General features: G+C 31.7%; 16 protein-coding genes and 2 pseudogenes across 28 annotated transcripts; 10 read left to right on the forward strand and 8 right to left on the reverse strand.

Annotated features, from left to right (window-relative positions):
* Positions 1-2779: 2779 nt before the first annotated feature.
* Positions 2780-3453, reverse strand: LOC114180292 (kunitz-type trypsin inhibitor-like 1 protein). Its single transcript, XM_028066583.1, has one exon. The coding sequence runs from the start codon at positions 3261-3263 to the stop codon at positions 2874-2876; it is 390 nt and encodes a 129-aa protein (XP_027922384.1). The 5' UTR covers positions 3264-3453; the 3' UTR covers positions 2780-2873.
* On the forward strand, positions 3352-9468 carry LOC114180291 (putative pentatricopeptide repeat-containing protein At1g12700, mitochondrial). The gene is made up of 2 exons (XM_028066582.1): positions 3352-3495; positions 7103-9468. The coding sequence occupies exons 1-2, from the start codon at positions 3467-3469 to the stop codon at positions 8865-8867; spliced, it is 1794 nt and encodes a 597-aa protein (XP_027922383.1). The 5' UTR covers positions 3352-3466; the 3' UTR covers positions 8868-9468.
* A 3032-nt stretch (positions 9469-12500) lies between these two features.
* On the reverse strand, positions 12501-14698 carry LOC114181254 (putative clathrin assembly protein At1g33340). Its single transcript, XM_028067660.1, has one exon. The coding sequence runs from the start codon at positions 14199-14201 to the stop codon at positions 12918-12920; it is 1284 nt and encodes a 427-aa protein (XP_027923461.1). The 5' UTR covers positions 14202-14698; the 3' UTR covers positions 12501-12917.
* Positions 14699-18391: 3693 nt separating this feature from the next.
* LOC114182347 (peptide chain release factor 1) lies at positions 18392-23748 on the reverse strand. 3 transcript variants are annotated; one of them, XM_028069209.1, is made up of 7 exons: positions 23265-23747; positions 23104-23179; positions 22021-22151; positions 21810-21880; positions 21371-21452; positions 19309-19361; positions 18392-18928 (listed from the first exon to the last, which is right to left on the reverse strand). In XM_028069209.1, the coding sequence occupies exons 1-6, from the start codon at positions 23643-23645 to the stop codon at positions 19341-19343; spliced, it is 762 nt and encodes a 253-aa protein (XP_027925010.1). In that variant the 5' UTR covers positions 23646-23747; the 3' UTR covers positions 18392-18928; positions 19309-19340. The 3 variants fall into 3 exon arrangements, with proteins under 3 accessions (XP_027925010.1, XP_027925011.1, XP_027925012.1); XM_028069210.1 differs by having other exon boundaries at positions 18428-18873; positions 23265-23748; XM_028069211.1 differs by lacking the exons at positions 18392-18928; positions 19309-19361; positions 21371-21452 and having other exon boundaries at positions 21826-21913; positions 23265-23748.
* A 115-nt stretch (positions 23749-23863) lies between these two features.
* LOC114182346 (alpha-ketoglutarate-dependent dioxygenase alkB homolog 6) lies at positions 23864-27385 on the forward strand. 2 transcript variants are annotated; one of them, XM_028069207.1, is made up of 8 exons: positions 23864-24146; positions 24280-24415; positions 24512-24572; positions 25423-25461; positions 26300-26412; positions 26601-26832; positions 26942-26988; positions 27076-27385. In XM_028069207.1, the coding sequence occupies exons 2-8, from the start codon at positions 24305-24307 to the stop codon at positions 27256-27258; spliced, it is 786 nt and encodes a 261-aa protein (XP_027925008.1). In that variant the 5' UTR covers positions 23864-24146; positions 24280-24304; the 3' UTR covers positions 27259-27385. The 2 variants fall into 2 exon arrangements, with proteins under 2 accessions (XP_027925008.1, XP_027925009.1); XM_028069208.1 differs by having other exon boundaries at positions 24039-24193.
* A 4798-nt stretch (positions 27386-32183) lies between these two features.
* LOC114182699 (histone-lysine N-methyltransferase ASHH3) lies at positions 32184-40915 on the forward strand. 7 transcript variants are annotated; one of them, XM_028069619.1, is made up of 16 exons: positions 32186-32389; positions 34019-34044; positions 34142-34185; positions 34536-34662; positions 34889-35000; positions 35973-36072; positions 36577-36655; positions 36743-36914; positions 37004-37084; positions 37201-37327; positions 39668-39695; positions 39836-39917; positions 40056-40101; positions 40187-40270; positions 40370-40403; positions 40504-40915. In XM_028069619.1, the coding sequence occupies exons 2-14, from the start codon at positions 34026-34028 to the stop codon at positions 40253-40255; spliced, it is 1086 nt and encodes a 361-aa protein (XP_027925420.1). In that variant the 5' UTR covers positions 32186-32389; positions 34019-34025; the 3' UTR covers positions 40256-40270; positions 40370-40403; positions 40504-40915. The 7 variants fall into 7 exon arrangements, with proteins under 7 accessions (XP_027925424.1, XP_027925423.1, XP_027925420.1 ...); XM_028069620.1 differs by having other exon boundaries at positions 40510-40915; XM_028069623.1 differs by lacking the exon at positions 40370-40403 and having other exon boundaries at positions 32184-32389; positions 34019-34053; positions 34129-34185.
* A 782-nt stretch (positions 40916-41697) lies between these two features.
* LOC114182145 (40S ribosomal protein S3-1-like) lies at positions 41698-47013 on the forward strand. The gene is made up of 6 exons (XM_028068927.1): positions 41698-41841; positions 41946-42093; positions 42169-42340; positions 46283-46337; positions 46425-46556; positions 46689-47013. The coding sequence occupies exons 1-6, from the start codon at positions 41812-41814 to the stop codon at positions 46869-46871; spliced, it is 720 nt and encodes a 239-aa protein (XP_027924728.1). The 5' UTR covers positions 41698-41811; the 3' UTR covers positions 46872-47013.
* Positions 47014-49530: 2517 nt separating this feature from the next.
* LOC114182334 (40S ribosomal protein S3-3-like) lies at positions 49531-51622 on the reverse strand. The gene is made up of 6 exons (XM_028069194.1): positions 51451-51622; positions 51195-51342; positions 50949-51120; positions 50282-50336; positions 50071-50202; positions 49531-49936 (listed from the first exon to the last, which is right to left on the reverse strand). Exons 1-6 carry the CDS (start codon positions 51478-51480, stop codon positions 49763-49765), a joined length of 711 nt encoding a protein of 236 aa, XP_027924995.1. The 5' UTR covers positions 51481-51622; the 3' UTR covers positions 49531-49762.
* A 12858-nt stretch (positions 51623-64480) lies between these two features.
* Positions 64481-66245, forward strand: LOC114181693 (peroxidase 47-like). Its single transcript, XM_028068217.1, has 4 exons — positions 64481-64801; positions 65087-65272; positions 65429-65591; positions 65797-66245. The coding sequence occupies exons 1-4, from the start codon at positions 64595-64597 to the stop codon at positions 66174-66176; spliced, it is 936 nt and encodes a 311-aa protein (XP_027924018.1). The 5' UTR covers positions 64481-64594; the 3' UTR covers positions 66177-66245.
* A 1169-nt stretch (positions 66246-67414) lies between these two features.
* Positions 67415-73906, forward strand: LOC114181240 (vesicle transport protein SFT2B). Of its 2 annotated transcripts, none has more exons than XM_028067644.1 (6): positions 67415-67782; positions 69048-69132; positions 69690-69763; positions 72822-72939; positions 73035-73093; positions 73597-73906. In XM_028067644.1, the coding sequence occupies exons 1-6, from the start codon at positions 67682-67684 to the stop codon at positions 73673-73675; spliced, it is 516 nt and encodes a 171-aa protein (XP_027923445.1). In that variant the 5' UTR covers positions 67415-67681; the 3' UTR covers positions 73676-73906. The 2 variants fall into 2 exon arrangements, with proteins under 2 accessions (XP_027923445.1, XP_027923444.1); XM_028067643.1 differs by having other exon boundaries at positions 67420-67782; positions 69079-69132.
* Positions 73907-75463: 1557 nt separating this feature from the next.
* Positions 75464-78743, reverse strand: LOC114180394 (4,5-DOPA dioxygenase extradiol-like). The gene is made up of 3 exons (XM_028066703.1): positions 78364-78743; positions 75941-76311; positions 75464-75796 (listed from the first exon to the last, which is right to left on the reverse strand). Exons 1-3 carry the CDS (start codon positions 78703-78705, stop codon positions 75601-75603), a joined length of 909 nt encoding a protein of 302 aa, XP_027922504.1. The 5' UTR covers positions 78706-78743; the 3' UTR covers positions 75464-75600.
* Positions 78744-80530: 1787 nt separating this feature from the next.
* LOC114180395 (4,5-DOPA dioxygenase extradiol-like) lies at positions 80531-82204 on the reverse strand. The gene is made up of 3 exons (XM_028066704.1): positions 81906-82204; positions 81006-81376; positions 80531-80862 (listed from the first exon to the last, which is right to left on the reverse strand). Exons 1-3 carry the CDS (start codon positions 82140-82142, stop codon positions 80667-80669), a joined length of 804 nt encoding a protein of 267 aa, XP_027922505.1. The 5' UTR covers positions 82143-82204; the 3' UTR covers positions 80531-80666.
* Positions 82205-84262: 2058 nt separating this feature from the next.
* LOC114181953 lies at positions 84263-92712 on the forward strand (annotated as a pseudogene). Its single transcript, XR_003603972.1, has 12 exons — positions 84263-84410; positions 85674-87108; positions 88182-88189; positions 88517-88698; positions 89296-89356; positions 89457-89555; positions 90184-90278; positions 90623-90736; positions 90850-90917; positions 91341-91451; positions 91816-92047; positions 92442-92712. The product of XR_003603972.1 is annotated as an uncharacterized LOC114181953 (transcript).
* A 1507-nt stretch (positions 92713-94219) lies between these two features.
* On the reverse strand, positions 94220-97076 carry LOC114182140. Of its 2 annotated transcripts, none has more exons than XM_028068918.1 (5): positions 96828-97076; positions 96199-96459; positions 95362-95852; positions 95029-95260; positions 94220-94915 (listed from the first exon to the last, which is right to left on the reverse strand). In XM_028068918.1, exons 2-5 carry the CDS (start codon positions 96452-96454, stop codon positions 94443-94445), a joined length of 1452 nt encoding a protein of 483 aa, XP_027924719.1. In that variant the 5' UTR covers positions 96455-96459; positions 96828-97076; the 3' UTR covers positions 94220-94442. The 2 variants fall into 2 exon arrangements, with proteins under 2 accessions (XP_027924719.1, XP_027924720.1); XM_028068919.1 differs by having other exon boundaries at positions 95362-95865.
* Positions 97077-97474: 398 nt separating this feature from the next.
* LOC114180900 (pentatricopeptide repeat-containing protein At2g40240, mitochondrial-like) lies at positions 97475-98512 on the forward strand. Its single transcript, XM_028067195.1, has one exon. It carries the CDS (start codon positions 97475-97477, stop codon positions 98510-98512), a length of 1038 nt encoding a protein of 345 aa, XP_027922996.1.
* A 216-nt stretch (positions 98513-98728) lies between these two features.
* LOC114181222 lies at positions 98729-103335 on the forward strand (annotated as a pseudogene).
* Positions 102293-103294, forward strand: LOC114180901 (splicing regulatory glutamine/lysine-rich protein 1-like). The gene has a single exon (XM_028067196.1). It carries the CDS (start codon positions 102293-102295, stop codon positions 103292-103294), a length of 1002 nt encoding a protein of 333 aa, XP_027922997.1.
* A 546-nt stretch (positions 103336-103881) lies between the features above and the next one.
* LOC114181141 (extradiol ring-cleavage dioxygenase-like) lies at positions 103882-105686 on the reverse strand. Its single transcript, XM_028067500.1, has 3 exons — positions 105265-105686; positions 104649-105016; positions 103882-104325 (listed from the first exon to the last, which is right to left on the reverse strand). Exons 1-3 carry the CDS (start codon positions 105499-105501, stop codon positions 104127-104129), a joined length of 804 nt encoding a protein of 267 aa, XP_027923301.1. The 5' UTR covers positions 105502-105686; the 3' UTR covers positions 103882-104126.
* Positions 105687-116737: the final 11051 nt, after the last annotated feature.

A 116737-nucleotide genomic window follows, 5' to 3' on the forward strand; every position in this document is an offset into this window, starting at 1 on the left:
AATAAATTTGTACTATCAAATTTAAATTATACTCTTGTAAAAAATGTATTAATAAAAAGAGATTAAATACATATAAAATTGAAAGAATAAAAATATGAGGGTAAAAGTAATAATTAATGTTTATTTAACACATAAAAATCAAAATTATGAGGATAACAACAATAATTTATATTTATTGAACTCTTAAATGAGCAGAAGAAAATAGAGGATGATCTGAAAAGTTAAACTAATGATGGCAAAAATCTAATTTTCATGATCCAATCCATTTTTGCTATGTTCCAATCCATTTAATATTCATTTTATTAAAAATCCAATCCATTTTATTGGATTTGGATATCAATCTCATCTACATTTTATATATTTTATGGATTGTATATCCATAGTCGTATTTAATTGAGTTGGCGTGACCATATACAAAATTTGGTTGAATTAGGCCAAATTCTGTCAAGTCGGTCCCGATCGAATTTTTGCCCAACTGGTTCTAGACAAAATTTGGAAGTATTCGGTTGAGTTCACCTCGACCCAAATTTGACTACATTGGGCTGAGTCTACCTAGACAAAATTTGACTGTATTCGGCCGAGACAACCGCGACCAAAATTTGGCTGTATTTAGCCTAGTTGGCTCCAGTCAAAATTCGGTCGAATTCAATCGAGTTGGCCCCGATTGAGATTTGGCCGAGTCGGCCCTAGTCAAATTTGGTCGTATTCGGCTGAGACGACCTAAGATGAAATTTCAAATGAGTCAGTCACGATCAAAATTTGGCCGTATTCATTTGAGTCAGCCACGATCGTTCGGTCGTGTTGGCCTCAACCAAAATTTGACTGAGTTGGTCCTGGCTTGAATTTGGTCGTATTTGGCAGAGTCGATCACGATCGAAATTTAGTCATATTTAGGCGAGTCGGTCCTAACCTAAATTTGGCCAAATTCAGTCGAGTTGGTCATGACCAAAATTTGGTCGAGTCGGCACTAGCCCAAATTTAGCCGTATTCAGTCGAGTAAGTCCCGAACGAAATTTAACTATATTCAACTTAGTCGGCTGTGATCGAAAATTGTCCATGTTCAGTCAAGTCGATCCCGGCCGACGAACTTAGTGGAGTCAACCCTGACCGAAACTTGACTGATCAGGCCCTAGCCCAAATGTGGCCATATTTGGCCAAGTTGGCTCTGGCCAAAATTTGGTCGTATTAGGTAAAATTGGCCCTGGCCGAAATTCAATCGAATCCAGTCCAGTCGATCTCGACTGAAATTTTGTCAAGTCGACCTTGGCCCAAATTTGGTCACGTCGTCTCCGACCGAAATTCGTTCGAAAGTCATCCAAGTTCATCCCATGCTGAAATTTGGCCTCGTTGACCTCGACAAAAAATCTGTCAAATTCTATGGTGTCAGCCCTATGGACACAAGTTTTCAAAACTTTAATTTGAATTTATTTTATGAAAAATGGATTTTTAGATTTTGAACTTGATTCAAATATTTAGATCTGGATTTAAACTTGATCTAAATATTTGGATCTAGATTTTAAAAAAATTCAATCTACTTTTTTTAAAAAAATGGATTTGAATCGAAAATCTAATCCAATTAGTTGGATCCAAAATGGATGTGAATTGGATCATTACAAATTCAATCCATGATCACCCTAATGTCAATCGTCATCGTTCATTAATTAATAAATATATTAGTTTACTTTTAAAAAAAGTGAAACTAAATTAGAAATTTTTAAAATTGTAGGATAAAGTTGTAAAATAATCTGAATATAAAAAAAAATAGCAAACAAATAAAGAAACTCTTAAAACAATGTACACAAATGCCTATAAAAAACAACCCTTAAAACAAGCATACAACAACTCTTTTTTTTCTATAAAAGATCAAATACTATGTCCTCTTAAATGTCCCAATTTTATAATGTTGTCATTGATTTTTTTTTTCATTTCCTCTTATAACATGTCTTGTTGTTTAAAACGACACTATAAATTATAATAGTGCTGATAAAAAGACAAATAAATTATAATCAAATCCTAAAAAGATACTGAGTTTTGTAGGATTTTTTTGTACTCTTTTTATGTTAAATTCATTCAAATTCAACTTACTTTTAGATGAGTAAGATTAGGCAAGTCAATTGAATCAAGATAATGTAAAACTATTTTTTTAAGGTTATAATTTTCAATATTTACTAACAAAAATAAACTATTTCGATCAAACGTTGATTCAATACTTCTTCAAATGAACTGTCACATTATCAAAACTCATTTAATATAAAGAAAAGTATAACACAATTAATAAAAGAATCAAAATACATTTCATATTAGAACTCAAGTTTCTCGTACTCTCGTGGTGACACCTAACGAAGAGTGTGATAGTTTATTTTGGGTTGATTTAACTCCATTATAAATAAAACATAACATATTTTAATATACATTACATTGAATTGAGTTATCCGATCTAATCCGAAAAACATCTCTAATTTTAAATAAAAAATGATAAATTGTTAACATTATATATATATATATATATATATATATATATATATATATATATATATTAATTATTAGAATAAAACTAAATATAATTAAGATAAACATTAGCTAGATATAAAACTCATTCGAAAATGGGAAAGAAAAATGATCACATTAACTTTTAATATTTATTGTTAGAAAACATACAGAAAATCAACGAAAGTTATAAAATCATTAACAAAAACATTATTATAAATATCAGTTCTTAAGAAAAAAAAATAACAAGAAAAACTATTGAAATGAACATTTTTTTTAGCCAATACCCACTCGTGTTATTAATAAAACAAAAAACTGGTTTAAGCAACTCCCACATCGTGTGTTCTAATGCCATCATACACCACTCAACCCTCATTTTACATATCCTAGAACAAAACACCTGATGAGTTTGGCTTAACAGCTTTAACAAACTCCGCCTCAAAGATTAAAGGAGTAGTAGTTATATTCACCAAGATCAAACGCTTTCCGTTTTTCTCTTCACGTCGCGCAAAGTCGAAGCATCTGGTGGAGCCCTTGGGACAGAACACGAACTTGTAACCCTCAAGAAACAAGTATTTCTCAATCTTAAACACTCCCTCCACGATCTTCTTACCCGCTCCAAGATCTGCGGCACCACCAATACCCAACCATTCTCCAGGGTACGTCTTTTCATTAACAACCACCCACTTCGACGATGAAGCGCACGCAGGTTTTTTCACAAATTCAATATCTAATGGTGTCTCCGTCATGATCCTTTTCGAATTTGATCCTCGCATAGTGATCTTCACTTTCTCCCCTGGAAATGCCGGATTATAATTCTGCAGAACAATCAACGGGCATTTCACGTCGCGTTCTACACCCGCTTGTAATCCACCGGCTGTTGGACCACCGTTGAGCTGCGTCACGTAGTATTCTTCGGTGGCAGAAAGGGCAACACCTTTGGAGTCAATGATCGGCACAGGAGGATCCGTGAACCCTGATGCCAAGGCAAACAGAAACAAATGGAAGGTTAGTGATACTGCACACTTCATGTTTGTGTTTATGTCTGTGTGTTTTTGTTGCTTCACTCTTGTTTGGTATATATAGAGGTTTTTCTTAAGCTTGCATGTGTAGTAAGTTAGTGTTTTGTTTCATTCTATTGGTCAAAGCTTTCGTCTTGTTTCTTATGTTTTGTTTTCACTATCAATGCACCAATAAATGTATTTATTGAAATTAAAAATGTTTTTCGTTTTGAGTTTAAGTTGATATAAATGTGTTTTTAAAATGAATAAATTATTGAAAAAAACGTGTCTGGAGGAATCCATCACTCAGTATGGGCAACATATCTCAGCTTATTTAAATGAGATTCAGATAGATATTCAAACTTTTATTATGTTAAAATAATATAGTTTTAAATTTATATATATATATATATATATATATATATGTATATATATATATATATATATGTATGTATGTATGTGTGTGTGTGTAAAATTATTGAAAAAAGTTGTTGGTGGTGATTATTTTAGAATATAGAGATATGGTTTAAATTTTAAAAAGTAATTGTATCTTTGCTAGTGACTATGTGTGTTTACTTTTGTAATATAGGTATGCATTTAGTTATGTAATATGCAAGTTTTTTTTATTTATTATTATTATTATTTGAACTAGTGGCAATGAGACAGTTTATATTTCTGGGTTTTAAAAGGAATATTAATAATGATAGTTAAATGAAAACAAAAAAGTAGTGTTTGGTTATAAATGATTTGTAATATGGTAGACACTATTAAGGCGTATAGATTTCTTTTATTGTAAGATATAATTAAAGGAAAAATATGAATATGAAATATGATATTAAAAATAGAATATCTTTTATATTTATATTCTTAATTTCATGATAGAAATATGTGTATCCTAAAATATATCCTTATATTGTTATTAACATTGTCATAAATGACACAAATTAATTATATTTGTAATATTGTTTAATAAATTTTAATAACGAGAAAGCTCTAATTAATTTTGAATAAAAAATAACAGTGGTTTAAAAACATATTCTAACAACTTAAATAATAAAATAACTCCTATTGATAACAATAAATAAATAAATAAAAACATCCAAATTCATGGAATTGTCATTCTAACAGTGTTTTGATCTTAATCAAGTAAAATTGAGTTACGGACAAATATAGATAGCAGCAGACGTGAATTGGAAAATACGAAAATTTTAAATCCTTTTAGGTTGGATTTGAAATTCTCTAATTTTAATAATCTAATTATTTTAATAAAATTATAAAAGTTTAATTTCTTTCGAAATTTATTATTCAAATAACATATTTTCTCATAAAACATTTTAAATTCTCTAAAAAAAATAATTACCCTATTAACGTTATATTTGAGAAATCTAGTTGTAAAGTAAAAATTTATAAAAAACTATAGAACAAAAATATAAAAAAATTGATTCATAACAATCACTTAACAGTTATATATATATATATATATATATATATATATATATATATATATATTAAGTTATCATGTGTATGAGATTTAATTAAAATTATTTATTTTTGGAAAACTCATCAATAACACTATTAATGTTAATTAAGTATTAAATAAATAACAATTATGATTGTTGTCTAACCGATTAAAAATCAAATACATGTATTTTTATGATTATTAATAGTACATTAAAATATTATTATTCAAATTTTCTTTCCCATTGAATGTATATTAGAATTTACCAGTAACTTATTTTTTCAAATTTTTGTAAACAATTATTTGCTAATAATATGAAACTATATGAAGCACAATAAGGATGATAGTCAAATGTAATCTCCAATGCTGTGTTTGTGAATACGGCACCTGAATCCCATCTGTGTCTAGTTCTAATCCACCACCTAGGCCATGATGATTAAGTTGTGAAATGTAGTATTTAGCATAAAAAATGGGTACTCCATTTGAGTCAAGGACTTCTTCAGGAATCTTAGAGAAGGATAATGGAAGAAAGTTGGTAGAGAAGACAAGGAGGAAAGAGTGAGGGATAGTTTAGATTTCATTGTGTTGGTGTTTGTGTTCATGTGTTTCTGGGAATTGCATATATACTCATTCATGTTTTTATGACATTATCACCTCTATTCTTATTTATTCGCGTTTTTGTGTGTGATGAATGCATATTTTGGTTGAATTCAAACGGTTGAGATCTTAAAAAATGTATCATCCTCATGGCCCCTTGTAGCTAGCATCTAAGTTTGATATGATAATCAACTTCATGAACAGGGACGAGCTTTTTTATGATTTTTTTATATATAAAACCAAAATTAATGTATAAATACAATAATTTTTTTAAAAAATATTAAATATATATATTTGGTCCCTCAAATATTTATATAAAACCCAACACTTTCAAAATATAATTGTGTTAATTTCACCGTAAAAATTCTTATGTCTAGTAAGCACTGATAATTTTTTGTTAATTTATCATAAATGGTTCACGTAGCATCATCTTTCCACATTATTCATGGCGAACGTGTAGCAATAAATATATATATATATATATATATATATATATATATATATATATATATATATATATATAATATGTCATCTTTATATAGGTGTGTCTATATGTTGTAAGATATTGTAACATATTAACTTTTAATAAGTCAAACAAGATTCTTACGTCTACCTTCATTCCCCCTTCATATCAGAACACAAAAGATACATAAATCAAATCCTAGTGCATTTTAATTATATACAAATTAAAATTCAAGCTACTCTTAAGCATTTTTATTTCTTAAAAATAACAAACTTCTAAATAATTATATAATTAATATTTTTTCATTGAGTCAAATAATTTTGTTAACCTTAAAAAACACTAGATTTCCTTAAAAAAATATTTACAAATCCATTAAAAACAATTGATCATGTGTATTGTGTTTTGCCCTTTTGTTTTATGGGCAATGTATTATGTTTTCCTTGTTTTATAAAATCGATATTCCTTCTATTTCCTTGTCATATCTTGTGACTTTAATTCAAATTTCAAATTGAATCTAATCCTATTTGAAAGTTTTATTAAGGGTCCTATGCCACGTGATAATATAAAATTCATTAAGCAAACATAAAAATATATAACTATTATATAGATTAAAGTAATTAACATAATTATATTTTTATTTAATTATTAATTAAATAAAAAAATGTATATAGTTTTCTTTTTATTTTACAGTGGTAACTATTTATTAAGTTATCAAAATATAGACTTTAGATATTTGTTTATTGGCATTCTAACCTTCCTTTTCTTTTCTACGACTTGTTTCTTTTTTTAAAGACATCTTAATTTAGGACATCGCCTTCCCCAATTTTCTTTATCAAATAAGAAAAAACTTGTTTTTCGAGTACTTGTTTAAAATAAATACAATATATTACAATTAAAAATCACAATGAATAATTGTTTCAAATTTTGAATAAACAGTGACACAATTCCTTTATTTTATTTTTTTAAATCGAAGACAGAACAAAAAGTAAAGTAGTATGAAATGAACTAAAAATAGCAGTGTAAAAATTTAAAAACCTAAACTTCCCCCAAATTCAATACACAGTACCATAACACAATGTTACTTCGGTTCAACAGAACACCCTCCGCCACCTCTCTTTTACACACCTCCGTCACATCACTTTACTATTCGCACCCCTTCTCCACCTCTCCACCACCCGCTCCTGACGCCGCCGACCGCACCCGCCTCTTGAACTCCATCCGCGCCGTCGAAACCACCGCCACCGCCGCCGCTGCAGTTGACTTCTTCCACAGAATGCTAACCCTAGTCCCTTTTCCCTGCATTCAAGACTTCAACCTCTTCTTCGGCCTCGTCGCGAAATCGCACCACCACGCCACCGCCATTTCCCTCATCAAAACCCTCCACTCGCTAAGCGAAAGTGCTGACGTGTGCACACTCAACATTTTCATCAATTGCCTCTGCCACCTGCACCAAACGACGTCGGGGTTCGCCGTTTTGGGCCTCATGACCAAAACCGGCGTGGAACCCACGCTGGTGACTTTTAACACCATCGTCAACGGTCTTTGTATCGAAGGGGATATGGATCGTGCCCTATGGTTGGTGGAAAAAATGGAAACTTTAGGGTATCAGTGCAATGCTCGAACTTATGGGGAGTTGGTTAATGGTTTGTGTAAAATTGGGGATACTTCTGGTGCTATGGAGTGTTTGAGAAAGATGGTTGAGAGAAATTTGGAGCCGAATGTTGTGGTTTATAATGCGATTTTGGATGGGCTTTGTAAGAAAGGTTTGGTGAATGAGGCTTTTGCGTTGTTCCGTGAGATGGGTGTTACTGTTGAGCCTAATGTTGTGAGTTACAATTGCTTGATTCAGGGTTTGTGTGGTGGGTTTGAAGGGTGGAGGGAGGGGGTGGTTTTGTTCAATGAGATGGTGGTGGAGAAGGGGATTGCACCGGATGTGCAAACGTTTTCGATTTTGGTGGATGGATTTTGCAAAGAGGGGTTGGTTTCATGGGCAGAGAATGTGATGGGTTATATGATTAGGACTGGTGTGGAGCCAAATGTTGTTACCTATAACTCGTTGATTGGAGGGCATTGTTTGAGGAATTGGATGGAGGAGGCGATGAGGGTGTTTAGATTGATGTTTAGTGAGGGGGAGAGGTGTTTGCCGAGTGTTGTTACGTATAATTTGTTGATTCATGGGTGGTGTAGGGTTAAGGAGGTTGATAAGGCTATGTCTCTGATGGGTGAAATGGTTGGAATAGGGTTGGATCCTGATGTGGTGACTTGGACCATTCTTATAGGTGGGTTCTGTGAAGTGAGAAAGCCTTTGGCTGCAAAGGAGTTGTTTTTCAATATGAAAAAGCATGGCCAGGTTCCCAGTCTCCACACCTGTGCTGTTGTGTTGGATGGTTTGTTCAAATGCTGGCTTGATTGTGAGGCGGTGTCGTTGTTCACAGCAATGGAGAAGAGTGGTTTGGATCTTGATATTGTTATTTACAATATCATGCTTGATGGAATGTGCAAAGCAGGAAAACTGGATGATGCAAGGAAGCTTCTTTCTGGTGTGGTAGATAAAGGGTTGAAAATTGATACATATACTTATAACATAATGATTAAAGGTCTGTGTAAAGAAGGACTGCTGGATGATGCTGAAGAGATGCTTAATAAAATGGAAGAGAATGGGTACCAGCCTAATAAAAACTCTTATAATGTCTTTATGCAGGGACTGTTGCGAAAATATGATATTTCTAGGTCTAGAAAATATCTTCAAATAATGAAAGACAAAGGATTTAGAGTAGATGCTGGCACAACTGAATTTATTGTACGTTACTTATCTGCTAATAAAGGAGATAATGCATTTCAAGAGATGTTGCTGACCTGAACTTTGTGGGAATTTAGTGTCTGTTGATTATCAGAGCTGGGTTTGTATCAAGTATTGTGACCAATCTGGTCATAATGTTAGATCATCAACCAGGCCTCTTAATGATGGGATTCAACCTTTTCAGCATGGTGGGTTCAAGTTGATCATGAACAGATGATAGAATGTAAAGAATTTCTTCTAGGAAATTCAAACCTGGATTATGACAATTCTGATAAGCACACATGTTTTTGCCAAGACATTATTAACTCAATTCGATGGCAACATGATGTTGCAAGATTCAGGTGGACATAACTGTTATGTTTGTTTGGTGTCCATAGAGAGATTCAGATACTGGAAGGTATACTTCAAAGCAGTTTAAGTTCTCATTTGTCCAAAAGATTGTGTTCAGAAGTTTGGGTAAAATATGTTTCCTCATTGCGTATAAAATGTTCAGCATGTCTTCTATTTTGAAGGCATAAATTTATTTATTTCTTATATAAAAAGTAAGCTCTGTGTTGTTGATAAACCAGTAAGCTCTGTGGCTGTTGCTTGAAGCAGACCAGTTGTGCTTATTTGTGAAATTGTAGACTTAATGACTGTAAACAACAGACTTCAATGTTAATATAATGTTAGCATCATTCATCTTTTTATTCATAAAAACTACATTAAGAATTTGTCATTCATATCTTATACACAACTTAAAAAGAAAATATGTTATAATATATATCCCTATAATCCATGATAAAAATTGGGTGACAATGAAATTAATTTCAAATTATATAATCTAATTTATAAACCAGATTTTGTTTTCTTAGAAATCTATTTTGAGCGTACTTGTGATTATTTACTGAAACATAAAACTCGATTTTCTGTATGTAATAGTAAAAAGTTATGGGTAAAAGACATATTTATTCCGTCTAAAATGTTAATCCTTAATATATTTTTATCCATTTTCAAATACGTCGTTTTTATTCTTTAAGCATGTCTAAAGTGCTAATCTAAACCACTTTTTAAGAGCAAAAGAGATATTTTAAATTTAAAGTAACTAAAAAAATAAAAAAGTAAAATTAAATTTTTAAAAAGAAAAAAAATATTAGAATTTATTGAATGAAGTCTAAATTGAGGTAATTTGTTCAAGAAAATGTACTGCAACTTATTCTAACTTGTTTAAAATAATGTAAGTTCTAAGAGGGTTATGCATTTTGATGGGACAATATGTTTGGTTCAGTTTTTTTTTTTCAAGTTACTTTAAAATTCAAGATCAAAATCAGAACTTAAAAAATATAAATAAAAATTATATTCCAAATTTTTATTCTTTTAGCTTAAAATTTTTCTTGAAAATAAGGTTTTTTTGATAAAATCAAATTTGTCAAAAATTATTTTTTAAAATTTTAACTTATTTATAATTTAATGTCTAATTTTATGGGTAATTTTTAAATAAAATTATCTTCATCAATTTATTTACTATAAAAAAAATGCGAAATCGAGCTAGATGACGCTGATTAAAAATAATATAAAACAAAATTTAGCTTATTTACTATACAAAATTCCATTAAAAATAACTTAAGGAAAATAAAACTAAAATAGTTAATCAAGTTGGATCAAAAAGGTTCAATTTTTTTGGTCCACATTATTTGGTTCAACCAAAACATTAGTAGTTTTTTCTATTGGAGTTATGAAAAAAGTGAATTTCTTAAAATGAAAAATCTTATTAAACGAAAAATATCTTAAAATTATTTTGAAATTAACCAACATTTTGGATCAGATGAAACGTACAAAAAATGTCAAATGTTTGACATCACTTTCCAATCATTCAATTCAGAATGAAAATGGGTTTGGAGAAACGAAGAAAAAAACACACCCTTAAGCCCATCAAGTTATGCTAAATAGGCTTAACCTCTTCTGATATATATTTTATTTTAAGACTCAACTTGAATTTCATTATATATTATTCTAAGTAGTGAATAGAACTTATATTTTAGCCTGTAAACTATACAGTATAAATATTTATTTTTCTAAAATGATAAGTTATTATAAATATATATATATATATATATATATATATTTAAAATTCATAAGAAATTATTTAAATCGGGATATAAATTTATTTTTAAATTGAAATGGATAAGAAATGAAGAAAAGAAAAAAAAATCATAAAAGTAAAGATAAAATGATAGCAATTTGATATGAATGAGAGAAATTTTCTAGTTATAGTATGTAAAATCTACCTCCCAAAAGCGAGAAAAGAGAGCAAGAATCTCAAATTGAGAAGTTGAGAACTTCATTTTCTATGTTAAATATTCTAATTTATAGTATATAGAAGATGATCTGAGGACTCATTTGTGAATGAAAATATTTTTAAGAACCATTATCATTTTTATTAATTTAGGTGATTTATTCCACATTAAACATTTTATTTATGTTTTTTAACTCCTCAAACAAATTATTTTTTATATTAACATAATTATTCTTTGAATTGATTTTTAAAGTTTGAATATTATGGCACAGAATACAATTCAAAAGACTTAGTGTTTTTTAGTAATATTATTGTAATCTATTTGATCTTTCAATTTTTATGTTTGAGATGTCATACAAATAAAAAAAAAAAGAGAGAGAGAGAGAATGAGTATCTTTAACTCAAATAATATCGTTTATAGTTTTCTCTTCATAAAATTTATTTATGAGTTATTCTTAAATGATAAAATATAATATCTTTTACTAAAAGAAGAATGGATGCATTTATTTCTTGTTCGTGCCGAGTCGAGATGTATTCAAGTATGTATAATGTAGTTTTAATATCTACTCTTCATTTAATTAATCTTTTTCGTCACAAGTTCTTTTTATATGAATGTGATGCGACATCGCTGGGAAACCTACAAAGATACTCAAATACTTAAGTTAATTATTTATGATTGATATATATCCATGAATAATGACTATTTATATACCTGGATGGACACTGCCTGTTAGATCTGGCTTCCAAATTTATTACCTTGTTTTAGAACTCCCTATTATATTTATTTATCCTTAATTCTTGTGATTTGTCATTTTGTTTATGTGGATTCATACCACAGTAGTAGCCTATGTGTCTCTGGCCATTTGGTGCAAATTGAGATGTCCTCGAACTTTTGGCTACTAATATATATGTACATTTCTCTAATAGAGGTGATTTTGCTATGTTTATGATATTTTGCTATAAAGTTTTTTAAAATTTTAGTAAAAACTTTTGATACATTTTAGCAAATATTAGTTGATAATTGTAGACATGCTTATTAAATCTCTTAGTACTGTTTAACATGTATCTATGTAAGTACACATAGTAACTATAAAGATCCATTGAAGTTTTTACCTTAGGCCTAAAAATTTATAAACAAAAATTAACATTATTCTTAATAATAAAAAATAAAAGAGACCTCTAATAAATAATAATTAAGGTGTTCATTAAGAAAATAACAATAGTTAGTTCCTTAATAATGAAAATATCAACATTTAGTTCCTCAAGCAAAGTTGCTATCATCAATATTCCAAAAAGAATCACAGACAAATTTTGAGTAATTTTTCTTAATTAGAGGATTAAATTATATCAACTTTAATGATTGTCTTCTACATTAGAGGACTATAGATTTTACCTAATGTTTATTGTTTGCACAAGAATAATCAAATACAAAATTATACATCTATTATACAGAGAAAGTAACTGAACAAACAAAAATAACACCAAACTAAAACATGACCCACAAAAGATGACACTAATAATTTCCTCCCTCTCTTTATGTTGAATCACCTAAAACATTTGTACCTACACGAAACAATCAAAATATGAAAACAATATTATACATGTCTGAAAATAATCTATTCTATTTCAGTACTCTTCGAACTCTTTTGCCCCATGTTTCTCACAGTAACGTTTACTCACATATTACAGTTCTTTATGCAGTATGCAGAAGCTATAGCACCATGTACTTTTCCTTCACAACATGGTGTAAAACAGGGAAAATGATTGGACAGTAGTATTATTCAGTTTACCAAAACCATTGAAGTACTCATTCAACCTTGTTGATTCGGCAAAGCTCATACCTTTGAAGACATGCTTGTTTGAAAAGTAGATGAGAATGAATTCAGGAACACACTAGGCCTACCATATTCACTTTTCATATCAGTAACAGCATCAACAGTTCCAAGCTTTTGCTGTGCTGGAAGAACCTGTGATTCATTGGGAACTTCATCTTCAAACACCACCCACACCATGCTTATTTTAGTCTCTAGTGTCCATGAAAAAAGAGTTGGTGTTGGTGTTGGTGACAGGTTTACATCAATTTTCTCTTCACTCCTTCTGTTTTCTTCTGCTGCCACTTCCAACTCTACCATCTCTTTTGATTTTGGAGGAGGCCTTGAGATGCTAGAAAGAGAGACATGTGAAGTTGCAAGTTCATTTTGTTGAGTACCAAGTTGTTCCAGTGCCACTACATGACTCATACTGATTATTTGAACAGAAGGGTAATCCAAATTCTTGTTTTCAACCACAAATTTGCAACTTTCATACAGATCATGAAGCTTCTGGGTCTGGAGAGAAGCTGTCTTGAGTATTTCACAGGCTAGGACTCTGGCTGATGCTGTTAGATCAAAGAACATGTTCACAAGAGCTGCAATGCCTTCAGAAAATGTCATGTAAACTTGGAAACTTTCTCTCAAAGTGTTGCTCATAGCAGCTTGAGCCAAGCCATGATCTGAGCACAAAATATCATGTGGTGAACACTCCAACACCTTATCAAGAAGCACTTGGCATTTAGGCAATGTTCTGAATGCCATATCAAAGGATTTCTCATCATAGCGCCTAAACTCTAACCCTTTGGACATGACTGGTTCAAGTTTCCCTGCTTGGTTGATGAGCCAACTCATCCTCTCTTCAAGATAAGCTGCATATTTGTGAAGAAAACCAGCTGAAGGGTGATCAGAACTCTTTGTGAAACACCTTGTATTAATCTGTAAATGACCTGAGACATGTGCTTTGCATAACTCTTGTTCAAAGGACCTGTTTCCCCCTCTAAGAAGGCGATGAATCAAGACAAGGGTCTTGAGGGCCACAACATGATCCTTAGTTTTTCCTAAGCGACGTGAAATCCTTTCAGCCAGAAAAGGAATGGACCCTGGAGAGTTTGACACAAGAAAGAGGATTTCATGCATGTATCTGTCACCAATGGTGCCATTATCATGGCCAGTGGCACGCAGCACTGCAATCTCTATGTTGGAAAAGCCATCATGTTGGTAATGATACATCATGGCCTTGCCAATAGAGGCATGATCTTTCACTGAGCCAAGAGCTAAACGAAGCTTACCTTGTATGTCCACACCCATTATTATTCTTCTTCTTTTTAGGAAAAAGGAGAAGAAGTTCTGCAATGTTGATATGAGATTAATGGCACAATTTGATGTGTAGAGGGAAGCAGTTGCAGGAATAGAGGCATATAAAGGTGGGTGGGGAGAAGAGTGAGAAAAAGTTTGGCCTTAAAAAATTGGAAGCAGTACAAATTGCAGAATCAAATCTTTCATATTTTAAACACAGAATTGTAATATGGACAAGAACATTCATCATATAAAATAGTTTTTACTTTTTAGATTGTTGTGTGTGATAGGTTAGAAGTCTACAAACCCAACAAGGCAACAACACAGCAATATCGTATATATTAGAAGGGCAATAATCCACGTGCAAAGTCAACGAGTATAACCAAAAAGGAAGAGCTTCCTTTCTTTGGTTCCCTTGAAGTGACAGAAATGCAAGCAAGATTATTGATAATGCCAAATTTAGCTCCCTAATTCTTCCTTTTTCTTTAACCATGATCATATCATAAATTGGTGTGAATTGAAGAGATTGATGTAAAATGGTAGCTTGGTTAAAATTATGCAGCATTCATCTGATACAGTTTCTTTAGAGGAATGTATGCTCATAATAGTAATTTGTGTATGATATGAACCTGCCAGTCAAATAGGCCTACTTATTCTCAATTTTTCATGTTAAATAAAATGAAAATGTAAAAATTACATGAAAGAGTTCTTTATTTGACTTAGAAGAAATACTTCTATATGTGAAACCAAACACACACTTAATGTTCAAACATGATACAATGGATTGCATCTTTGTGACCTATATAGGAGGTCTTAGATTGTAGGAATAAAGCTACTAAAATCTACCCTTGAGATTGTTACATTTGTTACCCTTTTCTGATTATTTATCTTTGATGTTATGCACATGATTGCTTTATAGGAGATGCTATGCTATGCTATGTCATACATGCAAAAGTCATGACACATACTGCATTCTTGGGTTAGCTTTGCCCTTATTCCTAGTTTTTAACCTTTTAAAAGACATTTATCTTCCCTTAGCTATAGCCTTTTGTTCTCTCTACCCAAAATTCTTTTTCCTTAAAAGCTGGCAGCAATTATTTATAGATAAGCACGAAGCAAATAATTAGCCACAGGAAAAAGCTTAGATGAGAGTTAATTGTGATCAAGGCTTTTCATTTGTTAAAGATGGTGCCATGAGTATGATAATAATAACGAAAATGGAATAATAAAGTTTGGCTTAGAAGAAGGGTTTGAAGTTTTGGAGTGCATATAAGACTTTAATGTCATTTTAGAAGAAAGAGTCAACGAGGGAAAAAGTGGAAGATGGTGGAAGGTGAAAAAGAACCTTATTCTTTTGAGAATATGATTCTGCCAGCATCTAACTCTCTTGCCATTCGCAACATACAAAATAATTTTGACTTTGAGAAATCTTTCTTCTCATCCACAGGTTCTCCATACAATCATGCAACTTTTCATTTTGCTTTTGGTAGGGAAGTTGAAGCCCCACCCACTGGCATACAGATCCAAAGGAGAAAAGTGTTGTTGCAATATTCTATTCTACCAATAATAATCCTATATGTTTGTGCCTCAAGGTACTGTAGCTTGGTCAGATCACAATTTCAGCTACAACTAAAATCAAACACAACGCATACAAGTCAAAAGGGATAAATTCATGATTCATCACAGAAACAAAATAGACTCATGGTCACACACAGCACCTTGAGAATGCTATTTGCAAACAGAATAGTGCCAAACAAAAGGTGGTATAATAGTTTTTTTTACAGTACACATAAAAGATAACATAAAGTCAAATTACATGAACCGAACCAGGGTTGTAAAACTGACCTTGGTGAGATTCATTGGTCAGTTCAGTTCTCTATTTCACTGCTTCCATCGTGTTGAACTGATGACTTGACAGAAAAAAGTCATTAAGAAAAAGAACAGTGCAAGAACCAACTATATTATACTGTTTCAATCAAATTTAAAGTAACTTGTTTTGTTCATTCATTGAATATAGATTTTTATTTTCACACAAACAAAATATCAGAGAGAAAGCAGAGAAAAAATGAAGGGTATGTAAAATATGTGAAAAATCAGGTACAGATATCATTTTTTTCTGAACCATTTATCTGAATGTGATCAAAATATGTTTTCAATGAAGCCGTGAATTCAATTTTGTTATAATCCATCTTAATAAAGTTTTTCAACTGAAATACAAAACCTTACCTGAAAAATAGAATTCCATTTCATTTAAACCAACTTGTTATTAAAGTAATTTTTATAATAGTCTGTTATAAATCTATTGAATAAATGTGTTGAATCTTAAATAAACTACTAATGTTCACACACACTTGTATTTTATTCAGTGACCCTCCTTTTCTGGTTATGCAGCAAGAAATCGTCCAATCAGCTACAATGTATATGCTGTTGGCGGCTAGGAATATCCATGTTATGGAGGATTCCTCAATTTCCAACTTGATGGTGTAAAAACAGCATTAAGATTATTGTGTTGTGTGGCATCAATTTCAGGGCTGCCAAATTTCTAATGGACTAAGCCAATAGTGCACATAAACTATGCATTATAATTAAACAAATGTTATCCTTCACAGTGACTCAGACCCTCACCCTGTTCAGTGTGACTAGTACGAGAATGAGAAACTGTTCATTCACTGATATATTCTCATTGACAAAGCAAAGTCAAGAAACAGCAAGATAAGCCAGAATCTACGCAATATATGGTTGGTGTTCGATAAAACACAAGTGAGAAAAAGTTAGAACAGAAATACTTCATTGAAAGTATGAGAAGAAAACTTTGCATATTGATTTATTAGAAACTTGTCCGATATACAGAGTACACTAGAAAAATGGAGAAAAGAGAATTTCAACCAATTAGAACTTGTTATTATTTGGTGTTGATCTAAAAACAAGTGGTCAGTTATCAGCCACTGCTTGTGGACTTTGTTAACAGCATGATGGGAATTTGACTCTGAGAAAGGTAAAAAGTAAAAACAGTGAAAGCATATATGTTTGGTTTCTGGTTTGGAGTTTTGAATTCAGGTCTTCCTTCTGAAAATAATTTTAACTTGAATGTGATCATAAATCTATGCTTCACTTCAGCATAAGCCAAAAAAACATGCAAAAAGAATTATGCTTTGCATGAGATGCATATCTGCATCAAAAACCATGGTTTGTGGAACCAGATTTTAGCTTCCTAGTAGAAATATCAAATCTTTCTCACTCTCATATGAGTATTTCTCAAACAGTTGGACCTGGTTAAAGATTATATAATAAGAAGAAATTATGTTAAGAACATACTAGTGACGATTTTTATTTTTTTGTTAACTATACTTTTTTTGTCTCACAAAATATATTGTATGTTTTTAATCATATAACTTTAGTCTAAAATCAATATCTAATAATGCTTGTAAAGTATTATTTGAACTATTTTAAAACTAAAACAAAAAGTCATGTGTTTCAAAATTAGAAACAAATACAAACACAAATATTAGAGACTTAAAACAAACTTAATTTTTTTTAAAGAAATTTACTCAACTTTTTTAATTCCTTATTAAGTAATTCTTAAGAACATTTCTTAATCTTATCCAAAGAAAAAAGGTTTCAAAGTATTTTTAACCAAATGTAATTTATAAAATATAGAGAATCAATAAAAACACTCAATGATCTATGATAAAAAGTAATGCAATATATATATATATATATATATATATATATATATAAAATAGATCAAATTTCCTTACATCAATTCAAATTACTGTTTACACACTTCAACTCGTGAAAAAGATATCAAATAACTTTTTAAAAAGTTAAGATGCACAAATTAATTATATCTTCTGAGAAAAAAAAAAGAGTTTTGTCTTCTGAATTCATTTTATTTGATCTTACTGAAAAAGTGTGTCGAAAATAAACCTAGGTGGGGTCCATAAGTCTTCCTTTGAAAAGCAACACTATAGTAAAATTGGAAGAGATAAATCCAAAAGAATATGATTACATGTACGTTTCTTATCCAATAAAATGTTATATATTCATTTTGTTAGTGGATGCCATTGAGTGTTCGAAGAAATATTGTTAGAATCATGACTTACAGGAACAATTTGATACTGGTTTCTGTAGAAACAAATAAAGAATAAAAGACTTATCCAGTCGAAAAATTCAATAATATATAAAATAAAAGAGAAAATAAATTATATAAGGACAATTTAAAACAGTTTCACATTGTATTTAATCACAAATCATCATGGATTATCTCCAATGACCATGTTGTTTCAAAGGGTCCAATGATTATCTATGAAATCATAAAAATGATAATTTTTCTGCTAATTGAGAGTCTAAAAGTGCTTTCACATTTCCACCGAAAGAATATTAGTAATTAAACTGAAACAAAAACTCCTATACAGTGTGAGCAAATCAAGAAATTTATATTGTTTCAGAAGTTCTGATCTTCAGAGAAATGCATCTTCTATGAGGTTGTCATCTCAATGTTCACTCAGTACACCTTAAAGCACCAGCTTTTTCAACATGCTCATTGAGTTTTAGAGAATGAGTTTTCTACAAGCTAAAAATTCAACCACCTGACACCTTTCTTCTCACCAGCTTCAGCATTTTTCATTGTCAACCTCAGCTTTTTGATGGAAAAATATCTTGTACAGGTTCAAAGATTTGTCTTCTCCGAATAAAAGAACCCTTCATCTCAATCTGAGAAATCTGAACAGAAAAAAACACTGCACAAACTAATGTCATGAATAACTCCAGTAAAAATAGGAAATTACATGTTCTTCACAATGAATTTGTTAAATATTGGACTAAAATCTATCCTTTCTTTTCCTCTTAGTTCAAATCCAACGCAAAATAGTGTAAGAGCTAAAGTCTGCAACTGGATTCAAGTTTATATGATTTAACTAAGGGAAAAACACTACTAACCTAACAGAAGTTTAGGTGGTATCATTCAAAAGAACAATTAGTAGAAACATAATTTCCATTATCTGACCAGTTTATAAGGATAATGAAGTTTTTCTCTTTCACTCTTTATTCTATAACTATACTCAAAATGGTGACTCAAATTTGTTGGTGTGTGGTTAGCAGGAAATGGAATAAATTGTACCTTCATAAGGAATGAAAACTTGAGAGCTTCTTCTACTTGAGAGGCTTCATACCCTGTTCACGTTCAAAAAAGTAGATTCCCGGTAGTTAGATAAAATGAAATGAATATAGAACTTTCTTATGAAGCTAAGAACAAAATATAGCAATACTATTCGAAAAGAAAAAGATGGAGTCATATCTTTTTTTTTCCATAACAGAAGAACTATTATCTGATATGAATGTAATTTAGTGACTAACATTATAGAATAGCCAATAAGAAAGCATGTCACTGTTGGATACCCATCCAAAGATTATGCCTTGCATTTTCAAAACATTTCCCAGCATTCAACAGGGTACAAAGCAATGAAATAACTAAAATATCTCCATTGAAAATTGAGCCTTCACAATAGCAAAAAGAAAGATTAACCGATAGCAATAATAATTCAGAAAGGTATCCCTTTTGAGCCAATGAATGGAAGAGAAACACATCACAAGGTTTTTTATATTTAAATCATATTTGGACTGAGGTTTCTTGCAGGAGCACACAACTACAACAATGCTGTGATGTTCAATTTCCTGAAACGATCTTTGCCCCCAAGCCGATGTAAGAATATTTGTCTTTCCAAGAATAAGAATATTCAGCATTTGGCACAAACAAATAAAGTTTAGAAAAAGACAAAAACAAAAACTTCATTATTGGTGGCTACCAGTTACTACTTATTACACATCCACCCATATTTGATGCTTGAACTTGAAGTGTGAAAGATACTCATCTTCAAACAGTTCCTACCTACCTTAATTTTATGCAATTAGTTACAAGATTTTCAAGGAGTTTAAAACTTAGGATTGCAGCTAGATCAAGCTAAAAACTAATTTCTCCGGGTGTAAAAATCAATCAATCACCCAATAATATACTTCAAAGCAAACTATTTATTGATGAATCCAATACAAAATTTTGTACAGAAAAAAAATGAACACATATTACAGCACATAACTGTATCAGCTTCTCACAGAAAAAATCAGACACCTAGTTTCTGTCAAAAGCTTCAAAAACCTTAAACAGATTGTCTGAAGACAACCTTACATAACCTGCTGAAGATCCCAAGATCAACGAAGACAAAAGCAGTATACATAAACGAAGAGGACAAACTTCATTTTTTAAGTGAGTTTTATACGATTGAGTCAGACTTAACTTAATCGTAAAATGATATCAAAATCTATCTTAGTGATTATTGTTGGACCTATCAAGTTGCTTGCTATCGGATCATCAAATCATCCATAAATGTTTTAGTCTTTGGTTAGTTGTCGTATAAGAGTTCTCATACCGACTAGTGAGATGAAATATAAATGTAATGAAAAATTCCCCTCTTACAAGCTGGTTTTAGACAGTTAATAAGCCAAAATTCAAATTTTAAGATAACCAATTAAAATACAATGTATCATTTATAACAGAATTTCTGTCCAGACTGTAACTACCCATGTCAATCATATCCCTCTAACTCTCTCATTTCTTAATAAATAGAAAGAAAATTACAACATATGATATTTATATATTTTGTTATTAGAAAAACGGTTTATTGTGAATATTTTAGTCTGAACATATCATAAAAACAGGTCCTTGATAGACACTGTTTCAAAACGTAGAGATTAATTGAATATTTTTCTCCTACTAAATCAGTGGAACCGAAAGTGAAGATGAGCAAGAATGTGTTGCAAAAGCCTCCGTGTGTTCAAGGATCTTGTCTCTCCCACCCAAAAAACTCACTGATTAACTAACTCACTTTACATGCCCTGGCCTCTATTCATATCATTCACAATCTAACTGATAAACTGATTTTAGCTGTTTTACACTTTTACTCTTTTACTAACATGGTCTACTATCAAGTATAAAGGCCTAATTTGTAGCTAACAGGGGCTTGCCCACTTGATTCCTTGGGCCCCCTCCTTATTTTTCCTAATCGGGAATCGGGTGCTAACAATCCCATCTGAAATGCATTTCATTTTATGTAACCACTTATTAAATAAAGTGTTACGTGATTAGATAAAATACTGCTATCATTCAAGAGAATCTCCCACAAGTATACCTTTGATGCCCTCAGATCATTTACTTCCTTTCTAAGTGAATCATCAGATAGGATTAACCGAGACAGTGCCCCAGTGGATAACCTGCAATAGAATTAATAAACACCAAAACAATTAAAGAAAAGTTTTTAACAAATTAATAGGTAGGCCAGTAATTAATATAAACATCTCACGTTAGCCTAGAATAAAAGGGCAAATATTTCAGTTAAACGAAAATAGTGAAACTACTGTGGTATTTTCTTTGTCAACTTGAGCATACATTCATTAGAAAGTAATAACAATTATTCACATAGGTGCACGTCAAAGGCATTTGTTCACCCCAAAAGTAACCCTCTAAATAAAAAAATTATAAATCTTTAATGTCATGATCAGTAACCAATGAGGTCCATGTGCTTGAAAACACCCCAAGAAAAACTCATACTTAATGCAAATATCAAATACCCAAGATACTTTGCAGCTTCCGAGACAGACCCCTCAACTGCAAAAATGAGATCCAAAAGAGCTTGCATTCCCTGTTAGAAGGACCATAAGCAGACATAGTTCAGCTGCAAGTAAATTTTAAATTTTAACTAGCAGAACGATTATATAAGTAAATAAAGAAGAAATAAATAAAAAGTAAGGGGCAAAGAGCCAAATGCCTCGAACAACATACCAATGCAAATTTTGGGTTATTAGGTCCAATTTGTGGACCACAATCTGACCCTCTAATGGATGATTTGGGAGGAAGTATTTGAAGAAGTTCTCGAGGCGGTGAATAAGGATCAAGATCCACTGTTTTCCTGACTAAATCAAGAAAATAACATGCTATCTGTCAGAAACGATTGCTAATTGCTTACTATAAACAAAAAGATTGCTAATTGCTTACTATAAACAAAAAGATTGCTTATCTCATTACAAAATATATCCTGAATATGAAAAGGGGGAGAAATAAAAACTCTCCCCATAACACTTGAAAGTCAATGTTTGGAACCACAGACCAAAGTGGTCAGTTCAATCAGTCATACTGTGAACCAGTATATATTCAGTCTGATTTTACTTAAATAAGTTACATGTTTTTTATGCTATTATCCAATAGGAATACTATCAATACAACGTCTAATACGATCTTTCTAACCCTTTATTATTGGTTAAAATTATTAAAAACTGTAAAATCAAAAGTGAATCTTAATAAATAAGAAGGGAGACCTACAAAATCATATGGATTCCAATCAATTTTAGCCAAAAAGAAAGAGCGTATTACAAACATTTCTCCATTTTTCCATTAAAATTGAAAGTTCACCTTGTGACTCACATAATAAGAACAACGCCAAAAGCTTGTCCTTTGGTCAAACTTCAACAAACAAACCAGAGAGAGGGTTTACTCACACTTAACTAGTGCACTCAACTTGAGCACAGCAGTCTTACGAAAAATTGTTGTCAACCAGCTGATTCATTACGTGCAAATTGCAATGTGACCCAAGAAACAATGAATGAATCAAACAATCAAATTAGGAACAACATGCAAACAAACTAGTAGAACTATAAAATTCTATTAGAGTAAGTTACTTATAGTGAATTTGTTGGGATTAGTTACTGTTTAGTGCCCAGTACAATATAACATGTATAAGAGCACCATGAACATTTTTTGAATCTTTTATCAATTCAACATGTTACCTTCTGCGCATACTCTTTATTTAGCTAATTCCTATGATCTATATATCCTTCACATCCTCAACACAAACAGTGAAAGAGATACCTTTGAGTGCAATAAGAGAGCGAAGGCGATTCAGCGCAGAAGCGCGGTTCTTGTGCTGGGAGCGGTCTTCTGAAGCCTAAACCAGAAACATATGAATCAACAACAACCCCATGACGAGAAATGAAGCAAGAAGAGATTTTGAGAGTGGAAAGGGGCGAAACCTGAGCAATGATTCCTGTGGGGAGGTGTTTGAGGCGCACTGCGGACTCACGCTTGTTACGGTGTTGACCACCTGGTCCTGAGGCCTTGAAGGTATCCATCTCGCACTGCCGCAACAAATCCTCGTCCGTGAGGTAAAGGTAACATTTTTCTGAACCCTCAATTGTCGTGTTGGTGCTGAAATTAGAGCACCATAAGTGGGTGTGGATGTGAGTTTTGCTGGTTGTTCTTGCTGTTGCAGGAAGTGGGATTCGGTGAGTGTTGAGGAAGGAAAAGGGTTGTTGTTGAGAGGGGCGAAATGGACGGTATGAAACTGAAATGGGGGCTTTGTGGAGTGTGAGAGTGAGAATTAAAGTTGGTCTGAAGAGGGTTTTGTGCGCCATTGTTAGAACCTTAGCATGGCTCCGAAAGCTAAATCATGCTCTGTTCTTGGAACTTTAACAACGGTTTGGTCGGAGGAATGTTGTAATTGAAAAATGGATTTTTTAGATTTTGATAGTTTTTTATTAAAGCAAATCATTTTTTATTAAAGCAAATCATACATAAGAGGGATGAAATTAACTAAATAAGGTTTAACTCTATTAATTATGTTTAAAAAAATTATTCCTAAAATACTTTTCATTAAGATGAATAATAAAAAATCATTTAATTAAATATTTAAAACGGCAGTGTTAAAACAGTATAAAAATAATTAAAAAAATTATATTTAAGTTTATCTTTTCTTCACTTATATTAATTATAATTGAGTTTTGGAGAATAATTTATCATCTTTATTTATTTATTGCATTTGTGTAAAGCTGAAATTCTTCAATTCACCCCACCGTCCAAACTCGAAAGACTATCTCCTCGCCGCCGCTGCACCACATCTCCGGCAGCCCCAACTGGTTCTCTCTTTTTCTCTCTCAGATTATGAAACCCATTATCCCTTGATGTGTGTATAAGTGATTAAATATTTAGCATGCTTATTGCCAACACACTGTTGTGATAAAGTTTCTCCTTTTATTTCTTTTTTTGAAGATATCGAAAACCTTGATTTCCCAGAATGGTGGAGGAAAAAGAGAATTTGGGTCATTACAAAGTTGGGTCTTTGCCAACTCTGTTTTACGTTCCTGACTTCATCACAGACAGTGACCAAAGCCTTCTTCTAAACAACGTAGTACTCACTCTCATTCTGCTTCTCATTGTTCTATTTAATGTTCCTTAAATATTCTTTTTTTTTTTTAATGATGGGGTTTGTGCCTGTTGTTAGATTTATGAAGCCCCTGCATCAAAGTGGAAGATGTTAAAGAATAGAAGGCTACAGAATTGGGGTATGATTCATCACTTTTTAATTTCCTTTTTTTGTGCTTTTTTTTTTTGTAGAATAAACAGATATAGAGGTAAATGGTTCTTTGGCAAACTTTTGGAAGGTTGGAGTTGAGAAAGAATGAATCATGGAGAAAAAAGTGAATTGGGGAACTGAACTTGCCTTATAAGTATTACAATACCCAGCAGATTCCTTTTTACTGTTTTGGGGGAGTTGATGATATGATTTATGATTATGCTATTTTTCTTATCTCTCAGTTATTGTCATGTATTATGAATCATTGTGGTACCTATACCAGCTACATGTACTTGGTACCGGTATTCATTAGGTTTGCATACATGGTTATGTATCTGATAATGCATAGCAGATAACGCCAAGTTCTTAAATGTTTTTGCTCACCTGACTTAGAATATTATGAAAATGGTATTTACTTTTTTTATTTTAATACTTTGATGTTTATGTTTTTATATTTCTATATGATATATCCTCTGTACCAAGTTTTAGAAATTTTGTTGTACGGGTATTCATATTGGTACCTATACTAGAACTAGTCCCTGTATTCATTCAAGGCAATTTTTAAGGTTGTGGTTGAATCAGGGTTTTAAATAGTTATTGTCAAACTTTGAATATAAACTAAGACATGTTGTATATCAATGACCAGAAAGAGTCGTGTCAGTGTTGAACATGCCTTGGAAAGAGGTCACCACATACCAAACACACTCTGAATAATTTGAGCACGCACTTGTCAAAAATATTTATCTTTTCCACCCTCATACTATGAATTGAATCATAAAGATTTAGCAAATTTGAAGTGAAATTTTCCTTATCACTTGTCTGGTAATTGTTGATTGCAGGTGGTGTTGTCCACGAGAAGGGCCTTCTACCTCAAGTTTGTAAGTGAGGAAATCAGCAATTCTTTTATAATCTAGACTAGATATGCTGCTATCTGCACAAATAGATATTTTTCTGTTGGGTGTTAGAAACCTCTATTTGTAGATGTGAGAAACCTGCATTTTGGTAGTTTCTAACAGTTATGACTGAGCTATTCTGTTATGCCAGTCTTTTAGTCAATGGCGGATTTAAGACCCTAAGTCAATGAGAGCAAATCAAGTGGTGTATTTGTACACTGTCACCTACACACAGGTTTATCATAGAGCATCATCCAGCGGGTTCAAATATATAAGATTAGGAGAGACAAAATAATTTTTCTTCAAATACTTAGTAATAATTTTAACAAAACCAGAAGTGCACCTGCACACCCTACCTGGTGTACACATAGGTCTACTACTGCTTTTAGTTACTTTTTCTTTACCTTTTTATGTACCTGCTGCAAGATGAAAAGAATTTGTACACCAGAAACAGAAGGGTATATTTTGTTGATTCACTCTCTGTTGTTCAGACTCAAAGTTATTAAATGATTCTATCATCATCTTTGTTCATCATTGTTAGTTTGTTGTTGCCTTTGTGTATACTTTTGGGGCTGTTTCTGGAACTTCACTCCTTTGTGGGCAAAATGCTTTGACTTTTGAATATGAATTGAAGATGATTAAAACATTGATATCATTGATCTTCATTTCCCACTTGATTAGTTTTTAATTTGACCAACTTTCAAAGATGATAATACATGATAATATTGTGTTAATGAAACAAGGTTGGTCTTCTGCAAGGAACTTTTGTTTGTTTTGTTTTTCAATATGCTGCTAACTTATCAATAGTCTCTCTCTCATACAGTGCCTCCATGGTTAACAAATCTCACACAAAAAATATGTGATGAATCTGGGCTGTTCCCATCACCAATGAACCATGTTCTTATCAATGAATACCAGCCTAATCAAGGCATAATGGTTTGTCCTGAACCTCAACCCTGCTTGTGGCCATTTATCTGTTCTTCCTTTTGGACTATGTAATATCTCATCATTGATTTTTGTGTTTTTTGTTTTGAAATTTTTATATGTTTTGAAACACAAGTGAGTTCTATAATGCATTTGTGTGTATTTTACTATTTCCTAATGAATTCTTTTATTCTATAAAGCCACATCAAGATGGACCTGCCTATTTTCCAGTAGTAGCCATTCTATCACTTGAATCTCCTGTTGTCATGAACTTCACTCCCCATGCAAGATTCAAACAAGATTCCCAGGATGATGTTGACAAAGATTCTGATTTTGAGATTGGAAAAGATAAGTGGCTTGATGAACACCACCCTTTCTCTGTTTTATTGATGCCTCGCAGTTTATTGATATTCAAGGACAAAGCATACTCAGGTACTGCTATAGTAAACTCTTGTGTAATGCTACATTAGCAACAAATTGAGGAACCTTAACACCTTTTGTTCTTGCTAAAATTTAGTCACATTTTTGTGTGTGATCACAGATTACTTACACGGTATAAAAGATTGCACACTACACTGCTACAATGGGGTAAGAGTACAGATTACTGCGGTTGTTTTTGTCCAAAGTAATTCATTGAATCTGTGTTTCTCATGCTTCAAAATCTGTCCTTTTTAGGCTGTGAATGAAACTCAAGCTTTGAAACACAAGGAATCAGAGGGAGACTTCTTTAACTTAGAGGATGCAGCATTGGATACAACAGGAAAGGAAGAGTATAAGAATATATCAAGAACATCCAACAGAGTTTCATTGACCTGTCGATTGGTTCCCAAAGTTCACAAAAATTTGTTTAGGTTTTGAATTTGTATATTTCATTTTATCCCCATCCCATTTAAAGATCAATTGGGATCGGTAAAGGGATAATACAAAAACATTCAGTAGAGAATTCAAATTCGTTCGGCCTATACATTTCTTCAGTTTTGTTTTCTCCTTGGATCTTATTAACAATCTTCTTGTCATGCTTAGATATCTAATGAATGTAGATGGAACAAGATAATATTTGTAACGAATGCTTAGTTAAAATATTTGTGAAAGACCACTTTATTTGTCTTTTCATTGGTTTAACATATTTTAAACAGAATAATCACTTAATTTATGACCTTTTGGGATAATTTATAGAAAAAGTGATAAAAACCTTGACCACACTACAAAACTAACCATAATAATTGAAAAACCATTAAGCTAGAAGTTGCTTAATTTGGAAAAAAAAATCCTTAACAGAAATCATGTATACGAAAATTTATCTTAAATTGCATTAAATGGTGTTTTGACGACTTTTTTCTGCACTAAACCAAGTTTAAAAGAAAGAAAAAACCACAAAAAGATGTCAACATGATCTACAACAATAGATCTTTACAATGTTCACGTTGAAGATTCGATTTTTGAGAAACAGAATTCATAATATAAAATAGTGTTTTTGGTGTCAAAAAATTAGTTGGAATTGAGTTCTTAGATAAGTGAATAAACGATGAACCGTGGTCGACAGACACTGAAAACGCACTCAAAATTCGGTTTATGAGAAGTTAAATTCTCGACTATGAACAATGTTGTGGAACATCAAAATTCAGTATCTAGGAAGTCAAATTCTGGCAGGAATGGAAACAGGAGGGGTGGGAATAGTTTAAAATTGTTTTGTTTCATATTCATTTCCATTTAATAACGAATATACATGTGTCTATGTTTGCATCCGTTTTCATTTTTTATTAAACATCCATTAACTAACTTTTATAAAAATTAATATTATCAAATTTTTAACATGCAAATAATCAAGTCTATTTTAGTAAAAGGTCAGATATGTTTGTAGTACCTAAATTTGGAGGTGAATTTGGAAAGTCACTATCTTTAAATTTTTATACATTTTTTATCCACAAACTTTAAAAAATAAATGGATATAGTCCTTTTAACCTAATAACATCTTTAAATTATTCATGACAAATGGTGTAAATTACTAAAATGTCACCATTGAACTTATTTAATACATACAAGAGTTTAAAGTATTTGGCATGCGAGGCTATATATATATATATATATATATATATATATATATATATATATATATATATATATATATATATATTTATATTTATATTTATCTTTAGAGCTTGAGATCAAATTGTATACAAATTTTGTTCGGTGAGTGACAAATTTCAATTTCATTAGATATCAAAAACATATTTAACTTTCTGAAAAAATAATAATAACACATGTTCATTTGCATATTTGCTTTTTATAAAAATGGGTTTAATATGGAAAAAGAAATCACAATTTTAACATTATGGAAAATTGTGCCTAAAACCAAACCATCATTAACTTTTACTCTATGTAAAACCTTCTACTCTCTTTTTATCTCTCTCATTTTTTTCTATTAACCGAAATGGTTGTTGTATTACTTTGTAATCTTTCTTAGTTTTTAAATGTGAGATTTTATGATTAATATAAAATTATATTACAATTAAAATTCAATTAATTTATTGTTTTCCTTAAATAAGTGTTAGCTAATCATGAATTGTCATAGTCACTTCATCAATGACATGTTTGAAATTCAATTAAGTTTAAATCTCACGATGAATAAAAACTATAAAGTTGAGTATTATATAACAATGAATATCCATGATTCATTGTCTTCAAACTTTATGTTGAAATATTTATAAATTGTGATCTTCTATAAAAAACATGTCATGATGACAAACCATAAATGTTTTAATATTAATGTAGAAGTCATCCACCATGAGCATGATCATTATCAACAAGTTTTTAATTAAAGAAATGAAAACAACTTATTATTTTACATTTTATATAATACTAACTCTATATTCACACAAAAAAATCCCATATTTCTTAATACTTGAAAACAATTAAATAAGATGATAAAATACAATATTAATCATTAAAAAAATAATAAACATTTAATTAAATAAACATTAAAATTTAAGATGCACAATAGACAATTTTTTTACTAAAAGATTAATTAGAAGTACCTAAGTTTATAAGTGAATTAAAACTTAACTCGGAATTTTTAATTCTTAAAATTATACATACATTATTTCAAAGTTCATTATCTCATCTCCCACCTTTGGCACAAAATTTTTTCATTTGAAAAGGGATCCTGAAATGTTTTCACATACATCGAAATTTCAACTTAAAACTTTGTAGTCTTTAATTGCAATAATTTTCTGTGCATTACAAACACAAGACAATAACTAAGCTTGTCGTCTTGTGCATGCTACACTGACCAGCTTTATAGTTCTTTTGTGGATTCTACTAACGATGAAAGTAAAACATTATGGATTAATATATAATTCTGAAATATGGAGATTACCACCTTGTTTTTTTTTTTATAAAAAAAATTATATCATAAATCACTTAAAACACCCATATAGAGAAATGCATATTTAAATAATTTGTGTAATAACTTTTACTTTCACAAAATTATTGTGAGTCTGGTTCATTTAGTTTGGAAAGTGAACAACACAAATTCATGTTTTTATGTTCTTCTTGGTCTAATGTGTGTTGGTGAGAGTAAAAGCATAGCCATAAAACTGCATTCCTTTTGACAAAGGCAAAGTAGAATATATGGATAAAAAAATAAGTGTAATGAACCATTTGTGGCTTGCATGGTGATTGATTGGAGGGAAAACTTTAAATATTTGAAAGGGTCCACAATCTCTCTCTTTACATGGATTAAATTATATATATATATATATATATATATATATATATATATATTAATTTGGATTCTTAAATGAGATTTTGATACTTATTTTATACTGAATATTTTGAAATGTATTAATGAATATTAATTTTAGTTTCAAACTATACTTAAACTTTTCTAATATATTAATATGAGGGCATTTTGAAGGTTCACTGGAATGACAAGATAATATTCAAAATTGAACAAATATAAACTTTTTTATCATAATACTATAATTTCTTTCTCTCTCTTAAATAAAAATTATATATTGAATTAGCCTAAATAACTTTTAATTGTCAATATTTTATGACCAATGTTTATTTTTGAATTTAATGTCACATAAAATAACTAAAAGGATCTTAAAGAACTAAAAACAATAATGGTGGAGTGTGTATTATTGTCACTCTATTTAATATTTTTTTATGATTAAAAAGGCTATTTATTTGTAGGATTGATAAAGGGGTCTGTATTGTGCAGATAGACCTGCAAAAAAAATGTGGAATAGGTTGAGATTTTAGACTTTTTAGCCTTAGCCTGCATAGGTTTGCAGTCCATGCAGAACTAGACTCGGACTGTGCAGACAGACCTATACAAAAAATGTGGAGTAGGTTGAGATTTTAGACTTTCTAGCCTTAGCCTGCAAAGGTGTGCAGTTCACGCAAAATTAGGCTCGGACTGTGCAGACAGACCTGTACGAAAAATGTAGAGTAGGCTGAGATTTTAGATTTTTTAGCTTAGCCTGCATAGGTCCGCAGTCCATGCGAAACTAGACCTGGGTTGTGCAGACAGACCTGTACAAAAAATGTGGAGTAGGCTGAGATTTTAGACTTTCTAGCCTTAGCCTGCATAGGTATGCAGTTCACGCGAAACTAGGCTCGGACTGTGCAGATAGACCTGTACGAAAAATGAGGAGTAGGCTGAGATTTTAGACTTTTTAGCCTTAGCCTGCACAGGTCTGCAGTTCACGCGAAACTAGGACGGTGCATGATGAGTCAGTGCAGGACCTTGCTTGAAAAAATTATTACACTTGTGTATGATAATTACTTTCTTCTGCATGAATATTTTAAATTATTGTATAAATAAAAAAGACCAATGTTATACATTCATGAATATACTAAAATCTCAAGAATTTATTATGCACGTCAAATTACGGATATGAATACAATGAAAATGTTTGATTATCGATCTATTATTCAATCTCCTAAAGTTTATACTTGATTGTGTGAAATTGTTAAAGTTTTATAATTTGCATGACATTGAAAGCTTTAAGTTATGTTTTAAAGTAATAGTAGTAAAAATGTATAAAAAAAGTTGCTTGAAAAAGAAAAAAAAGAAGGCAATTTTGTATATGAAGATGCTCAAAAATACTTTTGTTTCGGAACACTATTTTTTTGAATTTACTAGGAAAACTTCTCGATGGTAATTTCAGATTGTATAATATTTTCAGAAGTTTAAACAAAAACATTATTATTTTTTAAAATAAATAAATAATATAGTAATTTTGTGTTTTTGAATTTTGAACATGAAAAATTAGAGCATTCAAGCATCATTCATGGTGAGTATCTGTTTCATAAGTTCAAGAGATAGTTCAACACATTTTATATTTTATAACAATAAATTTACTTACTTTCATAATAATTACAGCATTTTAAAAATTCCATCAAATATATGATAATTAAACTCCCGAGAAAAATCCTTTACATTATTTCGCTTAAAGAAAATCATCTTTATTTGAATATAATTTGTCTACCATTCTTTTATGTATACACTGTAGTTTTGATATTCTTTTAATTTTCTAATATGAAAAAAAGTATAATTCTAGATAATTGAATCCTTAACTTATATGATCGTTTGAAGTATTATTAAAAAATAATTTGACTAATTACAACATAAAAAAATATTTTAAAAATTAAATATTCGATGAAATCAAAACATTTATTATTATTATTATATAATAAATTTGAGTAGTATTAAATATATATATATATATATATATATATATATATATATATAATTAAAAATGACAGAACCCTATTCTGGTGCCTAAGTTCTGAATCAGAAGTAGATTTTTGAAGTTTGAAAAGCTTTCCACTGAGATTCAACCAAGAAGCGCTTTGACAGTTTTTTGAGTTTGTCAAATATATATATACTGACATATATATATGTGTGTAAATATACATTGGCACCGTCAATTCCATTTCGTTTCCAATCTCACTTTCTTCTTCACCAAACCCATCTCAGGTTATCTCTTCTTCTTGTCTTCGATTATGCACATATTTCCCATTTTGCCCCTCTTCTTACTGTACTTGTTCTGCTTCTACGAATCTTTTTTCAATTCTCGCTGATTTCATTCCAACCCTTTTGTACTTCTTAACTTTTTACACTGTACTTACTACCATTCCAACCCTTTTCATTGGTTTGAGCCAAATTTTGTTTTTACTTGCTAAAGCTGTTTGTGTTTCTTGCTTATTGTTCCGTTTCTCTGTTTAGTTTATAATTCCTGTTCCTTCTCTGGTTTCCTCACTCTGTTGTGTTTAATTCTAAATCTGGGGCAGAAAAAAGTTTGAATTTTTCAGTTGCTTAGTTATTGTTTTCTTTGAGGATCTTGTTTTGGTTGGACGAAGGGCAAAGTGGCAGAAGACGGTCGAGGGAGGAGAGAACCGTGATTTGCAAATGTAGGATATCAATTGTGATTTGTGAAATAGGGGGAGAAAACATTGTGATTTGTGAGGAAAAGGGGGGGAAAAGTTTGAATTTTTCAAAAAAGTTTTTTTTTTTGTCTGTGAGGAATTTTCTTGAGTTTGGTGAAGGGAAAAGCATAAGAGGGAAGGGGGGGATAGGATAATTGTGAATTGTGAGTGTAGGATTTCATAGTTGTTACCCCATTGCAAAATTTTCAGAACTTTGTTTCCTCTTTTTATTTTTTATTTTCTTTGCCTTCCATGCAATGAAAAAGTAGTGAGAAGGGTTATAAAACGAGACAGATACTCGTTTATTATTAATCTGTGGGGAAAAAATGTGTTTATTGGAGCAATTGGCTGTATTAAGAGTAGTACTTGTCCAGTGCAGGATAATGAAATAGTTGAAAGATTGGGTAATGGGGAAGATTTTGAAAGGATTGAAAGTTTCCAATGTCAACAGATAGCAAGTTGAGGAGAAGAAGGGTGGGGGTGATTGATGTTGTCCCCCAAATATGGGCCATGGGTTTAGTGGAATTCATGAAAGGTAGATACTTGCACATTGGGGGTTTCTTCTGAATGGGATTTAGGAAATTAAATTGATCCTTGCTGGTGTGTAGAACCCAAACCCTGTGTATATGTAAGGGTCCTTTTAATTTTTCAATTTAATACTAATTTAAAATTCTTTTAAGTTCTCCTATACTGATCCTTATTTCTGCATTCAAATTTCAAAATTGTTAAATTGATTGACAGATAAAGTGCTGATTATTAGTGGTTAAAAAATAAAGACTTTGAAGTTTTCTGTTCATTTTAAATTAATGTAACACGAGGAGGAGTTCCCTTTACAGATTAAGATGGCATGGTAGTAATGATTCATTATGAATTTCAATTAAATAGAGTTGGTTTTATTAGATAAATTTGTTTTATATTTTTTTAAATTTCATTGTGCAGTTTTTCTCATTATGTATTCTTTTGTTTTTCAATTCCCAACTTTGCTTGTCAAGGAATAAATATTGAACCATCTTTCTGCCTGCTTATCCTGTCTAGTTTCTGTTTGCCATGGCACTAACATAGACAGGAAAAAAATATTTTTTATATGTGATTTGATTTATTGATTTTGGAAATTCAGCATAGGGAAAAATTTTGGTGTCTTACTTTGCTTAAAGCTGATACATTTTTCTTCATTTTGTAGGCAAAGTATGCCTTTGAAGGAATCAAGTAAGTCTTGTATGTGGATTTTGTGGTATTGATTTTCAATATCCGATTTATGGTTTGAGCTTCTATTGAGAAACTGAGATACAGGTTGATCACATAGGAATATCAAGTACACTATCAGATTTCATGCCTGCCATGAAAAAGGTTGTTTAGTGTTGTTGTAATACCTTTGACTTGACTAGTCATTCGCTTAAGTTCTTTAAAATATTATGTGATGATGCTGGGGGATTGACCAAGTGCATAGAAATTACTAGCAAGAATTTACGATTAGTTGTGCCATATCTTTAGTTGGTCCTTTTAAGTTAAGATCGCCCATTTAATCAAATAATTTATTTTGGTTTTGATGGCTTTTCATATCAGATTCAATTTTTTTGGAATATGTTGTTGGTAGTCCATTGCTATTGTGTTAGTCAACTCAATTAGAATTTTTCCTTTTGAATGAATTGCCTTTGGTCTGTTGATTTAGTTCCTGTTTTTTTTTTCCTGTTTAACAGAATACTGAGCAGACTCATTTTGGATCTGTATTCAACAAGTTGTTGAAGGAGCTTCAAGAACCTGTTGACTTTGAACTTCCAGATTGGTTTAAATCGAAACCAATGCAGTACACCTATATAAAACGCAGTATCCTTTGTACTTCTTCTGAAATGTTAACAGTAATTGTGTATCTTTCATGTAGAGCAGTATGGTTTATAAGTAAATTTGCATGTATGGATCCTGCTCGAATTTAAGTTGTTTTTAATTTCCTAAATGCCTCTGAATTATGTGATCCTGTTTTACTTAGTTTGTCTGTTCAGATGGCTAGAGTTTTAGATAATCGTCTATATTTGTTTGTTTTTACAAATTTAAGATATATATCTCACCAAGAAGGTCAAGAGATCCCGGTTTGAGGATGATGGCATATTCTGTTCCTGTACTTCTGCTGGATCTACTAGTGTATGTGGTAGAGATTGCCATTGTGGGTAAGTATTCCATTTGCATGTTCTTTAGGGTAACCTTGTGCTTATTCTCATTTTTAGTACGTTTTTACTCCATATTAAGTAATGTTCCCAAATCTCCTTTATTTCTATTATTTATATGTTTTTATTAAGTTTATTGTCAGCAGCCAGTCAACCATCCAAAATCATCATTTTTTTTTTGTCAGAAATATTTATTTTTGGTGTCTGTTTGAGTATTTGTGTAATGAGCTGTATAGTGTGGTTAACTAAGTTCTTCATAAGCATGCTTAGTTTATGAAATATGGTTAATATTGCTAGCTCTGTATATTCTCATTGTTGCTTGATTGAGCCTTTATAATGATTGTTTCCGAAGCTAGCTACCATGTCCTGGAAAGCATGTTGCATTCTCAAACCCTTCAAAACCAATAAGGAATGAGATGGTGTAGCATTGAACTTGTTCCATCATCGGAAGGGTTATTACCTCTTTGACTAATCATGCGAATTGCTAGCCTTGTGAAGTTGTGTGATGTTTAAAATGGCTGGAAGGGTTATTGTTTCTAGATATTAGAGGTGCACCTAGTACTTTGTTTTACTATTTAACATAAAGCCTCTAATTGCTTATTGTATCATATAATATTATATATGCAAGTATACACTGCAAGAAAACTTATAAATAATAACCCACTTTAGTCACTAAAAATAATTAGTTACTATAGTGACCAATTTATAAACTAAAATTATTGGTAACTAAAATAGTTTCTGTTATGAATAAAAAATTATAATTGATTTTTAAATTGGTAACTAAAATAGTTTTTATTATGAATTGATATCTAAATTGGTCACTAACATTAACTACCAAGGTTTGGGCTATGAAAGAAATTGGTCTTCCAATTGTTCTCTAAACATATTTTTTTGTCACTAAAATTGGTCATTATTTAGGAATTTTCAACATAATTTTAAGTCATAGCTTATTCATCATGTTGACTGTTCCTGTAGTATGCTTCTGTCTAGCTGTTCATCAGGCTGTAAATGTGGGAGCTCTTGTCTTAACAAACCATTCCAGAATCGCCCAGTGAAAAAGATGAAATTGGTTCAGGTATAAATTTCTGGCTAAGGATTTTTTTGTTATAATATAGTTCTCAAAAGTTATTCCTATATTTTTCTTTTCATAGCAAAATCACGATTCTGTTTAGAGTCGTTTAAACTTGTTGAGGTAATTTTTGCATGTGTCCTGCTGACATGGTTATGTAATTTAGTTGCTCTTGTTTTTCATTTTAATTTGAGTCTATATTGCAGTGTGTTTCTTTAAATTTTTGTCTTGAAAGTTCTTTAGCCTTATTTTATTCAATTTTGCTAAAGAAACTAATAAAAATATTTACATTCATAAAAGTAACTTTGAAAATTTGAAAATAACTATATTCCTTAATATCCTCGTTCTCCCCTCACTATCTCCACCACTTTTCTATCATCACAATACTTTATTTTTGTTCTCATAGATAGATATGTCTTTATTCTAGTTAGATTATTTGAATTTGTATGATCACTTGCATTTCTCTTCTAATATCTACACTTGACATGGTGAGATTTAACATTTCTGTAGACTGAGAAATGTGGTTCTGGTATTGTGGCGGATGAAGATATCAAACACGGGGAGTTTGTTATAGAATATGTTGGAGAAGGTGATTATTTTCCTATCAATATTTATGAAATGATTTTTTACTTAACTACTTTAAAAGCTACTTACAAGTGTTGCCTTTTCTCTACAGTCATTGATGACAGAACATGTGAGGAAAGGCTTTGGAACATGAAACATCGTGGGGAAACAAATTTCTACTTATGTGAAATCAATCGAGATATGGTGATAGATGCAACATATAAGGGAAACAAATCAAGATACATCAACCATAGTTGCTGTCCCAATACTGAGATGCAGAAATGGTTGATTACTAATTGTTTTATTTCTATGATGATGTTGCTGCAGGATTTAGACATTTCCTGTAACGTGAATTTTTTTCTCCATTTTTAAGGATAATTGATGGTGAAACCAGAATTGGCATATTTGCAACTCGTGACATACAAAAGGGCGAGCATCTGACTTACGATTACCAGTATGAGCACTTACCTGTTCTTTGGTTTACACCCTTTAAGTTTTGGTGGTGTTGGCTTCTCCCGAGTTATGCTACCATGACACCGGCTGGCTGGGATGTTTCTAACTACGTTGCAGGTTTGTTCAGTTTGGTGCAGATCAAGATTGTCACTGTGGTGCTGCTGCATGTAGGCGTAAATTGGGTGTTCGACCTACCAAACCTAAAATGTCTTCAGATGCTGCATTAAAATTAGTTGCATACCAGGTGGCTTCATCTTCTCATACAAAATAGCCATGCTATCTATGCTTTTCTCTCTGATCTCTACGAAACTTTAATTTATTCCAGTGACTTATGATGTAACATTTCTTTTTCTTTGGGTTTACGTTGGGAACTTATTATTAGGTCCGTAAGTCTATCATTTCAGTGCTGCATTTACATTAAAATAAATATAAAAGAACAGACTCCATATTTTGTGCAAGAATTAGGGGTAAAGGGGTAACAGAGGATTAAATAATGCTGAGTTTGACCACTGCACAAGCCTCGTAGGTGTGGCTGAATGAATTGTTCGAGTATGGCTTTTATTAGTGAATTTAAACAAATGGTGAATTGCAGTAAAACGTTTTAAATGTGTTGACTCTTGACAGTGGATATAAAAAATTACAAATATAAAATTATCTACCCTCTCTTAAGTTGGTGAATGCCAAAAACATGTCAAAACTGTTCTTTAGGAAATCCCTTAGTCAATACCAATTGAAACACTAAAGGAACATTTTTACAAACATTGAACTGGGTTGTGTGCAATACCCTTCACAAAATGGCTTCATACAGTCTGAAATTCTGCATCGAGACTTGTCCTCACAACATTTTTGCGTTTCTCTTCTGTCACTGAATTATACTCCTAAAAGCATACAGTACACTGAGTTTACATTATGCTTTTTCCTTCTCCATGTCACTGAGTTATATGCCTAAAAGCATACAGCACTTGAGGTGAATCTCCTCTGAGTAATCGGTTACTTTTTGCTTTTTCTCCGTGTCACCAAGTTATGTGCCTGAAAGAGCATACGGCACCTTGAGTTGAATCCCTCTATAGTGGTGCTGACACTATAGAGGGATAGTGGACAGTGGAATGGTCACTCTTCTAAATTTCTTTATATAATTATAGCTATTTACATATAAACTCGCCACAAAAATAACCCCATGAGGTAGCTGTAATGTCTCTATTCAGAGGGTTTTCTCGGAACCAACACATAGCACTGCCATTATGACTGCTACCATCGCCATGCAGCCCACTATTTGATCAGTTACGAGTGTTAGAAATTTGCTCCGCTGTAGCAGCTCTTGTAGTGGCTCTTGGCCACTCTGCTCCGCTGCTATTGCACACTATTTGAAACCCTAATTGAAGTCAATTCACCATTTGGTTGGTATTTAGCATTTTAAAAAATTAATTAAAATTTGAAAAAAAAAGGTGGAAAAATTGATTGGGGATAGGTAGACATGTAGAAAGTAACTTCCTTTTCCATGGAAACGTAAGATACCCTCCTTCTACCATGGGAATGAGAAGTATGGCAAATATGAGCTTCCACAAATTATCTTATAACAACAAAGAGAGAAAATTTATTGCTGAACAGAGAATCAGAGAAGAGAAACCGAGTTCATTGAAATTCATTTCCACAAGCTCCTTCTGAGAGGAAATTAGGAAAAAATTTGAAATAAACTTCTTCCCGAGCTTAATTTGTAGAAGTTTTCTTGTATAGTTTTTCTACTTTTTATATTTTTAACTTGTGCATAAGGTAATTTTAGTTTATGAAAAAGTTAACAAACTAACAAGTTAAAGGTGTTTTAGATACTGATAAGAACTTTAAGAAAATTGATAAGGGTAGGAACCAAAGACTAACACTACATATTTTATTGATGCGTTAAGGAGGGAGAACCAAAAAGTTCTATCGTTGTACTCTCTCAGAGAGACAGTGAATAACTCTATGACACTTCACTCAACTTATTTGTTGTTGTTGGAAGTCCCACATCGACTAGAGATAAGGCCAATTCACAATATATAAGTGGGTGCAATCCTCACCTTGCAAGCCGGTTTTGTGGGGTTGAGTTAGGCTTAAATTTCACTTCTAACATGGTATTAGAACCAGGTTAGAGCCTATCCTAGTGAAATTTCTTGGACATTCTCTGTTCCACCCGTTATCGGGTATACCTTGGCATGAGGGGGTGTCCACTAATTTCTTGTTCCACGCACGAGATGAATATACCTCGGCATGAGGGGGTGTGTTGGAAGTCCCACATCGACTAAAGATAAGGCCAATTCACAATATATCAGTGGATGCAATCCTCACCTTACAAACCGGTTTTGTGGGGGTTGAGTTAGGCTTAAATTCCAAACTTCTAACAGGTGTTAACCTTTTTGAGATATTGACAACTGACTCTAATGCCAATTAATTAGAGCCTTGGTGAACTACACCACAAAAGCTAGCCATTAAGGAGGGAGAATAAACACTTAAACTACTGGGCACATTCCATACTACTTAATTAGCGTAATCACTTCTATTGAATTTAGTATCTGTTTTGCTGACTAATTGTGTATTTTTGTCTGGACAGGTTTATCAGAATGGACGTTTGCAAATTGGTACGTTTGCTTCTCTATTTTGTACTATATTTACTATTTTTTTCTTCTGGAAAGTAAATGTGCATAAAATCTATGATCAGTTCCTCTTTTAATCTTCGATATATAAAACACCACTTTCCCTGTTGCACTTGGTTTTTTAGGTGGTTCCCGTGTTGACCACCGAAAATGCTTACACAATTGCATTGGTGAAGTTATTAGAATAAAACTCTTTGAAAAGGAGAGGTATGGTAAAATTGTCCCTTTATTAGTTGTGGCAGTGTCTTCTGAAGTTTATGTATGTATGTTTTCTTAAGTTAGGTAACTTGATAAAGTCATAACTACATTATATCCTTAATCATTTTCATTTTTAAAATTCTGCAGGTTTGGAGTCATTAAACGGTTTGATAAATATTCTCGAAAACATTCAGTAAGGGATTTCTTTGTCTGGATTTTGACAATTTAGATGAAAATTGTCACCAAATATGAACATGTATTTATTTTTGCTTTTGCAGATCATGTTCGAGGATGGTCATGTTGAAATTTATGACATGTCAAAAGAGGACTGGGAGCTTGTGAGATAGTAATGCAACTTTTTGGTAGGAACTACTTATTGAATACTTCTTTTTGCATGATTTATCTATCTGCATAACATTGTGATATATTGTATTTTAATTGGTAAATTTCCAAATTGGCAGGACACTTTAATTTGATTTGCCAACATGGGAAATGGTGAAAACTAGTTGATCTACTTTTAGTGTATATGCTGATTATTAGGGCATGTTATTCAGTTCTGAATATATTGATTACTTAATACCTGTGTGTTGTTCAGGTGCAGGTGAAAGGAGGTGAAAAACTGAAAATCGCAGTCATTATTCTTTCATTGCATGTGCATAATTCTTGTAGTTGCTGAGGCTCTGATCAACGGAATATGAAGCTGGATATATGAAAACACAAGTCTTACTGATTCAAGATATCAATAAGTTTTGTTTTCTTCTGACAAACTGTATGGTGTTTAGCCTAGATGATTGTTGTTCAAAGTACTGCAAATAATCTTTGTATTTTTTTAAATCCTAAGCACTGTCTAAAATGAGAATTCTTCTTGTACCATTACCTAGGATATATGTGTAGTTCTTGTTTCAACTGTATTTTTTTACTGTCAAATTTTCGAGCATAAGGTTATTACTGATAATGAGGGAGTTCTGATGAAGAAAAACAAGGAGAAACTTGTTAAATATCCATTACTCTTTTGTTGTGTTTATTTTCTTTTATTGAATGTTACATGACCAATGCAAAGGAGCACTCATGTTTGGAGATTCTTTTGTGTGTATTGTATGAATATAAAATCATTATGACATTGTGTTAAATTAATCACTATCTGTTCAAATAATTTTGCGCCATAAAATTTAACCACTAATTGGCCTTGTAATATAATAAAGTTAGTATAAAAGAAAATGTAAAATAAATTAACTTTTCAGACATAAAATTATAAGCATCTAATTAGCTCTATATTTCATGATTACTTGTAAAAATTCACAGCGTTATGCAACAAGAAATTTTGTAAATAAGATCAAAATTTATAATAAAAAAACATATTTTTTCAAATGCAATAATTTATGTTGTAATTTAACATCTATTATTTGAAAAACACATGAATAACAACATCCTTTCCTTCCAGAATTAGAGTTTAGAGTAACAATCAAATTGAAGTATGACCATTTGTGAAGTTTAAATATGAAAATGGGCTCCTAATAGTGCATAGTAGATAAGCATATAGGGCCGTATTTTGGAACTTCTTTTTGCACCGCTTCTTTTATCTCATCGCACCTTCCAATTTTTGTAAATTTTCTTGATTAAGATTAATTATTAAAAAATTACATCAATCTTATTTTTGTAATAAGTCTCCTAATTAATTTGTACCTATTTTCTTAGTGTATTTCTAAATTATTTTTGCATTTAAAACATAGAACAATAATATTTAGGTAAAAAGTATAATTTTAAATAATTTAAAACATTTTATCTGGGCCTGATCCAAAACTCCACAAGTCATATCCGAGACACACTAGGGTTTGAAGTCACAATCTCTAACTCTCATTCTGTGTTCAGATCAGGATCAGATCCGCTTTGTTTGTTTCTAAACATGGCAACTCAAATGAGTAAGAAGAGAAAGGTTAGTTGTTTATGGATTCAAAAACAATAACAAATTCTCTTTCCTTTTTTTTTTTTTTCTGATATTTTGTGTGAATTGAATATTTGAACGGTGTGACTGTGCAGTTTGTTGCGGACGGAGTGTTTTTCGCGGAACTGAATGAGGTTCTGACACGTGAATTGGCGGAGGATGGTTATTCCGGTGTGGAGGTTAGGGTTACGCCTATGCGTACCGAGATCATCATCAGAGCCACCAGAACCCAAGCCGTTCTCGGTAAGTGGGATTCTAGAACCTCTGTTACTTTGGTTCAATCGAAGATTAGTTTATTGGTTGTGATTTGATGTGTAGGTGAGAAGGGAAGGAGAATCAGGGAACTGACCTCAGTGGTGCAGAAGAGGTTCAAGTTTCCTGAGAACAGTGTTGAACTTTATGCGGAAAAGGTGAACAACAGAGGTCTATGTGCCATTGCTCAGGCTGAGTCTCTTCGCTACAAGCTCCTCGGTGGTCTTGCTGTTCGCAGGTATGTCTAATTTTCAGCAAATTTATTCATGTATATAATGATTATAGTATTTCTGAATTTTAGATAGGCTGGGTTTTAGTTTTGGGTATTATGAATCTGTGCACTACTTGCTTATGCTTTATTGTGGTAGATTGATTTAGTGTACTTAGAGAGGCTTTTGCAAAATTGGTTGTTTGAGGAGATCAGGAAATTGATTTTGGTTTAAAAAATTGGTTTTCTATTGAAGTGACGTTTGTCTGAATTCTTCTATCCTGAGTGCAATAAATTTTTCAACCTAACGATAAGTAATTTTTATCATTCTAGTCAAACCATCTCAAAGGAACTTCTATTACAATCAGATATTGAGGAGCTACATATCAAGCTCAATACATGAATGACACATTTTTGGAGGTTAGCATACTGATCACTGTAAGACCACCAATTTGTTGGAGTCTTTAAATTGGTTGACCTAGTAACCGAAGGACAACCAAAATATGTACCTCGTTTTTTGAAATCATCAATTTGAACATCAATAAGAGTTTGTTCATCCTCAGTCGTAGTTATACATTTCATTAGACTTCGTTCACTTCCAAATCTCCTTTAAAACTAGGAGAACAGTGCATTTGGGTGTTAAGAAAATAACTTGCAGCATTCAAATGGAGTTGCTTGTCTCACCCTTCATCAATGATGTTCCACCAAGGCTTTGACTAACCAAAATATATTACATTTAGTTAGTTTTTCTGATTTCAATTTAAAAATCACTATCTTAGCAAACAAATATATAGAAAGTTAGATTGAATAATATCTTTTCTTGATAGCATTGAAAGCCTTTTGTGTCTACTCCTTAGCTTTGTCCATTGCTTCAAAAATGAACCTCATGGCTGACTTTTTAGAAGCGCTTCAATTAGAGGCAATGCATTTTTCAAACAAGTTATGATATTCTTCTAAAAATCCTTACCTAAAACCACATCTTCAGCTACTTTACCATCAATTATTTTAGCAAACATGCTAGACTTTCACTCATTGCTAGTAAACGTTCTAATTAAATCACCCTTATTCTAATGAAGGCACCCTAATGTCAATGTCAAGTAAGATGGAGCAAAGTGGGTAACACCCTACCTCACCAAATCCCTTCCTTTAGTTAAATGTTGACATAGGGAAATTAGAGGAGTTTTTGCATAGATATAAGGGTAGCAATTTTTTACCTTTTGGAATTGTCTCTTCATAAATTGAGATCTTCTCATAATCCTCCAACATTAAGTCAACACAATGTGTGACACAAGGTGTCCAAAATAGCATTTTCCTCATTCCCATCAACATTTGGCCAGCAGAGTTGTAGTTTGTTGCATTATCTGTCAACTTTAATGGCATTGTTTTCTCGGACCTCTTCAACAATGTTTTATCCTTCATCTCAAAAACTTCCCTAGTTGTTTTGGATATAGCAGTTGCATCTATGGACTTTATAAACACAATTCCCTTTGGGTTGTTCACTAGGAAGTTTATTATTGTACTTTTTTCCTTATCAATCCAACCATTAGTCATAATCGTACATCTTGTTTTCTTCCATTACTCCCTATGTGCTTGTAAAACAAGAGATGTATTTTGACCTTCCTCCAAATATTTGACTCTAATCTCATGGTAGGATAGAGGTTACAAAACGGGTCATGCATCCCAACCCAATAAAACCCTCTTTACCTAACCTAAGAGCTGCCACGAGAAGTCACATGGTGCAACACGAGAGGCATCATGAGAGGAAGTTTAAAATATGTTCTTGCTTTACAAGCACGTAGGGATGAATTGAAGAAAACACGATCTACAATTATGGTCAATGGCTGGACCGACAAGAAAAGAACAATAATAAACTTTACTAGTGAACAACCCCAATGGAACCATGATTTTCAAGTCCATAGATACATCTGTAATATCCACAGTAGCTGCAAAAGTTTGAGATGATCAATAGCTTATTAGTGTTGTTGAAGAGGTGGTGGAAGACAATGTTGTCCAAGCTGTGGCAGATAACGCAGTAAACTACAAAGTTGTTGGTCAAATGATGATTGCAAAGAGGAAAATACTATTTTGGATACCTTGTGTTGACTTAAAATTGGAGGATTATGAGAAGAACTTCCTAATTCATTAAAATTGCAACCTTTATCTATTTGAGAACTTCTCTAGTTTCTCTACTACACCATTTCGCAAGATTTGGTGAGGCCTATTCTTACTCGTTGTGCCACATCTTACTTGACATTATGGGGCTTCATGAGAATTAGGTAATTTTAATTAGAATGTTTACTGTTAATGAATAGAAGTATAATAGGTTTGCAAAAGCAAATGATGGAAAAATAGTTGAGGATGTGGAAGGATAAGGATTTTCGGAGAACTATCATAATTTGTTTAAAGGGTGTGTTTCCTCTATTTGAACTATGTTTCAGTTTGTTTATTCCCAGCCACGGGCTTCCTTTATGAAGCAATGGACCAAGTTAAGGAGAATATACGAAAAACTTTCAATGTTGTCCAGAAAAGATATTTGACTATCTATGTATTATTTATTAATTTAGTGATTTTGGAACAGAGAACTAACTAGTGTGATATATTTTGATTAGTTATTTGCTTTTAATGAACTTTATTGATGAAAGGTGGGATAAGCAAATTCACATCCTTTTGCATGTTGCAGGTTATTTCCTTAACACTCAAATGCATTATTGTCTTGGATTTAAATCTAAGTTGGTAATGAAACAAGATCTAATGTAATGTTTAATAATGATGGTGAAAGATTTGATTGATGTTCAAATTGACGATTTCAAAAAACGAGCTAAATGTTTTGGTTTTACCTTTAGCCAATAGGACAATTAATTTATCAACTCCAATAGATTGGTGGGAGTTTTATGGTGATGAGCATCCAAAACTGAATTGTTCCATCATGTATTGAGCTTGACATGTAATTCCTCCGTATTTGAATGTAATTGGAGTTCCTTTTAGATGGTAAGTTACTTCTTTCATATCATATTTACCTTTGTATTGTCCTCAAAAAGAGAAGGAAACAATGAATGATGCTTTTGGTATGGCGTATTCAAAATTAGCATAGAAGAAGCAAACAAGAAAACTGGTTCAAATTGATCTTGATGATTGTTCACCCAATGATGAGTATATCATGCAAGATGAGCATGAATGAAGGATTAGATTTCGAGGTAGACAGCTTGGATTTGGATGAAAACTTGGTTTCAATCCAAGTTGAAGATGAAAGTACACCTCTAGATGATCTTAACATTACTAATTTGCATGGTGAAGCAGATGAAATTGGAAATAATGGGGTTGAAGATCTTTGTATGATTTTAACTTGCTAGATTATATGTTGTATATGAATTATTATTTTAGAATTAATTAACTAGGATGGGGCTATTGTCTTACTGTTATTGTAACTAGGATGGGTGCTTACTATATAATTACAACTATTGGCTTACTGTTCATTATTTACTTTTTTTTTGTTGCTTATCATGTTGAACTGAAGTTCAATAATGTGCTTATATATGATTTTTTGTGGATATGTATTTCATAAACTTTGTAGGATCTTACTATCAATGTTTCTAATTCCCAATTTATAATCAATACTCTGCTATGCGACCCGAGTAACATCTCGATTTTGACTACCATGTCCTTGGGGACTTCCAAGCAATGAATCCCTCACCCATACACTTTAGCCTTTCCCCTTTTCAGCTGTAAACTCCTTCTCTGGGAACATGATAAATGCAATATTCTGTGGTTGTTTAATGGTAATGTATCTTGAGATGATATATGTATATGATAGCTTCTCATCTTATTACTTTGTTTCTATAGGAACACATTTTAATATTTTACATTGTTAAAAGTGCTTTTAAGGACTTGAGAAGCTTTTAAAGTTTTTATTTTGGGCGAATACAATTATTCTGTCTCTGTGGAAGCTCTACAGTCTTGAACTCTTTGTTGCAGGGCTTGCTATGGTGTTTTAAGATTTGTGATGGAAAGCGGTGCCAAGGGATGCGAGGTTTGTCTACAGAAGCCTCTTTGAACTGATGTTTTTTGTATTGCTTTATACAATGATTTTGTTATAATTACTGTTTGGCTTGAGCAGGTCATTGTTAGTGGAAAACTGAGAGCTCAGAGAGCCAAATCCATGAAATTCAAGGATGGGTACATGATTTCTTCTGGACAACCAGTCAAGGATTACATCGACTCTGCAGTCAGACATGTGCTCCTTAGACAGGTCTGCTGCTATTCTTCGTTACCTGATACTATTTTATTTAATGTCATTTCGCATTTGGATTTCAACTTTTTTGTTAATTTTCTTACACTTAGTTGTGACGGTGCAAATAAAATTTTCCTCATTGTTTTACAGGGTGTTCTTGGCATAAAGGTTAAGATCATGCTTGATTGGGATCCTAAAGGGAAACAAGGTCCTAAAACTCCCCTCCCAGATATTGTCACAATCCACACTCCCAAGGAGGAGGAAGAATACAGCCACCCTGCTATTGCTACTGCTCCTGTTTTGGCCAATGATATTGAGGTTCCTGTTGCTTAAAAATGTTGATTGTTAATAGGTTGTTGAATTCCTATGCAGTATTTGTTGGATTTCTAGTTCTAAATTTTGGTATTTAAGCATAAACAGTTTTTTTATGATTTAATCTTCTTTTGCTGAGCAGTGGAGAGTTTAAATTTTGTTACAGGTTTTGCTGTTGGAAAACTGTTTTTCTCAAAAAGTAAATCAAATTCAATGTGTTTTTGTCTTGTTTGTTTACTTTAAATTTAATATTTACTGATAAAAGTTTTACTTTTACAAATTACAAAATTGATAAAAAAAAGGTTTTAAATTTAATATTTGTTTTTTTAAGTTTAGGGTTTAGGGTTTTTTTATTGTTATGAAGTTTTAATTTGTCAAGATTTTTTTAAAATACAAGCATCAATCAAAATCAGTATGGGGCCAAAAATATACTTAGTTTTAGATTAAAATACTAATTTTATTGATTCCATACTCTTGTTTTTCAGTTATTCAGTCAATTATATGTGAAGTTGAACCATAACTGCTATTTGCAGAGTCTGAAAAATATTTCTAAATATATTAAATGTTTTTCTATATTAATTTTTTATACAGATAAATCATTAACTTAATCATGGGCGTAGTGATTTTTAAATAATTAAAGATATCAATATAATGTATTAAAGGTTAGAGGCATCACTGTAATGTTTCTAAAAACTGTTAGATATTTTTAAAATAGTTAATTACATTAGTGTAATGTATGAAAATTTCGGAGATTGGAGTAATCTATTTTAATAGACATCGGAGATTAATCTTTTAGAATAATGCAAACGAAGCAAAGAAATCATCAAAGGGAATAAGTTTGTAGTAGTTTTAAAAAAAAAAATCATTTAACAATTTAAGTTTGTATGACTTCTCATGTTATTGATAATTTGTGAAAAATAAGTACAAAAATAACAAAACTATAGATTTTATTAATGAATATAAAAATTCATGTTATATATTTTATGTATAAGATTAAAAGAAATTTGAAATCCATCATATGATATGAATTGATAAATAATGTATTTTATGATCATTTATTTATTTTTATACGCTATAGAAGAGTTACAAGAGATTTTGAAATGCAAATATTGCAGACAATGTTTTTGGAGTGTTAGTCAAACATTTCTTACTTAAAAGCCGAAACAAACTTTTTCTTAGGTAATTTCATGGTGCGATATTTGAGTAATTGTAATCATTCAATAACTACTCAGCAAAAAATTGTCTTTTTATGAAATGGAACTGAATCAAACTATTCTAATTAAGCTCGATAATCTAAAAACTGTTATATTTTCTATGCTCATGTACCTATGTATAATTTTTCATGGTTATCGGCTAAATGTCAAAAGGAAAAAGAGAATAATTAAAGAATTGGAAAGAATCGTGTGGAAAGCGCAACAGCAAATGGACTCTAAAAAGTAGAACACAATCGGTATTTCTTTGTGCACCCTATGTCTCTTTATGTACATTTGTCAAGTATTAAAAAGAAGTCTAAATTGTTCAAGGTCTAAATATTTGATAAAATAATCTAAATATATATTTTAGATTCTATCGTTTAGAAAATTAGAACAAATTCTTACTCTTAAAAGTTTATTATAGAAGAGAATTTCCAAAATATATTCTGCATTTTCATATTTTATCATTCAAATTCAAAGTACACTTAAAAGTTATATAGTTTAAAATAAATTTTAGAAATATATTTCTAACTTAATTGTTTCAATGTATAAAACATTGTTTTAAATTCTAAATTATGCAATGGAAAATATATAGAATAATTTATAGAATCTGACATTTTACCATACCTTACTAAATTGCAGAAAGAAAACGAGTGCTAAAATAAATTAGCCCAAACAACAATATTTATTAATAATATAGATTTACATGATTAAGAGAAGCTACAACTTCTCTAGCCAAATCTTCCATTTCTTGTTAGGGAATTAATTTTAGGTGGTTTCACTCTTTTTTTTCTTGAAACATTTCCTCACACTCTGCATTTCCTTACTCTCCAAAATATTTAACACTGACATTCTCTCTTTAAGGAAGAATTGAGGGAACGAAAGGGAGTCGAAAAAGATAGTTGTTTGATCATCTTAGTTTGAAGAGATGGGAGCATACAAGTAAATAACAATCTTGTAAATGATTTATTTAGTGGGTTAAAAATCAATAACTCATTTACTCTGACATTAGATAATGGAAAAATGGAGAGATATTTTAAATCATAAATTTTGTTTCCCTTCATAACTTACAAACTATACCTTCTTTATTCTACAATTTTTACAACCAAAAAATCAAATGTTAATGTGCTAACTACAATTATGTTAAGCATAAATGACACGACCTTGAACAAATGGTGACAACATACTTGTTGTAGCAGCTACTCTCTAACCCTTTTCTCACTAATTCTTAATCTCTAACATTTGAGTCAATCTTCCTCCTATTAATGATAATGGATTCTTCTTAGAAGCTGTTCTCTCCCTTCTATCCAATAGGAAGAGGATCTAAATTATTCTTTTCGCTAAAGTATTAACCGTGAAAGTCGTTCCAAAAACCTCGTTAAAGATAACAGTAAGCTGCTTTTCAGTAGAATTCAATGCTAAATCACCTTTCGAACAAGTTTTATAACTTCAGTACGAAATCTAATACCGCATTGCACTTCCTAAAATTCTCATGAACCTCAAAAAATGTTTAACATTAAATAATATAACACCCAAAAAGACAATTCAAACAGCAGAAAGAGGGGGAATATAAAATAATCTATGCTTGAATACTTGCACTCAAGGATAAGGTTTCTTGAAAAGATAGGAAACTACAAAAATCGGTCTGGGTCTTCGGCATCAAATACTCAAAGAGGTGCTATTTCAGAATATAAATCTAGTCGAGCAATTAAAACATTTTCAAGCAACAGGGACCTCAATATCAGCTGTTGCCAACACAGAAGCAGGCCGGGCATATTCTTCCTCCTCCTTTGGAGTGTGGATTGTGACAATATCTGGGAGGGGAGTCTTAGGACCCTGTTTTCCTTTAGGATCCCAATCAAGCATGATCTTAACCTTTATACCAAGAACACCCTACAAGACAACAGTAAAAAAATCATTAGTACAATCATTCTATGATTAGAGAATTGGAAAATGATACAGATGTATGAAACCCTGCTTTCAAAAAATAAACTATCAGGAATCCATGAAAAAAAATAGAAACAAACCTGTCTTAGGAGAACATGTCTCACTGCAGAATCAATGTAATCCTTCACTGGCTGTCCAGAAGAAATCATGTACCCATCCTTGAATTTCATGGACTTGGCTCTCTGAGCTCTTAGTTTCCCACTGACAATTACCTGCTCAAATCAAATAACAATTACAACAAAACCATAACATAATAAAGCAATACGACAAAACTGCTTCTATAAAACTAACCTCGCATCCCTTGGCACCACTTTCCATCACAAATCTCAAAACACCATAGCAAGCCCTGAAACAAACAGTTCAATATGAACAAATATTATAATTTTGCCAGACATGCAGATGAAGTCTATTCACCAAACTTCCAACATTATAAAGCTCCCATCTGGTAGCAAGAATCCATCCTGCCACCAGTCAAACTTGATTCTAGTAAATATGTAAACATTGCCATTTGAAAGGTAAAATCAAATTTTGCTTCCAAACCTTGGTATAACTAGAAGCAACAAAGAAATACTTAACTAAGTTGTAGAATTTACTATGAAGTACTTAACTTACTCTAGGATAAAAGAGTTATACATTGCTAGGTAGTAGGATTTACAGTAACATGAAGATAAATTACTCTCAAATAAAAGAATCCAGAAATACATCGCTTTAAATTAAAACCAACATCTTAACCAAAAACAATTTACAAAAGTTTCCTACTTTCCTTCCAAAAACAATTCTGAAATTTCATAACAAACTAAACAACCCACATAATCATTAAAAAATAGTTAACAGATTCATAATACCCAAATCTGTAATCCCTGGTATTGATAACTCTAAAATACAGAAATATAATTATCATTGTATAAATATTATTATCATTACATAAATGAATAAATTTGCTGAAAACTATACATACCTGCGAACAGCAAGACCACCAAGGAGCTTGTAACGAAGAGACTCAGCCTGAGCAATGGCACATAGACCTCTGTTGTTCACCTTTTCAGCATAAAGCTCAACACTGTTCTCAGGAAACTTGAACCTCTTCTGCACCACTGAAGTCAGTTCCCTAATTCTTCTTCCCTTCTCACCTACACATTAAAATACACAATCAATAAACTAACATTCAACAAAAACAACAGAGGTTCTAGAATCATATATATACCGAGAACGGCTTGGGTTCTGGTGGCTCTGATGATGATTTCGGTTCGCATAGGCGTAACCCTAACCTCCACGCCGGAGTAACCATCCTCCGCCAACTCACGTGTCAAAACCTCGTTCAGTTCGGCGAAGAACACTCCGTCCGCAACAAACTGTTTATGAATACAATTCAGATATTTAATTCGCACAAAATATCAGAAAAATGAAAAACAGAAACTCAAACAGAAATATTGGTGTTTCCGGACGGAGATACTATTGACCTTTCGCTTCTTACTCATCTGAGTCGCCATGTTTGGAAATGAGCACTAAGTAACGGAACGACGGCGATCTGATTCTGATCTGAACACAGAGAATGAGAAACAGAGGTTGTGACGGCAAACCCTAATTTCGGAAGAATATACTTATAGGGTTTTGGTTTGGGCCGGACCAATATTTTCACTTACTTAAGATTCTAATAAGGAATATAGGTCAATCTTTATTATGAGATTAATTTTAATAAATATAATTATAATTTATTATTATATTTCAAATAAATAAATATACAATAAGAAATTCCAAATATAATATTTTTAATATTTAAAATTTTAATTATTTTTCTTATTAAAAAAATTAGTATAAATAATGGTTGAGTATGTTCAATAAAAATTTTCCCTTTCAACTTTTTTTTCATGCGGCTTGAGATAAAGTTTTATTATTTGATGAGATCAAATTTAAAAAAAATAAAAGTATGACAATGAGGGATTTGTTTTTTATGGATAAAAACTTACTATAAAATAAAAACAACATTTTTTTATAATACATTTGTCCATTTATTTCACCCTTCTACTTTACTTGGTAATTGGGGTGTGTTCACTCTTTTTAGCCCACTCTTGTTCAAAAATGTACACAAAAAAAGAATAGGAGGTGTGCACTGAGATAGTAGGGTTGCAAAAAGAAACTGTAATGTTAGGCACAACTTTGTTTTTTTTAGGGGGTTTCTCCCTGCACCTCCAATACTTCTTCTGTACTCCCAAAAAAGACTCTTATACCCTTATTTATCAGAGTGGGTGAAAGTCGTTAGGGACGCAGTAAATTTCATTTACTGCGTCAGCAACCTCCTACACCCCCAACTATTTTTTGTGCTCGCGTTCCGTTTCTTCTCCAGTGCTTTCTTTTCAAATTTTGCCCTCATTCTCTTCTGTGTGTTCCGTGGTCCCTCAGATTTTCTTTCCTTCATTCATTCCTTCATTGTCTCTAGTGGTGGTCCCTCTGGTTTGTATCACTTTTATGTTTTTTTTTAAGGAATGTTGTTTATTCTGTCGTTGTCTTTACTTTGCATTTATGTTTATTGTGATTGAAGGTTATTTCATTGGTTCTTTGAAAGAAGGTCGTTGTGAGTAACTGCGTTGTCTTTTCCCATCCAGGTTAGCCTTCTTAGCAGCTTCTTACGAGTTAAAGTTTTTTTCTGTTTGCTTGTGAAGTGAAATTTTTCGTTTCATAAACTATATAACGCGTTTCAAACTTTTACAAAAGCCGTTTCACGAAAAAAATCAAAATTTATGGGAAACGGATTACAGAATTTGTTTCATAAAAAAATTTGCAAATTTTTTTATCAAACGGATTACAGAATCCGTTTCATACACTGTGAAACGGATTTCGTAATCCGTTTCCCATAAATTTTGATTTTCCCATCCACCTCATCCCATTACTTTTATACGCTACTCTGTCGTAAATATATAATATATATTTGAATCAATTATTTCGTTCAAAAAATCAAACGGATTTCACAATCCATTTTTGAAAAAAAAAATAAAAAAAAGGAAACGAATTACACAATCCGTTTCAAAAAAAAAATCAAACAGATTTCACAATCCGTTTTTGAAAAAAAATAAAAAATAAAAAGGAAACGGATTCCACAATCCGTTTCCTAAAAAAAAAACCCAAACGGATTCCACAATCCGTTTTGTAAAAAAATAAAAAATAAAAAGAGGGAAACGAATTCCACAATCCGTTTCCTAAAACAAAGAAAAAAAAACTCGAAAACCCTCTCTCAGATACACAGACATTAACACAACACAATTTCCAAACTATTTCCGAAGCAGGTTTAAGACAAAACAGCGATGGAGAACGGATTCCACAATCCGTTTCCTAAAACAAAGAAAAAAAAAACTCGAAAACCATCTCTCAAATACACAGACATCAACACAACACATTTTCCAAACTATTTCCGAAGCAGGTTTAAGACAAAACAGTGAAGATGTACACATTCAAACCTACAACTAAAATCAATTAAAATCAAAATACACACGTACTGTGAAAAATGGAGAAGCGGCGGGAAGAGATGAAACGCGGTTGCCGACGCTGGGGAGAAGAATGGTGTGTGGAGAAGAGAAAAGGATGGCGTGGGTGCTGTTGTGTGGGAGAAGAGGGAGAAGAGGGGGAAGGTGGGTGCTGTTGTGTGGGAGAAGAGGGAGAAGAGGGAGAAGGGGGATAGTGTGTGGAGGATGGAGGCCATGCACCTTAAAAAAACTTAGGTAAAAAAAAACTTAGGTCAAAGATTCCAAGTGCAGGGGGTGCAGAGCATGCAGGGAATTTGCTTTTGGGGATGCAGTGCGGTGAGGCACGAGTATTTGGGGGTGCAATGCGGTAAAAAGACAGTAATTCATTTTTTAACCATGGGCAAATATGGAATTAAAGTAAGTTTTGGGGGTACAGGAGAAATCATTAGAAGTGCAAGGAGAAGCCCTTTTTTTATAAATTGGAGCCCAACTTTAATACAAAGTATTCTAAATTTTTCAAATCTCCATAAGATATCAAACTACATCACAATAACTTTAACTTTAACTTCTTGCAAATTCAAATGCAAAATTTTCTTAATTGATAAACAAAAACAAAGTTTAAGTAATATAATAGATAAAAAAAATATGTTATAGCAAAAAAAAAAAACAATTGTTTAAGTTAGAACATATTTAATGTATGTACTCTTGTAGTGATGATGATGAAGAGTTATATTTATAGATAAAAACGATTATTATTCACCTTAATATTAGGGTCTCGTGCAGTATAAATGGAAAAAAGAAAATTATGATTTCTCCTTCTAAGGAGTCTTGTATTGTATCCAATTTCGCAACCTCCGACTCTTTTAAAATTGAAATCAACGTGAAATATCACCAGATTATTATATTTTTTTATGTCATTTTTATTTTCGTAGAGGAAGAAGGTTGATAAAAATAAGATGTTCTATCATATATCTAAGTGTTGCATTAAAACTACTACATTATTTTTAGTCTCAAACAACTCTTTCATTATTTTGTTTTTTTTTCTACCAAAACAGCTCTTGATTCACTTCTTAATTTCTTTTATCTTTGGAATGATTAATTAAATATTTGAATTCAACACTTTAAGTTACGGACATCTCATAAGTAAATTATTGATTCGAAGATGAAGTTAATATTGGTAAAATTAAAATTTTATTTACATATTAAAGATGTGAATATTTAGTATCACTCATAATACAATCCTCTAAGTTGTTGGCATGGTCTGACTCATCTAGGTTGTTGGCCCGTTAAAGTTATCAGCCCAGTTCGTCAAAGTCATCAAACCGGCCTGCTTCGTTCGTGGGTCCAGGACAACATATCATTGTCATGGGCCCGAGATGACTTATTTAGGTCGTTTGTCCGACTTGGTCCAACTCGTATAGGTCGTTGGCATGTGTAGGCCTATATCGACCTTCGGTCTAAGTCTTTGGCCAGAGTCAACTCAACTCGAGCTTTGGTCTGGATCGACTCAGTCAACCTACGACCTGGGCTGACTTGGTCCACCTACAATCTGGGTTGATTCGGCTCGACCTAAGGCTGGACACGACTAAGCTCCGCCTTGTGTCTGGGCCTACTTGACTCGACCTTTGTTTCGAATCAACTTGGCTCAACCTTCGTTCCAGACAGACCTGACTCGACCTTTAACTCATCTCGGCCCAACTTGACCTTTAGCCCAACTGACTCGTTTCGACCTTCTGTCCGACCCAATTCGACTCTTTGGACCTTTGAACCTTTTATGTCATAATAACAAATGAACAATTCCACAACTTTGAAAATTTGGATTTCTTTCTTTTAGTGAATTTAAAATTTTACTATTTTAATTATTTATAATACTTTTTAAAAATTACTCAATTTTAATTTCCTTTCATTTTTCCATCAAAACATGACATTTTCTTTTAAATAATTTCAAAATTTTCAAATAAATAAATTACTTTCTTAAATATTTAAACACACCACAAGTGATAAGAAAAAGATGTAACAAAACACTTATGCAATGAAACAGAAAATAATACCAAAAGTTATTACAACGTTCAATATAACATAGGCAATATTTTAGACAAACTTAAAATAGTCAAATATAAGAGCTCAATTAACATACTCAACTAATTGAACTTAATATTGTTCATTTAAACTCAAATCAATATATATTTAAAGATATATATTGGTAAATATGTATTGGTAATTAATTACTTAATTTATATATATACATTTATTTATTTGTTGAGCGTAACAAGTTGATACATATATAACACCTATGCTTGAAATATATGTTTGAAAAAGAAAATTATTATAGAGTTGACCATGGTTATTGAACTTGCGGGTTGACTCGTAAATCCGTACGAGTCTGCGAATCAGTGCATTGTTCACGAGTTAACTCGCTCGTAAACTCGTTTTTTTTCAGACTCAGAGTGGACCCGGAATAAACTCGGTTGACTCGTAATAGACTCGCGAGTTCGAAACAAGTCACCGAGTTTGTAATGGGGGACAAAATGACATGAAAATATGTCGTTCTTATGCGGATTTTAAACCCAAACAAAAGCCCCAACATCAAAAATTGAAAACCCATATGAAATCAGAGATTGAACCCCAGATAGCATACCTCGCAAACCCTAAACGAAAAAGAAGCAAAGATTGAAGCAGCCTCGACGAGAATCGAAGGTGAAAGCGTCGACATTTTCGCAGCCTCACGACCTCCGACCAGCTTCGCGACATCGCATTTCTCTTCTCTGATCTTTGCGTCCCGTAGTTGAGTGGTAAGCAAATGGGTCTTCGCAAATGTGTCTTTTCTAATTTCGCAGTTTGCATTTTATGATTTGATCTGAAGAAATGGGTCACAGTGGTTATTTTAAAAGTGTTAAAATTGAAATGGGTCTTGAATCATGATGTTGAAATGGGTCGCACAGTACCGTTAAAATGAGTCTTTATTTTTTTTATATAATTTATTCTTTTTATTTATTGTTTCTTAGTTTCTTAATTATTGTTATTACGTATGTTTATATCTTTATTTGTTATTTAATATTTTTTTATTTCTGGTTTTCTAAAAAGAAAAATAATTTTATTTTTAGTTATTGCTGTTTTGCAATGTCTAGAAGTGGGACAACTTCAAATTCTTTTGAACCCAATGTTAGACCTCCTAGACCTAGAAGTAAGAATGTTTCAGGAAACCGTACTAACATTGGATGGAAACATGGAACAAATGTTTTGGACAATGGAAAAAAAGTTAAATGCAACTATTGCTCAAAAACATTCAATGGAGGAATTTTCATATTTAAGCATCATATTGCTGGTACTAGATATGATTATGAACCATGTTCCTCAGTTTCTGAAGAAGTGAAAGTTGTAAATGAAAGTTGTGGCAGAGGCTAAGGATGTTTCAGAAAAGAAAAGAAGATGAAATATAATTGATGAGTTTAATGATGAGCATATTTATGAGGTGGATACCAAACAAAGTAGCAGTAGTATGATGTTCAAAAATAAAGGAATGGAAAAATTCAGTCAAGGTGTTCAATCTACTTTAAATAAGCTATACAAGAAAGGGGATAAAGAAAAAGTTGATGCTTAAGTGGCTGAATTTTTTTACACAAGTGTTATTCCATTCAATGTTATTAGAAATCTTGCTTTTGCAAAAAATGTGTGAAATGATTGGAAGATATGGAGTTGGCTACAAACCTCCATCATATCATGATATTAGAGAAAAACTTTTGAAACAAGCAGTGCAAAAAATCGATGTAATCCTTGAAGAGTTTAAGGAGGAGTGGAAAAGAAACAGTTGCACAATCATGTCTGATGGGTGGATTTCTAGTGAATAGTCCTAAAGAGACCGTGTTTCTTTATTCATTGGATACATCAGGTATCTCAAAAACTGCAGATAAAGTGTTTAAGATGTTGGATGATGTAGTGAAATTTATCGATAATGCTGCAAATTTCAAGGCAGCTGGGAAGTTATTGATGAAAAAAATGGAAGCATTTGTATTGGACTCCATGTGCTGCCCATTGCATTGATTTGATCTTTGAAGATTTTGAGAAACATTTAAAGGTTCATCAAATTACTATCAAGAAGGGGAGAAGAATTATTTCTAACATTGCATGATTGCATAACTGTAGTTATGAACCAGTTTGGAACATAATTGATGAGAGGAGGAATAATCAACTTCATAGACCTTTGCATGCGGCTGCATATTACCTTAACCCTCCCATGCACTATGAACCTAAATTTAGAAATGATGATGTTGAGGTAAAGGAAGGGTTGTATGAATGCATGAAAAGATTGGTCAAGGATGTTGCAGAAAGGAAAAAAATTAATTTGCAACTTATAGAGTTTCATTTTGCAAAAGGACTTTTCTCAATGGAAAATGCAAAAGATTGTAGGAAAGTTATGATTCCTAGAGAATGGTGGGAGACGTATGGAGATGGAACTCCAAAGTTGAAGCGATTTGCTATTCGAGTTTTGAACTTAACTTGCAGTTCTTTTGGGTGTGAGCGTAATTGGAGCTCATTTGAAATGGTAAGTCAACTTTGTTAAGTTATTTTTTGTTTCTAATTTTTGGCTTGTAAACATTCATATTTGTTTTATAGGTGGACGCAAAAAGAAGAAATTGTTTGCATCAGAAAAAGATGAATGACTTGGTTTATGTCATGTACAACTTGAAGCTCAAAAGTAAACAAATTAGGAAAACGGTTGCTCTCCCATTTGATGATATTGAGTCTGATGGTGAATGGATAACGGAAGATGGAGATAGTGTTGGGTTTGAACTTGTTCAAGGCGAAGGTGACGAGGGAAATGTTGACATAGTTGGGCCAAGTTCAGTTAATCCTACTTTAGAAGCATTTGATCTTGATGATATAGTTTTTGATGCCAATGTTGACGATGCACAATTATCATCTGAGGAAGAGCTTGATGGTGATGGAGAAGATGATGAAGAAGAATATGATATTGGAGATGATATAATTGGAGGATTGGAGCCAGAAATTTGAAGTTATGTATGTTGTGATTTGTATTAACATATGTATTTGGTGTACTTTGAACTTATATAATTAGGGCATGTGTGTTGAACTATTATTTACTTTTTGCATTAATTGTGGTGATGAAATTTTGAATTTGTATGGTACTATATACAACTTTTAAGATGAAATAGACTTTTACGAGTCTACGAGTCGAGTCGAGACTACGAAACTTTCACGAGTCTACGTAGACTCTTGAGTTTGATAGCCTTAGAGTTGACAATATCATTTCTTTAAATTTAAAATATTTGAATTTTAAAAGTACATATATATATATATATATATATATATATATATATATATATATATATATATATATATATATATTGGTTCGTGGCAAACAAATACATGGGCACGATGCAATCAAGTCGAATAACAAATTTGACTTTCTGAATTATATATATATAGATGTCAATGATGAACAAATTCTAAATATCGGAAGGAAGAAGAGTTATAAATATTGAAGTTATCATTGATAATCCAAATGTCAAGAAATTCTATGTTCTTCTAATCAAGTTGCTTTCAATGATGATTTATTAAATTCGACTACAGTCTTCACCCCTATCTCATATTAATTGTGTTTTATATAATATTCCACACTCAATAAAAAAAATTAACTCATTTTTAAAATATATTATTTTAGGATAATGTGTTTTTTTAGAATGCTATATCAAAAGGGACGCGATTATAAATTCATTTAAACATTTAGGTGGAATATAAATAAAGTAAATATATATTACTAATTTTTCAACTTTTTTTAAACTATTTTAAGACACATTTAAACAAGAAAACAAATACTCCCTTGTTCTATTTTGTTTTATATATGAAGTTTTTAGACATTTCATTTTTCTAATTAATTTTTATTCCTATATTTAGTCTTCTTACTAAGTAAATTAACTACAGTAATTTTAAAAAAAAATTAAATTTAATCTTAATATAAGAATTCACTTATTTATATATTAGATTTTAATTATATTTGTAATCAATATTAATACTTAATATATTTTTTCACACTAAAAATTGAATATCATGAGTATTACTAAAAGTAATTTTACAAAATTTTATTAGATGAGATTTACAATTATTTATATACACTACAAGAAAAACCTTAAATAATGATAAAATTTAGTGACTAAAAATAATTAGTCAGTGGCCATTTTAGATACTAATTTAAAAACTAAAAGTTATTTATAACTAAAATAGTTTCAAAAAATTATAATTGATCTCTAAATTAATAATTAAAATAGTTTCTCTTATGAATTGGTTACTCATATTAACTATCAAAGTTTTGGCTAAAAAAAAGGGTTTCTAAATAATTAATTAAAAACTAATTTAGTGACAATGTCTTTGATAATCAAAACATTGGTAACTAATATTAATGATGGATTTAGACCAATTCATAATAAAAACTATACTAGTTACCAATTTAAAGACCAATTATAATTTTTTACAACTATTTTAATTATCAATAATTTTTAGTTTGTAAGTTAGTATCTAAATTAGTCACTATAATTATTATTTATTTTTTTATCAATAAAATTGGTTATTATTTATTTAATTATCTGGATATAAACTCTTTAATGGGTTTTAAAAAATCATTGAATGTTGTAAATCAACAACTAATTTTATTCATTCATTTAAAATTATATAAAGTAAAAAAAAATGTATATGTGCACTATGTAAAGTATTATTTGAAAAATATACCCCACCTTGATGCATATAGTTTAGCACCCTACTACAAAAAAATGATGTGCAATTACAAAGATCATCACCCCCACATACGTAACTTAACTTAGACGCGTTGAAACCACTAAGAAAAACACTATCAACGTTGAAATTTGATGCTTTCCCTTCACTTTTTGCCACTTTTTTTTTTTCGCACTTCATAAAAGAGATAACAACACTTCCATTTTTGAAATATATTTTCTTCTCTCTGAACATAAATGGCACCCAGCTAGCAGCACCACACAACCATCAACAAACCCACTTTGCTTCGTTTTCAGCTTATTTGACTCATAAAGTAATGATGAGTTGACAATGCATGGAACCTTTACTTATAAGCTTAATTGACATTTTGATTTCAAATAATCATTCTTCCATGTTAGAGACCCACTAAATTATTGTTTCGGGAATATGGACCAAACACTTATCTAAAATACCGTTAATCTTGATTCAATCTCTCTTCTTCTCCTTACAATTCTTTTTATTCGGTCTTTTTTCCTTTTATCCCGTTTGGTTGTTCAGACGATTGGGATATATGTCAATTAGACTTTGATGCTTAAGTCATTTTAAGACTGTTCGAGTATATACAATTAATAGTGTAATAAATGCGAGGTAAAAGTTCTTACCAAATTACTTTGGGCCCCTTTATAATTTTCGATATGAGTTTGTGATTAGAGTTTTCTTAATCAAGTCCAATTGCTTTTTAAACTTGGTTACTTAATTGTTTTACTTTAATTTGAGGTGTTATCTTTTTGGTCCGTCCGACTGATATAGCTGAGCAGTCGCTTCTCCTGCTTGGCCATATATTTGTCGATGTTCACCATAAGGAGGGTATCTGTGATTTTCAATTACTTATCGCCAGGTCGACCGACCGGTTTAGGGGTCCTTCGACCGCTTGTCCTTAGGGTCGATCGATTGTGGGCTCCCTAAAATCACTCCGAAAAAATTGACACATCAACAAAGTTCACAAATATTGAACCACAATCGATGGATAGTCCGCCTATAGCGAACGGTATTTGACCACTTATCCTTAGACTATCTAACTATAAGTGTTGATAGATCGGTACAATTGTAATGTATAACTAACTGTAAATATTAATTTCACAAAATAAATGGATTGTGCTTTTTATGTGTTCATGTAAATGTTCATTTGAAAAACAATGACTTTTTGTTTATTTTGATGAGAAAAATTACGTATACTTCTTAAATAAGTAATTGTTTTAAAATTTATTTATTTATTTCAAAAACACTTATTTTAAGTTTAAACAAGTCGGTGCAATTAATCTATAATATTCAGGATTAGTTAGGTTTATTTGTTTGTATTTAATATAAACATAATAGATTTCCTAATTGTTGTTAATCATATTTACTAAAACTAGTGAAAAAAATGTGTTACATGTGTGTATCACCTTTTTTTAATGATAAAAATAGTGAAATTATTATTTTTATATTTATAAAAGTAAATGAAAGCAATTTTTACAATGTTCTTGTAAATAGTTTTTATTTTTGTATGTAGGTAACTTTTTTATTATAGATAAATTTAATAAAAAACTCATGTAAAGAATTAAATTAATAAAGTAATTATTTTAATTTTAAAAAAACTTTAATTTTATATGTTTGTTTTACTTTTATATCTTGTCATGTTTATTTTTATATCTTGTCATGTTTATATATCTTTATGCTCCAATTCTCATGTTTATTTTAATTTTATATCTTGTCTTCATAAATTTTGACAATTGATTGAGAAGATGTGTATTTTTTATATTCTGCAAATGTTTTTTTTTTTGTTGTATTTGCCATATGCCATCAGAATATATATATTATAAATGTAAGATCGTGGTTTAAAACAATGTATTCACTATATTAATAACTTTGTTAAATTAAAACATTCTTTTCTCTTTTATTTTATAATTGACAAGTCTTGTTACTGAAATAAACTGATAAAAAATTAGGCGCCAACATCTCAAATAAATATATATTTTAGTTAATTAGTCAAAATTGAAAGATCATCCATACAACCACATCATTATTCAGTAAGTATAAGAGTTCTCAATAAACTAACTTAAAAAAATTTTAATCTATCATATTTCCTGGTAAAAAAAAAAAAAAAACTATAACTTTGGAGCTGCTAATTCAAAGTGAACTAAGCATATGCAAGTATTGATCTAATAGTCTTTGAAGGGTTTCGAAATTTAAATTTTATGAATGAATGATAAAATTATGGTTAAAAGGAAATCTCATTAATCATGATTAGGTAACTTGGTTCCCTAATTAAGTCATTGACACTAAAATATTATATAAAATAAATGTAAAAAGTGCACATAGGATTCTGAATTAATTATATGATGGAGAGGAAGAAAAATCTGGAAACTTGAAGGCTGTAGTCACAAAGATCCAATTTGTCTGAAACAATGAAGTGACAGATAATCATCAAGAACAATTATTCGATATTACATTCTCCAAATAAAATAATAATTTTGTAGAAGATGTATATAAATAACTGACACGAGAACATGTTACTTGACGAGTTATATACATCAATGAATAATTTTTTTAAATATATTCTAATTTATAATTATCTTAAGAAATGATATTTACTCTAATTTTATTTTATAAAATTAAATTATAAAATAAAATTTATATTCATTTATCTATAAGGATTTTCTTTTTTGTTAGGAATTCAAGTGTGATTCTAAGTCTCACATTGGTTAGAAATGAGAAAGTAGAGCACTATATAAGAATAAAGACCCATAAATCCATTGTCTTAGGGTTTTGGGTTGAGAGTGGTGTTAATATCTTATATGGTTAGGCTCAAGTCTCATTGGTGTTTGTTCTCCCTAGTGAAACCCCCTCCTTGTAAAACCCAACATTTTTTTATTCATATTTCAAAATACCAATTTTAGCCTTTAAATATAATAATTTATTAAATTTTTAAAAATTGACCATTACTTTTATCAGTTTTATATAAGATTGGGTATTTATGTTTTCTTTCTTCTTCTTTATTTATCAATAATTATTTTATTATGATATATTTTACTTTATTTTTAATAAATATAATTTTAGTTTATATATTAACTTAATAATATTACAATATTATCACCTACTAATATAATATCACACATATTTAAAATATCATACACATATACGCGATAGTGCCTGTGTTTACACTAGTATATTATAAAATCATTTTATCTTTTATTTTTAATTAATATAAAATTTTTAATATATATTTAACCACTTTTTACCATTTTATAATATGCATTAATTTTATTTTATAAAATAAAATTTATAATTATTTGTATATTATGAAATTGTCTTATCTTATATTTTTAATTTATATAAATTTTTTAATATATATTCGATGCTTTTCATCATTTTACAGCACCTATTAGTTTGTTTTTTTTTCTTACTTTTAACTCGAACATTACATATGCGTCGTTTAAATTCTGCCCTTCAAATTTTTGAATCCTAATTTACCTAATCCTATAGTTTTATTTGTGAACACTAATTACCTCAAGATTAAACCAATACATATTAATCTATAATGTACGTATAGTAGTAACATTTATGAACTTCAAAAAAGCATAGACTTCAATAAAGAAAGAATGCCACAATTTGTTAGTGTCACTAAAATTGTATATACCAACTTAATATAACTTATTTAGACTTTAACTCACAATTATACTATAATTTAACAAAAAAAAATTTCACTTATTTAATTAAGGTGTCGGACTTCAAAAGTTATTTAGGATATGATGTATTTCCATCATAATTAAGTGATAATTGATTTTTTATGTTAACACAATATGGATGATAATTATAGTTTCAGAAGGTCTTTTAATAATTGTGTAATGTTTGTATGTGTTATAAGTGACATGTTAGTTTAAATATAAAATTAACCAAAACAAGTATACTAATTTAATCAAAATATAATACTAATCTAACCAAAATGTGAAACTATACAGAGGTATTCTTATGGAGGTGTTTATCATTTTTCATAACTTTTCTCATAGAATCTTCCAAGAAGTAATAAAAGTTAGAAAAATAATTTGTTAATAATTAAATTTTGAAAAAAATTCTACAAAAATAATATTTTTTTAAGTGATCTTTTATTTTTTTTTATATTTTAAAACTATTTAAAAGATATCATCTTAAATTATAAAGCATAAACATGAGCTTAAATATGTGGAAGTGTAACAAGGGTGCCAGCTTTTCCCTACTATAGAAAGCTTCATTTTCTTTATTCTCCATGCTGGGCCACATTACAAACAAAGTTCAATCCTCAAACCAAGTATTGTGTGTGTCTCTTTCTCTATATATATACCTTGTTGTTTCCTCAAGATGCTGTACAAAACCCCTTTTGAAGTCTTTGAAGACTGTGATCATGGCTAATTTGCTGTTTTTTGCTGTGGAAATGATAGTGGTGAGTGGTTTCAGTTTGGGAGCAAGTGGCTTGAACATGAACTACTACTTCTTGAGTTGCCCTTTGGCTGAACTTATTGTTAAGAACACAGTCAACAGAGCTCTGCAGAATGATCCCACTCTAGCAGCAGGGCTTCTTAGAATGCACTTCCATGACTGTTTCATAGAGGTTCATTTTCTTTCTCCTTTCTCTTGTATACAAAAACCACTCCCTCACTCCTCAGAAATTTTCATATATATTGATGCAACAAAGTGGTAAAAGAAATGGTTAGAGTAGTAATACAAAAAACTAAGATACTCATGAAAACACACGTTAAAATGAACTTTTGATCAGATGCAATTTCTAAGTTGAAGATGCCATGCTTGTCTTTCAAAACTGTACATTAACTTAGCTCTTAACATTATTCATGAATATGAGTTATACTCCAGAAGGGTTTGCTTTTGTCTACTATAGGGATGTGATGGTTCAGTTCTGATCGACTCTAATGACAACACAGCAGAAAAAGATTCACCAGCAAATTTGAGCTTGAGGGGATATGAAGTAATAGATGATATCAAGGAAGCGCTTGAAAAACAATGCCCAGGAGTGGTTTCATGTGCTGACATTCTTGCAATGGCTGCTAGAGATGCAGTTTTCTTTGTAAGATGAAACTACACATATTTCATTTTCTGTCCCTGATTTTCCATTTTCTTTCTGGGTCAACACCGATGAAAGTTACAAGTTTTGTAAAATTTAGTCAGATTCTCTTAAACATAATATCATTGTCTTACTCTGATTAAATTCTTAACTGTGCAGGCAGGGGGTCCTGTGTATGACATACCAAAAGGTAGGAAGGACGGAAGAAGGTCAAAAATTGAGGATACCATAAATCTTCCGGCACCCATTTTCAATGCTTCTCAGCTCATCAAGGTGTTTGGGCAACATGGGTTTTCTGCAAAAGACATGGTGGCTCTCTCAGGTAATATGATATGATATGCCTGTGTTTTTGCTACTTTTACTGTGTGTTGTACAATATCAAGAGAATATAGACCTAACCGTAACGGTGCATGCCATGTGTTTGAAACTAGATTCTGACTCATTTCCAAATTAGTAAGCCCCAACTAGTTTGAGAACATGGTTAATGGTTTGTTAAGTGTGAATCAAAATGGTTCATGATTGTGCAGGAGCTCACACATTAGGAGTGGCAAGGTGTTCTTCGTTCAAGCAGAGACTTACCCCAGTGGATCCATCTTTGGACTCGCAATTTGCGAAGACGCTCTCCAAGACATGCAGTGGTGGTGACAATGCAGAGCAACCCTTTGACTCCACCAGGAACGATTTCGATAACCTATACTTCAATGCTCTGGTTTCAAACAACGGTGTTCTCGCATCAGATCAAACGTTGTACACTACCCCACAAACCAGGAACATTGTGAACTCTTATGCAATGAACCAAGCTTTGTTCTTCTTGGATTTTCAGCAGGCAATGGTGAAGATGAGCACGCTCGATGTCAAAGAAGGTTCCAAAGGGGAAGTGCGAAAAAATTGCCGTAAAATAAACTGAACTTTTGTTCTGGGGCTTTGGTTGTTCTACATTAATGATAGTGATAACAGAATTTCTACAACGGTGAAATGATGAAGGTGATGGTTCCTTGATCGTGAAGGTGATGAAGCGAAAATTATTAAGAATACGGCACTCTCATTATTCAACATATTTTTAATTAAAAAATAAAAACCATTTATCGTTTTACTTTAATTATATATCATTTCATATTAATCAGAAAACTTATGATGTAAAGACAAATAAATAAATCACAAAATTTTATATTTTTTTAATATATAGAGACTAATAGACAAAATAAAAAGACAAGTTGCTAAGATACTGACAATATAACAATCACCTCCTTAATGAAAAAGTTTAAACAATTACTCGATAAAAAAATGTAAAAAATTTGCGTGCTCAATGAATATAAAATTAATATACCCAAAATTACTATAGACTTAAAACTTAATTAAATTTTAATATTTTAATGTTAATATTAAGTTCTTTAGACGAGTGTCTTTCTAAATTTAAATGTATTATTATCGAATTTTGTCGAAATGTTCTTTAGGTGATACAAGATTATCAACAAGAGTTAAACTGTTATCTCTAATGAGTGAGAATTTGTCTAATAATAAGTGTAAAAGGTATACATGAAATGTTCGTTCTCGCATTTAAAAGAAAGGAAAAGAAATAACTCAATTTAAATATCTAAAAATAGTGATATCAAATTTCTGAATTTGTAAGATATAAAAATCAAAACTATAATTATTTTTTAAGTAAATATTTATTTCTTCAAGAATCCACTTACTTCGGATATTAGAAAGGTAAATATAAATGAAGTTTAAAATAAATCGCATAAAATTATCGAGTTCTTAAAATTATAAGCAATATGTTTTTAGTTTTGAAATCAAGTAGTATCAATAAATGGTCAAAAGTGGAGATATATATTTGGCATATATCTGTTCTGAGTGTTCCAAAAATATAATTTATTTGGAAAACTAAACAAAAATTCACGTCAAATCTTAGAAACTAAATATATAACTAAAAATATTATTTTATTTAAACTACAAGTTATTTTTCTATTACAGTTACAATATGTCTGTTTTTCTCAATATTTTAGAATGTAAAATAGTTTTTAAATGATTTTGTAAATGCATTTGTTTTTCTAAAATAAAAATACATTTGATAAAGAAAAAAAAATAAACAATAGAAAAATAGGGCCCAATTTTTGGCCCAAGTCTCATGGCATCTTCATAACCACCTAAAAAACAGAATGAGAGAAAGCTGTTACATGAGCTTGGTTTCAGTGTAGTGGAGTCGTTGTTGTGATATCTCCATCGAAATTCCACACAATTTCTGAAAATCGAAGCAACTTCACCACTTAGTTACTGTTCGTTCCCATAACCACAGATCCATCGTTTTATTCGTTTCGTTTTTTTTTTTTTCCGTTTTCCCGAGAAAGTGTGGGAAAACAATGGAAAAGATGAACAGAGCCTTCGAGAAAGTGAAGATAATGGTGGGAATGGATGTCGAAGACGAAGAGCAACAAGCCGCGGCATTGGAAAACAGCAACTCCTTCGCCTTTGTGGATGATTTCAACCGCAACTGCACCTTGTCCACCACACAGGTTTCTACTTCGCTCCATTTCTGTTCCAATTAGCAAATTCAATTTGCTAATCGTTTTGTTTCTGAGAAAATAGAATAATACGCAGCGATGTGATAGAAAGGAAGAGAAAATTTGAGTGTGTGGTTGATTGGGTAGGGGAAACGGAGGTGCTAGGTTTTGGACGTGGATCTGATCCGTAATTGTGGTTTTTACATTGCTATATTTTAGAATTTGATTTTCCTTCATTATCATTTTCCAAGTTCGGGTGTTTTAATTTGATTTACTGTGCCAGATTAGAAACTGTTGTAGTTAGTGTGTTAGGCTGGAAGATAGGTTGGTAAGAGGTTTTTTTTTTTTTTTTTTTTTTTTTATATCTCAGTGTTAAATGAGGAAAGCTACTGCATAGTTACATAATTCTCACAATAGCTATGCATGCACATCACACCCAAATTTACTGTCCCATGTGGATTTCTTTTAATGGAGATCTTATAATAATAACAGTGTAAAAAGTGATAAATCGTGTACCTACGCGTATCATGAATCCATACTTCTACTGCATACCTGATAACTACGAACTACCCTAAGTGGAACAAGTAAAGTCTCCTCGAGATTTATTTGCCCCCCTCTCGATTTACAATGTTTTTAAGGAAAATTAGCAAAATATTGCCGCTTCGGAATATTTTTAAATTTGAACATCGAACTGGCAAGGTGCACGGGAATTGGAATAATGGTAGAGAGTTGCATGGGCTGAGGTCATCACTTTTTTCTGTTTTTGCATACTGGAAGCTATCAGTGTTATCAATAATAGATTGTAGAAAATGGAAGAAAGCCTGTCCGGGCTTTCAATAGCATGCCATAGAGCTCTACAGGGCCGGCTACAGCAGAGCGGTTTGGTTTAGAAGCCATAGCAGACTGTAGAGCGTTCATAGTGACAGTGTATATACTCCAAAATAGCTCTCTGAAGTAATTGTTACCTGTTATTGTTGGGGGTTGGTTGGTTGATTAGGAATTGGGGAATATAGAAAAGGTCTGAAGTATCAGTTTTAATTCAAATTTTTGTAAGGCTTGATTAACACCCGTGATTAGGGTTATTCTGCTATTTTCTGCATCTCTATAGTTTCTACCCTCTTCATCTCTCTCTCTCTTTTCTCCTATATGTTGGATTCTTTTACTAAACTGTGTGCATCAATCGCCTGATGTTTTATTATTTACCTAAACTTCTAATCATGTTGAAATGTTCATTTGATTCATCTAACAGGTTTCTATTTGTAAATTGTCTTTCACAGTTTAACTAATAAGCTCTCTGTCTGTGACCAGAGACTATATGGTTTTGCCATATGCTTTGCTGCTGGATTAACTTGTACACTATTGGTAAGTTTGACATTATGATTTTTCTTGTTAAATAAGTGAAGCATATATGCTAGTGCTTGAGTTCAATGTGGAAATATTAATATTAAGCTTGACTCTTTCATAGAATATGGCCAAACCCAATTCTGAAAGGCAGCCCGAAACAAAGGCCCGTACACTACCATTGTGGGCTTGTGTATGCACCCTATACCCCTGTGAATGTTGAGAATGTTTCTATGTCCAGTATTACTGTAACATACGACCAATAGAGTCAAAACACAAGGCGCAACAATGCCATTGAGATGTGTTCACCATTATATTGTATTACTCTTTAGTTTTAGAGAATAAGCAAAAAACTCCTATACTTTTGGTTCTTTTACTTAAATCAACAACTGGTAATGAGGGTAATGGCTTCTCTTGCCTTTTGTATGAAAATTTGATGGGAATATAGTTCTTTCATTTCCTTTCTGAAAACTTCACTTACAACTATTACTCTTTCTACTTTAATGTATAGCAACTCATTTATTTTGGCAGACAAGAATAAGCACTAATAAATGGCATTTCCCTCTCCCATGTTACAGTCTATGCTTGTTTTCTTCAAGCCAATCAAGTTTGCAATAGCATTCACTCTTGGTAATTTGCTTTCACTTGGAAGGTATGTCCTGTTTTAGAGCTGTATAATTGCATTATGATGCTGACTTCCTTATACTCTACAGTTTAATGTATTAGAAATAAGGATACACTTAATGTTTTTAGTTCACAGGTTTCAAATATTACACTGTTATAACTAATGGAAAATGTTTTTTCTTTCTTTCCTTTGGAAAAGGAGGTGTGTGGGGGAGACGATAAGGTTTCTTTACTCTTTATACCACTGTAGACAACAATAATCCTATGAACCTCAAATTAGTACTTTTTCCAAAAGACCCTACAGCTGATAGGCTATTTTGTTATTTTGCTCTCTTTGTGAACTTGAGTCCAAAAAAATAATCAGTAAAATCCATTAAGTAATACAGGAAACTGGCATAACCCACAGATCGCAGAGTGAAATGAGAAATGGGGAATTACAGTGTTTAAGTCAGCTCTTCAAGGTTGCCTAGCTTCCTCCTGAGTCCCACTGTTCTTGCTGATTCGTGCTTGCCTTCCGCTCATTCTCTGTCTTACTTTAGTAACCTTTGCAAACGTCAGACCTTCCTTACTCTTCCTCTACGCTGCATCCCATCAGTATGTCTAGTCTATTCAAAGAAATCCCCCTGCATATTCTATTTTATCTCACCTTTGTTACTCATGATTGTCCTTAATCCCTTCCTTTCTTTCCTCTTCACCTAGGCTCTTGTTGTTATTGAGTATCTATCACAATTCTTAAAAGAGAGATTTTCATGGTTTAATTTCTGTTCTTATGGATGAAGAGCACCAAGTGTTCGGAAGTCATTCTAATAAAATAGGTGTTACATGTTTTGAATCCTTACTGTGCATTAAACAAATTTTAACAACCAATATAGAACTACTTTCTTAAGGCTAGGATATCAATATGAAAATAAGCAAGACCGATTTGCATAATCTCATTTCGGACTTAAGTTTCCATTTTCTTTCTTTTACTTCTTGGGTGATGTAACACTCATTATTATGTGCATAAGATGTCTTACTTGTACATATACAAGTTATGATTTGAACATTATTTTTTGTTGTAAGTTGCCAGATTAATCTGTGGTCCAGATTACTAGTATTGGTGATCATTTTTCCATAGATGCAATCATTGATATTTAAATTTTATTTATCTCTGTTGTAAGAATATATACCTTTTTTACTTCTTTTTCTATAGATATTTTTTGTAGTTACATTTTATTGTTTCATTGTACTCTTACAAGTTTGTTATTTTAAATTAAAAATGACTAAATGGTTTGAAGTTGAAAAATTATGAATAGATTCATATATTTTTAAGACATTTATATTATATTTCCACTAAAGTAAATATTAATTTCTAAAATTGCTATTGTAGTAAGTGCGAGTATTCTTACTTGTGATAAATATTTTTTGAATATGTACGGACATATTTATTCTTATTAGATATCTCAATATGTCTGCTTAGTTACTACATTCGATATTCACCGATGGAAAGTTGGTTGATGACAACTTTTTGGACTGGTATCGAAATCTGAGATTTGTTCTCATGCAAGATAAACTTATCAATATTAAGGAAACTATTACTATGGCTTTGGCTGCAACAATTGCACCATTTCTTTTCTCACTTGAAAAGTGACTTCTCATTTCTTTAACAATTTAGTTACTCGTAGTCCTTGCAACGGGTTGAGATATTGAAGGCAACCAATATCTAATACCCATACTGAAGGATCAATAATATAATTAAGGAAATCATGAAAACATTTTTGAAGAATGTCTCACCTTGTTTATTTTCTCTCAAAGAATCAATACTCACGACAATTCCTTTTCGAGTGTCCTTTCTCCTTATAGAAGAAACACTCAACATTACTTTTACATCACCTTTCTTGTGCTTAGGCTGGGTCACACCACCCTTAGCTGCAAAAGGTTTCTTTCTAGGCTTGTACTTGCCTTTGCCCATTTTCTTGTTAGACCTTCCAACCACCAAGACAGATCCTTGGTTCTTACCAGAATCTACCTGATTTTGATAGTCAACCAACAAGTTCGACATGTCATGCAACTCGCAATCCATCTTGTTCATGTTAAAATTAACAATGAACAATGAGAATGAGTTAGGGAGTGATTGCATAATCAAATTGTGAGATAACTCCATCTCAAGTTTGCAATCCAACTTCTCAAGTTGTTCTATAAGACTAATCATGTTCAGAACATGCAGTCCCACATTAGCATTTCCACTCATTGTGGACCTAAAAAGGGTCTTATACCGCTGGTATCTGGCTGTCCTACTCTATGAACCATACATCTTCTTAAGATGATCAATGATAGCATATGGATTCATGTCCTCATGTTGTCTTTGGAGTTCTAAACTCATTGATGCTTAGATGATGCATTTGGAATTCGTGCAATCCTTAAGTACTTCTTGTAAGTGCTAGAAGGCTCAGCATCATCCTTGTCTTTTGGTTTAGGCACATTACGTTTCTCGATTGTATAGATAAGTTTTTCTTGCTGGAGAACAATTTTCAAATTTCGATAATGGTCCAAGAAGTTGTCACCAATCAACTTTCCGTCGGCAAGTATCGAATGATGTGACAAATCAGACATAACGAGATATGTAATCAGAATAAATATGAATAAACACTTGTAAGAGTACGATGAAAAAATAAAACATATGAATCTATTCATAACTTTTCAACTTCAAACTATTGAGTTATTTCTAATTTAAAATACTAAACTTGAAAGAGTATAATGGAACTATAAAAAATATCTACAACAAAAAGAGATATATGTTCTTATAATAGACAAATAAAATTTAAATATGGATGATTGCATCTATGGAAAAATGATCCCCTTAGTACTAGTAATCTAGACCGCAGGCCAATATAGCTACTTACTTACAGCAAAATATAATGTTCAAATTATAACTTTTATATATACACGTAAGAAATCATATGCATATAAATGAGTGTTACATCACCCAGCTAAAAGGAAACTGAATGCGATTTTTCAAATATATTATATGAATATAATATATGAAACGCCTTTTCAATGCTGTTCTGTTTATTTTAAATTCTAATTGGAAATCTTTTTTATGGCAGCACAGCGTTCCTGATAGGTCCTAAGAGGCAAGTGACAATGATGCTCGATCCTGTTCGTATATATGCAACTTCCATATACATTGCAAGTATGATAATCGCCTTGTTTTGTGCTCTTTATGTAAGTCAACATGTAATTGTCTTTTCTTTTATTTATGCAAAAAAAAAGCTCCTATCTTTTACTAGCTTATTATCTCGTTATTTTGCATTAAACAGGTCCATAACAAGTTACTGACATTTCTTGCACTTATTTTGGAGTTTGGGGCACTTGTTTGGTACGTCTCAAATTTTCCACTTGTCTTCCATATACATTTGTTTAATATATATATATATATATATATATATATATATATATATATATATATATATATATATATATATATATATATATCCTGAAGTGTGCTGTATGCGCACATTAAGTTACCTTACCATAAATCTGATGTGCCATAAAGTAGTATGCCTATTATAGGGAAAATTATAAAGATAAGTTCAATTATATAATGTATATGCTCCAAAGAGAGGCTATTTGTCCACCGATAAGCCCCGAAACAATATAGTTTGAATGGTTATGGAATCAATTAGGGTAGCCACGAATTGATAATGAAACTAAAAGGGCTTTCTTTCATTTGAAGTATTAATGATATCTATGTTTTAATATTTGTATAATCTGATTTTTCTTCAAGAATGCAATAATATGATTTATGCTGTTGTGATGGACATGTATCACTCCTGTATAATCTGACATATTTCTTCTATCTTCTGATGTATTGATCGGCAGGTATAGTTTGAGCTACATCCCTTTTGCAAGGTCCATGGTTTCAAAGATCATGGCTTCATGCTTTGACACTGAATTTTAGGTTATAAACTGAAAAAACAATGGCATTGTCTTTGACACCCCCAGTATCCTTGAAGTACTAGAGAAAAGGTTTTCTGCCGCTGAAATACAGTTGGGGATTATGAATTTCTTTATTGTCAGCTCTTTCCTTTGGTGGAGTCTTGTATAGGTTCCACTAGATTGTTAGACGTAAAATCTTGTGAATTTGTATTATGTTGTTTATGAGCTAATGTAAAGATTTTCGTTTCTCTCAGCTTTGTCCTCTCTCTCTCTCTCTCACTCTTCTTCTCGTTGCTTCATGCTGCTTTCGAGGATGGCCATACCCCAAAGTTCGCAACCTTTTATTCCAGAACAATTATTGTTTCAGCACAAACCAAACATCTGATTCATTTAACCAATGCAAAAAAATCACGTCTTAGTTGGAAAAAGAGGACAAGGAAAATATTATAGAGAATCATGTTCGTTTAGCAAGAAACATAGAGTCAATTACTATGTTCCTTTTCTCGCATGTCTTCTCACTACAATGAGGAGATGAACAAAGGAATATATCCTTTTTTACGTAGGATTTTCAATGAATGAATAATTTAGTTTCTAACACTAAATTCTTTGTCTAAGTAATTTTTGAAAAACTAAATAAAATTTTAAATGGATTTCTGGAATTTTTTAGAGCTTTGTTTAACTTCATAAAAAAAAAAACTGATTTGGAATCAAGACTAAAAGAAATTGAAGACTTAAATGAAATTCTAAATTTTTTAGAAACTTATTTGGGTTTCTTTAGTTTCACATATTACTATGATATCATGATATAATTTTATAGGCTTAAATACTTTTTTGGTCCTCATTTGCGTAGTGTTTGTTGTGGATGATTCTCATTTTGACAGTTTAAAATGGTTCTCATTTTTATCGAATGTTTAAAATGGTCCACATTTTCGTAATTCGTGTTTTATTTGGTCATTTTCTGTATTAGGGTGTGTTACGTGTACTGTACAATGTTTCGTAATGTCCCGTTAATGATTTAAACGACGTCATATAAAAGAATCAAATAAAACATGAATTGCGAAAATGAGGATCATTTTAAACATTCGGTAAAAATGATGACCATTTTAAACATTCTGTCAAAATGAATACCATTCGCAACAAATATTACGAAAATGAGAAAAAAAAAGGTATTTAAGCCAATTTTATAAAATTACTTATTCATGAATAAAAACTTATGGAAGACACCAGTAATTTTCCTTATTCACCTAGAAAATTAACTACCAGTAAGGAGAATGACACGTTGCACCAACTTTCAAATGTTTTCTCATGTTTTCATTTCTGAAAAATAAGCGACTTTTTATTTTGCTTTTGCTTTTAGTTTGTTTTCAATCCTTCCAAAATTGAAATTAATTTTGATCTCTTGAATTATTAAGCATTAGTTAACTGTTCATGTGTTAAACAAATAATGGTAAATAATGTATACTAATGTCGTTATACAATATCAACATATGACACATAAAATAACCTCAAAATCTGTAAAACAAATATTAGTTATCTATCTTAAAATAAATAATTTTAGAAATAAAAAAAATAAAAATCAAAGAAAAGTATTTTCCAAGAGGTAAAAAAACTAGATTTACACTTTTTATAAGGAACAAAATAGTTATTTAAAATTTTACAGGAATTAAAAAAAAAATATGTGAGAACCAAAATTAAAACCTACTAATTTTACAGAAATGAAAAACATAGTTAAGTCAATATTTAAAATTAATACTGCTACGAAGTAAGTAAAGAGTATGTAAGAGAAGAAAAAAAGTAAATAAATAGGAAAAGATGAAAGAAGATGATATAATTAACAAACACCAAGTTCACATCATTACATGTCCCCATTGATCATAACAATGTATTTGTTGTAATTTGAAGGAATTTTGTAACATATATATGAAGAGAAGAGTGAAGAATGTGGTATTAAGTGTTAGCAGTTGTAAAACTGAAAGAAGCATAAGAAAAAGAACCAGCATCCCAACTATCGTGAACAATTTTGGCCTTTGCATTTTCACCAGCAGCACCCATGGCCACATGCAGTGGGAAGAAATGATCTGGGTAGGGATGAGCCATTTTTGCATATGGGGCCTTCTCTTCATATTCATTCACTTCCTCGTACCTACACTCATGGATTCAAATGCATAATTAAGAAGCATGTTATTCCCACTTCAAAAAACTAGTTTTAAGCACTTATGCATCAAGTGTAAACATCTAGCATGAGAAAAATATGGGCATGAAGGAACAAATTGCTGAAAATCATTACCTTCCTTCAAGAAGAGAGGTTTTGAGCCAGGTCATAAAAGCTTGAGCCCATGGAGCAGGTGGGCTATTACGAGGCCCAATTGCTCTGAGGTTATGGGTGGCACTCCCAGACCCAATGATAAGAACACCTTCATCTTTGAGAGGGGCCAAAGCCTTTCCCATGTTATAGTGGTAGGTGCCTCCTTTGTTGGATGAAAGTGAGAGTTGACACACTGGTATGTCTGCTTCTGGGTACATCAACAACAATGGCACCCATGCACCATGGTCAAGCCCACGTTTCTTGTCTTCATTCACATGCTCAAACCCTGATCCTATTAAAAGCTCTTTCACCCTCTTCGCCAACTGTGGTGCCCCAGGTGCTGGATACTTCAACTACCAAAACAAGTTCAAGATAAAAACTAGAGAAATAGTAATAGAAGATCAAAATGTGAGAAAAAAAATTAGTGTATGTTTGATTTCTATTCTCAACAATGTTTAGGTTTTGTTGACTTTAAGCCTAGTACTTTTCACGACAAAGCATATACATCTTGAATGTAAGATTAGATATTAATGAACGATCTGATAATAATAGATACAACAAGCAACAATGTTTGCTAAGATAAATTTTGGATGACCTTCATGCAATCTTTAGAACTAGATTTTAACTTAGCCTAATCTCACAAAATTATTTTTTTCTATGAAGTTTACATCAACTTTTTTTTATAGACAAATGTTAGTTCTTAGTTTTTTATTAGTTGGTCCATAATAATATTTTTTAAATTGTTAACAGGAATGATCAAACTACATGACCTTTCCCTTACTTCTCTTCCATTTTATCACTCAACCATTTTATCACTCCTGTATCAACTTATATAAGTTTGTTTAATATTTAGTGATATAGGAATAAGTTTTAACAAAACAAAGAAAACAAGTTTAAAGTTTAGTGATAAATTAGGTTTTTTCACGTCAATATATTTTATCTGGATTTTTAAGAACTTTATAAATTTTGAAGAAGAATTAATTAATTGATGAAAAACATGAATTTTTGAATATACATATATATATATATATATATATATATATATATATATATATATATATATATATATATATATATATATATATATATATATAACATGCTCTTATATTTGTTAAATCATGGTTACCAAGTTGTTTTCAAATTGAGGTGGAAAGTGGGGATTAGAAGTCAAAGATACCAAGAGATAAGAAAAAAATTAGAATGTAAGTTTAAAGAAAAGAAAGCATTGTTTGCTTTCAAAGAATAAATATGTGTCCATCACCAACTTCATAAGATGGTAACACTTCACCAAACATAAACAATTGCCAAGGAACAAGTCAAATTAGTTTTATTTTCTTTTCTCTCTCTCTCTATATTTCAAATCATGAATCATCATGCTACTTATGATATAATTAACTTAACAAAAAAATATGCATGTAAAGTGGGTTTAGCTTTCTTCTTAACGACATTGACCAAGTTTTTAAAGTATAGTTTCTATAAAAAATATATAATTGTTGATCACTTGAACATGTATAAATTCTTGCATTACTAATGATTTTAAAGTCTTTATTGATAAATAAATACTATTTAATAATAATAGGCTATTATTGTTATATCATATAAAAGTTTAGTTGGATTGTAATAAACCCATTAAAATGAGAATTGAACATATGGAAATGATATTTACATATTAGTTATTCTTTTTTTAAGGAGAAAATAGTGATCTTCGTATTTAATTTCATTTCATTTACATTTTTTTCTCGTATTCCGTAATAAAAGAAAATATAGGAATAAGAAATTTAACCTAAAAATTAACTAAATTATTACCAATAACGTTTGCCCGAAAATTGAAAACACCAAAGAGCTTAACTCAGACAGGTTTTGTGTTCATTTCTAACAAACGATGTTCAAACAAAATATCTCAAACAACAACAATTTATACAATTAATATAAGATATTTCATCTTTTATATACATAGTTTATTTCTCTCTATTTTGCTCTTCCATTAATGCTGAAATTTATTCCACAATCACAAAAAATATTATCCAAAACAAGTTTTTTTTTTAACAAGTTATTCACAATTAAATTTAACTCTAAAAAAAAGATAACAAGCCACAAAATGCGTTTTCTATTAATAATAAAGGAACGTGTTTTTATAATTTTATTTCATCCATTTTAATCTCTTAATTTTTTAAAATTGAACAAAAATATTTTTCTTGTCATCACAATCAATAGAAAGTGCGAGGTTCATACGTATTCTCCATCGTTAATGTCAAAATAACTAAAAAATATTAACATTAGCTCAGTTTTAAAATTAAATAACTCATTAAAAATTTGAGCAATGAAGAGATCAAATTCAGAGAAAATTAAAGAAAGAGAGAGATTAAGAGAGTAATTTAACCTAATAATCATAACAGTAAACAAACCTTGTACATGGATTTGGGGAAGCCATAGAAGTCGTAGATGGTGTCGTTTCGGTCAACGACGTTGACGGTGGGAGCATGGGTGTCCCAGTGGCCGGAGACGACGAGAATGGCGGAGGGTGGCGTCGGAAACCGCTCTTTCCAAGAAGTGAAGAACTTCCACGCCGGAATGGAATCATCTACGGCCAGAGCTGGTGATCCATGCGAAACGTAGAATGTTTCCTTGAATTTCAACACCATATTATCACTCTTCTTCTTCTCTTCAATCAAATCACCACTTTCTATTTCTTCTTCTTCCCTTGCCCTAGTATTTGAACTGTAACAAAATCTCAAGATTTTGTTCATAGATAGAAGTAATCAATGAAGGATTTAAAGAGAGGCAAAGAAAGGAAGAAAGAAAGAAGAAGGAATATACTAATAATACTATGGATTATTATTATTATTATTATTATTATTATTTATATATACCACTTTTTATAACTATTAAAACAGTTATATGCAAGGATGAATAAATATTATGATAATTATTTGTTTATTTCACATTCCATTTTTTTATCTATAACAATAATAAAAAGATTTTTTTTTTCATATTTTAAAATATCAATTTTATTTTTTAAAATATAATTATTTATTAAATTTTTGAAAATTAAAATTTTTATAAACTTTTTATTTATTTATCAACAATTATTCTCTTATTTTTTTTATATATTTTATTTTATTTTAATAAATATAATATTATATTATTAACACCTATTAATGTAATATACATATATTTAAAAAATATGTATAACTCATGGGTGTGAACGCTAGTTGTTATAATGTTTTTTATTATCTAACGTGTTGTATTGTCTGTCATATTTTCCGAGTCTATGTTTATGACATTTGACCAGCCAACATTTTGTGATGAAATCAACTCAAGTAACGTGTCACTTTCAAATGTTTTTATGTTAAATAAGTGACTTTTTATTTTGCTTTTGATTTTAGTTAGTTTTGAATCCTTCTAAAGTTGAAATGATTAATTCATGTCAGCATCAATGCGGCACTCTTCGTCACAGTAGCTCCTTATTAACAAGAAAACACATAGAATCTTTCACTTCTGGATTAATTATGTTAGTAATTTTAAATTATGTTTTGTTACAACTTGATTAAGATTATATCTTAGATTTTTAATTTGGACGAATTGTTGATTTTAAATTATTTTTTTTAATTTAATTTTCATTACAATTTATTTATAGGAAATGTAAAAGAAAAACAGAGAAAAAAAATATTTTTTAATTTAAAAAATACAATATTACATACAGATTTTTGTATGTAATTCACTCTACATTACCTACAAATTATTATGTAACCCAATATTATTTATAATTTTTTTTATATGTAATTTATCTACGAATTATTCTGGATGCAATATATATATATATATATATATATATATATATATATATATATATATATATATATATTTTGAGTGAATTTATCTACCGATTATTCCGTATATAAGTTATTTTTTATTGTGTAATTCACCTAGAGTAACACACAAAATAATTAGTATAAATTTTTCTACAAATTTCATTATCTACTAAAAAAATCTATATGTAAAATTACTTATGAAATTTTTTCTAAATGTGAATTTACATACAACAATATTATATTAGATTTTTTTCGTATGTAATCCGCAAATCTAATTACCTATATATTTTATGCATTACATATGAATTTTGTTTATAGAAAAAAAACATTTTTCTTTTAGTAATTGCTCATGTGTTAAACAAATAATGGCAAGTTATGTATATTAATGTTGTTATACAATATCAACATATGGCACTTAAAAACTACTTCCAAAATCTATAAAATAGATATTACTTATTTATTTTAAAATGAATAATATTAGAAATTAAAAAAATAAAAATCAAAGAAAAACATTTCTCTAGGAGAAAAAACTAAATTTACACCTTTTATAAGGAATAAAATAGTTATTTAAAATTTTCCAGGAATTAAAAAAAAGAATTATAAGAATCAAAGCTAAAACTTACTAATTTTAAAGAAATTACAAACATATTTAATTCACTATTTAGAATTAATATTGCTATGAAAAATATTACACTCTAGTATTAAAGAGTATGTAAGAGAAGAAAAATGGTAAATAAGCAGGAAGAGGTGAAAGGAGATACTACAATAAACAAACACCAAGTTCACATCATCACATGTTCTTATTGATCACAACAATGTATTTGTTGTAATTTGAACATTTTGTACCATATATATATATATATATATATATGAAGAAAACAAGGAAGAATATGGTATTAAGTGTTAGTAGTTGTAAAACTAAAAAAAGCACAAGAAATAGAACCAACATCCCAACTATCATGAAGAACTTTGGCCTTTGCATTTTCACCCGCAGCACCCATGGCCACATGCAGTGGCAAGAAGTGATCTGGGTAGGGATGAGCCATTTTTGCATATGGGGCCTTCTCTTCATATTCATTCACTTCCTCGTACCTACACTCATGGATTCAAATGCATAACTAAGAAGCATGTTATTCCCACTTCAAAAACTAGTTTTAAGCACTTATGGATCAAGTGTAAACATCTAGCATGAGAAAAATATGGGGATGAAGGAATAAATTGCGGAAAATCATTACCTTCCTTCAAGAAGAGAGGTTTTGAGCCAGGTCATAAAAGCCTGAGCCCATGGAGCAGGTGGGCTATTACGAGGCCCCATTGCTTTGAGGTTATGGGTGGCACTCCCAGACCCAATGATAAGAACACCTTCATCTTTGAGAGGAGCCAAAGCCTTTCCCATGTTATAATGGTAAGTGGGTCCTTTGTTGGATGAAAGTGAGAGTTGACACACTGGTATGTCTGCTTCTGGGTACATCAAGAAAAGTGGCACCCATGCACCATGGTCAAGCCCACGTTTCATGTCTTCGTTCACTTGCTCAAACCCTGATCCTATCAGAAGCTCCTTCACCCTCTTCGCCAACTGTGGTGCCCCAGGTGCTGGATACTTCAACTACCAACACAAGTTCAAGATAAAAACTAGATAAATAGTAGGAGAAGACCAAAATGTGAGAAAGAAAATAGTGTATGTTTGATTTATATTATCAGAAAACAATTTATATTTTATTGACATAAGTCTAACTTCTTTCACGTCGAGACATGTACATTATGTACACGCTGAATGTGAAATTATATATTAATGAGTGATCTGATGACGATAAGTCTAATAAACAATAAATCTCATCAAAATAAGTTTTGGATGATCCTCATGCAATTGATTTTAAGTCTAACCTAACCTCAAAAAGACAATTTAAATTTTGTTGACTTTAAGCATAACTTTTTTAACAAAACATATATATTTTGAATGTGAGACTAAATATTAATATGTGATTCAATAATATTAGGTTTAGAAATTTCGTTAGAGTAGATTTTAAAGAACATATAAAAAATTAGAATAATGAAGAGATAAAATTTTGAGAAAATTAAGCAAACAGAAAGATTAAGAGAATACTTTAACCTATGAATCACAACAGTAAACAAACCTTGTACATGGATTCGGGGAAGCCATAGAAGTCGTAGATGGTGTCGTTTCGGTCAACGACGTTGACAGTGGGAACATGAGTGTCCCAGTGGCCCGAGACGACGAGAATGGCGGAGGGTGGCGCCGGAAACCGCTCTTTCCATGAAGTGAAGAACTTCCTTGCCGGAATGGAATCATCTACGGCCAGAGCTGGTGATCCATGCGAAAGGTAGAATGTTTCGTTCAATCTCAACCCCATATTATCACTCTTCTTCTTCTCTTCAATCAAATCAAACACTTTCTGTTTTGTTCATAGATAGAAAGTAATCAATTTAAAGAGATGTGAAGAAGAAAAAGAAGAAAGAAAAATTTTGTTTATTATATTTCCGAGTCTATGTTTATGATATTTGATTTGACCAGCCAACATTTTGTGATGAAATCAAACAAATAATTCTTGTTATAATTGTTTTTCTATTATCTAAACGTTTCTTTTGAAGACAAACGGTCAGAAACATTTGTGAAGAAGAACTTGGAGAAGCCTGGCACAAATATAGTACTCGGTAACATTTAAAGAAAAAAGTTAAAGTTCTTAATGTAGTTGTCATGGCACACGTAATTTTGGATGACAATTTGTTAATAGTTGATAAAAAAATTTAACAAAAAGGAAAACTAAGAACATATACGATTTTTGTCGTTGATCTCACGCATATAATGACATTTACAACAATCTGGAACTTTCAAAAAATGCCCCATTTTCTAATGATTTCTAGATTAACAGTAATTTGTCATTGAAAAGGCAATTTTAATCCTTATTAACAATGTCATCGTACTTAGCACGAAAGTAACGACCTCACCCAAGTGGACATATGATGAAGAATGATGGAGCGAGACGAATGGAGTACGGACAATAACTCATCTTACTTTATTTATTAGATAAGCATTTGTCTTGTATTCGTTTTCATATTTATGTATTTGTTATACGAGTACTTGTATATTTTATTAAAATCTACATGTATTTGTGAGTATTTATAAAAGAATAAAATAAAATATTTAACAACATATTTTAATCCTTAATTCAAATAAAATATAATACATAATATTCATAGATTTCAAGCAAAGTTCAAATAATCTATCTAAACAACGTATCTTACAAAGAAATGTATAATTTTTAAAACCATTTAAAATCGATGGGTTAATGTTTTAAACATGTTTTTTTTAACTTTTTAATTAATTTAAATTATAGTATAGCGGATACAGATATCTACGGATATGCTTACTATGATATTCGTACATGTCTCCTTAAAATGCGGATGAAACATACTCGTATATTGTTAACTGTGGATATCAATTTACAATATTTATTTCTTACTTATACTATGATTCCAACACCTTCTTGGCTGACTTTGATGGTGGAGGTAACATAGATGTGAGGCCTTTAAGTCGACATAAATGTAGATGTCTCTCTGGAGAGAGTTTACAATGGAGGTTTTGAGTGATTTGGAGTTAGGTTTCAGAGAGATGGGGAGAGAAGGCGGTTTGACATTTTTGTTTTAAATATATTTTTCTTTTCATTTTATCTGTGGTTTAATTAGTTTTATTTATGATTTTTTTTTCCATAGATAAACTTATTATGTGTTCAGTTTCATTTTATTTTTATTTTTTAATATTAATAAAATTAGTGGGTGATTTTATAGGTAATAAAAATTTACAGACAAACTCTTGTAGTTAAATGATTATCCATGGATAATTTAGTTTTTTATTATAGTAGCGGATACAATTTTTTTTCGCATCCCAATAATACGTAAAACTATTAATATGAAATTTACAAATGGACAGAGATAAATATTGAATTTTAGTTCAACTTCTTTTATTTTTCCTCCTCCATTTGTAAAAGTATTATTAGGAGTGTTTGTGATAATTATGTAATTCAAAGAAATCAGAGCAAACAGAAAAATAGTTGGGAAGCTACCGTGTTCTTACTATTATGATTTTATTTGTATATACATTATGAAGTTACTATTTTGAGATTGAATATATTTTTTTGTTCTTAATTATAAATGAGTACATGTTGTTATTTTCTATCTAATATTAGTAATTTAATTCGTTCTTATTGATTGCATTTATATGATGAAACAATAATTCTTGATCTAAAATTTTATAGAAAGATATGAAAGGTGATTTATAGAATTAGGTTTTGATTAAAATAACTTTAATATATCAAATTGTGATGGATATTATTTTTACAATAATATTTTTTTCTTATAATATTTATAAGTACGGATAATTTTTTTCACTGATTTTAAATAAAAATAAATAAAAATCTCGATAAAAACATTTTAAAATGATTTATTTTTTTCTTAATTTTTCCGCATTCTCTGTTTGGTGTTGGCGTTGCATCCTCCCGATACAGAAGCAATCATTTAGTGAGTCTCAAACACAGTCTCACATAAACACACAACACAACACAAAACTTCAAAAGCCACACACAACACACACTTCCGATAGAAGAGGCTCCGCGACAATTCAGGTTATCTCAAAACACTCTTTCTCTACAACTTCTAGGGTTTTCTTACTCTTTCGCTGCTCCAATTTCTCAATCCATTTCACTTCCATTTGCATTTGCATTTCGCTCTTCAATTCCCTTCACATGCGCTTCCTTCCATCTTCGTGCTGTTCGATTTCCCTATTTTCTATTTCGCTCACATTCGAATGTCGTGTAAATTGTTATTGATGTTTCGTTAATTTGCTTATTCTGTTTTACACAGCTGTTTCCTTTGGTATTTTCTCCGCCCCGGAGTTTGAGTTGGATAGTGAGAATTTGAAATTTGTATTTGATTGAGTAACCTGATAATGCCGATTTTTCTAACTTCACGAACTGCTATTGTGAAACCTCTTAATCTACAGTTGCTATTGCTCTAAATTGGGTTTAATTTTTCCTCTTCAGTAGATGTTCCCTTTCTTCAAGTTGTTTAGGAGGTTTTCTATTGAAATTGACAGTGTTTCTAATTGTATGTTCGGCTTTTTGGCTGGAAACTAGGTCGCTTGGTTTTGAGTTCTATGATAATGTTATTGCTCATGATGATGACGTGGGTGCGTGAGGATAGATTTTGTGTGTGAGTGAGTGAGAGATTTAAGTTTTGGTTCTGGCTAATTGGCATTCGATACTTGATTCTAGGGTTGTAATTATATTTATACTGCATGTAAATGCTGTGTTTGATTAAGAATACAAAAATCTTATTAAGTTATGTTTGTCCTGGCATCAGTTAATTTTGATATCATGTTGCTTCATTGGTTATTGTGGCGCGACTTCTCTATAATTGTTTCTCTTTGTGGTGATTCTGATAAGTAGAACTTGAAGGCATACGAAATTTGTTTTTGGCATGATAAGTTATATATGGACATTATAAAATATTAATTCTGATTAGGTTTTATGTTTGTCGTGGTATGTGTTAATTTGATGTTGATTGTGTTGAGGATGTTGCTTGATCGGTTACATTATTGTTGAATTCTGTCATTGTTTCTCTTTGTCGTGTTTCTCATATGCTGAACTTGAATGCATTTGAAAATTGCCTTTGCTGTGATAAATTAATGTGGTGTTATGTTTGTCGTGGTATGTGTAATTTGATGTTGATTGTGTTGGGGATGTGCTTTGTCGGGTTACTTTCTCGTTGACTTCAGTCATTATTTCTCTTTGTCGTGTTTACATACGTTGAACTTGAATGCATTTCAAAATTGTTTTTGGTGTGATTAATTAATGTGTTGTTATATTGTTTCCATTGTTGGCTTGCAGCTACTGACTACTGTGGAATGTGTGGACAGCAGAGATAGGAGTTTTTTTTGCTGTCGGATTGCTTTCTTTTGAGGTTTCTAACCGTGTTGGGTTTTCATTATGAGCGGGGTGCCTAAGAGGTCTCATGAAGATTCTGTTCATCAGTCTTCAAAGCATCCACATCCAGATTCTGGTACATATTCCAAGTTGATGCCATCTGTTTCAAATGACCACCATATTCCGTATGATATGGGTCAGGATTCCCGGGTGGCAAAGACACTCCGTACTGAATCTCGTGATGCAGATAGAAGATCTCCTCTTCATACAGTGTATCGGATGCCATCATCTTCAAATGATTCTTATACAGATCATCCCACTGGAACTGAGAACAGGATAGAATCTAGGGATTTCAAGGAGAGTAGGGATCTCCGGTTTGAGAATCGTGATATGAACTCTGAGAAGAAGGAATTGCATGGTGAAGTCAGAAGGGATTCTCAGATTGCTAAAAGTGAAAAAGATGCACGAGTTGATGCCAGAGGAGATGACAACAAGGATGTCAGATATGAACGAGATAGTCATAATGATTCGAAAGGTGACATTAAGACAGATAAGGATGGCTATGGTATGGTAAGCAGCAGCAGCCACTTGAATTGGAAAGAATCAAAGGAGTATAGGGGGAAGAGATTTTCTGATACTCCTGGTGGGAGTTTGGATTCTTGGCATGCATCACGTGGCAATACACCAGAAGTTGGAAAGGGCAGTTCAATGGCAGAAGAAAGGGACAGTTTGGAAACTCATGAAGCTGTTGGAGAAAACAAAATTGATTCTAAAAGTGAAGATAGGTTTAAAGAAAGAAAAAGAAAGGATGGCAAGCATCGGGATTGGGGGATAGGGAAAAGGAGAGAAGTGATCGCAGAAGCAGTACACCAGTTAACAATAATAGTGGTGACAACAAAGAATCTGCCAAGGAAGATAAAGATGTAGAAAAATTGGAGAGGGAGAGGAAAGATCTTCCAAAAGAGAAAGAAAGTTCAAAAGAGAGGGAAAAGGATCATAACAAGAGGGAATCCTGGAATAGCATTGACAAAGAGGCTTTGAATGATGACATGGAACTTGGTGATGGATCAGCAAAAAGTACTGTGCAAGAAAATGTTTTACCAGAACAGAAGAAACAGAAAGATGTTGATAGCTGGAAAAATGTTGATGGAGAAGCTAGAGAGAGGAGGAAAGAAAGGGATGCTGATTTACAGGGAGATCGGCCTGAGAAGCGCAGTAAAATTGACAAACAATCAGAAGATGGAATTGTTCACGGGGAAGGGTCTGGAGAAAAGGAGAGGGAAGTTCATAATTATAATGTTCAACATCGTAAAAGGATCCATCGATCAAGGGGAAGCCCGCAGGTGGCCAATCGGGAGGCTCGTTTTAGATCCCATGCTCATGCCCCTGAGAATGAAGAGTATGTTTTTTTCCTCCACTTTTCTTGGTTAATTGTGTGATAACTTGTAACTTGCTCAATAAGTACTTTTCATTTAAAGTATATTTTGAATTTATTCCCTGTGATCATGTAGTTATAGAAGATAGGCTTCAGAGTGCTATAACAAATTTAGAATGGCTGGATAATTTTTTTAATCCTTTTCTGAATTGCATTTGGGAGGACACTATAATCTAATGTGTACCTCTTAACATTTTTGACTGGTAGCAAATGATACCCAATTATTGTTCGTGTATTTTACTAGCCTGAATTTTTAGGAAGTACAAGTGAATTTGTGGATGAACAGCTAATTTTTTAGGAAGTACAATTGAATCTGTGGATGAACAGCTTAACATTAATAGTATGTGTCAGCAAAGAAAGCACTGGTGTAAGTTAAGCACCTTCGAAATAGCTTAACATTAGATCAGCCAAGAAAATAGTGGTGTATTTGTCAGCTGGACATTAACTGTATTCTTTGTTCTTTCCTTACTAGTGTTTTATATTTTTACTGTTGCTATGCTCTGTAATCAGGAGCTTGCTCCTTGAGTTTTTTCCGCTATATCTTTGAAAAATACCAGATTCTATCGTTCTCTCACAATGCTATCAGTTTTTTTTTTTTTTTTTTTTTTTATATTTGGGCCTTGGAGGAATACACTTGTGCATTTGTATGTGTATCATCAAACCATTGAATATGCTTGGACCTTTGAAGGAATGAGTTCCACAAAATCCAGTTTTGATTGAGAGAAATTTAGTTGAAGACAGTTAGGCAACTAATATGTTTATTTGCTAAATCGAAATTCAGGTTGTTGATGTACTAGTTGTTTTTAAACTTAAGAATTTTGATTGAAGATTAAGAATATGTGTGAATTTGGTTACTAACTTACTATTGCACATTGAAGAGATCTTGATATTGGTTTCTTCTCGTATTCATATTGAAGTTTTGATTCCTGCTTGAATTATACCTCATTGCTGCCATTTTAATTTTTTTAGATGTATAGCCCACTGTCTCCCATTTTTGTTTTTCTTTTGACAAGTTTTCTGTTTCATTTATATTTCAGGTCTCAAGGTACCCCGGCTATTTTGTTTTACCTGGCTCAACGAATTTGACTTGTCATAGAATTGTGCCTGCATGCCATGAATTAGTTTGGTTTTTGACAGAAATTGCTCTACTTGGCCCATTGGCTTATGTGATGCATTCTCTCCTTTCAGATTGGCTCATCTTCTATTACACTTCCTTTTTACTGTTGTGTTATGTCATTGTGTGATAGTACCATTATAATGTGCAATGCACCTGTCATTTGTTAGTAGTTGTTGATAGAATGAAAAGGATCAGAGGCAGATATCTTTCTATTCTTCATGTTCATTATATTATATGTGAGTTCTGATATTTCAGGTAAAGCAGAAGTATCTTCTGTTGTTTATAAAGTTGGTGAAAGCATGCAAGAACTGATAAAGTTATGGAAGGAATATGAATTATCTCAATCTCAAGTGGAAAAAAATAGTGAAAGTTCTAAAAGTGGCCCTACTTTTGAAATTCGTATACCAGCTGAGAATGTCACCGCTACAAACCGTCAAGTGAGATCAAACTCTGTTGATATAAAATTGATAGTTGAGTGCATTTGGGGGCTGGGGGAGGGAGTATTAGGTTTTTTGTGTGTGTTTTACATTGATGATTGTTTTTGCTGCTTCTTTCTTATTGCTGGTGAAGTCTTTGTTGAGGTTTTGCTCTCTTTTGTTCGTATATTCCTGGCTTCTGTTGTATTTTTTACCTAGTGAGTTATGTGTGTTTTATTTGTTACTTGTTAAAGAGAAGTTTGAGGACTTTGGTTCATGAAGGCTGATGTTCGTGAAATTATTTCTGCACTTATCTCATAAAAAACAATTTTTATGTCCTTTTCCCTCTCAACGTTTTTCTAGTTTCCCTTTCGTTTGTTGTTGTTCCTGCAATGGAAGCAACTTTTATAGTCCCCCTTTTATGATTGCTTTTCCTGTTGCAGAAATTTGTTGAAGTACTTAAGCTAATAAAATGATTTGATGAGATGAAAGTCTTTTATTTATTTACTTACATAACCATATTGTATGTTTAAATTTGAAATTCAAGGTATGAAATTTATATATGCTTTAGTTATTGATGCTATACCTATCTTTGAGAGTATACATTATTATGTTCAGGTTAGAGGTGGCCAGCTGTGGGGGACCGATGTTTACACTTATGACTCGGATCTTGTTGCTGGTATGTGTTAATGTGAAAAGGCTTGCAATAGCTTTTGATTGCAAATGACGGAATTTGACATGTTTGAAATCGGTACTGATTTTAAATTTTTGTTGCATAGTTCTCATGCATACAGGTTATTGTCGCCCAACAGCTTCTCCACCTCCCGTGGCTGTACAAGAGTTGCGCACAACCATTCGAGTGCTACCTCCACAAGATTGTATGTCCTTATAGATCAGAAAGATGCACTCTTCATTATCTAACAGTACCTAGGTGTTTCTGTGTTAAATAACATTGAATTCCATCTAAGTGATCTTGAAGTAATAACGGGGAATAAGTTTACAATAAGTGTCCTACGTGATGTATATGATAAATAATCGAAGTATCCCAGTTGAATTGGGGTTTGCCATTGAGTAATTTTGAAAGGTTTAGTAGTTTTCTTTTCAGAATATGTAAACATTGAATTCATGTGCTGATCTTAAGATCGATTGACCATTGTAAATTGAGTTTCCATGGTGGTTCTAAATCTTAAAAGGTGACACGTGTACCAGCGAAAGAATTAAATAGAAAGAATTAGAATAGAAACTATTTTACTATTCCTGTTTAAGTCTTGAAACTTAATTTTCCTTGGTACAAATACCAATCAGTGGCTTATCTGCTTAGTGCTTGAAGCGCTACTTCAGACTGTATTAATTGTGTGTGCGTCACACACACACACATACATTTAGTCTTCATTACTGTGGGTAACTGGGGTAGTTTTGTTGGTTTCTCGATTTTGCAGTCTTATATTCAATTTTTCCATTGAAGCTGTTCAAATAATCTTTTAGATATTTTGTGTATAACATCAGGCTATATATCAACCCTGAGAAACAATGTTCGATCCCGTGCTTGGGGTGCTGCAATTGGTTGTAGTTATAAAGTTGAGCGGTGCTGCATTGTGAAGGTAATAAGGAAAGTCGTACAAACTGTAAAATTCTTCTTTCCTCATCCTTTCGAACATTTTCCCCTGAAGTCATATATTTTCTTCATTTAAACATCATCTTCTATTGATGTTTTTCAAATAATTTAGTTCACTATTTTCCATTTCAAACATAATGGCATTTTCTTTCAAATATAATATGTTCTTCTAATGAGGACATTATATACGGGATGTAAAGGGGTGCTTGTGCTTTGAGTTTGCACTTTGCATCACGTTGTTACCTGCTTTATACAAGCATGTTCGTTCTCAATTGGACTGTGTAAATGCATGTATATTTAAATTCTTAGCTTTTATTCTTTTCTCTCCAGAAAGGAGGTGGAACTATTGATCTTGAACCCTGCCTTACGCATACCTCAACCATTGAACCTACCCTTGCACCAGTAGCTGTTGAACGGACAATGACTACTAGGGCTGCAGCTTCGGTTTGTCCAGTATCCCTATCTTTTAATTGACAAACCTTTTCATATTGACTGCTGAATTAATAGTTATTTCATATTCTATTCTCATCTTATTTCCCATGGCCTTTGTTCTTCAGAATGCATTGCGGCAACAAAGATTTGTACGTGAAGTTACAATACAGTACAACCTTTGCAATGAACCTTGGTATGCTAGTATTAGTTGGCGAATTAAAGTCTAATATAATAGATTTATGTTTTATGTTGGAGCAAAATCTATCAAATCCTAGTATGTGGTATCTTTGTAATATATGAAAATATCTCATCTTCAAACATTACGTTGGAGCTTGGTTTGGTAAGACTTTCCCTGTTTGGTTTTTTGTTTCCACACATTACTAAAATGCTACTGTATTTTCTTTTGGTTATTTCATGTACAAAGGTTTGAAAATGGGATACGTAAAGATAACAAGGTAGTTTTTTTGTGGTTATTTGAGAAAATGGGAAATGAGAATATATTTTTTCAAAACAAACAGGTCCAAATGTTTCGTACTCTTTCTCATTTAGATACGAATGCAGTTCTATTTCGCATTTTATCTTGTCTTTAATATGTATTAATTATAATATTTGTCAGGATCAAATATAGTATAAGCATTGTTGCTGACAAGGGTCTAAAAAAGCCACTCTATACCTCCGCTCGTTTAAAGAAGGGAGAAGTTCTGTATCTGGAAACACACTCCTGCAGGTATTTCTTACATCGAAGTTCTTGACCAAAATGTGTGATCTTTGTGTTATGGGCTTCACGTTTGATGTCCCTTTAGAGGGACCATATGCCACGAGTTATTGCAATGTTCTTATCAATGTGAAACAATATTGGACTGTGTCTGTGTCACTCTGTTTTTTATTATTGCTTAATATATCTATTTGAGCAATTTTTCACTGTTATTAGTGTTATTTTATTCTATTCTCTTTCCAATAAAATATTCCGTTTAATTTATCAAACTCTAAGGATCCACTTTGATCACGGAAGTCGGTTTTCATGTTTGTCTTCAAATCTAAGGGCTCTTGAAGTCATGAAACTGTAATTAAATGAGTCTTAATCTTTGTAGATACGAGCTCTGTTTTATTGGAGAAAAGATGGTGAAAGCTATACCAGCAAGTCAGATGCATGACCCAGATACAGAGAAGTCTCAAAATCACCATCACCATCCAACAAATGGTGACAAAGCTGATTCTGATCATGTCATGGTTGATGTGTTTCGATGGTCTCGATGTAAGAATCCTCTGCCCCAGAAAGTGATGCGGTTGATTGGCATCCCTCTTCCTCTTGAACACGTGGAGGTTTGTTCGAACCAATCTTTCATCTCTCTTCCATGAGCATGTGAACATTGTACCAACTACTACACTCTCTATTCCGCATACATTCCAAGGCCTTATTTGTAAACCATAACTGGTTTACTTCAACATATGCTCAATCGCTCTATTTGTTACATATAATAATAATGTTATTGTAATTTATTGCAGAATGCAAAGGTCCTTCATGTTTTTTGTTCTTTTCTCTTTTTCTTTTAATAATATTTTTTATATGATGACAAATAATAGATGTATTTTAAAGTATTTGCTTAGCTGAGATGTCATAGTAAATATTAATACTTAGCATGAGCTTTTATTTTAAAAAAATAATAATGAAAAAAGAACTATACTGAAAATCGTAATTCTGCATTTTCTGATGCAGGTGCTTGAAGAAAGCCTGGACTGGGAAGATGTACAGTGGTCCCAAACTGGTGTTTGGATTGGAAGAAAGGAATATACCCTTGCTCGGGTACATTTCTTGTCAATGAATTAGTTCATTGTCATGTTTTGTTTCAAAAGGGGGATAGGGTGCTGCCATGATGTAATGCATGTGTACTTTTAACATTAAAAAGTAAATTTTAGTACCTTTCTCATGTAACTTAAAATAGTTTTTTAGTTTTCAATAAAAAGTTTTAATGTTTAATTTTTCTTAATCGACTCCAGGAGCCTTTGTGTCCCATTGTTGTGAATGTTATCTTGAGATTTAAGGTTGAAGTATCATTTGTGGTATAAGTTGTATCCATAGGTATGATGCACGAGATTCTCCATAACTTTTTAAAAAGAAAAAACAAATGATTTTTTTCAGTTAAAATTAGTACACACACAAACATACAAGACCTTCAATAAATATCGTTGCTAGATTTTCTTTTTTAAATTTAGTGAGTCAAATCACTTAGAACAGGTTCAGATTTGAAAATTTTCGGAATTGATATTATTAATTCAATTTTATATAAAAGGAGGTTTACTCATTGAGGTTGTTTATTATACTCATGGTGATTTCTTCTAGTTCTCGTAATTAGTAGAATAGTTGGTGGTTAAATAGATAGCTGAGATTATTATATCTGAGTGATCAGTTTTCAACATACACAAAATAATACGGTTAAATTTAATAGGAAAAGAAATACAAATTATATTAAATTTTCTTTTCAAATCTATTTGCATAATCCATAGTTGAACCGAATAGAGACCCTTATCACGGCAATACTATCATGGATTATTACAGACAAAACAAACGATGCCAATTGTTTTCACCAAACATTTTCTTGTTCTTAAAGATATAATAGGAAATGAAAAGAAAAAAAAAACATTTTATAAGATTGCCTGATTTAAAATTATCCCCCGACATATAAACACTTGTGTCTTTTACTGAACCAATACATAAATACTATTTATCTTAACAATAAAATATTAAAGAGGGAAAGCCCAAAAGCATTTAGACCAATATAAGTGAATTGTGAAAAGAGCTTAAGTGTATATCATTAAATCCTTGAAAATAATGCTCAAACTCAAAAGGACACAAACATAAATCCAAATAAAACCCCCCACATTATATAACTAACTAAATAAATCTTATAAATGGTGCAGATACTGACATCAAAATTTACTTTGGCCGAGAGAAAAAAAAAAGAAAAAATTAACTTCTTTTTGTAAGAATGAATGCCTGTGGGTCAAATGAAACTAAAGAACTTACTAATCTTCACCTCTCACAATAAAACTTAGCTTTCAATTCTTAAACTTCTTTCTTGCAGTCATACAATATTTAAACAAACACTAATTATTCACTCTAATGATCAACTTTAATAACTTTTAATATTCACTCTTGATACTTTCATTTATTTATTTTTTCATTTCAAATTAAAATATATATCCAAATAAGCAAAAACTATTTCACAGGTAAAAATATCATAAAATCAGCTTATATATGTATTTTTATTGACATACAAATACTCTCACCCTCCCTTCCAAACAACCTTATAATATCAGTTTATATTACTTTGTTGGTTTGATAAAATTAAATTAATGTAAATGGGGAATATATAATATTAAATATGTATATGTCTGTAATTCACCAAAATAAAATTTTCCAAAAGCATTTGCATCTGTTAATGCAAACTAGGAATGCATTATGCTGTTATAACATATACCTCCATAGAAATATTCTAATCTAAACAAAGCAACCTTCGTAATTCCATTTCAATAAATCTATTATTTGACAAAGATATACAGAGCCTATACAAAATTTCAAGTTACTCACCAAATACTGAGCATTGACCATAACATCAAATTAAATCACATTAAGATGGAAGAAGATAAAAGTCCTGTGGCTGCCTTTGCAACAAAACCACAGTCACCAAGCTATGACACCTCTTCCAGCAATTATGATTCACCACTCATCCCATTTAGTCAAGAAATCATCCCACATAGATGCAGCAATTGAATCACGCAATGAGAATGCAAGTTGTCCTTCTATTGAAGAAAGCATCGGCACATCAGGAAGTTCATCAAGATCTGACATTTCCTCCACCGGAGACCCCCCAACACTGTTGAATATCCAGTCATTTCTTTCTTCGTGGCGGATGAAATTGTGAAGAACACATGCGGCGATGACAATGTCGCGCTGAATCTGAAAGGAATACTGAGGAGCAAGTTTAAGGATTGGGAATCTAGTTTTCAACACATCAAATGACCTAAGGATAGCACTCCTCATAAAACAATGCCTGTGATTGAACAACTCTTTTGCATTTCTTGGCAATTGATTAGCACCTCTAAACTCATAATGCTGGTATCGAACCCCTAGGAAAGGAGCAATAAACCCTTCTGTATTTAAATATCCCTTGTCAACAAGGTAATACTTTCCTATGAAATAAATCCAAAGAAAAAAAAGTACATTAAGTTACTATTAGTACAATGTTTAATATGGAAAGATAATGAACCCAAATCTTGAGATATACTATTACTAACAAACAAACCTTGGGGTATTTGAGGGAAATTCTGGTCTGGGTCATCAAGGACTGCCCTTAACACTCGCGAATCCGTGACAGAGCCTTCCCAACCAGGATAAATGAATATAAACTGCAGGTCAAATGTGCAAGCTGCCAACACATTTTGAGACAGGATACCTTTCTTGTTACGAAATCTAGATTGATCTTTGGCTGGAACATGTGCAGGAATGTTCAAACCATCAATTACTCCTATACAATCCTGAAATAGAGGTGGAAGGGAGAGGTTAGATAAATTCGCACAAGCAGTAAACACTAGTTAGTTGAATATTTAAGGTGAAGGAGATCAGAGATCATTGTAACCTTGAAATATGGATAAAATCTAGCATTATTGTGAATTTCTGGAGGCGTTGTGAGCTGAGGAGGTTGCAAAACTTCACGCGACAATGACTTAATAGCCTTCAAGACATTATTAAAATGCCGGCTAATGGTTTCACCGGAGTGTTGAAAGCGTTCTTGAATCACCCTATTACGTTCGTTATGACCAACGATGTTTAAAAATATTGCTAACTGCTCCTCTATCATCACACCAGAAGTATCACGCAACAGGGCTCTTTGACGGAGAATATCACACAACTTATGGAATACATGCTTATCCATTCGCAACATTTCCCGACAAAGGTCATCATGCCCATTGAGCACTTCTGTCATAAATTCACATCTCCTAGGTGATAAACCACGTGAAGGTTGTTTGGTCAGACAGCTATAGTAATAGAATCCAGCCGCAGCAGCAACTAGTTCCATCTCATCCAATTCTAGGTCAATGTCATCATCATCCATGCTGATTGGTGTATCTGTAAAGATAAACTTCAAGAGTACGAATAGTAAAGATAACATCTCTCTGATATATCTAGTTCAAAATTCCAAACTCAAACTCGGTAATATAGGCATTAAGCACAAAATCAAAGAAGTAAAATCACTAACTAGCATCATCCCTTGCAGTCGATTTAGCAGTACAAAAGTATAGGGCAGTTTTTAATAATAAAATATGGGAAATTTTCTCAAACAATTCAACTAGAGGAAACACCACATTTGCCCTGCAACCATGGCAATCGTTTTTAAGAGAGATGAAAACTTCCCGGGCATTAGGGTGGTCCTCAAACAAATCCAAAGCAAGAAAGTAAATCCCCTCATCAACACCTTGCATCTCATCCAACACTTTGATGCACTTGTTTATAGAGAACCTTTCCTCATTCTTCGCGATTGCACTTGCCCTCATCTTTGAAGCAGTCACTATCTCCAGCATAGCATCCACTATGGCAGCTCCGGTAGCTTTCCGGCCCCTCTTCCGGCCACCGCAAGAATTCAATGCCATGCCAGCCTGACGCTTGTGTCCATCCAATATGTTTACATCATCTCCAGAGCCAGAAGAACCATCATCATCCACATAAGTCATTGCCACTGCAAACATCATCAATCAATGTGCATGCAAATCATGTCTCAAATTCTCGATGCCAATTGCAAACCACCGCATAATCTAACAATTAACATACAACAGCATTGCAACCAAGAAACAAAGTACGTATACATTTAAAACTCCAACCAAAAGGGAAATTCCCAAAACACAGACAATAGAGTCCCGGAATCATAAAAATATCAACTTATCAACAATAAACAGAAATTCAAAAACCCCAATGGAACTAAGAATTCTACAATTAAAAAGTATATATATAACAAAGAGCCCCGGATGCAAAAACAGACAAAAATTAATGATTTGTTTTTCTTTTACATTGGACATGAGAAAGGAAAAGGGAACAAAATCCTCGTACCTTGTCTCGTAGTCTTTCGATTTCTTAAGTGGCGGCAGGAAAGCGCGAAGAAATCCCTGTCTATCTCAGTGAAGAGGTGAACGGAAATACGAAATTGTGAAACCCTAACTTTATTGTGTATGTGAGAAATTCTGAAATGAAGCAGAGAACAGTGGCAAAATTTCACGACCTTCTCAGTTTCAAACGCGTCGTTTTACTTGTTAGTAGTCACCAGTTACTCATGACTGGTGTACTGAAACAGAATTACATTTTTTTTTTTCAAAAATCAAATTTTACATCTTTCTTTATCATTGTATTAGTAATTAAATAACTTTGTTAATATGTGATAAAATAATTATATAAATTTAGTAAAGGCTGATACCGTTCTCATTTCACTGGCCAAAACAGGGGAAGCGCAACTTTTTAATATTTTTTTATTATACTAAAATAATATAGTTTTAGAAGTATATATAATTTTTATAATTTATTGCTTTTAAAGTTTTATTATTTTTATGGGTAATTAATCAAAACAATGTGAAAATAACACCGTTTAAAAATATACATAATTTCATAAAAATAACATTAAAAAATTATGTGATGGTTTAAAATAACAAATGTGTAGATTTCTCAAGTTTCACTTCAGTTTACAATCACAAACACAACAAACGATGTTGTTTTTCCGCAAAACCCCAAACATAACTCTGAAATCCCTCTCCTATCTACGTCGTCGTTTCGCAACAACCCTAATTACCAAACCCTTCCCCGACAATCCCACCGTTGCATACTACGATGACCTCGCCGCCGACGCCTTCAGCTCCGGCGACTACAGTGCTCTCCGAGACGTCCTCAACAAGCGCGTCCAAGACGGCTTCAAAAACAGCAAACATACCTTCAGTTTCATAACTCACTCTAATTGCTCTCCCTCCATCATCGATAAGCTCGTAGAAACCGTCTCCCATCTCAATGGAGGTATCACCCGCCGCAACGCGCTCGACTTGCTGGTCACGCGCCTCTGCAAGATCCGACGCACGGAGGAGGCGCTTCGAGTGATCGAGACATTGGCGCGTGGTGGGGTCTGTGTACCAGCCGCGTGCACTTTCTACCCCATCCTCAGCTTCCTCACAAGGGAGAAGTCCCTCGACCACGCGTGGCGCGTGGTGGATGTAATGGCTGAGTTCGGTATTAGGCTGGACCTGATAGGCTACAACCTTTTTCTGAAGGCTTACTGTTACGGCGGAGAGTTTGACGAGGCGGCCGGAGTTTTGAGGAAAATGGAGGAAGAGGGTATTGCGGCGGATTCGCGTACGTTCGACGCGTTGGTGTTGGGCGCGTGTAGGGCGGGGAAGGTGGATGGTGCAATGGTGATACTGAGGAGGATGGTGGATGATGGAGTGTACATGATGTACTCAACGCACATGTATGTTATTGGGGCCCTTTTGAGAATGAAGTGCTATGAAGATGTTATGAGGTATGTGAGGAGTTTTGTTGGGAGGGATAAATTGTTGGATGCTCAGCTTCTTGGTGTTTTGGCTAGCAAGTTGATGAATTTGAAGAAGGTTGAAGAAGCAATGTCAATTTTGGAGGAAATGAAGCAAAGGGGTGTGCCAATGGGTTATAAACTCAGAGATTTCTATAAAACGAATGCTGGAAAGGAAAATGGTGCAAGGGTTGATGCTGTAATTGCAGAAGGAGGAAATGGAGTGTAGTGTGAAAAAAGTCCAAGCACAATGTTTTGTTGTTTATTTTCAGCACTTCTTAATTATTTTCTCTTCATTTCATTTCTTTCTCGAATTTTAGTTTATGTTTTTAATCCTGCATTAATAAAATGAATAAAAGTAACTTAGACTTAAATTCTATTCAAGAACATAATATAAATGGAGCTGAAAATGAAAATAAAAAGCACTAAAATTATAAGCAACTTTCTAAATAAATAGAAAAGATTTATGTAGTTTTTTTTTTTTAAATATTGAAATAATCAATTAATCGTAATATTTCAATTAACGATTGTATTTGAATACTTGTTAAATTGTTATATATTTTATTTGATATTATCTTTGCTTATCTAAGACAGCTGCAGCAGCGTTTCAAACAGTCACCGTTTCCTTCTTCTTCTGTTCAGACAGCCGGCACGCGTTGCATTTCCGACCGGAGCGTCGTTCGAAACCCATATCACCACCGTCGTCTCTGTGCCTAGGTCTCCAATCGTGGTTTCAGCGGCACTCGTGTCCAAGGAGCGGACCGTATCACCACCACCGTGTCCGTGTCGGAGAGGCTTCGGAAGAGGAACGTAAACCGTTGCCGTGTCTGGGCTCATTGGTAATTATTGTCGTTTTTTAAACATTGAATTAGTGTAGTTGTTTAGTTGTTTTTTAGATGATTCTTTGAAAAACTAATTTGTTTTGCAATTGTTTATGTGTTTAGTTATTGGTGGTCGGTGATTTTTTAGATGGATCTCAGGGATTTTAAAAGTGATTTTTTGCCCACAACACTCAACCCATCTTCTACATACCTTCAACTTTCTCCTCTCAGGCCTTTTCACAAGCCTTTTCACAAAACACCAAACCTAAAATTCGATTTACACATACACTTTTCAGTTGTATCACTCTCCCAAACTCTCAAACCAGGAAGTGAATCCTCAATTTTGGGGCGGAATTCACCGGGCAAAATAAGGGACCTGAGGTGTTACGCTGGTCGTAGCAAGAAGTCTGGTGGTGATGGCTCCTCTGGTGGTCGAATTGAAGGCGCTGCAGAGTTACGGAGTCGGTGGAGGCGCATTAATAGCGCAAGAACCAAGAAGTATGCGGAGTCTCTGTTCTACAGGCTAAAAAACCCTCATGGTGGTGGGAATTATCCTGATAACTTCACTGAGGATGAGCTCCAACAAATTGGCCTCGGGTATGATCGAATGGTTCGGTTCATGGAGAAGGATGACCCAAATTTGCGTCATCCTTATGATTGGTACAAGTATGGTCAATATGGACCCTACTCTTGGCGTGGGGTTGTTGTGGGCGATCCAGTTCGTGGAGGGATCACGGATGAGTGTGTGACGCTAATCAGTGAAGTGAGGGACCATGAGGAGTGGGAGAAAATTGAACAAGCTGAAATGGCTGAAGATTATGGAGAAAAGGTGAAGCAGCTGGATCAAAGTAAATTAAGGTATTTTTGGGTATTTGTAAGGCACCCAAGGTGGAGACTTTCAGAGCTTCCGTGGGAGCAATGGACTCTTGTTTGTGAAGTAGTACTTGAGGCAGGTAAACAGAGATTAGATAAGTGGAACTTGATGGGTAGACTTGGGAACAAAGCTAGGTCGGCGATAGGGCAATGTGCTGCATGGATGAGACCTGATATTATATATGTGAAGAAGCCGGTGTTCAGTGTAGGTTTGAGCCACAAGATGGTTTTTTCAAGCCACTAATTCAACAACTTAACCCCGAAACAGAACAGGATTTTCTTTTTGAGTTGGAAAACGATGATGGTAGTGTTGAGTTGTGTACTTACTATGGCGGATTGTGTAAGATTGTGAAGGTGAATCAAAAGGCATTTGTCGATGATGTGGTGAATGCATATGATAAATTGAGTGATCAGAAAAAGTCAAAATGTTTGGAGTTTTTGTTGAAAAACCATCCCTTGGAATTGTTACATCCATATACAAAGGAGTGGAAGGCTAAGTTGGAAGAGATGGAGCTGGGTTGTGATGCTCCTGATGAAGAAGATGATGCTGTTGTTGATGACCCTAATGATACTGAGATTCTAGATTGGATTGAGGATGAAGGTAGTGATGACGTCGCTAATGATGATGATGACGAGGAGGAGGAAGAGGAGTTGAATGATGATGATGATGTTGATCCGTATAAAAACCAAGATCTATATATGGACATGGAAGAAGGTGAAGACGGCAAATATGAGGCCATGGAAGAGAATGAGACTGACTTTAATTGGAACGAGGAGTTTGAAAAAGCATTAAGTAGCGGGGATGCAATGGAAAATCTGGCGAGGAAGGCTCTTGAAACCAATAAAAAGCTGAATAAGAAGCAACCAATGATGCACAATGTAGAGGAAGAGACAACACCCTCAGTAGATGGAGATGAAACTGCCTTGAGAGGCAAGCGAGCAAAGGTGAGTCCAGAAGAGTGGAAGTATATTGGGATTGGAAAATGGAGAAAAAGGATTAAGAGAAGCAGAATTCCTCCAGAGCTATTTTTGCGAGGGGTTGTTAGACCTTTCACTTACAGAAATCTTGTAAAAGAGATTGTTTTAACTAGGCATGCAATCTTGGATGGTGAAATTGGTGCACAAGGTTAAGACATTTGCCTTTTACCTGAAGGCCATATGTTCTGTACTTATGTAGGAGTGATGTTGACTAGTGTTTAGATGGTTCAACATTTTTCAATTTCCATCATGTTGTTCAAATTGAGGAAATAGAATAGACGGAAATTTTTAGTGAGTTTTCTTTATGCTTATCTAGTTTTCCTCTTCAGTAGGTGTTCCCTTTCTTTAAGTTGTTTGGAGGTTTTCTATTGAAATTGACAGTGTTTCTAATTGTATGCTCGGCTTTTTGGCTGGAAACTAGGTCGCTTGGTATTGAGTTCTATGATAATGTTATTGCTCATGATGATGACGTGTGTGCGTGAGGAGAGATTTTGTTGTTGTTGAGGATGATTATGTGTGTGTGAGTGAGTGAGAGATTTAAGTTTTGGTTCTGGCTAATTGGCATTCGATACTTGATTCTAGGGTTGTAATTATATTTATACTGCATGTAAATGCTGTGTTTGATTAAGAATACAAAAATCTTATTAAGTTATGTTTGTCGTGGCATCAGTTAATTTTGATATCATGTTGCTTCATTTGTTATTGTGGCGCGACTTCTCTATAATTGTTTCTCTTTGTGGTGATTCTGATAAGTAGAACTTGAAGGCATACGAAATTTGTTTTTGGCATGATAAGTTATATATGGACATTATAAAATATTAATTCTGATTAGGTTTTATGTTTGTCGTGGTATGTGTTAATTTGATGTTGATTGTGTTGAGGATGTTGCTTGATCGGTTACATTATCGTTGAGTTCTGTCATTGTTTCTCTTTGTCGTGTTTCTCATATGCTGAACTTGAATGCATTTGAAAATTGCCTTTGCTGTGATAAATTAATGTGGTGTTATGTTTGTCGTGGTATGTGTAATTTGATGTTGATTGTGTTGGGATGTTGTGGTATGTGTGTTAATTTGATGTTGATTGTGTTGGGGATGTGCTTTGTCGGTTGCTTTCTCGTTGACTTCAGTCATTATTTCTCTTTGTCGTGTTTACATACGTTGAACTTGAATGCATTTCAAAATTGTTTTTGGTGTGATTAATTAATGTGGTGTTATATTGTTTCCATTGTTGGCTTGCAGCTACTGACTACTGTGGAATGTGTGGACAGCAGAGATAGGAGTTTTTTTTGCTGTCGGATTGCTTTCTTTTGAGGTTTCTAACCGTGTTGGGTTTTCATTATGAGCGGGGTGCCTAAGAGGTCTCATGAAGATTCTGTTCATCAGTCTTCAAAGCATCCACATCCAGATTCTGGTACATATTCCAAGTTGATGCCATCTGTTTCAAATGACCACCATATTCCGTATGATATGGGTCAGGATTCCCGGGTGGCAAAGACACTCCGTACTGAATCTCGTGATGCAGATAGAAGATCTCCTCTTCATACAGTGTATCGGATGCCATCATCTTCAAATGATTCTCATACAGATCATCCCACTGGAACTGAGAACAGGATAGAATCTAGGGATTTCAAGGAGAGTAGGGATCTCCGGTTTGAGAATCGTGATATGAACTCTGAGAAGAAGGAATTGCATGGTGAAGTCAGAAGGGTTTCTCAGATTGCTAAAAGTGAAAAAGATGCACGAGTTGATGCCAGAGGAGATGACAACAAGGATGTCAGATATGAACGAGATAGTCATAATGATTCGAAAGGTGACATTAAGACAGATAAGGATGGCTATGGTATGGTAAGCAGCAGCAGCCACTTGAATTGGAAAGAATCAAAGGAGTATAGGGGGAAGAGATTTTCTGATACTCCTGGTGGGAGTTTGGATTCTTGGCATGCATCACGTGGCAATACACCAGAAGTTGGAAAGGGCAGTTCAATGGCAGAAGAAAGGGACAGTTTGGAAACTCATGAAGCTGTTGGAGAAAACAAAATTGATTCTAAAAGTGAAGATAGGTTTAAAGAAAGAAAAAGAAAGGATGGCAAGCATCGGGATTGGGGGGATAGGGAAAAGGAGAGAAGTGATCGCAGAAGCAGTACACCAGTTAACAATAATAGTGGTGACAACAAAGAATCTGCCAAGGAAGATAAAGATGTAGAAAAATTGGAGAGGGAGAGGAAAGATCTTCCAAAAGAGAAAGAAAGTTCAAAAGAGAGGGAAAAGGATCATAACAAGAGGGAATCCTGGAATAGCATTCACAAAGAGCCTTTGATACAATATTTAAACAAACACTAACTAATATTCACTCTAATGATAACCTTTCATAACTTTTAATATTCACGCTTGATACTTTCATTTAAATTTTTTCATTCCAAATTAAAATATATATTCAAATAAGTAAAAACTATTTAACAGGTAAAAATATCATAACATCAGCTTATATTCGTATTTTTATTGACATACAACCTATCTCACCCTCTCTTCTAAACCCTTCAGACCAACTTTATAAAATCAGTTTACATTAGTTTGTTGGTTTGATAATGTAAAAGCATCATGCAAATTAAATTTTATGTAAATGGGGAAAAGATAATATTAAATATCTATATGTCTGTAATTCACCAAAATAAAATTTTCCAAAAGCATTTGCATCTATTATGCTCTGTAAAATATAAATTTAACTTCACTTTAAAAAAACGAAAATTGTTATCAATATGAAATAATTAAAACATAAATATCTTTAATGTAATGAATATAAAATGTCAACATCAATTATTGTTTATTAGGTATGTTAGTTGATCATCCTCAATGATTGTTTATTAGGTATGTTAGTTGATCAACCCCACTAGCATTGACGTCAAGATTCATCAATGTTGGCTTCAAAGTAGATAAATTAGTCTTCTCTTGGATTATCACTGGAAACTGATGCCTGTACTATCAATTGAATCTACTCAGACTAGAACAACTCAACACATTGAATGAACTATAAAATATGCCTGACTTTTATACAACAAAGTATAGAAGGCATGCCTATAAACCACATTCATATTAGATGACCATTCGGAAAAAGAACAGAAAGTTCAGAATGCAAAGAACACAAATGAACAGCAGGAATTCTGTATTAAGAAGTTCAACTGCCAGTTGCTGATGTAAACTGGTAAGAAGCGTAAGAGAGAGAGCCAAGTTCAATACTACTGTGGATGAGTTTGGCCTTTGCATTCTCACCAGCAGCACCAATAGCAACATGCAGCGGATAAAAATGATCTGGCCATGGATGAGCCTTTTTTGCATGTGGTGCTTTCTCTTCATAATGATTCACATCTTCATATCTACAAAATCAATACAAAACTTTAACAAACAATCCATAGGAGCCAAATTCTGCAACATTTAATGTCTAGTTAGTTTTCCTATGTCATACAGTATCTTGGTAAAGTGATCCATGGCAGCTAACATCCTTAATAAGAACAACTAAGCATTTATCTGTTCCTAGTGATTTACAACCAATCCATGAAGAGCCAAACTCTACAACATTCAATGGCTAGTTTTCCAATGCCATGCACTAGCTTGGTAATTAGATGCATGTAGTTAAACATCCATAACAAAGTAAAACACTTATCTAGTTTGAACACCAGAACAGAGAAAACTTGCATACCTTCCTTCAAGAAGAGCATCTTTCAACCAGTTATCAAATTCTAGAGCCCAGGGCTGAACAGTGGAGTTAGGACTAATGGCTCTCAAGTTATGAACAGCACTTCCAGAACCCATGATGAGTACACCTTCATCTTTAAGAGGGGCCAATGCTTTTCCAAGGTTATAATGATGAGTTCCATCTTGGTTTGATTGAATAGAAAGCTGACAAACTGGAATGTCGGCTTCTGGGTACATCAAAAAGAGAGGAACCCAAGCTCCATGGTCCAGTCCTCTCTTTGTATCTTCATCAACACGGTTGAAACCAGATTTTCTCAGTAGTTCCTTCACCCTCCTTGCCAATTTTGGTGCTCCAGGAGCAGGATATTTAAGCTAACAACAGAGGAAGCATAAGAGATTTCCACAAAAATATACCAAACAACATCACCATGGAAAGTCCTATATCTCAAATGAAAACAAACAAAACATTCTTTTGGGAGAAATTATCAAACAGCAACAAGTCAAAAACTCAATTCCTCCTTTGTAACGAAACTAAAAGCACATACTTTCTCAAAACAAAGAATGCAACTAGAAGAATGAAGAAGAGGGGTGTCATAAATTTAGAGGTACTAGGTGGAAACCTGGTACATTTCTTTGGGGAATCCATAGAAGTCGTAGATGGTGTCGTTGACGGAGTCAACCACGTTGACCGTCGGAACTGTGGTGTCCCAGTGGCCGGAGATGACGAGAATTGAAGAGGGTTTGTGAGGAAACACGTCGTTCTTCCATGACTGAAGAAACTTCCTAGCCTCAATGGTTTCATCAATGGACAAAGTGGGTGATCCATGAGATATGTAAAATGTCTCCTTCAACGCCATTTCTATTACCAAATTCTCTTTTCTTTCTTTATACTCTCTCTTTTGCTAAATCTTCGTTTTGCCACACACTCGAAACAAAACAACACTGCATCAAAATTTCATAATATAGACACACAAATGTGGGAGAGAGAATAGAGGAGAAGACACAAATGAGTGGACTTCATTTGTTTCACTCTTTACGAAACATCCACCAACTTCAAGTGCTCACGCATGGACAAAATAGTCTTATCACATTTCATTCACTCACCTAATCATTCTGGTGTGGAAATAATTGAATTTATAAAAGTATAATTTATCGCTTTTAAAATATAAATTGGTCAGTAATTATGAAAATAACTGAAATAAATAAATCTTGAAAATCTCTGATCCACTTATTCTACATCCTCACAACGTTAATACTATTATAGTTTTCCTTATCATACAAGGAGAAACTAGTGTTCTGAAATTAAAATAGTATAGTTTTAGAAAAATAAATAATTAAAAAAGAAAATTGACAACTAATCCTTTAACCTAATGGTGTGCCCCAAACGGATTAGAATTTTGGGTGTATTTTTGTATGAGCAAACTTACCCTTCTTTTCTAGAATCAATTCATGTTTGAATAACCACCTTTTTTTTCGCTTATTCAAATATATCACATTGCTCTTTTATCTTAATATCTTATTATGCTTGTGATTCTTGTAATATTTTAAATCTTTTATTTTTGTTTTATGGTCTCTATAACACTTATGTGAACAGCAGAAGTCGTGTTATATACATTTCATATTACTTTATTTGAGTTTTACTATGATACATCAATTTTAAGGTGGAACTTGTGACAAAAAAAAATACTATTTATTTAATTATTATTATTTTCTACAATATACTTATAAAATTTAAAGGCAATACGATGATATCTAATTATACTAAAAAAAAAAAATATATATATATATATATATATGAGTTTTACTATGATACATTAATTTTAAGGTGAAACTTGTGACGAAAAAAAAATACTATTTATTTAATTATTATTATTTTCTACAATATACTTATAAAATTTAAAGACAATACGATGATATCTAATTATACTATATATATATATATATATATATATATATATATATATATATATATATAATACTATATGCATCTTATATCTATATCGTTTAATACCTTTTATATTTTCTACACTAAAAGAGGAAGGAGTGTTATTTATTTACAGTTTTTTTCTCATATACTGATTTTCAAACAGGTAGAGGAAAAAGGTTATGGATAGAGTTCACTTGGACTGTTGGAAGTAAATAGAAGGTAACTCCGATTTGTCATTCGATGACAATCGGCGCATTTGGAGCAGAGAGAAAAGTGATGGTAGAGTTTTTCGTTCCCTGAAATGTTATAAAATTATTCACTGCATTGGTTTGCCATGCATTTCCCGGAAAAATACCCACAATGTCGGCGAAGAAGGGATCAGGCATGTTGGGGGCAGCCATCTATGATAAGGTTATCAAATTTTTGTGTTTCACATACAATCATAAAATAGGGAAGTGAGACAAATATCACACAAAAAATACAGCATATCATAATAAGATAAAATAAAATATGAAAATTCTCTCAAATCCATAAAACTAGATTTTATTATACTTTATAAAGATATTGAATAATTTTGTAGTGACTAGTCCGGATAAATGAGCTCATGGCCAACAAGTAACTCAAGAACATCTCATATTGAGTAATACTAACTCGTATAAATCCCCAAGGTCATACCTCCAACTACAATAATCAAATCTTTATTTATCATAAATTTTATTTCAATATTAAACCATATAATTATATAAATAAATATATAGGATCAATGAATAATTAAAATAAATAAAAAGGACAAGTACTAGAGATAAATATAAATAAATAAATGAGAGTAAATATAAATTGAATAAATAGGACCAGTGCACTACTGGATATGAATATAAATAAATGAGGTTAGGTACACCTCACTTAAATGTAAATATAAAAATAATTACGAGGAGATAAGAAAAAAAAAATAAAAGTCAAAAGATAGAATGATAAATGTCTCTTCTCCCTTACCTCAAAGATTGAAAAAGATAAATGCTCGTTTCTCCTTTTTATACACTCGCACTATTAGCACTCTTTTTTTTTGTAACGCCTTTGTTGTTTTTATCATTCACTTCTTGTATTGCTTCCTTTCACTTTCACTCTCACTGACTTTTTTTTCTTTTAGCTTTGAATCTTTGCTATTTATAGACATCTAAATCTATACATACATATATAGGTATACTTTTGCATTCAATTTCTTTTAGATTTTGTTCAGATTTGGTTTATCTCCATTTGTCCAAAGCTCTAAGCATTTAATGTTCTGACGTTATGTACTTAAGCTTTATTCAACGACGTTCAATGTAATTAGCTAAACAAAAATGCTATCATTATATTCCATGCATCGTGTATCAAAAGAAATAAAACTCATATATATATATATATATATATATATATATATATATATATATATATATATATATATATATAAGGAGCCGATGCATCGTCATATGTATATATATTCCGATAGGCTTTAGCTTTCAGATGATTATTAAATGAACATACATAGAATATTATAATATATATATATATATATATATATATATATATATATATATAAATTTTCTTTATTATTTTTTTTCTATAAAAATTATCTTAATTTCTTTCTCCTTTATATTTTTATCATTTTATTTAAATGTTTATTATCATCATTATAGTAGTACTTATTAATTATTATTATTATTATTCTATATATATATATTTATTTTATGACTGTCATTATTTTTAATAAAATAAAATATTTATAAATAATGTGATATTAATAAATTGTATATTATTGTAATATAAAATTTATGCATGTTATAGAACTATAAAGTTAATCTAGTGATAAAAGTGTAAAGAAAAGATAGGAGAAATTGTAGATTCAAACTCTTTTAAAGTTTGGAAAATATAAAATTGATTTAAAAGATTTAAAAAGAAAAGTGCAAGCGGTCATAATTAGAACTTCCTCTACTAACAAAACTAACATTTACGATAAAAAAAATAAATTATAAGGTATTTTTCAAACTTTTTATTTTAAAACGAATAACATTTTAATAATTTTTTATATGCATTTTATTTTTTCAAAACTTAAAAAATGATATTTTGATCTTAAGATTTAGGGTAACATTTTATTTCACGTTAACATGTTTCAATAAAAAATGTTCTATAAAATCCGTCTTATATTGAAAATTCTATAAAATGTATATGTTATGATCTCGAGCATGCACAGTGGATTAGAAATTATTCTAAATACTGTGGTGTGAAATCCCATATTACATAAATACCTAATAGAAAATGAGGGTAAGTACTAAAAGAATATTTAAATATTACACTATTATAGAAATAGTAAAGAAAAAAAAATTACAAGTGACTAAAAGTGAAAACTGATATATTTGCATGATGAAAAAAGTTTTTAAGCTTAGGTTTATCTGTAAAATATAAACTCAAAATTTGTGATTTATTGAGATCATATATGTATTATATATAAAATTTATATCGCACAATATCATCTTGGAATACACATCTAAGTAAGATTACCACGCGAAGATAAGATAGAGAATGTTAAATGGGTCTATTAAAGTACTATAAAAAATTATTGAATATTATTTATTAATTATTATATTTAGTACTTAAGTGATGTTGACTTAGTATCAAAATATCTGTAAACATTCTAATATCTTGTTTATACTGAAGATTGTAGACTTAAAAAATCTTGATTAAGAAGGTGACATATTACAATCTCATCCCAATAAACACAAATTCCATGTTTCATCCCAACAAAAACAAATTCTATGTACCAACAATTTGTTTTCGGATCCTTTCAACAACAATAATAATCTTACCCTATCTCACTAGATAAGATGAGTGCATGGACCAAACAACATATTTGAATTATGTTAAAATTTTCTGAGGGATATTATTCACCACAATATCCCTTTTAATAATTTATTTTAATACCCTAGTTGCTTTTTATTTTTTTTCATGTATTTCTTATTTGAAAAATTTTAATTTGACTTTCATTTTTTGACTCTCATTTATTAATGTCTGACGTAAATTAGTGTAGATCATTGATTCTTTCAAAGAAAAATATAGTATTAATTAATGACATACACTAAATCACGTCAAAAGTAAAGAATAAAAATAAAAAAATATGAGTCATAATATCATTATCCTTCTTACTCTACCTATGAAAAGAGAATTCGCCTTCTAGTTTCAAAGTTCAGTCCAAATCAAGTTTCCTTTCTCGTTTTCAGCTTCCAGAGAATTCAAAGTAAAAAGCAACACATCAAGTTACTTTTTTTAATTAATATATGCACCAAATCCTTATAAATATACTCTTTTATTCAAAAAAAGAAAAAGAAAAGTGTTGATAATCATGTGAATTATATATGATCAACATATGAAAAGAAACAGAGTCATGTGCCAAGTAGGTTTATAAAAACTTAGAGATATATGTATTTAACGTAATAAATATTATCAATTTCAACATTCATAAAATATGTACTATTTACTGTACGCAATAAAGGAACGTTAAAAAAGGTTATAATGTCTGAAAAGAGTTGAAAGTTTCAACTTTTGATTACATTAATGGGATTGCTAAACATGTGATATGAGTGTTAATATTAGAAAATGGTTAGTGCTTTACACTCCATGATTCTGATTCCCATACCACAAGTTCAGCTCCCTTTCACATCATTGTATTGTTACTATCATTGTTTATGTTCAAGTTAGAAACTTTATAAATAAATAAAAAATGATTTAGAGAAAAATTTGCCCAAAATTGATCAGTTAAATTAGATCCTTCCAAAAAATATGTGGTGAAAAAACTCAAAATTTTGGGTGTTGGTGAAAATTAAGCAACAATCATGTCCAAAACTAACACAAATAACAAACGACCAAACAGTCGAAGATTATGCACACCAAAAACTAACTCTTCCAACTTATTCCGATAACATCATTAAAATTAATCATTCTATTTGAAGTTTTGTTTGCCTTAAAATCTGAAATTTTTTTATGATTTTATTTTTAATTATCTAGATTTTAAAGTGAACAAAATCTTAAATATAAGATCGTAACGATGTTATCTTTTTTAGGTTGACTTTCAATACAGGAACTTGCATATGTTCTTTTGAGTCGGTTTTAACCATCGGTTTTGATATCACTTTTTACGACTATCCAGTTACCAGGGAGATACAACATCAATGAGACCTGAGCCCAACTACATAAGACACTGACACCACTCTCAACCTAAAACTTTAAGATAATGAGTTTATGGATCTTTATCCTTATATAATGTTCTACTATCTTATTTTTAGTCAATGAGGGACTTAGACTTACACTTTTAACAATCTTCACAGATGAATAATGATATTTTAATCCATTTCTTTTACCACTTTTAACCTACCACATCAATAATCTTTTAATTGTCTATTTTGATTTTGTTTGGTGACATGATGTAATGATTTAAGAGTGATCGTCAGTTAAAATTAGATAAAAGAGATGAATCAAAATATCATTATCTTTTCACTGAATTTTGAAATCGAAAGATTTACGTAAGTATGAGAAATTTGAAATTGAAAGATTAATGAAGTGGGAGAGGTGATTTATTTTGTCAATAAATCTCATATCAATTCTATACATCCGTGATTGCCAGAAAATGGCATCAAACCTAAGCTAAGTTCCTAGTTTAATCTGATCTAAAAATTGATCTAAGCCTGGGAAAGAATTCCCAACAAAGCCATTCTAACATCAATCAAACTCCTATACAAATCTCTCACTTTCCCTTCAACAAAACCAATCTCATCTTCCAATTCCTTGCACCTTCTCTTCACTCTCTCAACACAACCTTCAACCATCTCTTTTCCCCTCTTACCCTTTATCACTTCTTTCAATTCCCTCGCTGCACCCACCGTCTTCTGCAAACACCCACTTCTCCTTTTCTTCTCTCCCAACTCCTGCACAATCCTCAACCATGAACAACCCTTCATCATCGGACTTTCACTTTTCCCACAATCAACACACAAACCCTGTTCAAGAAACCAACAACTCATCAAAGCCATGCCCTTCGAGCCACACAAAACCTCACCCAACTCACTTTCATGGCCTTGCTTTGTTCTTCCCAAACAACACCCTCGCTTCCCCATTTTCACTCTCCTTTTTTCTGTACCCTCACATGACTCCAATTGGACCAATCCATCCAAAGCACGTGATGTTGCGTTAATTTCAACAAAGCGTGCAACTTTTCTCAGCGACTCCACGTAGTTCTTCTTCACGCTCTCTACTCTTTCCACAAAGTAGTTGCATGCGTCCAGAATATCAGTGTTGGTTTCCAGGTACTCTTCCACTGCTTCACGGTCCACATCGGAAGAGTAGGAAACGTGAGCGAGTGTGTTTGACGCTATCTTTTGGGTGCTGATTGCTGCGTCAAAAAATATTTGAGGGATGAAATATTCGCCACTCTTGGTTGCTGACTGGAGGGTGGTCAGCTCCGCCGTGAGGTCGCGGCTGAATTGGGTTGTTGCCGGCAACGGTGCCACCGCAGCCGAGGCGGCCCGGGGCTGAATCCGCCGCAACGAGAGGCTCCTGAGGATTGCTGATGGTGCTCTCATGGTGTCACAGAGTAAGCTTCAGTAGGAACAAAATTTGAGATGCATTAATTTCATGACCAAGTTTTGAGGTGTGACTTTGGCCCATATATATAACCCATGAATCCATACACGTGTCACAATGGCATTGAGATATTCCTTCTCTCAAAATTTATTTTTTTTAATGCTGAAATTTTTTCTTTTTATCTAAGAGTTGAACTTTAAACAAACCTAAGTTAATTCTATTTATATCCTATAAATAGATTTTATTTTATATTAATGAAAGATTTTAAGACTAATGGTTAATCCCATAACATATAAAATCACAAATTTAACGAACAATAAATTATTAAAATAAATTTTAGTTCATAATTTTACGTTATATTAAGAATTAAATTTTAAATATATTTTATATTATGAAAAATTAATTTTCACTCATTTTTATATTATTGTAAAGGATTTCTAACGATATATTATTTTTTGGAAATCAAAATTTTACTTGTAAACAGTGCACTTTTATTGGTTAAGTTATTTAAAAAGAAATAAATTTTTTTATGAGAATGAGCTGTAACAGGGTGCGTGGAGATGCAGGAAATTGGCAGGTGTAAAATTTGGGGACACCAAGCCATTGCTTCCAATTATTAGGGCACAGTTTTCCATTATTCAAACACAAACCCTAATTTCAACTTGCTCTTATAAATTTGTTAACAATAGAAAATTTAGTTACTGATTAGGATTAATACAATGAACCAAACATAATCTGCAGCAGAAGAATGGCACAGACAGAGCAAAGATCTCAGCAATGAATATTAAATAGCAGTAGTGTTCCATTTTGGAGGTTTTGGTTGGAACAACAATGACACAATCTTTGAGAAGAGATTTGTATGATAAGTATATAATATGATATTAAAAGGTTGGTGAATTGTGTGTGAGGTTGTCCTTTAATAAAAATGTAAACAATTTGATGCATCTTCAACAACAAGATTCAGTGCTAACAATAACAGCAACTTCTACCTCAAACAATGTCACCTTGTAACTCGTAACTCTCCACATGGCATGCACCACCAATCTAGCATTTGCCTACGTTGTCCCTCTGTTCGCCACGTTTTAGATCAACTGTATTTTATGCTTAAATTCAGCACCTTTCTCTCTGTTGGGAATTTTATATTTTGTTATAGGTTGGCTCTCATTGTGTTCATATTCTGAGTCTTTTCATTACCTTGCAGGTTCAAATTCCGAGTGTTTTCGTTCGAGATCTCTGGTTAACGTGAAGAACATTGGAGTATAAATGAAGAACATATTCAAGTAAGTTTTAGATACATATTAGGTAAAAGTAAAAATAGAAAGTTGAGGGATGTATATGATAGAAAATTTTTACTTATAAATCTACTAAGGCTTTGGATTATAGATATTAGTGTGAATTATTTATGTAAGCTAAACTCACGTTTTTTTTATATTATATCTTCCATGTAAATCTTCTATACTATATATAAAAGATCCATTCAAATGTGAATGTAAATTTGATATGTAAATAACATAAATGATGTATAAAAGATAATATTTTGTAAATATATAGTATATTAAAGTTGTATTTCCCATTTGAAACATCTTATAAGTAAATAAATTAAATAATATATAAGGAATAATATTTTATAAATATAATGTATTAAAGTTTTGAATAGTTCGGTATATATGATGATTGACTTATGATACATTGATGTAAATTTTATGGTGTTTGTTATTTTTTTTTAATTATTAATAAGTGTTATCAAGATCATATATATATATATATATATATATATATATATATATATATATATATATATATTTGTCGGGTTAATTGATTTCAGTAGTTATATTAAATTTATGATAAATTTTTTTATTGAAATATATGGAGTTCAAAAGTGGTAAAGGTAAGACGATGTAACATCATGTTTATAAGGTTTTAAGTTTAGTAATGATAGTTGTAACTCATTGATAAATATAGTAACAATGCACAACATGTATTTGAAATTGTTTAATAGACTTGGATTTCAAGCAAAACGAATTTTTTTTAAATGTAATGACATTTTTAAAATTATATTTTTAATTATAAGAATTGAAGCCTATTCGTCTATCTAAGATTAAATTTTTAAAAAAGTTGCTTTTTTACCACAATATTTAAATTAAGGTTCTTTCGTTTATAGGTTTCTTCATTCGTAAGTTCTCATCTCATATTTAAATGAATATTTGATATTCGTTGTTAAGTTTGTTGTTCTTTATTTATAATTTGTTCACCATTTAAAGAGCTCTCATGCTTGAATGTTTTTAATATTGAATCTTTCAAGACTATATTCTCATGATAGCATACCCTTCTTTTGAATCCTAAAAATAATATGATAATTTTGTGTGTGTATTGTAAAAGCATGAAAATCTATATTTCAGTACTAGTTCTTATCTTTTACCTATGTTGTTTGTTTCTAGTTCATTTGGTAGAATTAAATTTTGGTTTAATTTTTCAAGTTGTTTAATATAGTGTAGGAGTTACTTAATGAAAATATTTTGTTTTTAAATACCACAATATACTTTAGTTGTCCAAAGAATCAAAGCTTATACTCGAAAAGCCTTTGTTTTTTGGACTCAAAGTCTATTTGTTTTTTTTTTATTGTTTTGGGCTTCAATTTTAGAGATAATTAAAGCCTAATGTTGCTTCACTTATAACTAAAGTCAAAAATCTCTATTTTTACCTTGTCTTGATATGTTTTGATTCAATAATTAATCAAAGTATAATGTCAAAAATAACCGACACTAAAACTCTTCACTATACTAGTATAAGTTGGTATTTTTTTTCCTCTTAAATTAATGATAATAATAATATATGACTAAGATATTTATATATCAACTTACAATATAATATTTTATGATTGAGTTAATCAAAGTCAATAATCTTGATAAGTTATGCTTTGATTCAATAATTAATCGAAGTATAATGTCGAAAATAACCAACACTAAAACTCTCTATATTAGTATAAGTTGATTTTCTTTTTCCTCTTAAATTAACAATAATAATAATAATATTTGACTAAAATATTTATATATCAACTTACAATAAAACTTTCTTATTCAACTTTCTTATACATATACTATACAAACATCAAACCCTATCATATACTTAATTATGCATCATAATTGAAGTAATTTTCACAGTAAATACAAAAAGTAGTTGAAAACTTATTTGAGCTACCTACTCTCAATTGAGTTGGGGAGTGTTCTACCAATTTCCAAAATCTTTCGTTCAAAGTTTCAAATATTTTGATTCCAATACGGATCTCATATATCTCTCCAACAAATTTATACATAATAGAAAATAATCCAACAACCTTCTACTTTTATATATGACTTATTTATGTGAACAACTTGATCAGGGGTTCCAATTTATTAAATTTTCTTTTGGATTTCCTTAGATTATATATTCCTATTAAAGTAAAAAGAGAAAAAAAAAAGTACGTATAAAGTTATATATACGCGGCAAACATTTACATGGGGAACAATAACCTAGAAAAAGTGAAAGAGAAACATAACAAAAAAAAGAAAAAGCTATGAAAGAAGTATCCAACACTTCATGTTCATAATGTTACTGTTATCATAAATAAAAATTGTCAGAGATCTAAACCTAAGAGTTAAGAAAGTCCATTTTACTCTACTTTAATTTCACCACAAATGCATTGCTCTGAGAGAAAAAGAAAACTATTGTTGAAACCACCAAATTAATAAATCTGCAAAACCATCGTAGTAAGGGGAAGCAGGAGAAGTGCCTGCATTAAAAATAAAACTTCATCATATTTTTAATTTATACAAATATTTTCAGAAGCCAAAAAATATAAATATTATATTTATAACATTATTCAAAATTAAAAAGTTTTTAACTTTCCCGAAAAGTTAGAATTAACTAGCCAAGATAATGATTATTTCTAAACGGAAATTTCAAACATAAAATTTATAAAAGTTGGTCCAATTTGGAAAAGAATAATAGTAATCTATTTTAAAATAAAAAATTGAATTAAAAAATAAATATAGAAATCGAATTAAATATAGTTAAGTGACATTTGACACTAACACATGACACTAATATTAACACGAACCTAATATGTAATAATAATATAAAAAAGTTAATTGAATCAATTTTTAAAAAATTAAAACTTAATTGAATAAAAAAAACAAGAAGGCTTGCTTGAAAATTTTCAAATAAAATTGAGAAAAAAAAAACTAATTTTCTTAAAAATAATTAATATTGTTGACCACTTTATAATTATACTTAAGAAAAATAGTTATTGTGAAAAACTCTCCTATTTCAAAATCATCATTGTTTTCTCCTTCAAAAGTTAGATGAAGGAGTCTCGTGATGTAAAATGACTTGTCTTCTTCATGACAATAATTGTATCAATTGCCAACTTACTCCACATATAATATTCCTTTGTGCTCAATCTAGGGTTCATCCACATCTCTTGGAAGTTCTAGAGAAATGGATTTGGATTCAAATAAAAGAGAAATAGTAATTTATGAGAATGTGATATGAAGTGGTACACTATTAAGAGTAGTTAA

This window comes from Vigna unguiculata, chromosome 4 (assembly GCF_004118075.2).
Source record: "Vigna unguiculata cultivar IT97K-499-35 chromosome 4, ASM411807v1, whole genome shotgun sequence".
NCBI lineage: Eukaryota > Viridiplantae > Streptophyta > Magnoliopsida > Fabales > Fabaceae > Vigna > Vigna unguiculata.

What these genes read in the sequence shown, in the direction of transcription:
- LOC114180292 (XM_028066583.1), bottom strand. Translation starts at nt 3,263, where the DNA reads ATGCGAGGATCAAATTCGAAAAGGATCATGACGGAGACACCATTAGAT.
- LOC114180291 (XM_028066582.1), top strand. Translation starts at nt 3,467, where the DNA reads ATGCCAAGGCAAACAGAAACAAATGGAAG. An exon ending in CAAACAGAAACAAATGGAAG is followed by an intron (nt 3,496 to 7,102) that starts GTTAGTGATACT and finishes TCGGTTCAACAG; the next exon opens with AACACCCTCCGCCACCTCTC.
- LOC114181254 (XM_028067660.1), bottom strand. Translation starts at nt 14,201, where the DNA reads ATGGGTGTGGACATACAAGGTAAGCTTCGTTTAGCTCTTGGCTCAGTG.
- LOC114182347 (XM_028069209.1), bottom strand. Translation starts at nt 23,645, where the DNA reads ATGGCGCACAAAACCCTCTTCAGACCAACTTTAATTCTCACTCTCACA. An exon ending in GAAGCTGCAAAGTATCTTGG is followed by an intron (nt 21,453 to 21,809) that starts GTATTTGATATT and finishes ATTCTATTGCAG; the next exon opens with GTTATCCACTGGGGCACTGT. An exon ending in ATGATCTGAGGGCATCAAAG is followed by an intron (nt 19,362 to 21,370) that starts GTATACTTGTGG and finishes GAACGTGAACAG; the next exon opens with GGTATGAAGCCTCTCAAGTA.
- LOC114182346 (XM_028069207.1), top strand. Translation starts at nt 24,305, where the DNA reads ATGGTGGAGGAAAAAGAGAATTTGGGTCATTACAAAGTTGGGTCTTTG. An exon ending in AAAGCCTTCTTCTAAACAAC is followed by an intron (nt 24,416 to 24,511) that starts GTAGTACTCACT and finishes GCCTGTTGTTAG; the next exon opens with ATTTATGAAGCCCCTGCATC. An exon ending in AGCCTAATCAAGGCATAATG is followed by an intron (nt 26,413 to 26,600) that starts GTTTGTCCTGAA and finishes TATTCTATAAAG; the next exon opens with CCACATCAAGATGGACCTGC.
- LOC114182699 (XM_028069619.1), top strand. An exon ending in TATAGAATATGTTGGAGAAG is followed by an intron (nt 36,656 to 36,742) that starts GTGATTATTTTC and finishes TTTTCTCTACAG; the next exon opens with TCATTGATGACAGAACATGT. An exon ending in AATATTCTCGAAAACATTCA is followed by an intron (nt 40,102 to 40,186) that starts GTAAGGGATTTC and finishes TTGCTTTTGCAG; the next exon opens with ATCATGTTCGAGGATGGTCA.
- LOC114182145 (XM_028068927.1), top strand. Translation starts at nt 41,812, where the DNA reads ATGGCAACTCAAATGAGTAAGAAGAGAAAG. An exon ending in AAATGAGTAAGAAGAGAAAG is followed by an intron (nt 41,842 to 41,945) that starts GTTAGTTGTTTA and finishes GTGACTGTGCAG; the next exon opens with TTTGTTGCGGACGGAGTGTT. An exon ending in CAGAACCCAAGCCGTTCTCG is followed by an intron (nt 42,094 to 42,168) that starts GTAAGTGGGATT and finishes TTTGATGTGTAG; the next exon opens with GTGAGAAGGGAAGGAGAATC.
- LOC114182334 (XM_028069194.1), bottom strand. Translation starts at nt 51,480, where the DNA reads ATGGCGACTCAGATGAGTAAGAAGCGAAAG. An exon ending in GGTGGTCTTGCTGTTCGCAG is followed by an intron (nt 50,337 to 50,948) that starts GTATGTATAGTT and finishes TGTTTGTTTCAG; the next exon opens with GGCTTGCTATGGTGTTTTGA. An exon ending in GACATGTTCTCCTAAGACAG is followed by an intron (nt 49,937 to 50,070) that starts GTTTGTTTCTAT and finishes GTTGTCTTGTAG; the next exon opens with GGTGTTCTTGGTATAAAGGT.
- LOC114181693 (XM_028068217.1), top strand. Translation starts at nt 64,595, where the DNA reads ATGGCTAATTTGCTGTTTTTTGCTGTGGAAATGATAGTGGTGAGTGGT. An exon ending in CTAGAGATGCAGTTTTCTTT is followed by an intron (nt 65,273 to 65,428) that starts GTAAGATGAAAC and finishes TTAACTGTGCAG; the next exon opens with GCAGGGGGTCCTGTGTATGA. An exon ending in AGACATGGTGGCTCTCTCAG is followed by an intron (nt 65,592 to 65,796) that starts GTAATATGATAT and finishes ATGATTGTGCAG; the next exon opens with GAGCTCACACATTAGGAGTG.
- LOC114181240 (XM_028067643.1), top strand. Translation starts at nt 67,630, where the DNA reads ATGGAAAAGATGAACAGAGCCTTCGAGAAAGTGAAGATAATGGTGGGA. An exon ending in AATTTGCTTTCACTTGGAAG is followed by an intron (nt 69,764 to 72,821) that starts GTATGTCCTGTT and finishes TTTTTATGGCAG; the next exon opens with CACAGCGTTCCTGATAGGTC. An exon ending in CCTTGTTTTGTGCTCTTTAT is followed by an intron (nt 72,940 to 73,034) that starts GTAAGTCAACAT and finishes TGCATTAAACAG; the next exon opens with GTCCATAACAAGTTACTGAC.
- LOC114180394 (XM_028066703.1), bottom strand. Translation starts at nt 78,705, where the DNA reads ATGAACAAAATCTTGAGATTTTGTTACAGTTCAAATACTAGGGCAAGG. An exon ending in TCCCCAAATCCATGTACAAG is followed by an intron (nt 76,312 to 78,363) that starts GTTTGTTTACTG and finishes TTGTTTTGGTAG; the next exon opens with TTGAAGTATCCAGCACCTGG. An exon ending in ACCTCTCTTCTTGAAGGAAG is followed by an intron (nt 75,797 to 75,940) that starts GTAATGATTTTC and finishes CCATGAGTGTAG; the next exon opens with GTACGAGGAAGTGAATGAAT.
- LOC114180395 (XM_028066704.1), bottom strand. Translation starts at nt 82,142, where the DNA reads ATGGGGTTGAGATTGAACGAAACATTCTACCTTTCGCATGGATCACCA. An exon ending in TCCCCGAATCCATGTACAAG is followed by an intron (nt 81,377 to 81,905) that starts GTTTGTTTACTG and finishes TTGTGTTGGTAG; the next exon opens with TTGAAGTATCCAGCACCTGG. An exon ending in ACCTCTCTTCTTGAAGGAAG is followed by an intron (nt 80,863 to 81,005) that starts GTAATGATTTTC and finishes CCATGAGTGTAG; the next exon opens with GTACGAGGAAGTGAATGAAT.
- LOC114182140 (XM_028068918.1), bottom strand. Translation starts at nt 96,454, where the DNA reads ATGACTTATGTGGATGATGATGGTTCTTCTGGCTCTGGAGATGATGTA. An exon ending in AGTGTTGGATGAGATGCAAG is followed by an intron (nt 95,853 to 96,198) that starts GTGTTGATGAGG and finishes TTATCTTTACAG; the next exon opens with ATACACCAATCAGCATGGAT. An exon ending in TTTCCCTCAAATACCCCAAG is followed by an intron (nt 94,916 to 95,028) that starts GTTTGTTTGTTA and finishes TTTATTTCATAG; the next exon opens with GAAAGTATTACCTTGTTGAC.
- LOC114180900 (XM_028067195.1), top strand. Translation starts at nt 97,475, where the DNA reads ATGTTGTTTTTCCGCAAAACCCCAAACATAACTCTGAAATCCCTCTCC.
- LOC114180901 (XM_028067196.1), top strand. Translation starts at nt 102,293, where the DNA reads ATGAGCGGGGTGCCTAAGAGGTCTCATGAAGATTCTGTTCATCAGTCT.
- LOC114181141 (XM_028067500.1), bottom strand. Translation starts at nt 105,501, where the DNA reads ATGGCGTTGAAGGAGACATTTTACATATCTCATGGATCACCCACTTTG. An exon ending in TCCCCAAAGAAATGTACCAG is followed by an intron (nt 105,017 to 105,264) that starts GTTTCCACCTAG and finishes CTCTGTTGTTAG; the next exon opens with CTTAAATATCCTGCTCCTGG. An exon ending in GATGCTCTTCTTGAAGGAAG is followed by an intron (nt 104,326 to 104,648) that starts GTATGCAAGTTT and finishes TTGATTTTGTAG; the next exon opens with ATATGAAGATGTGAATCATT.